General features: G+C 44.4%; 2 protein-coding genes, 1 long non-coding RNA gene, 1 other non-coding gene and 1 pseudogene across 5 annotated transcripts; 1 reads left to right on the top strand and 4 right to left on the bottom strand.

The window, feature by feature from the left end:
• Window positions 1-17,745: 17,745 nt before the first annotated feature.
• On the bottom strand, window positions 17,746-83,827 carry Dnai3 (dynein axonemal intermediate chain 3). Its single transcript, XM_048453663.3, has 23 exons — window positions 83,636-83,827; window positions 79,431-79,526; window positions 79,008-79,046; window positions 66,782-66,963; window positions 65,414-65,518; window positions 62,769-62,918; window positions 61,018-61,217; window positions 58,350-58,466; window positions 52,789-52,979; window positions 51,879-52,003; window positions 48,967-49,056; window positions 46,933-47,019; window positions 45,835-45,963; window positions 43,691-43,764; window positions 41,743-41,938; window positions 40,141-40,228; window positions 32,605-32,765; window positions 31,556-31,619; window positions 25,492-25,622; window positions 22,671-22,875; window positions 21,186-21,277; window positions 19,707-19,829; window positions 17,746-18,061 (listed from the first exon to the last, which is right to left on the bottom strand). Exons 2-23 carry the CDS (start codon window positions 79,510-79,512, stop codon window positions 17,918-17,920), a joined length of 2,775 nt encoding a protein of 924 aa, XP_048309620.2. The 5' UTR covers window positions 79,513-79,526; window positions 83,636-83,827; the 3' UTR covers window positions 17,746-17,917.
• On the bottom strand, window positions 33,261-34,766 carry LOC125412737 (nucleoplasmin-3 pseudogene; annotated as a pseudogene).
• Window positions 83,828-92,468: 8,641 nt separating the features above from the next.
• LOC125412879 (U1 spliceosomal RNA) lies at window positions 92,469-92,632 on the bottom strand. Its single transcript, XR_007235735.3, has one exon. It is a non-coding gene; the product is annotated as a U1 spliceosomal RNA (small nuclear RNA).
• A 1,349-nt stretch (window positions 92,633-93,981) lies between these two features.
• Mcoln3 (mucolipin TRP cation channel 3) lies at window positions 93,982-121,487 on the top strand. Of its 2 annotated transcripts, none has more exons than XM_085677597.2 (13): window positions 93,982-94,149; window positions 97,823-98,052; window positions 103,371-103,538; window positions 106,511-106,664; window positions 107,100-107,184; window positions 107,348-107,444; window positions 110,487-110,586; window positions 113,830-113,942; window positions 114,021-114,170; window positions 117,285-117,386; window positions 117,476-117,598; window positions 119,192-119,398; window positions 120,242-121,487. In XM_085677597.2, the coding sequence occupies exons 2-13, from the start codon at window positions 97,825-97,827 to the stop codon at window positions 120,374-120,376; spliced, it is 1,662 nt and encodes a 553-aa protein (XP_085533723.2). In that variant the 5' UTR covers window positions 93,982-94,149; window positions 97,823-97,824; the 3' UTR covers window positions 120,377-121,487. The 2 variants fall into 2 exon arrangements, with proteins under 2 accessions (XP_085533723.2, XP_048309616.3); XM_048453659.3 differs by lacking the exon at window positions 93,982-94,149 and adding an exon at window positions 94,212-94,363.
• On the bottom strand, window positions 103,642-109,113 carry LOC148119320 (uncharacterized). The gene is made up of 2 exons (XR_015735288.1): window positions 109,074-109,113; window positions 103,642-108,751 (listed from the first exon to the last, which is right to left on the bottom strand). It is a non-coding gene; the product is annotated as an uncharacterized LOC148119320 (long non-coding RNA).
• Window positions 121,488-122,370: the final 883 nt, after the last annotated feature.

The raw sequence follows: 122,370 nt of genomic DNA, 5'->3' as shown, positions 1-122,370 counted from the left end.
GAGGTCTCTTCACAACATTAGAACACTGACTATGGCAGCAGGTAAAGGTGCTTGGTTCCAAGCCAGGCAACTTTAGTTCGATCCCTGGGTCATACATGGTGGAAGGAGAGAACCGACTCCTCCAAGCTGTACCACACACATTGTGGTACACACTACATACATAGAAACATATCATTGAATTTTAAAATTAAAAAATATCTTTTAAAAGTAAAATTTGGGGTAAACCTTATCATTTCCTGAGTAGAAAACTCATATCCCTTGCCATCAACAAGCCTAACTTTTCCTATACTTAAATTCATAACTTGTTAAATGTATGGTGATGTATACCTTGAGCTGTACATACACAGAGTTGTAATGGTCTCAGTTCTGCCTCCTTTCTATCATAAATAGAGGGGCATAAAAGTCAGAGCTGCTCTAGAGTAGCTAATCATAGCAGACTATTCTCTGTTTAAGGGCTGAATGCGCCTTGTCCAGGTGAACATTTACCCAGTTCCACCTTGAGGTGGCAATGCAGGGTGAAGGTCTCCTAATGGGTCTGCCTGCAGCCTGTCCAGTGTGTCCCCAACATGGCTCATTCTTCATGACCTCTGTAGGTTGCTGGTACAGACATCTGAAGCCTGGTCCTTGCTGCCCGGATGTCTGCACAGGACTTCCTCAAGTGTTGCGGCCCGCACCACATTTTCCCCTTCAGTGTTCTGTAACCGTGTCTCAGACTGTCTTCCTCTGAGTTCCATCTGTTCAACAGAAGGTGGTAGGAGACTCATAACAAACCTGTTTCCCCTCCTAAGAGCTGACTAAGACCTAGGAGCCAGATATGCACAGATGGGAACATCACAGTTGCGGCTGATGGCGGTCAGCTGTAGAGCAGGTGGCAAATCCCTGCCCAGGTGAGCTTCGGCATACTTCTGTGGGTTGGTTGCTCTTGCCCGTTCATTGGCAGACTTAGTGCTAACACCTGTTGGCTCTATAAACAAGCAAACCCCTCTACGAGGGCTGGCAAGATGCCTCAGTAGTTGCTGCTCTTTCAGAGGACCAAGAAGTTTGGTTTTTAGCAGTCACATGGGGTGGCTCAGAATCTCCGATGAGTTCTAGAGGATCCAGCGATGATGACTTTATATATAAATCAAATCTTTAAAAAAAAATACACACACTGGGCCGTAGTGGTGCATGCTGATTTCTCTTTGGGCCACCAGCTCACAAATAATGACCCAGATATTTACTATTAATTATGAAAGTTTGACCTTAGCTTAGGTTTTTTTTTTCCAACTAGTTCTTACAACTTAATTAACTCATTTAAAAAAAATCTACCATGTGGCTCATCTACCATGTGGCTCAGTGACCTCCTCTTAGTGCATATCTGACTTGCTCCAAGTCTGCTGGCAAATCTGTTCCTTAGATTCCTCCCCCTCTTCCTCTCTCCCCCTGAAAAGCCCACCTACCCTCTACTGCCTAGCTATTGGCCATTTAGCTTTTTATTACACCAACCGCAGGAGCATGCCGTCACACAGTGTACAAGTATTCTGCAACAGCACACTGGTGTGGGAGGGCCTTCTATATAGGTGCTGCTTTATTGCTTAATGATTAAAGAAGTTGCTTTTGGCCAATGACTTAGCAAAATATAGCCAGGTTACAGGACATATATAGAGTAGGCAGAGTCAAGGAAAAGCCATGTAGCCCCACTAGAGAAAGATACTGGATGGAATTTTACCCAGTAAGCCACAGCCATGTGGTGCTACACAGATTAATAGAAATGGGTTAAATTAAGATGTGAGAGCTAGCCAATAAGAAGGTAGAGCTAATGGGCCAAGCAGTGATTTAAATGATATGGTTTCTGTGTGGTTATTTCAGGCCTGAGCAGCGGCCTCCCACAACAGCACACCTTTAATTCCAGTACTGGAGAGTCAGAGGCAGGTGGATGGCTGTGAATTCAAGGCCATCCTCCTGGGACACACAAAGAAATTCTGTCTGGGAAAAACCAACCCTGTCTAAACACACACACACACACACACACACACACACACACACACACGAGCGAACCAAAACAACAAGAACAACAACAACAAAACACACAGTATTTGCTGGCTGTGGGCAGTGCAGAGGACGCCTGCCTGAAACAGCTCCGTTCACTCAGGTGGAGTCAGACTTTGACTTTGGGGACCGGAAATGTGGAGCCAAAATGGTAGGTAATCCTTTCCTGCCCTGAGGTTTAGGATTTCCTCCCTTGTGAGGAAACGGGAAATGTGCAGGATGCGGCCTCCTCATAACCGCTCCTAATTGCTTCCTCCTAGACTGCCCAATGTGGGAACCCTCTACAAGCAGAGCAGGAACCAGAAACGACCGTGTGTTAACAGTCAGAAACAGCACAGGATTTCCTAACTGTTGCTGCCGTGTGGTACCCAGTTAACGTGCCAGCGTCAAGCAGTTAGGCATCTCCTCACCTCTCTTGACAGATATTACTTCTTGTGCTAAGAGATTTCACCTCCTCCTCCCCCTCCACCCCTCCTTCTCTTTCCACTGGTCTTCTGTTTGGTTTCTACCTAGAGGAACACAGCCTCTTTTCTGATAAAATCCTAGGGCTATTAATGGGGTGTGTGTGTGTGATATTTGTGTGTGTGTGCACATATGTGTGTGTATACCTTTTCTGATCTAAGAAATAGTACAAATGTCTTCAAGACAGAGTCTCATTGTGTAAACCAGAGTGAATTCAAACTTATGTCAGTTCTGTCTTTGCCTCCTGAGGGCTGGGATTGAAAAAAAAAAACCTACAATGTCCAGCTACACTTCATTTTTTATTTAAAAAAAAAACATACACACAAAATAAAACAAATCTTTTTCAAGACTGTTCCTAAGGCAGTTCCAGGAGATGCAGTTTTCCTTGACTCATTTAGCTCTGACAGCTCTTGGCTTCCGTGTTAGCTATCTCTACTGCCCATGCCAGTCGCCGAGTTACATATGGTTTTGACTTTCATAAAATCTATTTTAATATGTTAAATCTACACATGAATGCCCAAACTAACCAAAGCAACTGAAAGACAGCACAGATTGGAAGGCGAGCACTAGCTGACTTTAAGTTGACATATGACGTGGTGATAACCAAGGTAGGATTGTACCCACATCAACACCATAGGTTCGAGTGTAGACGGATGCGGACAGCCAAGGCCACCAGAGGGAGAGGATGACCTTCTCAACACACAGCATCGCAACAGCTGGGTGCCTATATACAAAGTAAGAAACTGAGAACTGCCCTTCCATGTGTAAAAGTTATCTTGGAAGGAGTCACAGATCCGAGTATAGTGCTGAAAAATCTCAAACTGCTAGAAGGAAACCTTGAAATCTGCAAAGATTTCTCAGGCCACCAAGGCATGATAAAAACATTCTAGTATCAAAAAATTATAATCCTTTTAGGGGGTGGCAGAATGGCTCCATGTCTAGGAGTGCCTCACTGCTCCTGCAGAGGGCTCGGGTTTGAGTCCTGGTACTCACGTGGCAGCTCACAGCCGTCCATAGCTCCTTTTCCTGGGCATTCAAGCCCCCTGTTGGCCTTCTCAGGCACCAGGCATACATATGACACACATGCTTGCATGCAGACAAAACACTCCTACATGTAAAGGACAATACTCTTCTATTAAATAAGTATTGCCTGGAAACAATCTGAGTGACGGGTATAGAGAGGATGTAGGTTCTGAGCTTTGTTAAAATTGGGCTTCAGATGGGTGATATGGCCCCATGCCTAACGGCACCTCCTATTAAAGTCTGATGGTGTGAGCTCCGCAGCCAGAACCCACACGGGCAGAGGGAAGAGGACATGTGCTCAACTATGTTCATAACAGTTTTGTTTGTCATAGCCAGAAACTGGAAACAACCTAAATGCCCCTCGACTGAAGAATGGATAAGGAAAATGTGGTACATTTACACAATGGAGTACTACACAGCAGAAAAAAATGACATCTTGAAATTTGCAGGCAAATGATTGGAGCTTGGAAACATCATATTGAGTGAGGTAACCCAGACCCAGAAAGTCAATTATCATATGTACTCACTCATAAGTGGTTTTTAAATATAAAGCCAAGAAAACCAGCCTACAAACCACAATCCCAGAGATCTTAGACAACAATGCAGACACTAAGAGAGACTTATATAGATGTAAATCTACATGGGAAGTAGAAAGTATAAAAAAACAAGATCTCCTGAGTAAATTGGGAGCATGGGGACCTTAGGAGAGGGTTGGAGAAGAGGGGAGAGGCAGGGAGGGGAGCAGAGAAAAATGTAGAGCTCAGTAAAACTCAATAAAAAGGGAAAAAAGAATATAAGAGAAGTGCACTCTGCTGGGGTAAAAATGGGTGTCCCGAACTGAGAACTTCCCTTTCAGTACGCCAGGGTGGCACATAGGCCTGGGAAGTACTAGCACTGTGCCTTGACGCAGCGAGAGCCCAGTGCCCATTGTGTCTAGAGACAGAACACTGGCAGATGGGGAGACTGGAACCAGCAGACAGCAACCGTCGAGACACAGGCTACCCACAAATCATCATTGTGCACTGCTTGATTCTACTTGCAGAACGAAGGCAACCAAAGAAAGGCAACCCTGGACTTTTCCTAGTCCGAACAGTATTAAAAATGTCAAGTATTCTGTAAGCTGTTAGGTGAGGTTTTGTTTGGTTTGGGTTTTCTAGTTTTTTTGGGGGGGGTATTTGTATGGAATATTTAAAACCTAAGACAGCTCTGATGTGTAATATGTTGGCTATACTAACATATTACATATATTAGTGCTGAAGGTACTGTATTTAACTAAGAAATGAAAAGAATATCACGTCAGGTGGGTTTTGCTGACTGAAAATATAAGCTTACTAAGTGCTACAGTATTTGACTAAATAAATAAAATAAAATAAAATGTGGGATCTGAAATGAGTTGAGCTCCCTGGTGTGACTTGGAGTTGGCTTAGATTGCTGTATACTCTTTCAACCTGTGGACACAAGCAACCGTCAGCTTAGAAAAGGTTTCCTTTTTTGACTTAAGGTTTCATAGATTTTTATTATTTTTGCTGTAAGTTTAAGTCAGATTTCTGATTTAGTTAGTGCTGCACGTGTTCTGACGACGAGGTGGTCAGTCTACCTGTGTTTATCAGCGTGGACTCTGCTCCAGTGTAACAAAGAAACCCAGAACTCTTGGCGGTTTAATATGATAAAAGAGAAATTCCCGGTTGTGAAAATCTGCTATGGTTGAGAAATGTTTCTCTGTTTATAAATGCTGGCATCTTGAACACACAAGTTGAAGTTGGGGGATTTCAGGGGGTCGGGTCAGACCTGGGGAGGGTTTATCTACCCACATGCTGTGGACTAGAATTCTGTCACATGGATACAGTGTACCCAGGGGCCAGCAAACATGGACACAGGAATGTGAACAAGAACAATTCGTTTCTGCCACCCCCTCCATGCCCAGAATGGACTGATGAACCTTTTGGTTCAGACTCTGTCTCCTTCCAGCATTTCTGAGCATATGACCATTCCCCTCAGGTTCCCTTTAGATATAAAGGTTCTCTCTGGGGTTTGCTTCTACCTGGTGCTGGACTTAGCTGGCCTGTTGGAGAAATGTCAACAAAGAGGAGTAAAATACAGTCAAGGGATGGTTACATGGTCTCTTGGTTGACTCAGAATTGAGGGGAATATACAAAAGGCCGCCCTACCTTTTAAATGGGAGGTTCTTCTTTTTACACTAAAAACCGTGATTTGTTCTTGTTTTCCTAGGTTTCAGACTTTTGTTATTCTAAGTTGAGACCAATATTAATTGTGGAGCCAAATTAATTGCCCACAAACACATGCTGCTTGCATATTTACATGGTGGGGTGTGTGAATGGAACATCTCAATGAGTGTTAAACACCAGCCATCAGGAGTCACACCACAGCAAAAACCACAGCATAGTAATTGTAGGGAAACCTTTTTTGTGGATTTAGCTCAGAATCCCAGAATCCAGAGAAGTTCAGTGTTGCTCACATCACCCTGGCTGCATTTTATACCTCACACATTAGTTTCTCAGATTTTATTTAATTTTCATAATTCCACGCAGTAGGACTTATTACCTGTAAGTGTTGAGTGATGAAAACAGTTATTCGGAGGCTGGGGTGGTCACTCTGTGGGGAAGAACAGATGATCTGTGGATACGAGGAATCTGGACGGGGTCCTCAGCATTAATGCGGACAGCGGAGCAGTGAGGGTCTGTGGCCCCAGCATTGTCCCGAGAGCAGGCCAGCCAGCCTGGGAGCGGCTCGCTCAGAAAGAGGTTCTCTCTCAAGGCATAAGGGGGGAGGTGATAGGAGTCTGCGGAAGTCTTAATCTCATCTCTGCATGTGTCAACATGGGCATATGCCTACTCCTGTGCACACACCGCAGACGCTCACACCACACACACGCGCGCACACACACACACGCATGAACACACACACTCACATAGTTTGCCTAACACTGAGTCTCAAGAGGGCTAGGCCTGCTAAGAGCCTCGACACTGAGAAAATGCCTGCCTAGTTGAGAAGAAAGGGTGGAACTTGGCATGTTATGCTTTTCTTCTTTTTCCTGAGAAGAAAAGAAACAAAATGTGGCAGACTTGCATGAACACTGATGGGCCGGGACTGAAAGGACGTTTTTGCCCTCTGTCCTCTCTGCTCCAGGGCACTGCCATGTTACAGGGAAGCACAACCAAGATTATTGATCAGCATTCAAGTCCTAGCTGTTAATGAGGTCACATTTGAGAGCAATTGCACTGGCCCCTTGCTGTCTTCCTCAGTGAACTTCCCAGGCTGATTTAGGGTGGGATTCTGCCCACTGTGATCCATCAAACAGCTCACGGGCCATGCAAGGAGCGAATTCCCCAGACAGGCTTTAATCTGCCCTTCACTGGGATTCGGTTTCCGGGAGAGGACCCAGCTCAGTTACCTAGTATCTGCCCTGGCACTGGCAGCCTGGCACCAAGGTAGAATGTTACCTACCACCGCCTGTGCTCAGGGGCAGAAGGGCACGGGGAGCTGTTAATTATTTACGATGGTGAGTTTGCAAACCTGCAGAGGACACGGCCACAGTCCTCTGGAGCTTGTTGCTTTTTCATCTAAAGTGCACGCAAGTGATGTGCTTATCTGTGGGCCTGAAAATATCCTGACTTAATTGCACATTTCTTGGTGAGCAGAAAGCATTGTAAAGCTGAATGATTATTACATTTAATCTAAATAATCAGATATTGGGTGACTAGCTATTGAGTAGTGTGTAATGTTCTGAAAAAAAAGAAAGCAAACTAAAAGGGTAAAGAGGAAGAAAAAAGCAAGTTAGGTAAGACAAAGAATGACAGAACAAATGGGCATGAAGGTGTGCACATGAAGGTGTGCACATGAAGGTGTGCACATGAAGGTATGCACATGAAGGTGTGCACATGAAGGTGTGTGCATGCACCCCCATACACATACACACAAGAGGGGACACATACACAGAGAGAAAGGGAGGGAGGGCGAAGTAGCTGAGAATTTCCCTCTAACTAAGATTAGGGGACAGTGCAGCTCATCCAAGGCGATGAAGCTGAGCTTTGGGTTCGGGTCTGCTAGGATCTAGGGTCCCCTCTCTTTTCACAACACTGTAAGGCAGACCAAAGGACTAGAGGACAGAAAAAGAAGCTGGAATTGATCCACAATACAGGTGGAGGGAGGGTGGGGAAGGAGTTAACAGCAGGGGACAAGGGCTGAACTGGGGGGACTCAAGGGGAGCTCCATCCCTTAGCTCTATTGCATACACATTAGCTGGCCCGTGTTGTCATTGTCTACTTCGAGCCTCAACTCAACTGAGTTCTTTGCTGGGGCTCAGCAGGTCTGTCACCTGCTAAATGAAGGCTCTGAGCCAGAGAAGTGGGTGTCAGCTGTTGGGATCCCAAAGTCTGAGACAGAACCCAGTACGATGCTGGGCTGTAACTGAGGTGCTGGGAGACTGAGGTGCAATCTGTCTGTCTTCCATCTTCTCTCTCCGCCCATGGGTACAGATCTGCCTCAGATCTATGTCACCTCCTGGTGAAATGCTTCAAGGTGAACTCACTGAGCAATTCAAGCCCCCTGGATGAAGTTCAAGGCAGAATGTTTGAGAGTTCGAGACCAGCCTAGGGATTTGCTGTTCTAAACAACAATAAACTCCAGCCCATGGATGCCGCCAAACATGTGGCTTCAACATGGTTGGCTGAGGCTCTCACAGAGCTCCATGATCTGTCCAACAGCACACAGACGGGAAAGTACCAGTCTCTGGCTGACTTGACGGTACCTTCCCCTCCATTAACCTGACCTATAAACCATGGCCCCTCTCTGTCTCCCTTTCCCATTCAGTGAAACTCTCAGTTCCATCCTCACGTGATGTTTTACCTCCAGGTCCTTCTTGTCTTTCACCCTGAACTGTTAAGCCCTCCTAAGAGGATTTCTGGCTAGGTGACTCTCCATCCTAATCCATTCCTTATCTTCCTACCAGGAAAGTGGATTGTGTCACCTTCCTGATTAGCCTGTTGTGGGAGTAACTTCCGCTGCCTCAACCAATAGTCGCTGAAATACGAGCCCACAGTGCAGCGGGGAGCGACTTCCGCTCCATCAGCCAATAGCTGCTGAAATACCAGCCCACTGGGGCGTGGTATATTTCTCTTTTAAAAAGAGAAGCATATCCGGAATAGGCCCTCTTGGTTCCGGCTCTTGGTTCCGGTGCTTGCTCCTGGCTCCTGCTCCCGGCTCCTGCTCCAGCGACTAGGCTCCCTTCCTGACGGTTTATGGTGTATGTAAGTTTTACCCCCCGCCAAATAAATAATCCCTTAAAACATAACTGGTGTGGGATTGATTCGTTAATAATTGGCGCCCAGCGTTTGGTTTAAGAACCGCCCCACCCCCCCACCCCCAGCTCGGCCTCCCAGGATACACAGGTCCGGACAGTCTCTGCCGGCTTACTTTGCCCTGTTCGGCACGGATTTTTAAATTTCTCCTTGCAACGTGAGTCAAAGAGCTCACAGCGCAAGCTCCCTTTGAAGTTCCAGCAAGCTGTTTGAAACCCATAACTGATTAGGAGTGCTGAAAGCAGCTTGACCCTTAATCACAGCACAGGGACACAGGGCCCAAAGCACTAGGCCTCTTTAGCAACAGCGCAGTGGCTGTGTCACGACCCTCTGCATCCGGTTGAACAGAGCAGCAGGGCCTTGTTTATTGCCTTGTTTATTAGCCACTAGAAGCTCTCTGACCTTTTGTGATCTGTGGATTTAACCTCTGGATTTGAGTGTATATATTCTAGAGTTTACTTCCTCAATCAACACCACTGCCACGTGGATTCAGGTGCGCCCCACCTCCTACTGGCAGGCAACGGTCATTACAGGTAAGATTTTTCTTTTCGGTTGAAAATAAATACATACATACATACATACAAGTACAATTTCCTTTGATTGAAAATGTCGGAAAATATTACTATCCAAAAGTTCAATGGTTTTTTCAGTTGCGCTATGGAGGATATTCTGAAGGATGTCTCAGATATTCCTCTTACTTTGTTATTCCTGGGATCTGTTGCTTTTCTGGTGTTTGGCTATTTTATAAGGAAGATACAGTCCTTACAGACTGAATCTACAATGCTGAGGGCAGAGATTAAAACCTTAAGAACAATTCAGACTGATACCAACCTCCTCAAAAAAGAGTTTGGAGATTTCAAGGAGGAAACTAAATCAGAGTTTGGAGTTTTCAAGCAGGAGACTAGATCAGAGTTTGGAGTTCTCAAGGAGGAGAATAGATCTTTGTTTGATATGACTCGGTCAACTGGCCAAAATATCAAGAAGGTACAGTCTGATATTGCTTCTTTAGAAGGGAGCGTCACTGCCCTGGAGGAGGGGACAACCAAAATGACGCATAACCTCCAGTCCATGACTGTAAGTGCTGAAACATTAGCTGAGAGGATTATAACCATTGAATGTGAAAATCGGACTTTATCAAAAGGGTATGATAGATTAATTGACAGGATTTCCATACAAGAAGGCACAGTACATGCCATGAGGATTATGTCCAAGGAGGATATCGTGTCTCTGACGGACAAGCTCCATGCCTTAGAATCGTTAATGAAGGCTTTGGAGCATAATACTGGACAGGAGATCCAGGACTTACAGAAGGCAATGGTGAGCAGATTTAATAAGATTGAGGAAATCATAGACTCTGATGAACAGGAGCAAAAGGTAGAAAGGCAACCTTCACCTCAAAAAACTCTCAGTCTACATAGAGTTATACCTGCCTTTCCAGTAATAACATCAGAAAAGATAACTGGCTCCAAAAACCCTAAGGTCGTTAAAGAACATACATGGGAGCCTATACGTATGAATGATCTGAAAGAATTTAAACAAGCAATTGTGAATTATGGACTACATTCATCCTTTGTTAGGGAGATGTTAAAATCCTGGGCTCTGAGCAACAGGGCCACCCCTAAAGATTGGAACCAGCTCACATCAGCTGTCCTTGAGAACGGACCTTTATGGCATTTCAAATGCCTATTCAAACAAGAGGCCAGACTTTTACAACAACAAGAATCAGCGAAAGGAATTGAGGTTTCTCTAGATCAAATTCTAGGGGAAGGACCTTACTCTGATCCTCAGGAACAAGCTCTTTATGATGAAAACATTTTATCCATATGTGCTACAGCAGCTCTAAGGGCCTGGGACAGGGTTCAAGACTCAGGTCAGAGAGTAGAATCATATGTCAGGGTCAAACAGGGTCAGAGAGAACCCTTTAGTGACTTTTTGCAACGACTAACTAAGGCTGTACAAATAGGGATACCTGATCCAGAAGCAAGAAATATAGTAATTGAGTCTTTGGCTTATGAGAATGCCAATGTAGAATGCAAAAGGATCCTGGGGCCTTTAAAGCTCAGATCAGCGCCTTTGGACGAATGGGTTTTACATACAATGAATGTTGATACATTTGATTATGGCAATGAAACATGGGTACAAGAAGCAATTTCCAAAGGTAAAAGGAGACATCAGATTACAAAATGCTTTCATTGTGGCAAAATGGGACACATGAAAAGGGACTGCAGACAATGGAAGTCCAGGAATAATGCCTCTTCTAGGAATAACAGGAATAGGAGGACTCAGCCTTCAAGTTTATGTAGGAGATGTGGAAAGGGCAGGCATTGGACGAATGAGTGTAGGTCAACAAGAGATAAACAGGGCAACCCGTTGCCATCGGGAAACTCAATAGGGGGCCTCTCGAAGGCCCCCATGGCAAATGTGGTCCAGTCATTTCCGATCACTGCAGAGAACATGCCTCTTCAGGGAAATTAGAATGCCCCATGCCTGCTGTTAAAAGCAATAACGGCCTGAAGGATGAGTTAAATGTGGTGAATGAATCAAGAAATCTAAGAGGACAAAGTAAACGAATATTCTGGCAGACTTCTATAAATGAACAAAGGCCACAGCTAAGAGTGTGTGTAAATGGCAAACTTATTACTGGCTTACTGGACACAGGTGCGGATGTAAGTATCATTACACCAGAGTCTTGGCATCCGCATTGGCCTCTTCAGGAGGTAGATATTCAGTTCTTAGGAATTGGAACCCTATCTCGAGTAAGACAAAGCACGAGATGGGTCAATTGTATAGGTCCAGATGGACAAATAGGAAAACTAAGGCCATATGTAGCAAATATTGCAGTGAATTTATGGGGCCGTGACCTATTGCAGCAATGGAATACCCAAATTAACATTCCTGCTGCTTCCAGAGCCCATATTTCTGAGGACAATATTACAAGATATTACAGATGGCGGAAACCAGCCATTAGAGCTATACAAGAACACAACACAATTGATGGCCCTTCAGAGGTACCAACAGCCATGCCTCTACAATGGTTGACTGAGAAACCAATATGGACTAAACAGTGGCCTTTAGTTGAGGAAAAGTTACAGGCTTTAGAACAGCTGGTACAAGAGCAATTAGATGCTGGACATATAGAAGAATCTACCAGCCCTTGGAACTCTCCTGTGTTTGTTGTTAAGAAAAAATCTGGTAAATGTAGAATGGTGACAGATCTTAGAGCTATCAACAAGGTTATTCAACCTATGGGCCCTCTGCAATCTGGAATTCCTCTGCCCTCCCTGTTACCAAAGGGATGGCCTCTTATAGTTATTGATCTGAAAGATTGTTTCTTCACTATACCATTACAAGAGAAAGATAGAGAAAAGTTTGCCTTCACAGTGCCTACCTATAATAACTCTCAGCCTGCAAGGAGGTACCAGTGGACCGTCCTCCCACAGGGAATGTTGAACTCTCCCACCCTGTGCCAATATTTTGTAAGCCAGCCATTGAAAATTATACACAAACAATTTCCTAAGTCCATAATATACCACTATATGGATGATATCCTGATATCTGATCAAAACAAAGATACCTTAGAAAGGCTGTTTGAAGAAGTAAAACTAGTATTACCTAAATGGGGATTGCAAATTGCTCCTGAAAAAATTCAGAGAGGAGATTCTGTTAATTATTTAGGTTATAAAATAGGCTTACAAAGAATTAAGACTCAAAAGGCACAAATCAGGAGAGACCGGTTACGAACGCTTAACGACTTTCAAAGATTATTAGGAGACATTTCCAGTCTACGACCAGCTGTTGGGATAACACCTGATCTAATAATTCATTTAAACAAAACCTTAGATGGTGACAAAGATTTGAATAGTCCCAGAGAGTTAACAGCTGAAGCAGAAAAGGAACTGATGATGGTTGAGGAAAAATTACAGGAGGCACATGTAGATAGGGTGGATCCAAATTTTAGTTGCGTTCTAGTTATATTGCCTTCCAGAATTTCTCCTACAGGAATTTTAATGCAGAGGGAAGATACTATTTTAGAATGGATTTTTTTACCACACAAACCAAGTAAAAAATTAAAAACTTATGTGGAAAAAGTCTCTGAATTGATTATAAAAGGAAAATTGAGACTTCGTCAATTAGCAGGTATAGACCCATCAGAAATTATAGTGCCTTTCACTGCTGATGAGATAAAAAAGTTGTGGGAAGACAATGAACCATGGCAAAGAGCTTGTGCTAATTTTTTGGGAGAAATCAATAACAATTACCCAAAAAGCAAGAGACTTAACTTTATAAAGAGAACTTCTTGGATCCTCCCTTGAATTGTCCGTGATGCTCCAATAACCGGAGCCCATACATTTTATACCGATGCTAATAAATCAGGGAAAGCAGGTTACAAATCAGAAGAGTTGAGTAAAGTGGAACAAAGTCCTTATGATTCTGTCCAGAAAGCAGAATTATATGCCATCCTTATGGTGCTTAGGGATTTTAAAGAACCTCTTAATATAATTACTGACTCACAATATGCAGAAAGAGTTATTTTGCATATTGAAACTGCTGAATTTATACCTGATGATACAGAACTGACCTCATTGTTTATCCAGGTACAAGACATGATCAGAAACAGGCTCTGCCCTATGTATATAACGCATATCCGATCCCATACAGGTCTGCCAGGTCCTCTAGCACAAGGTAATGCAGATATTGATCAATTATTGATTGGTAGTGTGCTGGAGGCATCTGAATTTCATAAAAAACATCATGTCAATAGCAAAGGCTTGAAAAAAGAGTTTTCTATTACATGGCAACAAGCTAAGGAGATTGTAAAGAAATGCCCTACTTGCTCTTTTTATAACCAAACACCATTGCCTGCAGGGACTAATCCAAAGGGTATTAAAAGGAATGAAATTTGGCAGATGGATGTGTTTCACTTTCCCGAATTTGGCAAGTTAAAATATGTACATCACACCATTGACACTTATTCAGGCTTTCAGTGGGCAACCGCTTTAAGCTCAGAAAAAGCTGACTCAGTAATCACACATTTATTAGAAGTTATGGCCATTATGGGTATACCTGCACAAATAAAAACAGATAATGGTCCAGCTTATGTATCTAGGAAAATGAAACGATTTTTTGCTTATTATAATATTAAGCATGTTACAGGTATACCATACAATCCTACAGGTCAAGCAGTTATAGAAAGATCAAATCGTACTATAAAGGATATGCTAAACAAACAGAAAGGGACGAAAGATACCCCCAGAAATAGATTGCATAATGCTTTATTAACCTTGAATTTTCTTAATGCTAATGAGAAAGGAACAACAGCAGCAGAGAGGCACTGGATAATGGAAAAAACTTCTGAACTAAACCAACCTGTTTATTTCAAAGACGTACTGACCTCTCAATGGAGGCCAGGAGATGTGCTACGTTGGGGAAGGGGTTTTGCTCTTGTTTCCACAGGAGAAGAAAAATTGTGGATACCATCAAAATTAATAAAGGTTCGATTTGAAGAGGAGAAACCTCTTGGAAAGGAGAAATGACAGCTCATCCACAATGATGATATTCATACAGTTGGTAAGAAAAACATATAGAATGGGGGCAGGGTTCTGTTCTTATCTCCACAGGAAAACACTGATTTTTGAAAAGTTCAAGGGACCCTGGATATCTGAATACTGACAGATGGAAAATAATGGCCCAATAAGGACTATCAAGAAAACTGAATAGGTTCTGTAAGTAAAATATACTAAATCATATTTCTAAATTTATAGAGCTGGTTTTAGAGTTGGACTCTGGCTCAGTCCCTCTCTAATTCCAAGCCTGTTGTTAAAAGAAAAACCCAGAGTTTCTGGAGTCTCTGTCTCATGTCAAGAGCCATGATATGGGACAGAAAGGAATATGAGTTTAGAAAACATCTTTACTTTTCTTCATATCTATCATACCTTTCATTAAATATATCTATCACGCCTTTCATTGAATATATGTATGTCTGTATATGTCTACATGATTAATGTTTAAGTTTTCCACAATGAACAATAAGTTTTTCCTGCAGTGACATTTGAAGTTTCCAGGAAGAAGATGGGGCCCCATAACAACAACTTCACCTGGTTGAGATGACATCATGATACTGATAGCGCTACTACAAGACCTGTTTTGAGTACCAGCTGCACAAGACGATTCCAACGTGGTTAGCTGAAATGATGCACATCTTGTACAACATTCTGGCCAGTCCTCCACAAAATACTCAGAGACTATTTGCAATTTTAAAAGACATTGATCTTGAAATTTAACCATCATTTTGCTTTCACAGGATCCCCCAGAAAGAACGTCGCCCCCATGACAGCTGGAAGTAATTCTAGAGAACGACGTCCCCTCTCCCAGTAAAGTTTGTCCTTGGGTTTAGGGACATCATTTAGGGGTTGGTTATAATTAGTATAGGGTTGAGGGTTGGGGGAGGAATTTTATAAGTGCAGGAATCCAAAAAAAAAAAAAAAAAAAAGAGGGATAATTGGATTATGGGATAATAGCTTTGTACTTGTGAGTTATTGTTTTTAGGCAAATATATTGGTATTGATTCTTATATATTGATACAAACTTAAATTATGTTGACTATTTTAGGCATGCATGCTTCTACCTCTGTTTAAAATATTTTTATGTATTGACATATATATATTGTATTGATATATGTATATTTTACCATACTGCATTGTACACTTCTACCTCTGATTAAGATACTTATATATTGTTTATGTATTGATATATATATTTACCATATTGCAATGTATACTTGCACATTGTTTATACTTGGAGGTCATATTGTCCCCATTTATTGCACAGTTGTTTACTATTTCAGTCTTTAAGTTAGAAAGATATTGAGAATAATATAGATCAATAGTCATCTAAGTTTGTCATTTATAATTAGACTAATCAGGTTCTTTAGATACATAGACATTATATTCAGTATAGATAGATAATCTTCAACCTCTTCAAAGAGCTATAGAAAATGGCCTTTAATCTAACTCAGAGTTCTGTGGTAGGGAGACACAATCGCTCCTGGCAACACTGATCTATTCCCGAGAGAATGTTGAGCACCAAAGACACTCCACCTGGAGCCTTTCTTCTTGGCAGAACTGGCCTTTGGGTAAAGAAATGCCCATACCTCAACTACTGACAGAGTTACAGAGTATCCGTAAATGGATAAAACAGGACTGTCATATCCTGCCAAGACAGGATAAGATAGTTTTGAAAAGTTCCTTGCCTTTGAAAATGGTATGTCAGTTACGTTAGGCCTTAGCCAAAGTTGGTTGCTTCAACGCTGCAAACGTGATTTTGGGTATTTGCCCAGGTAGCCAATTGTCTATGTGATTTGTTACATGTTCTGGAAGTTTGATTGCACTTCCTAATTACTCAGGTAACATTATTTCCCTTCTCAGATCTTTGATGGGATTGAAGATTATATAAACGTAGTTACTTTCTTTTCATGACGTGGCCAAGTTATTTCTTATACAAGACTTAAGCTAGTTAGAATAGGATATTTGTATTTATTGTATATAATTGTGTAGGTTTGTACTTGCTGTATATAATTTCGTAGTAGGCTTAGAACTCTCTTACTTAAACAAAAGGGGGAGGTGTTGTGGGAGTAACTTCCGCTGCCTCAACCAATAGTCGCTGAAATACGAGCCCACAGTGCAGCGGGGAGCGACTTCCGCTCCATCAGCCAATAGCTGCTGAAATACCAGCCCACTGGGGCGTGGTATATTTCTCTTTTAAAAAGAGAAGCATATCCGGAATAGGCCCTCTTGGTTCCGGCTCTTGGTTCCGGTGCTTGCTCCTGGCTCCTGCTCCCGGCTCCTGCTCCAGCGACTAGGCTCCCTTCCTGACGGTTTATGGTGTATGTAAGTTTTACCCCCCGCCAAATAAATAATCCCTTAAAACATAACTGGTGTGGGATTGATTCGTTAATATTAGCCCTTCTGTTAATCCCCCACAAACTAAAACCACTCTCCTTGGGCAGGGTGATGGGAGCGTCGTGGTAGGGTTCCGTGTTTTCCTACGGTGCGGTTTCCTGCGCTAGTTAAATGGGTACAATGCTGTTCTACGTCTTAGAGACATTCTTTTACATCTTTGCCATTGTAGAGGCTCTTAAGTTTGAGTAACTAGGTCCCTAGTTGGTGGAACTGTTTGTGAGGGATTAGGAGGTGTGGCTTCTTTGGCGGAAGCGTGCCACCTCATGGCTGTGTCTTAAGAGGTAAGTGTTCTCAGCTCCTGTTCCAGTGCCTGCTGCCATACTCCTGCCATGGTGGCCATGACCGCTAAACCTCTGAAACTGTGAGGCCCATCTTAAACGCGCTCTTTTAATAAGTTGCCTTGATAGTGATGTTTTATCACAGCCGTAGAAAAGTCAGTGCGACAGCCATGACAAGGGTGCATTTTTTGATTCCCTCCATCCGTTAAAGAGATCTTCTCCGTTGTTGCTAAGAATGTGTTGATGTCATGAATGCTGCATTTTAAACACATATTGTCTGTACCTATCAGCACTACAATTAATTTATCCACTTGGTCAATCTCTAGACTCATTTTTTTACTATTAAATCAATTTTGTTTTCCTGGGTAAATCCACTCAGGTCTTCATGTGTTATCCTTCAAAAATTACATCTCTGGGTTCAGTTGGCTAATACTGTATTGAGAACATGGCCCTGTGCACTGTGCACCAGCTTGGGGAAATCCTTCCTTATGGAGAGGTGACCACAAGTCATGTGATAGGGAGCAGCAAAGTCCTACTTCCATCAGGGATTAGAGCCTCTGCAAGACCAGGACTTCGGAGGAGGGGCTGTCTGAAGCTGTGCTATGCCACTGTAGGAAAATAAAGATGCTCTCATTCAAAAGCCCACATTCTGCACAGCTCAATAAACTCAGCATGAAATGGAAATAAATCTGATAGAATTTAATTGCTTTCATACCAGAGAGCTAAAGCCTCTATTTAAAAATACACCTATATATGATCAGTTCACTGTTTCACCTTGCAGACCGCAAATCAATAAAAAGAGAGGGGAGATCTGCAGAGTCAATCCAGGGACCGTCTTCGAGAACCTTCGCTAAATCATCTCCATGTATGAAACCTTCTCTGAGGCTTTGACTAGGCCGAGATTGAAGAGGACGGACTTCTCCAGCTCCACATAGCTGTCATACTCCAGCTTCAGTTCCGCCTCCATCTGCTCCTTCGTCTTGGTGTAGATTTTCTGGGTGGGAATAAGCGAGACAGCTCTGTCAGCCACTGGCAGCTTAAAAACCAAAGAGGAATGAAAAGGAGTCGGGTTTTGTTGAAGAGCCGGCATGGCTGCTCTCCGAAAGGGTTTATGGGAGGGTCGGAGGACAGGTGGACGGTGGGGGGGGGGCAGCCTGAGGGGCTGGAGAAGTGGGGAGTGGGCAGAGCCTGTCCTCGGTGGCGTCTTTATAGACCAGTGGTTCTCAACCTTCCTAATGCTGCGACCCTTTAATACAGTTCCTCATGTTGGTGAGCCTAACCATAAAATTATTTCTGCTGCCACTTCATAGCCGTAATTTTGCTACTGTTATGAATTGTAATGTAAACATCTGTGTTTTCTGATGGCCTTAGTTACCCCGCCGGGAAGGTCGGCTGTTTGTACTTGGAGTTGTGGCAGCTGTGGTAAGCTGTTGCGGGAGAGTGGGGCAGTGGTACTTAGACCAGAGCAAGCCACTGGTTGTAGTGGGACAGTTGATTCACTGGGATTGCTGTGTGCGCTGTCACCTCCAAGGGCAGCTTTTGGGATGAGTCTTCTGCCTTGACTGTGTGACCGTGAGTCTCTCCGTGGGTGATGTGTGCGGGACCTCACTGTAGTCACATCTGCTGCTTTGCTTAGAGACCTGGGCTTCTCACCCGGAAAGTTACCTCAAAGGCTACTGTGTGCTTGGCTGTGAAGAGGCCACGGGTGGGGCTCGTTAGGAAACCGTGCTGACAGAGTGGCAAGGGAGGAGGCAAACGGACAAGAGACGTGACTACAAACTCAGGTGACCCGAGTGGGAACACAAGAACCATTTATCGAACATTGAGAAGTTCCCAGTTCTAGCGGACGGCAGAAAGCCAGCTCCAGAGTTCCCATCCCCGAGAGAGGGACAGAGGAGAGCGGCCTGGAGAGTACTATGTTCCTCTGACGGCTGCGTGCAACATGGACATGCTCCCCACGTCTCTGTGTCAGGGTTCACAGCGCTGTCCGTCACAGCATGACAAAAGACACCCTGTCTGCCTCTCTGCTACCATCGTTAGCCTAACAACCATTTGATGCGGTGGTCACGTGATTTAGCCAAAAGCCTTCCAGCGAGCATCAGAGGTTGGTACCTCTCAGCTCATGGCTTGTTTCAATGCAACGCTCACAAGACATGGAAATTCCATGTAATGGAAACACTTTCCTGGGGATCTTTGTATGTACATGAAAGGACTTTAGGATTACAGTGAATTACAGAAGGATGGCTCGGACAGACTCTCTCTGTTATCAGGGCCGGTGAGCTGGCTTAGTGGGTAAGGTGCCTATCGCCCAGCCTGATGACCTGAGTTCTTACCGTGAGACTTACATGACAGAGCACTAACTATGTAAAGTGCCCTGAGCTCTGTATTTAAGTTGTCTGCAGCCTCACCTCCACATACAGAACACACCCACATGCAATAAACAGATAGAAATGGGAGAGGATCTCATGGTGTGCTCAACAGGTAGCTGTCACTCATGGAAACCAAAGAAATGTCCTCTTGGTTCTCATAAGGAAAAGCAGAAAGCTGTGGCGTGCACAGGACTCTGGCAGGATGAGCCCGGTCACACTTTCCCACGGGGAGGAGGAGAAGGCATCTCTCCTTTCTGACATCTCACTCACGGTTTTCTTCTTCACCAGTTCCAGGGCCATTTCTTTCTTTTCTTGATCACGGATCAACTTGCGCTGCTGGACGTATTCCAGGTGCTTGACCTCTCTGTCAAAGTAGTAGTTCACACTTGATACCTGCCAGAAGCAAAGGCCCGTGATGAGCTGGCCCCACAGGGACGCCTGTAGTCTCTCCAAGGCTCTGTCCGAATGCCTGCTGCTCCGTGGTTAGGATTTTCCTACCGCATTTCCCCACCCTACCTGACCAAAACTGTATATGACCAAACTGAACCATGAGCAGAAGAACCAACTAGAATGTTTCTTAGCCCTTAGTGGGATGTGAACTGGAGGTGTGCCTGCAGGTCAGGGAAGCTGGCTCTGTGTGCTTGCTTCTGTGCTTACATTTAGGCCCCTGTGGTTTTTGTTGTTATAGTTGGAAGGAGAGAGCTGCAAAAACCTTCAATTTTTATAGTAGATTTTGCTTTTACAGTAGAACTTGCTTTTCCCCCTCTTTTCTTCCTTCTTACTTTGGAGACTGAAGTTGCATGTCCTCATCTGAACTTGGTAAACTCAGATGAAGGTAGTTACAGAGACTTTATATTTCTGGTTGTGAGCCTCGCCTTTAATGGCGGAGCCATCTCTCCAGCCCTCTCTGGAGACTTTAAAGAGACTAGAAGCAGAGGCGAATTCCTGGTCCCTGAGCCGGCTTAGCATGCAGTCATGTGAACATCAGAAGGGAGTCAACAGAGGCCTCCCTTGGGGAAGGCAGTCAGGACAAGCTTGCTGCCTGTCGGGAACTAGCGTGATGCTGGGACATGCAATAGATCGCAATCTATACATTCAATATGAGTACATATGAGTATGGTTTTCATCCATCAACCCTTTTACACCCTCTTTCTTAGGACTGCTCGAAACACTTAGGTGGTGAGTACAAGGTTGAAGGGCAGAATAGTGCAGGTCAGATGCAGGGCCAGTGGTATGCAGTTGTTAGGGGGGGTGATAGAGAGATGTAGGATGTGTCAGCAGAGTCCTTGGGGAAGGGTGTCTCTGACGTGGCGGAGCTAAATCATAGTTACAGTTTGAAAAGAACAACTTTCCCATGTCATTCGTTTGACTTCAAATGTGTGATTATTTTCCTTAGCTTCAAACTATCTGATTCATATGATAAAATATTCTCTTATTATTTAAAATGCCCAGGTTTCTCATTCTCTTGTAAAGCAAAAATGCCACCATTTTAAACACACTTTTAAGGTATGCCCCCAAAGGTTGGCGAGATGGTTTGGCAGGTAAGGGTGATTGCTGCCAAGTTTGCTGCCCTGAGTTCAGTCCCTGGTACCCACATGGTAGAAGGAGAGAAGCAAGTCCTACAAGTTCTTCCCCAACATCCAGACTGTGTCCTGACACCCACCCACCCCAACGCAAATAAGTAAGTATAATTTTAGAAAAAGAAATGCATCGGCGACATTAAACTTGGGAAGCTTGGACTTTACTAACCTCGTTGAAGGAAGGGTGGCTCAGTGTCCACGGAATTTCTAAGATATGCAGCGTCCCATAATAATCGGCTATGGCTATGAACTGCTGCTTAGCTGGAGGGTTAAAAAAAATGGAGAAAGTCAACAAACAGAAAGTCCTCTGAAGAGGCCAAACACAAAAGCTGTTTTGTTTTGTGGCTTCCCGAAGGACCTGCTGCGGTGGCCGCGCTCTTGGCACTCCATCAGGTGCTCATGGCTGGACTATGTAAACACCGACAAGTCATTTTTTCCAGTTGCTGGGATGAAAGCTAAAACTCTGAGTCTTTGTCAGCGTCCCGCCACCTCATATCTGGCTTTCCTGGTGTCTATCTAAGGAGAGGAGCTGATAGCTCACTTTCTCCGCCGTCTGAGGAAAGCCCACTTCAGCCAACACGCCAAGAGCTGAAGGTTCGTGCTGTGTAGACATGTTTCTGAGACACAGCTTGAACCACGTTTTCCTATGACAAAACACTGAATAATAATAATAATAGTAATAATAATGAACGGAGTGTGTGAGAATGCTCGTTCTCCATGCTTCCTAGATGCTTCCCTCTTCTCGTTTTCAGGAAGTCTGGTTTAAATTCCTGAATCCTACACTCATAACCCTGCCAGTACAAAGCCAGTGTTTTGTACCAAGGGTAGGAAAACAAGCTTTGGTCGTGCCTCATGGCTAAGTGGGAAGCAGAGAGAAGTTCTAGAGATCCTGAAGCTTGAGTCTCTGGGTGAAGGTGTTTCTAGAAAAAAAAAAATCACCGAGAAAATCTTGTTCCTATAGACTTTTCAAAACAAAAGAGAAGTTCTTCCAGTAAAGACAGCATCCTGGAGATACACAGAAAATACTATTTGAGCCAAACAGACAAATTAGAAAAACAGGTAGAAAAAAAACCCAAGGAAATAAGTTACTTTTCTATAGCTATGCCCTTGGATTTCTGCTTGTTTGGCAGGTAGGATATTGCTGTTTACTCATTTCCAACCCAGACACTACGGCTTAGTAGAGCTATAACCCTAGAGAATTTTGTGATCCCATGAGGGGAGGTGCCTGACGTGGTCATTGGAAGCATCACTAAAGTGCATGATATTTAAAAAACTGACAAAGAAACACGACTCAGTATTCCTGGAAAGAAATAGTCAAAAAGCAGCAAAGCTTTAGGACCGCTCCCTCGTACTCTGCCAAGACCAGCGGATGCTTCCCATCTTTGGTTCAAAATTGGCCTCGGTCGGACCTGTGTCTGAGAAATCACGGCTGAGAAGTCCAAAATAGCAAGGGACACTTTGGGGCTCCCAGAGTCCAGGAGCAAAGATGGAGAGAAAGAGGGGAGTGTTGTTGGGGATACAAAGGGAAGCATGGGGATGAGAAAGCAGGGCCAGTTGGAGGAAACCCCAGGAGGGGGGAGGGCCTTTTCCGGTGAACACCCAAGCATTTCTAGCTTCTCCAAACACGTTGCTCGATGGATTAGAAAGAACATACTGGAAAAGGTCCAGGGTTTGATGTAGGTGATCATGGTGATGCAGATATTCTGGGACTGGGCCGGTTCGTGGGTTTTCTCCAGAAGGTCCCAGATATCAACGTATCCATCTTCTCGGCCGATGTAGAATACGCCAGGCCGTGTCAGGGACCAGTGCCCTGCCGTGTACCTTTTCGGTGCGCAGCATGTCTGAAGGAGCGGTCCTGTCTAAGCACAGTGTAAAGGATACATTGAAAACTTTTGCTCTGACCCAAGGAAAATTTACAGTGATTTTTTTTTTCTTAAAGTACAGCTCAGTTGGCCATGATTATTTAACCATAAGTTTATCCACTGGGAAGTCTTACTTTCTTTTGCTGTAGGGTTTTATTTTTTTAAGAGAGAGAGAGAGACAGACAGAGAGGCGCAGAGTCAGACTGGTGCATGCCACATTGCCCATGTGGAAGTCGAAGGGCATCCATGGAGCTGGTTCTCTCCTTCCACCCTTACCCACTGGGCCATCTGATCAGCAATGTTGTGGGCTTTTACATAGGACACGTTATTTTCTCTCTCATTTATTTTATAAGCAACCTTTTTCTTTCTTGTTCTAGTTGGTTTTTAGAAGAGATTGAACCTTCCAATTTAGTTTCTGGTCCTGATAACCCCACTGCCTCTGAATGGATGATTGTTTCTATAAGGATCTGTGAGCAGCAGATTTGAGGAGCGTGTGAGAACTAACTAATAAAGTTAGTTCTCCTCTAACTTTATCTTGATGACAGAGACCTGCTGCCCATGGAAACAGTCTGAGCATCCACAAAAAACAAACAAAAAGACGACTGTTATGGTTTGAATATGTGTCTCCCACAGACTCATGGGTCGAATACTTGGCTCCCTGCTGGGGATGCTGTTTGGGGGATGGTCTGGAAACACCAAGTGGTGGGACCTAGCTAGAGGAAGGGCTCACCTCTGAAGCCTACACCCGATCCTGGTCCTGTGCCTCTGCTTCTCGTCTATGGAGGGGTGAGCATCTTTGTCTGTACGCTGCTTCGGCGTGGGAGGGACCAGAACTAACTGAGCTACACAGCCACATACCAGTCAGGCAGGCGAAATCTCTGCTCCTTTAAGTTATTACTGAGGGGTTTTCATCACCACGGTCCAAAAGGAACTAACACAGCTGCCCACTCCAGCTGCAAACCAGCAGCAGCGCCCGCAGACTGCTCCTAAGCCGCTCTAGATGGCTGGAGCTATGTCTGGGAGAGACTCTCGGGCACCAAAGCATAACGGAATCATCATTTCCCCCCCCCCCCTCTCCACTATGAGATAATTTGCTAACTTGGGAAAGTTGTCTCAGAGGAAAGAGATTGAAATATGCTTTACCCTACTGGCATGGCCGCCTACTCATGAGGTATGTCCAAGCGTCCCTTATAGTTCGGTGACTAAAGCAAGGCATGGGATTGTCTCCCACAAGTCAACCCCATGCATAGGAAAGCCTGTCATGAGGGCGGAAGACTGCCCAGGCCTGGTCACCTCCAAGCCTTTCTGTCCCCATTCTCCCAATTCCTTTAGCCTCTGGGTGGGGGGAGGGGCGGTAATCTGGCTTTTTGGTTCCTGCCAGTCTTCTGAAAATCATACCAGAGTTTTTTCTTTCTTTCTTTCTTTCTTTCTTTCTTTCTTTCTTTCTTTCTTTCTTTCTTTCTCTCTTTCTTTCTTCCTTCCTTCCTTCCTTCCTTCCTTTCTGTCTTTTTTGGTTTTTGTTTTTGTTTTATTTATTTATTTTTCGAGACAGGGTTTCTCTGTATAGCTTTGGAGCCTGTCCTGGAACTCACTCTGTAGACCAGACTGGCCTCGAATTCACAGAGATCTGCCTGCCTCTGCCTCCCGAGTGCTGGGATTAAAAGTGTGTGCCACTGCCTCCTGGAAAGTTTTCCTCATTGTACAAACAAACAAACAACAATAATAAAACAAATAAAGCCCTCATTATTGACAGAAAGTTTGTGGATGGAGATTTAAGTTTTATTTTTATTTTAATTTTATTTTAGGCTTCAGTTTTATTCAGTGACGCTCTGTGTGCAAATGTTGACACACATTTCTTTTTAAAATTATTTATATGAATTAGATATCCAAAGGGGGCTACTTAGTGGGAGAGAATGTATGTTCCAGTTGTGACACACATACCTGCCTGTTGTCCCTGTTCCTCCAGGCTTTTCACAATCTCATATTTCTCTCAAAGGGGCATAGTAATCCAGATTTCCCATCAAAAAGAACTGGTTTGCCCTGCCCTGCTTCACTGGATCTAACTTTTTTTTTTTATTGTTTGTTTGTCTTGGCAGTCTTGCTCCTCTCTGGCAGGGCCCATCTTTTAATCATGACCAGATCTTACCAGTGCACACATGTGTCTGGACAAGCAATGCCCTGCTGTCCCTGGGCCCTCAGTCTGCAAATGCCAGCTTCCTGAGCCTGCCAACATGCTGCTGGAGCAGAAGAAAAGAGGCCGCCCAGCGATCCCCTGGGCCTCATCTAGTCATCAGGGTCCCATCTCCTGCTTTACGAGGAGGAAAACTCAAGTCCGAGGAGCTGCCCACGATAGATATTCTCGAGAACAAACACTATTAGGTTCCAGAGAACAAGGGCCTTGCTGTGCTGTTTACTTCCTCTCTGGAAAGAAAGCAACGTGGTGGTGTTTTCAAAGACTCCCAGCGGTTCTGCTGAGGAGCTAGAGCCAGGCCATCTGTTCTCATTTCTCTTTAAAGTGCCCCACGGGCATGGTACACTGGAACAGTCATTGCTCCTATTGTCTTTCTCAGTAACAAAGGCCCGCCCGCCCACTCCGTTCTGCAGGCAACTTACAATGACTTCTTCCTTCCAGATGGCCACGTTCCAGCCCCCAATAGTGAGGATGATGTCGTTGTAGAAAGGGGACCTCTGAACGGTGTGGACAGCCCCGTCATGGACAGTGTAGAGGTTTACAGGTTTCTTAGCTGTGGAAGTAGACAAGGCCAACTTTGGGTACACGGTCTGTCACAGAGACTTGCCTGCTGGGCCACTTCTCTGGCCCTCAGCAATGCTGCGTTCTCCTCCATCTACCTGTTTGTCAGTTCATTCAGGAGTTACTCTTTGTGGATTGCTTACATATACAAAGGCCTTCGTGTGGGTGGCTGGACATTGGCTAGCTAGTAACCCAATGTGGTCCTTCCCTCGTGTGGCTGGCAGTCTAGTGGGAAGACAAGATATCCAGTAAACAAATCCTCCAGCAAGTAATTGAAACCATCACTAGGAAGAATGACAAGGGACACTCCTAACTTAGACGGAATGATGGGGGAAGGAATCATTCAGGTCTTAGTGGAGTCGAGTGCTGGAAGTTTCTGGTGAGGGGGAGCAGTGCACACTGAAGGACAACACACACCAGAGTCCCGGAAGAGGAGCGGTAAGTGGAACCTGGAACCACAGGCATGAGGCATGAATGGACTGGGCCTAGAAGGATCAGACTGCCCTGCAGGGAAAAAGAGTTCAGATCGAGGCCAAAGTGCAGTGTCTTCGTATGAGTCCAGCTCAGACCCAAGGCTGGTTCCAAAGCTGCTACGGTGGGAATGGGTTAGAGACAGATGGAAGTCAGGCAGGGGCCCAGTGAGGATGTCTGTGGTAGTTTAGGTGTGTGTGTGTGTGTGTGTGTGTGTGTGTGAGAGAGAGAGAGAGAGAGAGAGAGAGAGAGAGAGAGAGAGAAAGAAAGAGAAAGAGAAGGGGAAGGGAGGGGGGAGGGAGGTGACCATAATTAATCCTTGACTATAATTAATCTGCAGTAAAGGAATGGATAATCAGGACATATTTGTGGATCAAGATATGGAGGCAGCTTGGCCAGGCAGGGAGCGAGGTGCAGTGCTAAGAACAGCCTGGTTTCTGACCAGAGCCACAGGCTTGAAGCAATTTCACTGATTGCAGCTAACAAAGGTAAAGTTCAGGTGCTGAGACCAGAGCTCAACAGAACCGCTGCCACAGGCCTCGGGGGCTTCCTGCCTCTCAGGTCCCTGCCCAGCGTGTATCAGGGTGGGGTTTGGCTTTCCCTTCCCTCTGCCAGGGTTGACTGTTGACCTCAATGCTCTTCATTCCTGGCTCCAGACTCCAGGGATGACCATAAAAGCAAAGGCCTACAGGGCCTAAGCTGCAATGACTATCTACACTAAAACTGCAAATTCTGTAGCTCATCATTTTAGTGCTATGTGAGGGCTGACTTTTCCCCCCATTCAAACACTGAAGGGATATTAAAGAGAAAGGGACCTCCTAAAAAAAAGCAGGGCTTTGGAAGGCTATTTGTCTGTCCACATTCACGGCACCACCATTTGCAATAGAAGAAAGGCGGGAATTAACTGTGTCCAAACACAATGTGGCCTAGATAGGTGTTGGGATATTATTCATCCTGGGCTGCAGAGGTGGCTCAGTGGTTAAGCACACTGGCTGCTCTTCCAGAGGTCCTGGGTTTGATTCCCAGCTTTGGAGTGGATCAGAACATCGGGTCTCTATTTAGGGGCAGAGATATTCTAGTAGGAAGGGGCCACTAGGGCCCTGTAATATTCTGCCCTCACGAGTAGAGACCCTAGGGCCATTTAGGAGATGAGTTGTCACTGGGGAACTGATATAACCCATTCCCACCAAGAAAACCCGGAAGGGTTCAGCTTCAGGACTGGAGTCGAGGTCACAGGCTCAGGTGTGGCTTCCAGGCAGAGGTGCTCATTCGGAAAGCGATAAGAAACCAGACCTCTCCACTGGACCTCAGGGGCTGGAAAATGTGGACATTTCCTGCTTCTGGCCAAGGACAAAAATGGAAGTGTTCGCTTCAAGGTCCTTGGCCCTAATGTGACTGCCTGGTTGCTACTTCCAGCCCTCCTGTTATCTTAGGAGATCCCAGGCTTTCCCTGACCCCACAGTGGTGTCCTCAGGCACCATCTGAGGCTGAGAGCAGAAGTCCCTGCCCTTTGGTGACACAGCTCTCTGGTGTGTCCAGCAATGGGTCTGAAAAGTGTTGGGATTTATGACTTTCTTTGCTTTGTTACAGCAAAAATTTCAAGAACTTAAAAAAAAAAAAACCGTATTTGAAAGGGAACTTTGGGTGGCTCAAGACTGTGTTTTCAGACCATAATCATTCTCATTGTCATTTGGCTCTAGAATAAATTTTCTTTTAGCCCCTTAGAGGTGAGAGCTGGTTTTACATTAACAGTGGGTTGCAGGATGACTACAAAGGGTTAAAAAGAGTGGGGTTCCTGAGGTCTCAAGGGTTCCGAGAAGCAGAGAGACTGAAGGAAATGTGACCTGTCGGGGTGAGCTGACTAACGAAGCTAGTCAGAAGTCAGGGAAGCTGCTGACTCGCTGATTGTGGATGCAGGCTTCAGGGTCAGAGTTGCGCTGTCCACTTCAGTCCAGTTGTAAAGGCAAAAGGGCAGGGCTGGGTCCAGCTCGAGGAAAGGGTAGAAGGTCCTGGTGGGTGGACAGGAAGGCAGGCAGCAGTTTTATCTAGGAGGCCATATCAGGAGAGAAAGAGCTAAGCTAGAGCCCCAGGGACAGTCTGGGAGCTTCCTGCATGGGGTCCTTGACAGGTCTGGAGGAGCCGTGGTCTCTGTAGGGCTAAGTACCTACATTTTGGGGCAGGGGGATGGCAGGTGAGGGAGTTACAGCCTTTCCTAAGTCCGGAATGTCTGATAAGTTATTGGGGCTAGTTTCCCTGATTTTTTAAATTTTGTCCTTGTTTCCTTACTGTCCCAAGTCACCCTGATACACTTATAGGGTGGCATTCTTTCTACTCTCGTTAGTAATAATTTATCAGTCTGTGCACTGTGTGTGGTACCAGACAGATGCCATCTGAATGCCTACCATGCCGCAAATGTCATCCTCCATCCTGAAAACGCACCCTAGGCTGAGTGTAGGAGGAGTCTCGTCGGTCAGGGCCTGGTCTGAAGACCCACTGCTTTATATAATAGAGAACAGACTGATCTCAACAACAATAATAAATAATAATAATAAACAAAATAATAAAAACGGTGGTCCTTCTGGGTAGGAAGCCAGAGATCCTCTTTCTGAGGCTTCATCTTGAAGAGATCACAGAACTCATATTTCCCAGGCTTCCTTGAGTGGTCTAGAAAATTCCTTGTAAGGCAGAGGACACCCCAGACAAGCAGTGGCTTTGTTTTTGTGGATGTTTTTGCTGGTCTCGGGGTTACTCTTGGGGCAGTTTCCCTCCACACTTTCTCTGAGTGAGCAGGGCTGTCCTGGGGCCTGGAACCCCTCAGAACTGTGTGATCAGCTATGACATTATCCACAATGGTAAGGTGTGTTCTTTTTAATAACATCCTATGCTAATCTTTTCTTTCTAGTGCCCTTTGGAAGACTAGCGTGACTTTCAACAATGAACGGAGCTGTCCCTAAGTCATTAAATGGAGTGCCCGAGCCCCCAGGCCAGGTTGGGTAAAGACAATTGTAACAAAATCAAAAGGCACAGACTGGCGGCAGACTGCCTGGGTTCAAAGACTGCCGTTGCCGCCCAAGGCAGTGCCCCACAGGGCTGCTGTAACAATGACAGGCGTTTAGCCGTGGACAGTGCTGGAAGGGTTTAAGTTAAGTTTAAGGGTCTACTACGTAAAATGGTTTACACCAACTGTCCTCATTCAGATCTGCATCTCTTGGCTCGGTCCTTGCATCATTTGGAAATACTTAACGTGACCCTCACCCCCATCTCATTTGGGGTAATCTGCCTTTTTTTCCCCTAAGAGGATGGAATTTTCTCTCCTGCTTGGTTGTGTAGAGCTAGGCAGGTGAGGAGGGACCAAGTTGTGGCAGCTCCCTCTGCCTTTGCCCAGGAGACATCTTGGTGTTTATGACAGAGGCAGGGTGGGAGCTCACAAGGAAAGCATCTGCAGCCCACAGACTGTGAACAGGGCACATGGATTACAATTGAGGGTAGCTGCGTACCAATCCTCCCACCCTGCAAGCATTATTCAATGGGAATAGCAGGCTGGCACAGCGTTGCCTGTCTCATGGCGCTGGGCTGATGGCTTCAGGGGCTCCCATGGCCCTGGGTTAGAGCTCCTCTCGTTTGCTGGGAATGGACTAAATGCCAATGAATGAAAAGCAGCTCCTTTCCATCCATTGGCCACGAAATCTTGGCATAGAGTCTCACATCTCCCACGATCTTTTTGTTCTATGACTGTGACCATGTCCGCCTGCTGGTCCACACTGCTCTTATTAGGCCGCTGTGACAGCTCATCCTGCTTCCGTTAGGACCTCCACAGGCAATAGCCAACTCCACTGACCCAGCCTCCACTCTCTCTCCAGGTGCTTTTACTGAATATGGTTGGCTCTAGAAATCTCATTAATACCGTCAGAGTTCTTTGACCCTGTCGGCTGTTGTTGACCTCTAGGTTGCTATGCCTTGGCCCCGAATTCTCCTGCTTCCCTTCTGTCCACTGCTCCTTTGGGTTCCCCTGCACTTCCCCTTGTTGCTCTGTTGACAAGGAGGGTCTTTCCCCGTTTAATCTGAGAAGTCTCCACCCTTCAGGACTGTGGTTTGAATGAGAGGACTGCCATCTGCTCATACGGAGGTAATTATATAAAGGATAGGACATGTGGCCTTGTTGGAGTAGGTGTGACCTTACAGGAGGAAGTATATCACGGGGACTAGGCTTTGAGTTTTCAAATGCTCAAGCCAGACCTAGTGTCTCTCTCTCTCTTCCTGCTGCCTGCCAAGCCAGATATTGAACCCTTGGCTCCTTCTCCAGCACCATGTCTGCCTGCACGCCACCATGCATCCTGCCTTGATGACAATGGACTAAACCTCTACACCTGTAAGCCAGCACCGACTAAATGTTTTCCTCTATAGGAGCTGCTGTGGTCCTGGTGTCTCTTCACAGCCATAGAACATTGACTAAGACAGGACTCCTCTGCTCAACTGTGGGTCCAAGTGGGACCATTTCTTAACAGCCCGAGAAAGACAGCTCTGCTCTGGGCTTCTCCGCCACTCTCTGTTTGCTGACAGCCATAACGCTATGGCTTTGTCAACAAGTGTCAACAAGACACTTCCTCCTCGTCTCCTATCACCATTGTCCGACCCACAGCATCAAACTGGAATAAAAGTCATTTAAAATAAATGACTTTTTTCCCACTGTTAAAATAGTTTTCAAAATCTGACTGTAAGAGGAGATGGGACCCCAGGAGCATGTATGAGACCAGGAGGAAGTCACATTTACCATGGTGTTGAGTCCTCTGCTGTGGGTCACAGGACTGAATAGTGTCTGCATGCAGCACACATGTCCACCATGGGCATCCCTGAATGAGCTCATAAGTATAGCAATACCCCCAAGACACAAAGCTTCACAGATGAAAGGAATACAGAGAGGCAGAAGGCAGTCTTCAGAACACACGCGGTGGCTACACTTTTGATCTCACGGCATTGGTGATTACTGGCATAACATCTGGGCAAGCAAGGGAGAGCTGAGCCACGAGGCCCCATTTCCCCTGAGGAACTATAGGCAGATGATGGCTTTTAGTCAGGCAGGGGCTCACCAAGCCCCGCCACTTCCTGAATATCTGAGGATAGTCACGGTGGCTGGAGGAGGTAGGACATCTCTTCAGTGATGTAGACACTGGCAAAGAAGCCCACACTCCTGTAAATAAGTCCGAAACAAGGACCAGTAAGCAAGCCCACTGAAACTCATTGGCTCATTAATAAAGTAATAAGGACCACGTAGGAGGATGAAGGGGACCAATGGGAGTCGGAAGCAGATAGGAGAAGGCGATGAGGAGTGATGATAAAAATGCATTTTACATGTGTGTTAAAATGCCACAAGGAATCCCATTATTACATATAATTAACATATGCCAATAGCAACAGAAAGATCTTATTCATAGCAGGCTAGCCCATAAAACTTACGCATAAACCGTCCAGTTTCAGAGTCTCTCTCCATTTTCCAGTCTGTGTATATCACTTCGCCTTCCTAGAAAGATAACAGGTTCTGGATAAATGTGGTAAGTTCAGAGGCAAGAGACCTTGTTTTCTGTGGCCCTGTGCTAAGACTGGGGGCACAAAGACAAATAAAAGCAACAGGTCACATGAGAATCCAGTATGCCAGGTGAAAAGAGAGGCTCAAAACTGTTACTGCATTTGATTCCAAGATGAAACAAACGAGTTTGCTTTATGTACACATAGGGATAGGAGTACCCTGGTTGGCTGTGGAGACTCGCTGTTTGCTGGCCTTCCTAACTTTCCCAGGGTGAGTGGCGGGGCGAGAACAAGTTTGGGTCATTCAGTGATTTGTTCTCAGTGTTTCAACCAAGTTAGGATATAATAAAGACTTGGAATAAGGTAGAGAGGAAAGATACATCACAGCGTTTACCTTTTAAAGCTGAGGGCAGGACGCACACGTCTCAGCTCGGATTTAAAGATTGTGCAGCTCGATGCTAACCTATGGCTGTTTTAAGGAGAGGGAAAGACAGAAGCATCCAATGTGGAGCAGCCGAGGAGACAGTCACACAAATGGGAAAGAGACAGAGGCGGTGAGCCACAGACAGTGGCGCGAGGCAGTGGTCCCACCGTGAACCGGCTCCAGGTCACTAGATCCGGGCCACCCTGAATGTGTGTTCCTCCGGCCTCCTGCTTCCACCTCCTGGGTGCTGGGATCACCCATGTGTGCTCCCAAGCCTGGTTTATGTGGTGCTGGAATGAAGCCCAGGGCCTCGTGCATGCTAGGCAGGCACTCAGCGAACTACGCCCCCCAGCCCATTAAGGAGCCCCCCAGCCCATTAAGGAGATTTCAGACCTGAGTCTACAAGGCATCTCGGTCAAAACTCTTAAATACAAATGAACATATTGAAACATGAAAACGCCTTCAGGCAGCAAACATGTAAACTAAAGGTTATAAAACTACAGCAGTGTGGGTGTGGGTGGAGATGTAGTTTAAAAACCAGACAATTCTAGCTTACCTCTGTCCCCACAAAGAACTTGGTGCAGAACTCATCTATGGGCTTGAGCATATTGGCTAACCCAGCTTCGAGATTGTGGTAGGGGTTTATTTCAGCTGCCTTTAGGGCTTTGATCTGGTTTAACATCTTGTCTTTCTGAAGAACATGCATAGAAGAAGTACCTGTTTAGGGAGAAAGATATATCATATTTTCTGTTGCTTGCCACATTCATCTATTACATTTGTCTCCTTCTCAATAAGGCATTGGTTAAGTCCAAGGCTCACCAGGCTTCAGTTTTGCTGTAACTCCCCACCTTTTCAGACTACCACCAACCGTGTCATAGTGTATATATAGAATATATTAATGCATATACTATGCATTAAAGCTAAGTGTGCAAACAGCATAAAGGACAGCTATTCTGAAGGCCAACATACCGGGATTTTTTTTCTCCTATTTGATATTATTTTACTTTTTTTTTTTTTGCAAAAATCCAAATGCCACTTTATTTAGATCTTTATCTAAAAATGTAAAAAGTGTTAAAAATGTTCTGAACCTTTTTTTTTTAAACAGTACTGGGAATTGAACCAGGGGGTTCACAAAACATTCAATCTGGGCAGGTGGAGGGGCGAGCAGGAGAGATGTTTAAAGGTATCCCACTCCAAGAGCAAAGAGAAGCTTCAGGCAACTTGTAGGAGCAAACACAGGGCCCTGTGGAGAATGCCCACTCTCTTAGCACCGGTCCAAGTCCCTCCCACCTGCCCCTTCCCAAACTCTTCCTCTTCAAGGAGAGAAAAACATTTACGATTCTTGAAATTTGTCCAGGAGTATACGGTGCATGACGCCTGCAACTCCCTAACCAAAGGGGGCTAGGACCTGCCCCGTGCTTTTTGGCAGGAAGGATGCCACACAGCTCAACTTCCTCCTGCTCACTGTCCTCGTCCTCACTCTCTTCTCCAGAAAGATCATTGTTCATACGCACAGCCCGATGCCGACCAGTGATGCGCATGGGCCCAGAACCCGAACCCCACTTCAGGCGAAAGGTTACAGGTGGCTGAAGCTGGAAATCATCCAAACTGAGCATGGGCCGGCAAGATAACCTGCGACTGGCCATAGGAACAGCAATCTCCTGGTTGTCGTGATCCCGGGCCACAACTTCCACCACATTACACTCGACCTTGGCTCCCTCGGTAAGGCACAGCCTGTTCAATGCCAGCATGTGTTCGATATCATCCTCTTCCTCAGCCTTGAAAGTGAAGGAGCGGGTGTGGCCGCAGAGCTCACAGCCGAAGAAGAAACTGTCCATCGTGACTGGAGCCGGGACTCTCCGGCCTCCCAAACCCCCAGCCTGGCTCGGCGCTCTGCTTGAAGAACACTAAAGCAGCTGCAGTGTCGGTGGCCACACTGAATCGGCCGTGAGAAGCTCCACTCCCGATGTTATTTTACTTTAGAGAAAGGTTTTTATGATGTAAAATTTATAGACATTGCTAAGCTTTGGAAAATAGAGAAAAGCACGCACCAAATAACAAAATCATACTTAATGTCACGTCTCTCAGAGATAACAACACTGAAGAGCTGCTATTTCTCTTCTGGTGGCATCTCTGTGGATACACGTAAAGCAGGTTTTGGAACGACGGGTTATATCTTGCCCTCGAGAGGTGGCTCTAGTAAGTGCTCTGGCTTCTCTTTCATAGGCCCTCGGCTCAGTTCCCAGCACCCCTGGCAGTTAACCACCACTTGAAACTCCAGTTCCAGAGGATCCAATGCTTCTTTCGGCATCTGTGAGCACCTGACGCACGTGGGGTGCACACATATACATGCAAGCAAAACACTCATACACATAACAATAAGTAAATATTTAAAAATGGAATCATACTCCGTTTTAACTTGAGGGAGTGCTCCTTTTTGTTCTCTTAAGGACAGGTGAGGAGAAATTGAAGAGGGGGAAAGACAGGGAACACAAAACACTACAAGGTGTAACATCAAGAAAATAATAGGGCCTTGGAAAATCCGAGTGGGTGTGCACACACGCGTGTGCAGAGCAAGTGTGAGAAACGTCAGAGAACAACGTTCTGTTCTCTCCTTCAACCACGCGAGTCCCAGGGATCAGATTCAGGCCTTCGGGCCTGGGCTACGAGAACCTTACCTGCTGAGCCATCTTGGTGGCGCAAAAAGACCAGTTTCATGCTGTGGAGTCAAAGAGGCCAGAGCAAAGTGGTTTCATCAGGAGCATTCATTCAGACTTGAGTGGGATAACCTTGGGTAGTTAGTGAATTCGAAGCTATTATCATGTGCCTCAGAGTTTCAGTCAATTCTTACACTGACTTTTACTGACAACTTGCTACGAGCCAGGCACTAAACTGTATACACGCCTATAAGGACCCACCTGCGCAATGCCCTATGAGGTAGCCACCTCTGTTACATATTCCTTTTATCATCTTACTTTCTCCCCCCCGAACAGGACAGAGAAAAGGCAAGGCACAGAGAGGCACGGTCATTTACTTGGTCATACAATAAACTGTGGCTTTGAGATATTAAACACAGACCGTCAGCGCCAGATCTTAACCACTATGCCGCTGCCGAAAAAGTATGTGGCAGGCTGTGAAGGCTATTCTAAATGAACTCAGTAGCCGTTAGAGTGAAGCCTTTCTCCTTGAAATATGTACAGAACTTCTCATGAAGAAGTGGACCTGGTGTCTACCTAGTGCTGAGAAAGGAATGAGACACAAGCCCCCACAATAACCCAGAAGTTATTTCTCATTAACAATTGCTTACAAAGGAAAAAAAAAACCAGTTTTCTCTAATGGAGTCTCACTGAGTATACAAACCACACTCAAGGGCAGGCCTGTTGCGAACTGTTGGGTTTCAGCTCAAGGTTCCTTTGTGAGTAATGTTATGAGGACTCAGTGTCATTCTCCCCAGAGAGCGATGAGTAACCAGACCAAGCAAGAGAATCTTTATAATGATTTTTTACTAGTAGCTTCTATATCCAATGCATTATGGGGTTCACACTCTTAGTATGCAGTGAGGACCGTGATAGGCAATACACAAACAATTCAATATCACAATTATTAATCCTACTAATCCTAATACATAAAACCAATTCCTAGCCTTCATTTGGCTTATCATTTATTCATAAAACACTTCTTAACCTTAATACAACTTGTCAATTAACATTTCCTAATCCTTACCAATTATCCATAAAATATCTCTTAACATTTCACACACTAAACACACGCATAACATTTCACACACCAAACATACATATTAATGCATCTAAGCCCCTCCAATCATCCCCAATGCATCAATCTCAAATTTAATTAATGCATTAATGATAATTAGTAGATCGCAGATGCATCAATCTTAAATTTACGGAGTCTCATACTTGAGTGTAAATAGCATCATACAACCTGATATCCTCTATAAGGGTTCTTCAGTCCTGAAGAGGACTGTTGGATTTCTTTAGCCCTAAAAAGGACTTTGGTGGGGGGGGGGGCGGGAGAGATGGCTCAGCGATTAAGAGCACTGACTGCTCTTCCAGAGGTCCTGAGTTCAATTCCCAACAACCACATGGTGGCTCATAAACATCCTTAATGATATCTGGTGCCCTCTTCTGCCCTGCAGGTATATATGCAGACAGAACACTGTACATAACAAATAAATAAATCTTTTTTTTTTTTAAAAAAAAAAACCTCAAAAGGACTTTTGGGTTTCTTTAGACTGGATGCCTGACCGAACCGGGTGCTTGACAGCGAAGCTCAACTCTTGACAGCATAGTCTGTGTGGTCTGGTGATGTTCTGCTCTCGGGAGGCAAGGCGTTCGGAGGATCTCACTATGAGGCTCAACAGCATGTTAGGGCCATTGTGATGGTGAGATGACTGCCTTGCTTCTTCTGCCTCTCTTTTTATACCCATTCGAACCCATCTCCTGTCCGATCCTTCTGATAGCCAGCTGTCCTAGGCTATCGGTATCGACTGGACACAGAAGGGTGGGGTCCTTCTTTTGTGGCAAGATTACTTTTGTTACCAAGGTTACTGGGTGTAACCTTCCCTTCTGGTAGGGCCAGATGGGTGTGGCAGCCTCCAAGTGGGCAAAATGTTCTCTTAATATTTCTCCTTAATAATTTTTTACTTCACACAGTTTTCTTACTTAATTTCCTATTTTCTGTATTATACCTATCCTTATACTATAGATTTCCTGCTCTACCTACACTACAGATTCCCCTTTTTTACTCACTCAGAAGGATTTGTTTCCGTGTTCATTACAAGGCCCTGTGCTCAGCAGAAGATGGCCAACACGAGAACAAGTTCGGTGGTGTTTTTGGAGGTTTGTCAATGCTCTGTTTAGGCTTTGCTCTTCCCTCCCTCCCTTTCTGCCTCCCTTCTTTCCCTCCCTCTCTCTCTCTCTCTCTCTCTCTCTCTCTCTCTCTCTCACACACACACACACACACACACACACGTGCGCACACACGCACGCACACATGCGCACACGCGTGCGTGCACACACACTGTGTGTGTCTGCATCTGTATGTGTTTCATGTACTTTTTTTGGCTCCTTTATTTCCTGTTTGTTTGTTTTTTCCTATTTTGATTTGTTTTTTTCTAGTTGCCTCTTTGGTTTTTAATGAGAGAGAAAGAAAGGCTATGGGTTTGGGTGGGGAGAGAGATGGGGGGGATCTGGGAGCAGTTGGGGCAAGGAAAATCATGATCGTATTATATGAAAAAATACATTTTCAAGTAAAAAGTAATACACACAGAATTTCTTAAAGTTTTTATTGAACTGTGTCTAGGGGCCACTAACTTCTGGGTTCTAAAATGGTGGGCAAAAGGCGAGAGGTCTTTGGTCACTAGAGGGCGACAGAATGCCAGAAAACGGAGCAGAATCAACAGGGGTGGGTGAGTCATGTCCACGCCAGGGCTGCATCAATAGGCAAAATGTCACAGGAAAGTCCTGTGTGCAATGTGCTGGACAGATCCAGGCTGGCCAGAATAGGTGCGTAGCTGGTAGTGGGCCAAAACCACAGGTGATAGCTAATAAAATTCTTAAAGCTGGCTATTCACCCAGTAGGCAAGAAATGGCCAACCTTTCTGAGACCCTGGGATTGCAGGCAACATGAACTTTTATATGACTCGTGTGTGTCTCTGCTGAGAACATGCCTTTTGCTTCTATGATGTGGTTTATCCCAAATGCTTTTCTTTAAGGATAACTTGTAACAACATCATGTTGTCCAGAAAGAAAATAGTCATTTGGTGACATGTCTTCCTGTTTGACAACTTAGGGGTGTGCTACAAGCTACTTATTTTAAACAGACTTTTCCTTAAGTGCCTGCAAATGTATTGTATATCTGTTCCACCAGAATATTAGCTTTGTGAAAGGAAATACTTATCTTTAAAAAGATTTATTATGCTAAATTGTGTGTGTGTGTGTGTGTGTGTGTGTGTGTGTGTGTGTGTGTGCACGTGTAAGTGTAGATGGCCACTCTGCAAAAGAGGGTGTCAGAGTCCCGGAGCTGGAGGTGGGCAGTTGGGAGTCATCTGCCATGGGTGCTATGAACTGCACTGGGGTCCTCCAGAGGAGGAAGGAAGGAAACATTAATTTTAGGATTTATGTTTCTAAAGACGAATCTTCAAAACCTGAAGCAGCAGCTGAAGGACAGTACAGGGACAGACGAGTGCACAGCAGCAGAAGACCACATCCGTGCCTCCCCCTCAGCAGTCACTAGGAAGGAGTCTCTCCATGCGCGGTGGCAGTTTCTGTAATTTCAGACTCAAGGTCTATGGATGTCAGGAAAGAGCAAATGGAAAACTCCAGAAATGAAGTACTTCATTTTAAGTTGCCTGGCAGTCTCCTCAGGGCAATGAGGCCTGGTGCCATCTGGTTCCACGCGGCTAAGGTGTGAGTTGCCCCTGGGCAGCACATCCGCACTGCACAGGGCACCTGCCCATCAGTCACTTAGCCATCCTGCTAATCAGATACACAGCGGTGGCACTGCCAAGCTTGGGCTCCAGTGACCCAGTCCCCTTTAACTTACTAACGGTGCCGAAGTGCAAATCAGTGAGCCTGGTGGTTTGGATGCGTACAAGAGAAGCTGCAAAAACACTTCAAGTAAAAAGCCGGAAGTGCAACCCAGTACTTTTAGGGACCGATTCATGGAAGCTTTATTCCAGGATACAGTCATAATGCTGTATTTTATGAGCAGTTCCATTGGTAGCATCTTAATTGTCTTGTTTATAGAGCAAACCAGTGTGTTTGTGTCTTGAAGCGGCTATTGAAGCTCTTGAAACTCATCCCTCACAGATGGTAGGACCACTGCTTGCTAGCTGACTGGGCTAACAAACCTTACGGAGCTTTTTGGAAGTCAGGACCATGACCCCATGTCATAACTGAGCCTGGGGTAGGTGTCAGTAAAAATCAGTAAAAGTCTTCTGACCCTGGGCAGGTGGCACACACCTTTAATTTAAAAATGAATTTTCCTCTTTCATTTGGTTTAATTTATCATGGTGCCGTGTAGCTGTTAGTTTAAAAATTATAATTCTAGAAATTGGTTTCTTTGTGTTTCATAATTGATTTGGCTATGCCTGAGATAAGTTTCGGTCTATAAAACTAGTCTTTGATGCTACAAATCGCGTAGGTGGGCTTCACTCAACATTACATTTGATTTCTATGTTCTTTGCGGCTTTCATACTTGTTTACAATGTATTTTGGTCATATCCACCCGTATTCGTGATGGCTCTGATTACTGTGATGAAACACCACGACCAAAAGGCAGGTGGGAAGGAAGGGAGGGTTTATGCCACTCACAGTTCCATAGGACAGCTCATCGTTTAAAGCGGTGAGGGCAGGGACTCAAGCAGGGCGGCAACCTGGAGGCAGGGGTGACATAGAGGCCATCTCAGGGGCTCCCCAAGTCCAGTGTTCAAGACCAGTATGGGCAATAAAATCAGGTAGAACAGACAGATAGAGACAAAAAGACAGACACACAAACACACGTATGTATGTGTGCGCACCCCCCCCACATACACACTCTCAGGGCTTACACACACACACACACACATACACACACACACATACACACACACACATACACACACACACATACACACACACACATACACACACACATACACACACACACATACACACTCTCAGGGCTTACACACACACATACACACTCTCAGGGCTTACACACACACACATACACACTCTCAGGGCTTACACACACACATACACACTCTCAGGGCTTACACACACACACATACACACTCTCAGGGCTTACACACACACACATACACACTCTCAGGGCTTACACACACACACATACACACTCTCAGGGCTTACACACACACACATACACACTCTCAGGGCTTACAAATCTGAACTGCAGAATTTGTTGCGTCCTCTGTGTCCTGATGACTTTAATACAGGCCACCTCTCTTCCAGCCATTTTAAACTTGAATCCTTACAAATCAGACTGTTCCAGCAGGTAACTCACCTTAGACATAGATGGATATGAACACCCCAAGATGCCCTTTGATGGACAAAGGTGGTTAGTTAGTTACCTTGAATTCTGCAAAGAAGAGGGTCTTCGCCCAGGCTCAGCTTGGTTGGACAGTGATCTAAGTTCGTTTCCCCTTTAGACAGCTTTATCTGTTGGAAGAACATAAAAGAAAGATACAATAGCAAACCCTTGTATTTTTTTCCTTTACCCCTCCCCTTTGCTCCTAGATGGTAACACACTTACCTTCTACTGCCCTGCCCCTCTTTTATCCCAGTTGCTTTTCTGCATGGAAAGCATCTAATTTGTATTTCTAAGACTATGCAACCAAGGGAAGCTTGCCTGGGCACAATTGCAAAATGTCTTCATTCTTTATATGTTTTATATTACACTCTCCAAACTCACCTTTGGGAGCTGTAGCTTAAAACAATGATTGGTTCCCTGATCCCTAAATCCTTCAGTAGAATGAAGCTTCAGAAAGGGGCCTGACTTCTACCCGGATGCCTGCTGGCCCGATCAAGGACACGCTTTACCCCAATTATGGATGTGGCTCTGTGCCTACATCATGCATGACAATCTTCCCCATTTTCTCCCTCTGGCTGTTTATCTCCTCGCTATGCAATTATTCTTGAGTACATTTGCATATTCAATTGTTTTACATATCAGTAAATCTTACCCAAGATAATTTCTTTCCTTTCTTAAATATTGCTTTAGATTTATTTCATCTTATGTGTATGGATGCTTGGTCTGTATGTATGTGTGTGCACCATGTGCATGCTTGGTGCTCACAGAAGCCAGAAGAGGGCATCCCATGCTCTGGAACTGGAGTCAGTGCTGGTTGGGAGCCACCACGTGGTTGCTGGAAAGGAGCCCATATCCTCTGCAAGAGCAGCAATGGCTCTTTTTATTTTTTTTTATTTTTTATTTTTTTTAAGCAATGGCTCTTAAAACGCTGACCTGGCTCTTCAGACCCCTCCACCAGACAATTAATAATATTCTCTTTGCTGTTCTTTCCCAGCCACATCAGAAATAGTCTCACCCCTCCAAACTCCTTGTCTGGGAGCAAACTCCCAGGAGTGTCGACATGATAGTCATAAATCAAAAGAAAATATAAATATCAAGTTTGAAATTAGAATCACACATCTAAAGAAAAGATCCCACATATACTCCACATGTTCCCATACACTGCTAGGCTATTTTCAAGGTGAATTGCTGACTCAAGTTAAATACAGATGACTTCTTATTCATTGACTTCTCAGCTCTGTTTGGTCAGCAGTATTAGCATATCATTTCTTACTACTGATGTTTAAAATGTGCAGATTTTTCCTATTGAAGTGGAGAAAATTAACTTTCCTGGGCCCACCTGAGTAGTAACCAATCTTTAAGGAACCAATATGCAGCTAAAGAATCATCACACAACTGTTTCTAAACGTAGCTTGCTTATACAGGAAATACCAGCCCCGAGTTCACTGCGATTTGAGTGTCTGTTTGGGTCTAGATCAGCATCAATCATCCTCAGTCAGGAGTTTATTGGCTGAATGAATGAATTAGTGAATACTGAGATCCTGTGTTCGTCTGAGCCATTCTTCATTTGGAGGGTGGGTGCATGGTGCCATCTAGGCAGAATGTGTGGGGTGTAGGATAGAACCACGCCCACGTTGCTTACTTTAGACAGGGGTTTCCAGGACAGATCCAGGTGCAAAAAAGTCGACGGCACATCAAAGGGAATTTCAATGGTTTCTTCTTTCTTTTTCTCTGTTACTGGTTGTTGGGAATTTGTGTTGTTGTCGGTTGTGGCTGCAGCGGTCTGTGCGGCTGTGCTTGTAGGCTTTAAGGGTCGAATATCCCAAAAACATATTGTGCTAAAAGAAAGCTTATGTGATTATTATTATTATTTAATTAAGAACAAGTAAGAAGCACAATGTCTAGACATCATGGATGGCTACATGTTAACATGGCAACTTCCTAGTGTTTCTGAAGCTAAGCTTTTATGAAATGAGGCCATTCTGTGTTTCATTTCTGAAAAGATTTGATTTTTAACTAATGCGTTTGTGTGTGGCTCCACATGACTTCGTGTGTGTGAATACGGTGTCCGTGGAGGTCAAACAGGAGTTCCAGGAGGTGCTGAGCTTTCTCACGTGGGTGCCAGGAACTGAGCCTGACCTCGGCAGGAGCAGTCAGTGCACCGGGTCTTCCCTCCAGCACCAGGCTCCATGATTTACAAACTCATACCGTGTGTATAGATGTTTGATTTTCTTTGTCTCGATGGTAATACAGCAGAATTCAATTTGGAAACTGATGACTTTGAAAAGGAATATAAGAGCTTTATTAAGATACAACTCATATATAATAAGCTCCTCTATCAAAAACACAATTTTAATGGTGGTTGTTAAAGTCTTCAGTGCCTTTGCTTAAACCCCACAGTTTAAGTTTGGTCCTGCCAGCTTCCCTATCATAAATACCATGCCATTATTTTTGTGCAGACCCAAGATTTTTGTTTTTGTTTTTTGGATTTTTGAGTCAGGGTCTCACTACATAATTCTGGCTGTCCTGGAACTCACTATACAGACCAGGCTGGCCTCAAACTCACAGAGATCTACTTACCTCTGCTTCCCAAGTGCTGAGATTAAAGGTGTGTGCCACCACACCGAGATTCAAAGATTTTTTAAAAATAGGACCTCACCATATTGCTTCGGCTGGACTTAATTCATAATTATCAGGCTCCAGTCTTTTGAGTGCTTTGATTATGAGCTACAAAGCTGTTTTTAATAGTAATTTCTCCTGGCATTTGGAGGCTAGATAAGCATTACTTATCTAGATAAGTATTAAACTTCCCATGTTGTTATGAATTCTTAATTCTATAAATGGGCCGATGCAATTTTATCTAAATGAATAGCCTCTGACATGTCTGTCAAATTATAACAACACTTTTCTACTGTTGAGAAGCCTTCCTGTCCCATGTGAGATGAACTGAATTTAACAGCATATACCACAGATTGTCAAATATGGTGTATGAAGAAGGAGATGATGCCACGCACTGATACCAATGAGAAAGTGCAGTTAGCTATGTTTTCTATTGCTGTTATTATTATTATTACCATTATTACTGCTGTTGTGCCCATGATGTGTCTGAGCACAGGCACTGGCATGCCATGGGCACGTGGCAGCCAGAGGAGAACGGCTGATCGTTGGCGCCCTCCTCCACCCTGGATCCCGGCTCTAACCCAGGTTGTTAAGTTTCTCTGCCAAGGGCTTTTACCAGCTGAGCCTTCTTGCTGGCTCCCGTTTTCTTATTGTTTTCAAGTTTATCCCCATAAAAAGCTCTTTTGTTCTCTTTTGGCTCGGAACTTGCTTTGTAGACGACTCGGCCTACTGGATCCTCCTGAGCGCTGAGACTACAGGTGTGCACCACATTGCCCCAGGTCAGCGTTCATCTGGTTTAAATGCCAGCAACACTTACCAGCAATAGTCTATACAATTCTCCTTCACTCATGTTAGGTTATTGCTGTAGTAATGATTATGGAATGAGTGAAGACAAAGATGGGTTTTAGGGACATCGAAGCCAAAGAGCCTGGCTTGCAAAGGGTTTGGGAAGTGTTTGAAATGAAACTTACCAATCCGCTGAGCACGTGACCAGCTGACAGTTTATCCCACTCCGATTTTCAAAGACAGAGCCCATTCTGTTAATCTATTTAAAACGTTAAAAGAACGTTTTAAAAGAAACGTTTCATTAAAAGAAAATTCGGTGAACTAACAAGTTCCCTCTAAGGCCGCCTCTGGTTTCCCTAGCCATCAGTATTTCACCAAGTTTACGTGTATGAAGTTCTGAAAGCATAACGACTATTATTAAAAAAGCAAATTCTGAGTAGCTAGAAATGATTTTTCTCATAGCTGTTTTCCTCTTTTAAAAAGTTTTTCTTCTTTTAAAAAATATCATTAACATTACCATAGACATTTGAAATCTGAGTTTTAAGATCAAATACAACTCTACTTTGATTCCTTATCCACTCCTTGTTCACAGAAATATTTCTGTGAACCGTTTTAATTAAGATGTATATAAATGTTGATTCTCAGATTCTCCGATCACAGTGTGAATTTTAACTGCTTATTCACACATTACCTTAAATGTTTTATAAAGTGTAGATGGTACACATCGTTTAATTATTCGTTAGTTTTAGAAATGCAGGTTCTTTCTGTTTTCCACTACCGACTGTTAATTAAGCCAAATAGTTTCAGGAGACTATTAAACAGGTAAGATATATAGAAAAGGGGATAAATCTCAAGTAGGGAACTGACGGCGACTGGTGACTTTAATTCCTCATCTACATAGAGAGTTCCAGAATAGCCAGGGTTACATAGAAAGACCCTGTCCCCCCTAACATAAAAGAAAGGAGTCTAGAAGATAAAAGGAAACGGATGACGTCTGCTGTCAAATTACTACACAGCCCCGCAAGCACACAGAGGATCTCCAGGATTCGCTCACACTCTTAGAAGGTCCAAAGTCTGCACTAACTACTTGTTGAGGAGGTTAACACATTCTGGAGTAACTTGTGAGGTTGGCCCTCTCAAATATATACGGAAACATGGCTGTCTTGATAGGGCTCATGAGTAAAATAGTAGACAGCAAAGGGACTTTAGCAGGACTGGATGAGAGGGAGATGCTGCGGCCAGGCCTGCAGGCATCCTGCCAGCCGGGCAACCGCAGACCAGGCTGACCCACCCTCAGCTCCCAACCCTTTCTGGTTGTGTGCGAAATGCCAACTTTCATTGGATCTCTACTGAAGCCACCCTGAGGGTCTCAGAGATTCACAACTGTAGGACCTTACATTTTAAAGATTTAGAACTCTGTCCTAATTATCTTTGCCAACTCAACACAGCCCAGAGTCAACTGAAAAGAAAGCCTTGGTTGAGGAGTTGCCTAGATCCAATTGACATCCCTATGGCGTGTCTGTGGAAATCATATTATTCCATGGTGCCTGAGAGTCCAAACCACTGTGGGCAGAACCATCCCTGAGCAGGTGATTCTGGGCTGTATAATTCCATGGTCATGAACGTCTTTAGTCTCAGCCCTTGGGAGATAGAGGCAGGCGGATCTCTGTGAGTTTGAGACCAGCCTGGTCTACAGAGCAAGTTCCAGGACAGCCAAGGCTACACACAGAAATACTGTCTGGGAAACAAACAAACAACAAACAAACAAACAAAAACCCCAAGAAAGATGGCTAAGCACGGTAGAGCTAGCAAGTGGAATTCCTTTAAGGTTTCTGCGTTAAGTTCCTGCCTCGTCTTCCATCGAGGAGCGACTTGGAAGTGTAAACCAAGTAAACCAAGTAAACCCTTCCCTCTCCTAAGGAGGTTTAGTAAAAGCATTGCATTGCAGTAACATATTGGAAGCTAGAACAAACCCCTGAAATTGTAATACTATTTCAGAAGCTTGGACAAACATATTTTATGAACTAAGCAGGGACTGTGCCTAGTTCAGTTGGTACAGTGCTTGCCCACAACCCTGGTTTGACCTCCAGCAGCACCACACACGCGGGCATGGTGTACACATCTGTAAGCCCAACACTTGGGAGGTGGAGACAGGAAAGACAGAAATTCAAGGCCGGTCTGGGATACATGAGACACTGTATCAAAACAACAACAACACAAATATAACAGAATTTGGGCTGGTGAGATGGCTTGGTGGTTAAGAGCACTGGCTGCTCTTCTACAGGATCAAGGTTTGATTCCCAGCACTCACACAGCCATCAACACTCACCTCAAATGAGTCTGGCAGCCAGTGTATATCTGTGATTACTTTCCTATGTCCGTTTTCTATTGAAGACACCGCACAGTGTCTGATGTACATCGCTTCTTTATTACTGTCTGGTTCCAGGAGAAACATAGGCTAGAGAAATGTTAAAAGAACGTTAGATTTCAGAGAGGAGATGGGCGAACTCCACTTCACCAGCTATTGCAATTAAAATGGAAAAAACCAGAGTTGTATCAGTTTAGGGAAAACCAAATTAGTGTTTCAGCAGACCACAAATTTAATAATAGACTTACCAACTTTCCCTTTCAATGGAGTCCAATCTCTAAACTTCACAAGGATTATGGACCCAATCTATTCTTGAACGAGTGTTTCCATGGGTACAGGGATGCATACATCTCACCATTCCTCAGGGAGAGCCTTATGGCCCCCAAGGATGGAGAACTGGGATTGGAGGGACGTGTTGTATGGAGGGTAAGTACTGACATGGAGGTTGATTGCTCTTCCCAGTACTCCTGATGGAGTCCACAGCCTTACGGGACCATAACATGTTTTTTAAATTTAAAATTGACATTAATATATTTCATACATGTGTACATGTATGTGGCTGTGTTTGACTGTGGAAGCCAGGTCTCTCCTTCTGCCATGTGAGTCTCAGGGATGGAACTCAGTTTACCAGGCTTGGGAACGGCACTTTTGCCCAATGTCACCCTTTCCTCTTACACATGTGACCTGGCCCTTGGAGAGGCGAGGCGGCACGTCCAAGCTCAGAGCCTGTGAGACAGCACCTGGGTACCCAGACTTTCTGTCCTTGCATCCTAGGCTCCTTCAGGAAAATCACTTTAGACAAATTATTGGCTTCCTTCATTTTCTTTAACAAAAATACAGCAGCAAAACCCCATAAAATCCTGCGCTGGTCAAAGAATCTTGTTTGATTGTGTTTTTAGTGAACACCTCCATAAAAAACGATTCAGAAAATGCCTACAGGCAGATGTGAAGAATGGTAAAATAAAAATATTGCCACGTGTCTCGTGCGGAGTATGTGTGTTTGCGGAACTCTGGAACGGTAGGAGCATTCCCGTGACCGGAGAGCTAGACACAGCCGACCTTGAGAGTGGTCCTTTTACTTCTGCTGCCGCCGGCCTTGATGTTTTCTATGCGGTCCGCATGTGACGTGATATCCCACAGGACGACCTAAAGCAGAAGGAAAGGAGGGCGCAGCACTTTCAGGACACAGAGAACTGGGTCCGAGAGACTGCTTTGTAGGAAGCGACTGGTATGGAGCCTGAGAAAAATCAATCACCTTAGGGCATAATCAGATCTAGCTTGTGGCCTACGTAACTCAAAACTTCTAGAGCAGATACTGAAGAGAGTGCTTTCATCTCTCCGTCAGTATCCGCCACTCCTTGTTCTATGCTCAAGGGTGCTGTTATTGAGCAAATTAATGCAAGACAAATAGCGGGCACTTCCCCATGCTTTGGTAAGATTTTGTCTCTTGTCCTGCTCTGAATATAGGTGTAGCTGCTTCAGACCTGGGGAAAAACAGAATTTACCCAGATTCTCAAGAATTAAGTACAAACTTCCGATCATGGGGGAGGAAAGGCAGACAAATTACCTTAATTGCCTCTAACTGCTACCTCAGAGTTTGTGTGTTACCTGGATGGTCATTCTTTTAAAAACAAGAATAAAGTAGAATATACAACACCAGACCAGGGCAGTTGTCAATGACTAACCAGCGTGTCAGTCCACAAGATGGTCACAGACTGTCAATGTTGGCGAACCAAGAGTGATTCTATTACATTGTGCCCCTTTCTACAATATTCTAAAACAAAATCATAGTATTTTTGTCACAGATCAAAGGCACTTCAGACTTTCTTGGTTTAGGAGATGGGTCATTACTACAATCTCAGCAGCTGCTAAAGGAAAATCAGGGAGGTGTTTGCTTTCTGATTTTCCTGCTGTTCTGGAGAAATGTACTGGAAGTTGCTGCTGTGTGAATCTAAACTAAGGAAGTTGTCTCAGCCACACACAGAAAGAACAGATGCCTCTATTTATTTTATCAATGGGCTCTGGTCTCATATAGCCTAGACTGACCTTGAACTATCTATGTAGACAAGGATGACCTTCAACTCTGGATCCTCCTGCCTCCACCTCCCAAGTGCTGAGAGTACAGGTGTGTGCCCCCATTCTCTGGGGGATCGAATTCAGGGCTTTGCATCCTCTGGGCAACCCTCTCCAGCTACATCCTGCGCACTAAGTGAAGTTTCTAATTGTCAGACTCACTGGATTGAAATAGCTTGAAGCTTAGACCATAGAAAGACTTTAAAGGTTTGTGTTTGGCTTCCCTAATACAACACTGGAGGGCATTCTCTCCATGTGGTATGAAGTAGATGTCTTAGAAGAAAAATGAAGGAAACGTAGTGCCAAGTGCATCCAAACTCAATGATGTCCATGTATTTCCCATTGAACTTCTGCTTGTGTTCTGCATTATTTAGTCACTCCTGCATAGCTGCAGGGAAATACAAGCAAGGGTCTCTTTCCTGAGAGGTAGCAATGCTTGTAGCTTGTTGCATTGGTTAGTTTTGGTTGAAACTAGAGCCACCTGGGAAGAGAGAAATTGCCTAGGTCAGTGAGACCTGCGGGCGCGTCTATGAGGCATTTTCGTGATTGCTAATTGATGTCAAAGGGCAATGCCTAGGCAAGTGGGTCTGGGCTGGATAAAAAAGGATAGATTTAACTGAGATTTGTTATCCTAACTGAATTATCCCACGTGTATCTTTTGTTTGTTTGCTTTTTCCTTTTGTTTGTTTTTGTTTTTCAAGACAAGGTTTCTCTGTGGCTTTGGAGCCTGTCCTGGAACTAGCTCTTGTAGACCAGGCAGGTCTCGAACTCACAGAGATCTGCCTGCCTCTGCCTCCTGAGTGCTGGAATTAAAGGTGTGTGCCACTACTGCCCAGCTCCCATGTGTATCTTAAGTGCCAATTCCATGACCGACTTATCTTTCTACTCAAGTCCTGGCACAGCAGTTGCTATATGGCCAACATGTCACCCTTGTGCCATACTGCACTCTTGAGTTCTAAAGTTACCCAAATCAAAACTTCTTACAGCATCAATAAACACCTGAAGACAATTCCTAACTACCTGTCCATTTATACAGCCTCCAGCGATGATGTTAGGGTCACTCGGACAGAACTCAAAGCAGAAGATGTCATCAGGGCTCTCCAGCATCAACTAAAGTCAATCCATGCATCAAAAAAGAACAAGAAAATCTATTACATAATATTGAGATGGGGATAAGTCTAATTTTGTAGCTGTCTGTAAATCATGCACATTTGAGTCAGTCCTCAGCGGCACTTTTGTGGAATATTATCATAGATGTTAGTCCCAACTATGAGACTGGTGGGTAAGCCCCCTCAGGGATCTAGTTCCCTCCATCACCCACCCAAGGGATATGTAATTACTGGGGGCAAGTTATCATATTTAAAACAAAAGATATGAAATTAGTGTTTTTGAATAGCAAAGATATAAACTCTGCGAGATAAGCAGTTTGTCTTTCTTCTCTATGGTATCTACCCCGGCACAGAGTGGACAGTCAAAAAGAAAACTTGCTGAGTTTACGACAATGTGAACTACAGAAGATGAGAACTAAGCATGAAAGGATCATTAAGTTAATATCACCAAGCAAATGCATGACCATTGTTTTCTACCCACAGTGCCAAAAGATAGGCCCCAGGTAAAGTTTTCCAACTGGATTTTCCTTTTCTTCTTTTTCTTTGAGAAGGCTCCCGCTTCGTAGTTTTGGCTACACAGGAACTCTCTGTGCAGACCAGGTTGGCCTCAAACGCACAGAGATCCACCTGCCTCTGCACCCTGAGCACTGGGATTAAAGGCTCACACTACCATGCCCGGCCCAACTGCATTTTTCCAACTGGACTTACGTGAATTTTAGTTTATAGCACTTCCTGGATTTTAGAGAGAGCTCTACTTTTGAAAGTAAAAATACTTGTACTATTAGTTTTGATTAGAAAATGTAAATCACTAGCATAAGCCCTTAAAAAGTACTTTTTGTGTGTGCATATGTGTGTGGCATGTGTATGTGTGTATGTGTGTTCATAAGTATGTGCACATGTGTGTATAGGTCAGAGGTTGATGTCAAGTGTCTTCTTCTCTGACTTATCTATCGAGACAGGTCATCTTAGCTAATTCATCTGTCTTTAGTTATCCCACTGTCCCAAGGCCCCTTACCTCAGCCTCTAGATCACTGGGGTTTCAGGAAGGCCACCATAGTCACCCAATAATTACGTGGGTGTTAGGGCTGTAGACTCGGCTCCTCACTCTAACACGCCTGCTTCACCCACATGGCCATCTCCACAGCCCATGCTAGCCTTTTTCAAACTAGTCTTTAAGATAGAAGTAAGGAAACTCATTTAACATCCTAACAAACTAGACATTTAGTCACACTTCCATGCAGGGTGGAGAGTAGCCCTCCAGCGTAGGAGCACCAGGATATTGTCCTCTCAGGAGGGAGGCCTGCACTAGTGAGGGGTAAAGTAAGGGAGGACTAGAGATCTAGCATTCTGATCTCTGCTTCTGTAACAGAGCATGTGCAGTCCACTAGAACATCTGCATCTGTAACAGAGCATGTACACTCCACTAGAACATCTGCATCTGTAACAGAGCATGTGCCGTCTACTAGAACATCTGCATCTGTAACAGAGCATGTACACACCACTAGAACATCTGCATCTGTAACAGAGCATGTGCAGTCCACTAGAACATCTGCATCTGTAACAGAGCATGTACACTCCACTAGAACATCTGCATCTGTAACAGAGCATGTGCCGTCTACTAGAACATCTGCATCTGTAACAGAGCATGTGCCGTCTACTAGAACATCTGCATCTGTAACAGAGCATGTGCCGTCTACTAGAACATCTGCATCTGTAACAGAGCATGTGCAGTTCACTAGAACAGAACTGTCCTAATCTAGATGTGATGAAGAAGAGAAACTAGAACTCATTAGGGGAAGCCTTTATTCTGCAATAGTTAACCACCAGAGGAATGGAATATTCTTACACTTAAGAGCAGTGAAATAATACACTGCTAACAGCACCCCATAGTAAGAACTCTTACTGAGAAGAAAATGGAAACAGGAAATAAATCCAGCCGTCAGTCTCATTTTATGTGGTTGGATAAGGGTTTTGGTTTGAATGTGTGTGAGTGTGTATGTGCTCATGCGAGTGTATTTTAGTAAAACTAAAGTTTGGAGAGTTGAATAAACAGTTGCAAGTTTTGGACCCCCTTAATGACTGTCTGCCACTAAATGGGAGTTGAAGAAAGGATCCTGCACCTCATTCTGGGATCATGGTTGGCATTACTCTCCTACACAGTTATTCTTGCTCACTGTCATCCCCTACTGGTGATCCTCATAATTGAGGAAATCTTAGGAAACTCAAAATCTATCTGCATTTAAATACCTCAATATTTAAATAAAACCCGTTAAAGAGTTATGTGTGTGTATGCCTGCATGTGCATGCTTGTGTGCGTGCAAATATGTATAGTTGCATGTGTATATGTGTGTAGGGTAGAGATCGGGTGTCCTCAATTTCTTCTCTACCTCATGTTTTCTGCACCTGAAGGTCACTGATTGGCCAGTGAGCCCTGGAGCTCCTCCTATGTCCTATCCCAAGCACTGTGGTTACAGATGTGACGATCAGTGTGGCTTCTTACGTGGCTTATGAGGATGTGAACGCAGTCTTCTGCTTTCATGCAGACACTTTACAGACTGAGCCACCTCCCCAGCTCCAGCAGCTTTATTTCCTAAAACTGACTTGCACAATATACTTTCAACAAAGTAACTGTAAAGTTTAGCTCTGCTCCTCTTAAATGATGGCGAGCCGTGAAGAAAGAAACCTATTTCCTGTGGTTTTACAGCATTGGGAGATCATGAAATAATTTGCAGTTCAAATTTTTCTAAAGACTTGAGAACGTGAAGAAACATTCTCAAGAACATTTGAGAAAGTTAAGCTTTTGGTGTAATATCCATCCATTACCTGAGGGTGTATGGGATCAGAGAAACTCCAGAAAAGAATTAGGGATGGCTGTAGCAGTAATTTACCCGAAAAGTGGACTCTCTCTTCAAAGGAGAGGCGCACAGCCACCGACACGACTATGAGCCCTGTTGAACCAAACACAAGTACCAAGCAGTCAGCAGTCACCGTGCACAGAAAGACCCCCACTCTGTGCCTGTCGTGGTGGTAGATTTGATGTTGTGGGCGTGAGCTGCATGTCCCTTAGCACTGAAAACGTAGCTGGTGCAAACTGAGATGTGCAGTCAGCAGAGACAGCTTATTTGGAAGGCTTGGTAATAAAAATATGATTTTGTCTTTACTTGTGTGACTATGTGTCTGTCTCTGTGTGGTATGCACATTTGAGTGCAGGTGTCCTGGGACCAGTAGGAGGCATCAGATCCCCCAGAGCTGGAGTTACAGGTGGCAGTGAGCCACCTGGTGTGGGTGCTGGGAATGAACTCTGGTCTCCTACAAGAGCAGCTTGTGTTCTTGACCACGGAGCCATCTCTCCAGCCTTCAAGAAACATTTTTAATCAGAAAAATGTCAGTGAGGAGGGCGGGAAGGGAGAAAGTGAGCAGAGACTTAATTTTTTCCCATGGCTACACCTGAACACATCAATTGCTTTCCTTTAGCTGTTGAGTTCTTTAAAGATGTCTGCCCAGAGGGTTAGGGACAGCACATTCAGCACGGGGGGTCTGGCAGGCCCCAGGCAGAGGCAGACTCTTCGTTCACTGCCCCTGCAGCTGTGTGACCTGAACAAGTCTTTCCACCAAGTGTGTGCGTGTGGAAAATGCTTGCTTGACAGGGGCCTGGCACTCAGTAAGCCTTATATGTTTAGCCGAAGTCAATCTCATCTTCAGTCTTAGATATTCAAATAAGACTTTTCCTTACCGTAGATGGTCGGGTGCCATGAGACACAGGTAATCATTTTCTCCATGGTGCTGTGAAGGTCTGTAAAGGACTGGTACTCTTTAAGGTGGGTGTCGCTCTTGTCCCCAAAGGTGCTTTCTTCCTCTGCAAGGTTCTTCCAGTCATTGATGAATGTGTTCATGATTTCGTTTTGCTGAAGGGCTATTTCAACACTGTCGTATTTAGAAAAGAAGCAGCCGACATGCTGGGGTTTAGTGTCAGTGACATTGGAACTGTCATCACAGGGATGAGGATGGTCGAGGAGGCTTGTGTGCCCGTGAGGACTATTCTTGCTCATAACCCAAAGCTGCACAGCATGAATCCCTTAGAAGATTCTCTCACCATTTTCTTCTTTGCAAAATGCTCTACAGTTAGGTTTATTTTAGATAAAATTCAAAGAGAAAAAAAACCCTCATTTTTAAAAACTGCTTACTGTTGTGGGGTGTTTTGGTCACACTCTGACACTCTTGAGACAGGCACGAATGTTTACTTTGAATCAGAGGGCAGAGCTAGCTACTAACTAACTAAAATTAGCCACAGAGATTTTGGAGGACCGAAGGTATATAGAGAGACACAGAAGGTAGTAGGGGATTTAGAAGGATGCTTGGGCCCTTTTGAATTAAGGAAAGAAAGAGAGAGGAGGTCACTGGTCACTTTTCTGCCACTTTTCTGATCAATCTTTTGACACATATATCTAATGATTCTTTTATCAATAAAACATTGGGAGTCAGCTATCGGGGTAAAAACCTAATTGATCAGAGAAACAGTGGAGAAGAGACTAGCAACCACCTCTCAGTCTCCTTCCTCTAACCAAAAGGCCAAGCCTCTCTCTAAGCCCCTCCCTACAATTTCCTGTCTCTCTCTCTATGTCCTCTGTCCTTTAAAACCTCTATGGCTAATTTTGGTCAGTTAGTTGCTAGCTCTGCCCTCTGATTCAAGGAAACACTATTGACAGTCTCAGGAGTGTCAGAGTGTAATCAGAATATACCACGTCTCCCCCCTTTTTGTCTAAATAAAAAGGGAAGGTTTTAATTCTAACACAGTAAAACTAAATACAATAAGAACAATTATCAGATAGGAATTACACTCACAATGTCTAGTCCATTTGCATTTGGCAAATTCAGAGAAAGTGCTCTATTATTTATGCTGTCTTAGTGAGTCCAAAGTTTTATACCTCATTCCCTTTCTATCCTAACTTGTATGGCCAACCCTAAATTATCTTTTAGATACCAAAACATTTTCTTAGATAAACAATTGAAGCTCTTATGTCTCTCAACCTTATATACCTTTCACATCCTTTGTGAGTTTTTTTTGAATTTGGTAACAAGGAAAACTATAACTATCTAGTCTCCAATCCCCTAAATTATGATAAACATTCATTATCCACGGAATGACTAAAACCCACCCCCTCACCTCTTGGGAATGTGGATATCAGGTTCTCAAAATTTCTTCCTGTTGTCTGGGGGTGATGGCATCTTTAGGGAACCCTGAGAAAATTGATAACAGCCAAGACCTGGGAGAGCTAGCTATTGTCCAGTCTCAGCATGATGGGAAAGTGCAGGCCCTTTCTCAAGTCCTGGCTAGAGTAGTCTGTGGGACTGGACCATCTTATCTAGCCACTTTGAAATTGTCATGAGCAGTTTGTAGTTCAAAGCTGATCTTTGGGTGGTGTTTGTCAGCTTTGTGGCATTATCACATTCCAAGTAGAACCCTTGTTGTGGGGCCTCATCCTCCCTTTGGAGACTTCAAAAGTCCCTGTTAGGAATGGTTATGATTCACCACAGAAAACTTAAAACATTTTAAATGTCGTATGCAGAAGATCTCAGAGAGGTAAAGGACCACATTTTGTTAAGTACATCTGAGGTGCACAAACTTAACTTCTAGTTACCTGTTCAGTCTCAAACCTGATATCTTGTATAGGAAGCTAGATGAGGCCTATTTCTAGAATTATTTAGTGCTATATAGGACCATTAATATCACAACAGAAAGTTTAAATATATCTATATATATTTTATAAATTTTGAGATACTATTTATACTATATGAAAAGTTTTAAAGAGTCAAAATAAAACCAAAGGATTATGAGATTAGTGGCATTAGAATAGCCCCTTGATTTTGGTTTTACTTCTGTCCCATACCAAACGACTCTTCTGACATGAGACAGAGATTTTTTTTTTAATTTTCTTTTACCAAGTATGCTTGGATTTAGAGAAGGAGAGAGCCATGCTGCAACTCCAAAGCTAGCTTTAATTTTTAGTTGAATTGGGACTACAAAAAGACCATTTGCCTTATATGTCTGTAGAGAACAGAAGGAACAAACATTTGAGAAGATTTATAAATTTTATCCTGTTGGGAATGTGTTATTCTGTTAGGCCAGTTTACTTTTTTTTCTTGGGATATTTTCTCTGGATAATTTATCATTTTTCTTCAGATATCTCATTTGTCCAGTGGTCTTCAGATTCTCTAGTTGGGTGCTTTAATTCTCCTTGAAAGTCAGAAACAAAATCCTTTCCCAATCCTAACTTTGTGGAGTTTCACTTTTTGGCAGGTTATATCTAATCAAATGAACTTAGTCTTATAAGTTAGTTTTGATTGGCATTTGGTGAGTTACACCCTCTCCTAAACAAGAGGTCTTCCTGTTCAAACACAATCTTTATCAGTTTTGATGCCATCCATCACTTTTCTTCTCTTGTGGAAACAAAAGCAAAACCTCTTCCCCAATGCTGGTTTCCACTCCGAAGACAACACATTTATAAAGTATGCAGCGTGATTTAATTCAGCAGTTCTCCCTAGTATTTAATGCCTCTCTGCAGCTGTGGTTACTTTCTCATTATTAGTAAAAAGGGTCTCACAGAAGGATTTCACCTGGAATGTGGTAATGCCACTAAGCTGACAAACATCACCCAGAGATCAGCTTTGGACTACGAACTGGCCATGACAATTTCCAGGTTAGATAAGATGGTCCAGTCTCACAGACTACTCTAGCCAGGACTTCAGAAAGGCCCTGCACTTTCCCATCACATCAAGACAGACAACAGCTAGCTCTCTCAGGAATTCACCATTATCTCAGTTTTCTTAGGGTCCCCTCAAGATGCCATCATACCCACACAATAGGAAGCAACTTTAAGAATCTGATACACACATTCCCAAGAGGTGGGGGTAGGTGGTTTTTGGTCATTCAGTGAATTATGGATATTTATCATCATTTCTGAGGGGTTGGTTACAAGTTGTTGTTGATCATGATCAGGGAGGGAGCAAACTAAGCAAAGGAGGTTAGATTCAGGGATCTTGTTCTGAAAAGAAAAAGGAAGTATATAGGAATAATAGGGTAAAAGGGTAGGTTATTGAATCTACTTTAAAACTATTAGTCTTAAACATTTTACACTGGTATGGATTTTTGCATATTAATACAATTTTTTTGTTTGTTTTTTGAGACAGGGTTTCTTTGTATAGCTTTGGTGTCTGCCCTGGAACTAGCTCTTGTAGACGAGGCTGGCCTTGAACTCACAGAGATCCACTTGCCTCTGCCTCCTGAGTGCTGGAATTAAAGTCATGTGTCACCACTGCCTGGCTAAGTTTTTTTATACTGTACATATGTTTCTACTTTTGTTTAAGGTACTGTTCCTATGCAGTTCATTTGAAAATGTAATGTAAATTTCGAGTCCTTGAAAATTATTATTACAAACTGTCTAGGATACTTAAGAAATACAGGTTGATAGTCATCTATAACAATCAAACTTGTAGTCATGCTAGATATGTCTTCAAGATCAAACAGAGGTATATTTTAGATATACAGGTGGTCTTCAAATACTTCCAAGACCTACAGAATATGGCCTTTAAGATGCAGAACTTTTCCAAGACAAGGTAGGTGAATTAATTAGATATAGGCCTATAGACTGAAGATGGATGCCCCAACATTACAGAGAAACCTTGGGTGAATGTCCAGGCACCCAAATGTCTCTGTTGTTTCTATAGTTTTAGAAGTTGTTTAATCTGCACTTCCTATTTACTTAAATAATATTTTATCCTTCCTGGGTCTCTCATGGGAATTGGAGACTAGATAATTATACCGTTTTCCTTGTTACCAAGTTCAGGAAAATAAAAAAACTTACATAAAATCATAAGGTTTATAAGGCTGAAAAACATAAAAGCTTAAGTTGTTTAAGAAGATGTTTTAAGGTCTAATAAGATATTTTTAGGATGGTAATACAAGTTATGATAGAAAATGGTTAAGTATAAAGCTTTAAATTAATCAGGATAAGATAGATAATTTCTCCAAATTTGCCAAATACAAACGAACTGGACATTGTAACTGTAATTCTCACCTGATAATTGTTCTTATTGCATATTGTTTTATTGTGTTAGAATTAAAGCCTTCCATTTTTATTTATACTAAAAGGAGGAGGAAATATTGTGGGATACATAATCACACTCTGGTACTCCCAATACCACCAATAAAGTTTACTTTGGATTAGAGGGCAGAGTCAGCTACTAGCTGACCAAAATTAGCCATAGAGGTTATGAAGGACCGAGGACACAGAGAGAGACACAGGAAGCAGTAGGGAGGGACTTAGGAAGATGCTTAGGTCTCTGGATCAAGGAAAGCGAGATAGAGGATGCCACTGGTCGCTTCTCTGCTGCTTCTCTGATCACTCAGGTGTTCACCCCTTATCTGACTCCTGAGATTTTACTGATAAAAGAATAACTAGGTAAGTGTTTCAACGTACTGACAGACTGGAATCTCACTTCCACAAACCTAGAAATATCTAACAATGGCAAGCAGTTTTGAAGCAGGAAGAGAAACAGTAATACTAGTATAGGTTTCTTATTTACTACGACCAGGACTGTAACAGTTCTTGTACACATTTTGTTCTTTCTTTGGGTCTGGCTTCTCTTTCCTTTGCAACAGGGAAGGAATTCCAAAAGTCCCTTCTTGTTAGAACACGGGCCTACACCTGCTGATCTCACAGTCTTGTGCCCCCCTGCATGTCTCTCTGGAACAGAGTCAAGACGCTGTCTGTGCTGTGATCGGGCAGCCCTTAAGGTCTGGCGTCCAGCTGCTCTGTGCTCTTTGCTGTGCATTGAAGGCTGAACTAAACCATGTGACGAGAGCTTCATTCTACCCGTGAAAGGTTACAAAAAGTCAGGTCCTCCTTTGGATAAAGTTACCTTCAGCTGACGTGTAGAAGATGTGGGTGAAGCATGAACTAATTTTGTGCCTAGACTTTTATTCCACCTTCAGTCTGTCAAGTTCTGGCCTCACACATTCAGATAAGCAGTGTTCAACTTAATTGACAGTTTGGGGCTAGGAAATCATCTTGGTACACTGGCTTGTTCTCACTGTGTCTGGTATAGTCCTAGAACGAGAGGCCCATGATGACTTTGCAATGGAGGGCAGGAATCACTGAGACTTGTTCACGCATGTCCCACTAGCAACTGTCCCCATATTCCTTCGTGTCACACAGGAAGCTGCTCTGGAGACACCACTATTAAAAATACCTGGGTGCATATTATGTTTAACGTTTTTAATAGATACTTTCTTACCTTGTGGACACGTTGTTGAGAAAATCGACCAAAGACTTGGATTGTTCCAGGGTTTCTTTTTCCTCTTTTGAAAATTCCCTTGCATAATACTGTGTAGTCGCATTTTTAGGAAATGTCCTAATATTTTAAAAAAAAGATGAATACCAAAACTTGGATCAGAGAGAAGCAAATATAGGTAATGTCAAGTTAAAAGTTTGTTTCTATGGCAATGGAGTCAGAATATTCATATCAAAGTATTTTACCGTGGTATTTTTTCTTTATCATAAAATTGATATTGATGACCACAATCTATATGTACAGTTCTGCAGCTTAATAAAAAAGCCTTGGGTGCTAACAGGAAGTGGAGGAAAGGTCACAAGGGGGGGGGCTAAGAAGAGAATATGGTCAAAGTACATTGTATCCTTCTGAAACTCAGTACTGTGTACAGTGCACATACATTAAAATAGCTTTAAAGGGTCTTACATTGTAAACTTTTATTTAGACATCTTTAAAAATGCAGAAAAGTAGCAAGAAGGACATAACTATAAAGATATTCCTATACATCCCTTACTTACCCAGGCCCCCTAACTGACATTTGTCATTTACTTAACAGTTTTTCTCTTGAAGTCGATATTTGTAGTATTTATTCTCCCTCTTTTCTCTCTTTCTCATTCTGGTCTATGTGGGTGGTATAAGTACGCGATTCAGGCACATGCTTGTCTGTGTAGGTGCCCGAGAGTGCTGAGGCTAGAGAGGGTGTTGAGCATCTTGTTCTACCCTCGTGTGCCTTCTTTTCCTCTGATCTGGAGCTCATTGGCCAGCAAACCTCACTCAGCAGCACCTCTGTCACGGCCTCCAGAGTGTTAGGGTTACAGGTGTGAGTGCCATCTCGCGTGACTTTTTAAATGGGTGTTGGAGTTTGGAACTGCAGGAGGGCCAGGGAATGCCTAATCTTCTGGGAGAAGGAGCATTCTGAAGTATCAATATTCCAGCCATAAACATGTTTGTAAGTTTCAAGAACAAGCAGCTAATGTGGGGGGCAGGAATGAGCTAGGGGAACTGGGAGAGGTAAGGACAAGAGGTTATGAAGGGGATCCTGGCCATGTGAAGCTTTGAAGGTATGAGAAAGCTTCAGTCAGGTCCATGATCTGAGGTCCACTTTAACGGGGTTCCTGTGTCTCTATAGAAACCAGAGGGCAAGGATGGACAGCTGTAACCCCAGTAGAAGAATTTACCACCCTCCAATCAAGAGATAGACATGATGCGGTCCAGGGAGGAAGTGGATACATTTTAGTCTGAGTAATTCAGAGAATATTATTATATCCTCTGTGAGGTGAGGGAGATACAGGAGGCTCCCAGATTTGGGGTAGAAAACCAAGTTTACTTCGGCATTTAAATTTGAGAGACCTATTAGATAGTCAAAGAAACAGTTGGATAAATGTGTGTGGAGTTCAGGGGAGACTGAGGCTGAGAGTGTGGATTTGGGAGTCCTTATGAGACAGATGGCAGGGGATGCTACAGGACTGGATAAGTCACCCGGGATAAGTTCAGAGCCACGGGGTCCTTAAATGGTTATATAAGGGAAAGAGGAAGAGCCAGTGAGAGAGGCCTAGAAGGAGCTGCTAGCGAGCGAGGAGGGGATCAGTTCACTGTGCCCACCCATCATAATGGAAAAGTAATTATAGAGAGATAAGCAGTCAGCGTTCTTAAATATTCCTGAGAAGTAGAGGAAGAGACGATCTGGAAATGGTCAATGGAATGAGCAGATCAGGGCCTTGGAAAGACAGCTCAGAGCGGGCTTGGGGCGCAGGGTAGATGAGAAATGGAAGAGGATGTGGGGTGCAGTGCTGGCTATGTCCAGGGGAGCTCGGAGCACTGCCGTGGAAGTGGCGTCGGCAATAGCGGGAGCAGATGTGTTACTGTTTGGTTTCGAGGATGGTGTTTTAAATGTACACCTCTCCTCTCTATCCTGTCATCTCTGTATCTTGCCACTGCTTAACTTAACAGTGGCCACATCTTGCCTGGTTTAATTATAGCCACTTCCTACCTGGCCAGCCTGTTCCATTTACAGCTTCCTCTACCCCGCCCTGCAGCACACACCACCAGGGATCATTTCTACACTGTATATCAAGTCTCCTTTGTATGAGAGCTCGCCAGCATTTCCCACTGGTCTACCGCTTTTCTGTGTGCCACACTGTGAAGGAAATGAGACTTTAGATGCCATTCGAAGCGTTCTGGATAGAAGTGTCTTGTTTTTTTCATAAGCGATAGCGGCCCAAATAAGAAATCCAGCCCATGAAGCCAGACAGTCTGACACGGGGTGCAAAAACGGTCACTTAGAGCTGGTGTGATGGAACATGCTTGTAATCCCAGCATCTGGGAAGTTGAGGCAGGAGGATTGCTGAAAATGGAAGATTAGCCCAAAATACATAGCAAGTTCCAGGCCAGCCCAGGCTAAATAGTGAGACCCTATCATAAACAAAGTCTCTCAGCAGGAAGACAGTAGCACAATTCCAGGTGACAACCAGCAAGCACTGTGATTATTAACACCCTTTCCCATTGTCCTGCTTCATATTTTTAGCATATATTTATGTCTTGTTTCCTAAGAGCTTAAAAAGAGAGTTATTGGGCACAATTCAGTCTTCCTGATGAACACACTTTTGTGACGGCTCTACCATGTCATACCTACCATTTTGTCTGAGTACTTGTGCCCTTGACTTCAGGAATGACTTGCAAGCCGATGTCTTTCTCAACTTGTGTGAGTGTGTAATTTTTATCAAGGTAGGAAGCACACTCAATGTAGGCATCTTTGACGCTAGAAGCATTCTGGTCTCTGAAAGCCACGGGGGCCCCGAATTGACTTCTTTTCCTAGAAATCATGTATGTCACCTGGAACACACACAGGCAGCAAAGAAAACCCAGTGACATCTCTGGAGAGAAACGGGTGCGAGTGTTGGTTTACCCAGACACTCTCAGACTCTTGTGGATTCTTGCTGTCCCTCTCGACCTTTGGTTCCCACAGCCTGCAGCCACTATTCCTCAATGAAGCCATGTTCACCATGACTGAGGCCCCCTTGCCTGTAGACAAAAAGGACAAGCAGTGACTGGGAATTTACATCTTGACCAGTAGTGGACTGGTGGGAGGCATTGGAAGTTCATCTCCATGGCTTCTCTTTGGGATAACCCTGAGTGTAATTTGTACCCCCGAGTTCCTCTATGGACTCAGGGCAAAGCCTTCCTTCTAGAGACATGGCAAGCTTGCTCCCTCGGAGGGCTTCCTTCCTGTCCAGCACCCCGCTAAGCCAATTGCACCCAAGCCTCTGGGAGGGAACACTACTGTATTCTTTTTCTACTGCTGCAGTAATCAATGACCACAACTGGGGTGGCTTAAAACATAGCAATTTATTCCTACAGCCGTAGAGGCTAGACTGCTGAAGTTGTCTAGTTGAGAGGCAAGGGAGGACTTGACGTGCTTCCTTCCCAGCCCCTGGTACCAGCCAGCAGTCTTCGTCATTCCTTCATCATAGATACATTCTCCACAGTCTCTGAGCAAGCACGTGTGCTGGGGATTGAGCCGAGGGCTTGGAGGGCCTGAGGGACAATTCTCTGTCTCTTCCATGTGGCATCCCTGCCTTCATCTACACTTGATCAACTTCTTATAAGAACACAGTCAATGGACGGGGATGGGGTAGGGGGAGCACGAGGAGGGGAGGGAGGGGAACGTGGTTGGTATGAAAAATGAAAAGAAACTTTCAAATAAAAAAATTAAAAAAGAACACCAGTCAAATCAGATTAGGAACCTATTCTATGTGTGACCTCATTATAGCTTATATGTAATTTATTATATATTAGCAAAGACCCCTCCCCATTTTACCAGTAATGTTACACTCTGGGGCACTAGAGGCCAAGAGACTTTTTAAAGATATCCTTTTGGGGGGGGCAGATTTAATTCCTGACACCCACCAAAGAAAAAGACCATTCTTTGTTGGGAGCTGTAAATCCCTGGCCCCCTGACTTCCTTTGCCTGCTGGAGTGAACCTGTGCCTGCAGCTGCTCTGAGCAGGAGACCTTGATGGCAGGGGAGTGGATTCTGATGAGGCTGGCAGCTGAGAGATCCCGAGAGCTGGGTGTGGCTAAGGATCCCTACATAAGCTTTCTCTGAGCACAATAAACTTGGAATTGGCATTCTTGTATGAAGGACCACCCATGTCCGTGTCTCTCTCTGTCTGTCTCTGTCTTTGTGTTTTTAAGTCTCTCAGCCCCATTCCAGCTTGCGTACATCTTGGCCCGGGTGCTACAGGACCATTTGGCTTTTTACAGTTCTTCTATTAGAAAAAGAAGAAACCCCACAGTTTCCAATATAGCAAAGTTCAGGCTATCCCAGGAAAGAACACTTTTAGTTACAGGGGGTAAAGACTGGACAGCATCAAAGACTCTGACCCGCCTTTTTGATTCCTTGACGGATTCTTCCTCAATTTCTTTCTCACTGCCCAGAGACACCCACGGCTTGGAGACAGGCGGTTTGTAGACGAACATATCTTCTGGAGCAAGCTCCTTGGGTTCTTCTTGTTCCTCTGGCACTTCTGGGGTCTAGGGCATAACAGAAACATTCTAGAACATCTGGCCATTCATATAGTTCATGTGTCTCACACAATTAACTTGACTTTTCTAGGAGTGCATGGAGCACTTCCTGTATCCTTGTCAACTTACGTTTACATAAGTCCAGTAAGCAAAAGGGTGGTGGTGGTGGGAGAAGAATTAAAAAGACAAGAGGATAGAAAGAAAACAAGGAGAGACAGAGCTGTCGTCACCCTTTCCATGGCTTGCCCCATGCATAGGGTCGATGAGGACAATGTAGTTTGTCTCCTAGCAACCTGTCTTCTCAGCTTTCTCAAGGAACTGATGCCTGAGGTCTCCAGGATGGCAGCTAACCGATGCCTCTCTACCCACACCTCGGCATGGGTCCATCGACTCCTAACTCTCCCTCTCTCCACAACATCCCCAGCCAGCAGGAAGTAGCCAGACTTGAACCAGCACCCCATACCCAAAGAGTCTGGGATGTTCAAGAGGAAGCTTCACCCCAAGCTCCCTATCCCATCTCTCTCCAAACCCTGCTGCATCTCAGAAAGCCTGCCAAACGATGACACACACAAATCCAGGCATAAACAAGCATACTGTGGCCGCATTATTTACACGTATATTTTTACAAACAAACGAACAAAACTTTTCCCAGGAAACTGTCAGATGACCAACTTAAAAATCCTGGCGTAGGCTGCAGGAGCCAGGTGAGCACACAGATGTCCCACCGAGGGCCAGGCCAGCAGATGCCCATAAGGGAGAACAGAAACACAAGGAAGGACGGAACACCTGTGCAGCTCAGAGAGCGAGGGCAGGGGGAACCGATCCAGATCCAGTGTAGGGAGACTCCCAGAGTGACCAGATCACCTGCCAGGAATAAGAGGGAGCCGGGAGTGTAGAGCTGCAGACAGACAGCAAACAGGAAGGAAGTGTGTGGGGGGGGAGCAAAGTGTAGAGGATGACCAGGAGGTGGGCTGTGGTGGCATGGAAGGGCAGGGAGGGGTGGTAGGGAGGGGAGAAGAGGAAGGTGGGTGAGGAGGAGGAAGTTGGCCCTTGACCTTTGTCCCAAAGGGCGGGGAGGATGGAGGCGAGAGGAATAAGAGGGCTGTTGGCCACTGTATGGGACATGTGACCCAGTAGGAGGGAGTTGGGTAGGCAGGGTTAGGGGTGTGGGGGAGGGGCCAGTATTTCTGGCCGCATGGAGGGCAGCATTTTTAGGGTCTCAATTCCCAGATAGGCGGGAATCTGGAGGTGTCCTGGTCCTAGCCAACAGGACAGGTGCTGTGGGACACTGGCTACTGAGGGAAGGGTGGGAACGCAGCACCCAGAAACTGGGCATACGGGAGTTTTTGGCCTCTTGTCCCACGGCAGCAAAAGTTTTTAGGCATTTAGGACATATGGTATCAGCCCCAATTTTGTTAAAGACTGCCCAGGACGTTTGTGGATCTGGCTTCGAATTGCAGGTGACCATTTTGCAAGTCTTTGCCGGGACCTGGAGCCTAGTGCAATGTATCCATTTTGGAAGGCTTTGGGTCAAAAAACGGGGTGTGGGATATTCCTTTGAACGGACCGCCTTCTGAGAAAGGGGATAAGGCAGGCCCTTGTCCCGGTAACAGATTGAGGGCCTGGTACGGCTGCGCCTTTGGCGGGACACCCTGAAAATCGCAGCAGGTCCTGGAAAGGAAAACTTACCCAGTTGAAAGCCAATCTTAGCCTGCCAGAGAGCAGGTGTTGGGGAGAAGGGTGTTTTACCACCATTTGGCCCTGGGCCGGTGGGGGAAAAACAACCCCTCAGTGGAAGGAACCTCCAGGTTAAAAATTTTTGCACCCCATAATCCAGATCAGACCAAATCAAACTGAATTAGAAAAAGCCCAGGTTTAATGGATAAAAACGCTCCCGGATGATTTTCCAGCCTCCCCTCCCTACTACTTCCGAGGAGATGGAACAGGAAGATTAGAAAACCATGCATGTTTTCTGGGGGGCAGTTTAAATACCCCGTGGGAGTGGTCTTGAGCATCTCTGGGGGAGGGGTCATCATTTGGCAGGCTTTCTGAGATGCACCAGGGTTTGGAGAGAAATGGGGAAGGGGACTTGGGGTGGAGCTTCCATCCAAGCTGGGAGGATGAATAGAATATTCCATAAGCTAAGAAAGCATAATTTATTGCATGTCTTTACAAATAATACAGATTGCTTAGCTTGATGGCTGAAATATAAAACTCAGTTTCCCTGGATTTGTGAAGGGTTATTTGATAAGAGGAAAGAGAGGAAGTAATGTGTGTGTGTGTGTGTGTGTGTGTGTGTGTGTGTGTGTGTGTGAGTGTATTCTATTTGGGATAGCTCCACCCTGAGGTATAATTTCTTTTCCTAAGTTCCTCTACAGAGTCAGGTCAAAGCTCACCATTCTGAAGCTGAGCTGAGCTCAGGGAACAGAGCTAGGGACCTAGGGATGCCCCAGAAGCATCGCTCCCTCCAGCAGTCAACCTGCAAAGGCTTAGGATTTTCTTACCTTTAAAAAGTTTTCCTTGCCCTCCTCAGTCCCAATGAGGTAAAAGTTGAGTCCATATTTGAAGTCTTTGTCGTAAACGAGCAGCAACTCATCCCCAGGATATTCCTGTGGGGATATCAACCGAGGGCGAGGGTCAGAGCTCACTCACTTTGTGCTGTGCCAACATCAAATCGACATAGTCTGCAATGTAATCACGGCGATGAACTGCCTGTTAAACCAAATCCTCAAATTATTTAATTAAAACGTTTCCCAAAATAAAATGGATTTATGTAATCTTTACCATGCAATTAAAAAAGATTCATTTTTATTTTATAATTGTTTTTTTTCGAACATATGTATGAGCACTATGTGCGTGCCTGGTTTCATGGAGGTCAGAAGAGAAAGTTGAGTTCCCTGGAAATGGGGTTAGCTGGTTGTGGGTCACCATGAGGATGCAGGAACCAAATCTCCTTTGGAAGAAGGTACTGCACTCTGAAGAGCCCAGTCCCATCTCAGCCCCATTTCCATGCCATTCCATTTCTAACGGAAAGAGAAAAACATCGGGGCTGGGGAAATGACCCAGCTGGTAAATGTCTTGTGTGCAAGCATGAGGACCTGAGTTCACACTCCTAGCACCCATGTAAAGAGTGGGACACAGTGGTGTTCTCTCTGACAATGTTGGGGTCAGGGGAGATAGGAGGAGTCTGGAAACTCACTGGCTGGCCATCCCAGCCTAACTGACAGATTCCAGGTCCAGTGAGCGGCCTCATCTAGACAAATAAACTGGAGTGCTGTTGAAGAAGACACAGGAAGTTGATTGCCCATCTCCTTCACACATGCTCACACATGCACCTTCACTCACAGGGTACACTCACCCAGCCCAACACACATGTGCATACACACATGCACTCACACACACGCACACACATACGTGCACACACATGCATGCACATGCACCTGCACTCACAGGGTACAGTCACCCAGCCCAACACACACACATGCACACACACATGCACACTCATGTGTGCACACACACACGCACGTACACACACAATGCACACAATGCACATACGCAAGCCTTAGAAAAAAGAGCAAGCTATGTGCACTGCTTGGTGGTGTGGTCTCCATGCTTAGAGGCAAAGCAAGACCAAAACTATAAATTTAACAATTTAAAACAACAGCTTCCTGCCTCAGCTTCCCAAGTGCCACCATGCCCAGCTAGATTTTAAGCTTTGGGGTAAGAATGAACCTTTCACTTAGCATTCTCACATAGGATTTCTGGGGGGCTGAACGTAAAGGGAATGCCAGAATTGAATGCAAAATCATCTCTAACTTGTCCTGGGATGTTCCTGAGGTAGGACTGAGAGCAAAGAACAAGCCTGTATTTACCCGGACAATTTTTTTGACCGGGTGGAAGTCAGATACTGCAGCTCGGTTCAGCAAGTCTGCCAAGATATCTTCTTTTTTGATGAGCTTATACGTTTGCTCATCTGTGAAATCTTCATCTGCTCGACAGTTGAATATCTCCTGGGTCTTGGTAGTTAACACTAATGGATAAATCTCTGGATGGCCTGGGAGGACAAAGTGCAATTTGGACGTTAAGTCAACTTAAAATGCTAGCATCGAGGAATGTGCAATTGTATTGACTTTTAATAATGTTCTTCGTTACAGATTGGAGACTCTAAATTTCTCGGTCTTACGTCTGAAGTAACTACATTCACAGTAAACATTTTGAACCATAGACTTTAAAGGTGACTGAGTCACTAATCCTTGCTTTACAAACCTGAGGACCTGAGTTCCATCGGCAGCACCCACGCAGAAGGTGAGCAGTGGTGGAAACAGAGACTGCTCTTCCATTTCCTGGCTGCCCAGACCCAAATAATCACACAGAAACTATATTAATTGCAACACCGCTTGGCCTATTAGCTCAGACTTCTTATTAACTAACTCTTACATCTTAAATTAACCCATTTCTATTAATCTATGTTCAGCCACATGGCTGTGGTGTTACTTCATTTTCTATATGTCTGTTTCCTTAAAGGCTGGCTTGAATCTCTCTCCTTCAGCAGCTACATGGCATCTGCCTGACTCTGCTTTCTTTCTCCTTGCATTCAGTTTAGTTTTCTTGCCTACCTCCATTCTTCCATGTCACAGACCAAAGCAGCTTCTTTATTAACCAATGGCAATAAAACATATTCATAGCACACAAAGGGAATCCCAGATCATGGTGGGATACCCTCCTATTGCGAGCAACAGCAAGCCAGGGATAGAGACAGGCAGATCTCTGGAGCTCCTGGCTAGGCAGCCTTGCCTACTTGAAGAGGTTCCAGGCCTATGAGAGACCCTATCTCAAACAAGAATATAGCAGGTGACTAAGAAACAAATGACATCCAAAGGCGTCCTCTGTCCTCTACATGCATGTACACATGTGTGCACTCACGCAAACACAGACATACACTCTGTTCGTGGTGCCTGTCGCCTTAGGCTAAAGTTTACCGATAAGCCTGCCGAGTGTGCTTCTGCTAGCTCTCTCTTGCTTGGCTCCTGCGTTCGGACGGATAGTTTGGATTCTGGTGTAAGCTGGTGGAGTCTTACTTCTGTTTATTAAAGCTGTATATTTTGTATTAAGATAGTCTGGGGACTTTTCATTACCGATCGCCCTGCAGCGTCATCTGGTGCCCAATATGGGGGCCTTTTCCCCCCTCGTGGTGAGGGCCTAGCAGCCTGAGCGCATACTTGGGGTCTCTCTGCAGCCCCACGGCTTTTACCCTGACTAGCCAGCTCATAGCTTAAGTGCGAACTACATTCGCAGGGCCGCTGCCAAACAGCGGGTAGCTAATTTCCTTGCTTACACCTTAAAACCTGCGAGCTAGATCCCAGAGCCGCATACCGCTACTGGCTCCCCACTGGCCCCGACCTTGGGCAGACCAGGGAGGGGACTTCTTGGCTTCTGCTACCCACCTCGGGCAGTGACTTCCCTGCCACCCGGCTGAGCAGGTGCATACGATCTCTGAATTTAACCTCTGGATTTGAGTGTATATATTTTAGAGTTTGCTTACTGCTTTGACTCCATCGCCACGTGGATTCAGGTGCACCCCCGCCACCTACTGGCAGGCAACGGTCATTACAGGTAAGATTTTTCTTTTTGGTTGAAAATAAATACATACATACATACATACAAGTACGATTTCTTTTGATTGAAAATGTCTGAAAATATTCCTATCCAAAAGTTCAATGGCTTTTTTAATTGCGCTATGGAGGATATTCTGAAGGATGACTCTGATATTCCTCTTACTTGGTTATTTCTGGGGCTTGTCGTTTTTCTGGTGTTTGGATATTTTATAAGGATGATGCAGTCCTTACAGGTTGAATCCACAATGCTGAGGGCAGAGATTAAAACCTTAAGGACGATTCAGACTGACACCAACCTCCTCAAAAAAGAGTTTGGAGTTTTCAAGGAGGGGACTAGATCAGAGTTTGGAGTTCTCAAGGAGGAGACTAGATTTTTGTCTGATATGACTCGGTCGACTGACCAAAATATCAAGAAGGTACAGTCTTTAGAAGGGAGTTTCACTGCTCTGGAGGAGGGAACAACAAAAATGACTCATAGCCTCCAGTCCATGACATAAGTGTTGAAACATTAGCTGAGAGGATTAAAACCATTGAATGTAAAAATTGGACTTTATCAAAAGTGTATGATAGATTAATTGACAGGATTTCCATACAAGAAGGCACAGTACATGCCATGAGGATTATGTCCAAGGAGGATATGGTATCTCTAACAGACAAGCTCCACGCCTTAGAATTATCAATGAAGGCGATAGTGTCCAGGGAGGAAATGGTGTCTCTGACGGACAAGCTCCATGCCTTAGAATTGTTAACGAAGGCTTTGGAACATAATACTGGACAGGAGATTCAGGACAGAAGGCAATGGTGAGCAGATTTAATAAGACTGAGGAAGTCATAGACTCTGATGAACAGGAGCAAAAGGTAGAAAGGCAACATTTACCTCCGAAAACTCTGAGTCTACACAGAGTTATACCTGCCTTTCCAGTAATAACATCAGAAAAGATAACCGGCTCCAAAAACCCTAAGGTCATTAAAGAACATACATGGGAGCCTATACGTATGAGTGATCTGAAAGAATTTAAACAAGCAATTGTGAATTATGGACTACATTCATCCTTTGTTAGAGAGATGTTAAAATCCTGGGCTCTCAGCAGCAGGGCAACCCTTCAAGATTGGAATCAATTAACGTCAGCAGTCTTGGAGAACGGACCTTTATGGCATTTCAAATGCCTATTCAAGCAAGAGGCCAGACTTTTACAACAACAAGAATCAGCAAAAGGAATCGAGGTTTCTCTAGATCAAATTCTAGGTGAAAGACTTTACTCTGATCCTCAGGAACAAGCTCTTTATGATGAAAACATTTTATCCATATGTGCCACAGCAGCTCTAAGGGCCTGGGACAGGGTTCAAGACTCAGGTCAGAGAGTAGAATCATATATCAGGGTAAAACAGGGTCAGAGAGAACCCTTTAGTGACTTCTTACAAAGACTAACTAAGGCTGTACAAATGGGGATACCTGATCCAGAAGCAAGAAATATAGTAATTGAGTCTTTGGCTTATAAGAATGCCAACGTAGAATGCAAAAGGATCCTGGGGCCTTTAAAGATCAGATCAGCACCTTTGGATGAATGGGTATTACATACAATGAATGTTGTTACATTTGATTATGGCAGTGAAACATGGGTACAAGAAGCAATTTCCAAAGGTAAAAGGAGACATCAGATTACAAAATGCTTTCATTGTGGCAAAATGGGACACATGAAAAGGGACTGCAGACAATGGAATTCCAGGAATAATGCCTCTTCTAGGAATAACAAGAATAGGAGGACTCAGCCTTCAGGTTTATGTAGGAGATGTGGAAAGGGCAGGCATTGGACGAATGAGTGTAGGTCGACAAGAGATAAACAGGGCAACCCGTTGCCATAGGGAAACGCAATGGGGGGGTCTCGTGCAGGCCCCCATAGCAAATGTGGTCCAGTCATTTCCGATCACTGCAGAGAACATGCCTCTTCAGGGAAATTAGAATGCCCCATGCCTGCTGTTAGAAGCAATAACGGCCTGAAGGATGAGTTAAATGTGGTGAATGAATCAAGAAATCTAAGAGGACAAAGTAAACAAATATTCTGGCAGACTTCTATAAATGAACAAAGACCAAAGCTAAGAGTGTGTGTAAATGGCAAATTTATTACTGGCTTACTGGACACAGGTGCGGATGTAAGTATCATTACTCCAGAATCTTGGCATCCGCATTGGCCTCTTCAGGAGGTAGATATTCAGTTCCTAGGAATTGGAACCCTATCTCGAGTAAGACAAAGCACAAGATGGGTCAATTGTATAGGTCCGGACAAATAGGAAAACTAAGGCCATATGTAGCCAATATTGCAGTGAATTTATGGGGCCATGACCTATTGCAGCAATGGAATAACCAAATTAACATTCCTGCTGCTTCCAGAGCCTATATTTCTGAGGAAAATATTACAAGATATTACAGATGGCAGAAACCGGCCATTAGAGCTATACAAGAACACAACACAATTGATGGCCCTTGAGAGGTACCAACAGCCATGCCTCTACAATGGCTGACTGAGAAACCAATATGGACTAAACAGTGGCCTTTAGCTGAGGAAAAGTTACAGACTTTAGAACAGCTGGTACAAGAGCAATTAGATGCTCGACATATAGAAGAATCTACCAGCCCTTGGAATTCTCCTGTATTTGTTGTTAAGAAAAAATCTGGTAAATGGAGAATGGTGACAGATCTTAGAGCTATCAACAAGGTTATTCAACCTATGGGCCCTCTGCAATCTGGAATTCCTCTGCCCTCCCTGTTACCAAAGGGATGGCCTCTTATAGTTATTGATCTGAAAGATTGTTTCTTCACTATACCACTACAAGAAAAAGATAGAGAAAAGTTTGCCTTCACAGTGCCTACGTATAATAACTCTCAGCCTCTCCTCAGTGGTAGGAGGTACCAGTGGACCGTCCTCCCACAGGGAATGTTAAACTCTCCCACCCTGTGCCAATATTTTGTAAGCCAACCATTGAAAATTATACGCAAACAATTTCCTAAGTCCATAATATACCACTATATGGATGACATCTTAATATCTGATCAAAACAAAGATACCTTAGAAAGGCTGTTTGAAGAAGTACAGATAGTATTACCTAAATGGGGATTGCAAATTGCTCCTGAAAAAATTCAGAGAGGAAATTCTGTTAATTATTTAGGTTATAAAATAGGTTTACAAAGAATTAAGACACAAAAGGCACAAATCAGGAGAGACCGTTTACTAACTCTTAATGACTTTCAAAGATTATTAGGAGACATCTCCAGCCTACGACCGGCTGTTGGGATAACACCTGATCTAATAATTCATTTAAACAAGACCTTGGATGGTGATAAAGACTTAAACAGTCCCAGAGAATTAACAGCTGAAGCAGAAAAAGAACTGACAATGGTTGAAGAAAAATTACAGGAAGCTCATGTGGACAGGGTAAATCCAAAGCTTAGTTGTATTCTCGTCATATTGCCTTCCAGAATTTCTCCTACAGGAATCTAGATTCAAAGAGGTGATATTATCTTGGAATGGATCTTTTTGCCACACAAACCAAGTAAAAAATTAAAAACTTATGTGGAAAAAGTCTCTGAATTGATTATAAAAGGAAAATTGAGACTTTGTCAATTAGCAGGTATAGACCCAACAGAAATTATAGTGCCTTTCACTGCTGATGAGATAAAAAAGTTGTGGGAAGACAATGAACCATGGCAAAGAGCTTGTGATAATTTTTTGGGAGAAATTAATAACAATTACCCCAAAAGCAAGAGACTTAACTTTATAAAGAGAACTTCTTGGATCCTTCCTCGAATCGTCCGTGATGCTCCAATAACCGGAGCCCATACATTTTATACTGATGCTAATAAATCAGGGAAAGCAGATTACAAATCAGAAGAATTGAGTAAAGTGGAACAAAGTCCTTATGATTCTGTCCAGAAGGCAGAATTATATGCCATCCTTATGGTGCTTAGGGATTTTAAAGAACCTCTTAATATAATTACTGACTCACAATATGCAGAAAGAGTTATCTTGCATATTGAAACTGCTGAATTTATATCTGATGATACAGAACTGACCTCATTGTTTATCCAGGTACAAGACATGATCAGGAACAGGCTGTGCCCTATGTATATAACACACATCCAATCCCATACGGGTCTGCCAGGTCTTCTAGCACAAGGTAATGCAGATATTGATCAATTATTGATTGGTAGTGTGCTGCAGGCATCTGAATGTCATAAAAAGCATCATGTCAATAGCAAAGGCTTGAAAAAAGAGTTTTCTATTACATGGCAACAAGCTAAGGAGATTGTAAAGAAATGCCCTACTTGCTCTTTTTATAACCAAACACCATTGCCTGCAGGGACTAATCCAAAGGGTATTAAAAGGAATGAAATTTGGCAGATGGATGTGTTCCACTTTCCAGAATTTGGCAAATTAAAATATGTACATCACACCATTGACACGTACTCAGGTTTCCAATGGGCAACTGTTTTAAGCTCAGAAAAAGCTGATTCAGTAATCACTCATTTATTAGAAGTTATGGCCATTATGGGTATACCTGCACAAATAAAGACAGATAATGGTCCAGCTTATGTTTCTAGGAAAATGAAACGATTTTTTGCTTTTTATAATATTAAGCATGTTACAGGTATACCATACAATCCTACAGGTCAAGCAGTTATAGAAAGATCAAATCGAACTATAAAAGATATGTTGAACAAACAGAAAGGGGTGGAAAATACCCCCAGGAATAGGTTACATAATGATTTATTAACCTTGAATTTTCTCAACGCTAATGAGAAGGGGACAATGGCTGCTGAAAGACATTGGATATTGGAAAAGTCTGCTGAATTAAATCAACCAATTTATTTCAAGGATGTGCTGACCTCACAGTGGAAGCCAGGAGATGTGCTGCGTTGGGGAAGGGGTTTTGCTCTTGTTTCCACAGGAGAGGAAAAATATTGGCTACCATCAAAATTAATTAAGGTTCGGTTTGAAGAGGAGAAGCCTCTTGGAAGAGATAAATGATAAGTCATTACAAGGATAATAATCACACCAAAGGTAAGAGAAATATATAGGTTGGGGGCAGGGTTTTCTTCTTATCTCCACAGGAGAACGCTCATTTTCAAAGGATCCAAGGGACCCTGGATAATTGAATATAGAAACCGCCTACGACCCAAAGAGGATCAACAATGAATCCAAATAGTTTAGGTAAGTATTAGTATTTTTTTTAATATGTACTAATGTGCATTTATTTATAAATATGTAGTGCTGGTTTTGGAGTTGGACTATGGCTTAATCCCTCTTCATTTCCAGGCCTGTTGAAAAGAGATATCCCAGAGTTTCTCTCTCATGTCAAGAGCCAAGATACGGGACAGAATAACTATAATTGATAAATTTTCTTTGCCTTTCCCCACATCTGTTTCTGTCTTATATAATATATATATATATATATATATATATATATATATATATATGTCTGTATATGTCTTCGTAGATAATGTTTAACTTTCCCATAACAAACAATAAATTTTCCTGCAGTAATCTTTAAAGCTTCTAGGATGAAGATGGGTCCCCACAACACCAACTCCACCTGGCTACTATGACGTCATAATGTTGATAGTGCTATTTTTTAGACCTGTTTTTTGGTACCAGTATACAAAACAGTTCCGGATGATGCACAATATTTGACAACACTCTGGCCATACCTCCTTAAACTACTCAGAGACTATTTACAACTTTCTCACACCAAATGTTTATATGGGGATTTTACCATCAATTATTTTCACAGGACCCCCTAAGAGAAACGTCGCCCCCATGACAGCTGGAAGCAATTTTAGAGGACAACGTCCCCTCTCCCAGTAGAATTTGCCCTCAGGTTTAGGGACATCATTTGGGGGTTGGTTATAATTGATATAGGGATGAGGGAATGGGGGAGGTATTTTATAAGCTCAGGGGTGTTTATCAAAAAAAAGGGGGATTGATTGGTGATGGGATTATAATATATTGGTATTTGTGTGTTATTGTTTTTAGAAAATTGTATTGGTGTTGATTTTTGTACATTGATATATTGAAAATGTATGTGAGTATGCTTCTACCTCTATTTGTATTGATATATATACATATATTTACATTCTTACCTCTGATTAAGATATTTATGTAATGATATACATTGTTTACATTTGGAGGTCATTGTCCTCACTCATTGCACAGTTGTTCATTCTCTTAGTCTTCAAGTTAGATAGATAGAAATTAATAGTCATATATGTTTATTATTTATATTTAGGCTAATCAGGTTATTTAGGTGCATACTTAGTATAGATAGTATAATCTTCAACCTCTTCGAAGAGCTGTGGAAAATGGCCTTTAATCTAACTCATAATTCTATAGTTGCGAGACACAATCACTCCTGGCATCACCGCTCTACTCCCGAGAGAATGTTGAGCACCAAAGACACTCCACCTGGAGCTCGTCTTCTTCCTGGCAGAACTGGCCTTTGGGCAAAGAAAAAGCCTATACCTCGACCACTGACAGAATTACAGAATATCCATAAATGGATAAAAGCAGGATTGTCTTATCTTGCCAAGACAGGGTGAGAGAGTCCTAAAAGGTTTCTTGCCTTTGAAAAATGGCATGTCAGTTACATCAGGCCTTAGCCAAAGTTGGTTGACTCAACATTGCATACGAGACTTTGGGTGATTGCCCAGGTATTCAGTTGTCTCTTCCATTTGTTGCACATTTCAGAAGTTTCCCACTTGTACTTTCGGGGTGCTTGAGTAAAATTATTTCCCTTCTCAGATCTTTGATGGAGTTGAAGATTAGATAGTTGTAGTTACCATCTACATTATTTAGACTCCCTGAAATAGAATGTTTAGTAAAACTTTTGTTATATGTTTCTTGTTTAATATTGTTTATTGTTTGTAACTTTATATTTATTATTTGTTTCTATTGTATATAGTTGTATTTGGTTTGGTTCTGTCTTATTTTAGAAAAAAGGGGGAGATGATAGGGGAATTCAACCAATCACACTCTGTTCGTGGGGCGTGTTGCCCTTAGGCTAAAGTTTACCGATAAACCTGGCGAGTGCTTCTGCTAGCTCTCTCTTGCTTGGCTCCTGCGTCCAGATGGATAGTTTGGATTCTGGTGTAAGCTGGTGGAAGTCTTACTTCTGTTTATTAAAGCTGTATATTTTGTATTAAGATAGTCTGGGGACTTTTCATTACCGATCGCCCTGCAGCGTCAACTGGCAAACCAAATCCAAGAACACATCAAAAAGATTATCCACTGTGATCAAGTGGGCTTTATTCCAGAGATGCAGGGATAGTAAAACATATGAAAATCTGTTGGAAAAAAGAAAGCATATTTAACAAATGGTGCTGGCGTAACTGGGTATCAACATGTAGAAGAATGAAAGTAGATCCATATCTATTGCCATGCACAAAACTCAAGTCCAAATGGAGCAAAGACCTCAACGTAAATCCAACCACACTGAACTTCATAGAAGAGAAAGTGGGAAGTACACTTGAATACATTGGCACAGGAAACTGCTTCATAAATATAAACCCCAGTAGCACAGACACTGAGAGAAACAATAAATGGGACCTCCTGAAACTGAAAATCTTCTGTAAAGCAAAGGGCATGGTCAACAAGACCAGATGGCAGCCTACAGAATGAGAAATGATCTTCACCAACCCCACATCAAACAGAGGGCTGATCTTCAAAGTATACAAAGAACTCAAGAAATTGGTCATCAAAAAAACAAATAATCCAATAAAAAATGGGGTACAGTCCTAATCAGAGAACTCTCAATAGATGAATCTAAAATGGCTGAAAGACACTTAAGAAAATTCTCAACATCCTTAGCCATCAGAGAAATGCAAATCAAAACAACTCAGAGATTCCATCTTATACCTATAAGAATGGACAAGATCAAAAACACTGATATCAACTTATGCTGGAGATGATGTGGGGTAAAGGGAACACTTCTGCATTGCTGGTGGGAGTCTGAATTGGTACAGCCGCTTTGGAAATCAGTATGATAATTTCTCAGAAAATTAGAAAATAACCTTCCTCAAGACCTAGCAATACCACTTTTGGGTATATACCCAAAGGATGCTCAATAATACCGCAAGAATATGTGCTCAATTATTTTCATAGCAGCATTGTTTGTCATAGCCGGAACCTAGAAACAACCTAAATGCCCTTTGAATAGATAAGCAGAGAGTGGACAACCTTGTCTTATTCCTTATTTCAGTGGGATCGCTGCGAGTTTCTCTCCATTTAGTCTGATGTTGGCTGATGGCTTGCTGTATATTGCCTTTATTATGTTTAGGTATGTTTCTTGTATCCCTGCTCTCTCCAAGACCTTTATCATGAAGGGATGTTGTATTTTGTCAAAAGCTTTTTGGCATCTAATGAGATGATCATGCGGTTTTTATTCTTCAGTTTGTTCATATGGTGAATTATGTTGACAGATTTTCGTATGTTGGGCCATCCCTGCATCTCTGGGATGAAGCTGACTTGATCATGGTGGATGATGGTTTTGATGTGTTCTTGGATTCGATTTGCCAGTATTTTATTTAGTATTTTTGCATCAATGTTCATGAGTGAGATTGGTCTGTAATTCTCTTTCTTAGTGATGTCTTTCTGTGGTTTGGGTATCAGGGTAATTGTAGCCTCATAAAAAGAGTTTGGCAATGTTCCTTCTGTTTCTATTGTGTGGAACAATTTGAGAAGTATTGGCATTAGTTCTTCTTTCAAAATCTTGTAGAATTCTGAGCTGAAACCATCTGGTCCTGGACTTTTTTTGGTTGGGAGACTTTTGATGACTGCTCAGCTATGTTTATATCAGCTTTATTTGTAATAACCAGAACCTGGAAACAGCCTAGATGCTTCTCAACCAAAGAATGGTTAAGCAAAATGTGGTACTTTTGCACAACGGAGTATTACTCGACTATTAAAAACAATAATGTCAGGAAACTTGAAGGCAAATAGATGTAACTAGAAAAAAATCATCCCAAGTGAGGTAACCCAGACTGAGAAAGACAAACATCATATGTGCTCACTTATAAATAGATATTAGCTGCAAAGTAATGGGTAACCATGCTACAGAGCCAGAAAGGTTAGGTAACAAGGAAGGCTCAAGTGGGGATGCATGGATCTTCTTGAGAAGGGCAACTGGGTTTGGTGGGGATGGGAACATGAGGAATCAGGCTGTGGGGTGAGTGGAGGGGGAGAAGACTGAAAGGGATGACTAGAGAGGGGGGCATTTTGGGGCCAGGTAGATACCTGATGCAAGGGAAACCTCCAAGAATTTACAAGGATGACCCTAGCTAAGATTTTTATCAATAGATGGCCTGAACTGGCCATCTCCTGTGATCAGATTGGTAACTACCCCAATTATCATCAGAGAGACTTCATCCAGTAGCTGATGGAAACAGATGCAGAGACGCACAGCCAAACATTAGACTGAGCTCAGGGAATCCTGCTGAAAAGTGGGAGGAAGGATTGTAGGAGCCAGAGGGGTTAAGGACACCACAAGAAAACCCACAGAAACAACTAACCCCGGGCTCATTGGAACTCACAGAGTCTGAACCAATGACCAAGGAGCCTGCATAGGACCAACCCAGGCCCTCTACATCTGTGATACCTGTGTATCTTTTTGTGTAGCTTATTCTGCTTGTGGGACTCCTAACGATGGGAACAGGGGCTGTCCATAATGCTTTAATTGGCTCTTGGGACCCTATTCCTCATACTGGATTGCCTTGCTTAGTTTAATACAAGGGGCGTCGCTTCTTCTTACGGCAACTTGATATGCTATGCTATGTTGATACCCATGGGAGGCCTGTTCCTTTCTGAACAGAAGCAGGAGGAGGGGACTGGGGATGGGAATAGGAGGAGAGGAGGGAGGGGAAACTGTGGTATGGATATAAAATAAATAAGGTAAACAAATAAAAAGGAAACAAAAGACTATTTATTCTTATTTTATATGAATAGGTGTTTTGCCTGCGTATACATCATGCTATGCACCATGTGCATGCAGTACCCTTGGAGGCCAAAAGAGGGCACTAGGTACTCTGAAACTGGATTTATAGTTGCTTGTGAGCCACCATGTAGGTGTTGGGAATCAAATCCAGGTCTCTGGAAGAGCAGACAGTGCTCGTAAACACTGAGCCATCTCTCCAGCCTCTCCTTTCACTTTTACTGGGTTTCTGGGATCAATTGAGGTTGTCAGGTTCGCCTGGAGTGTGTGTTACCCACAGCCACCTGACTACCCCTTAGCAGCTTCAAACATTTCTTTTTTTAAACGACTGTTTTAACCAAATCTATTTCTCCATTCAATCTCTGCTTTCTATTTTCATGTAATTCTTTATTTTAAAAATTCCAGGGTGTGGGGATGCAACCCGAGCAGACCCCAAGTTTGGGGCCCATCGGGAGCTACATCATGAGCCTCTAAATAGCAAATCCCAAGTGCTGCTTCCGCTTACCCATGCTCTCCATGTTCACTGGCTCCTCTTCTTCAGCAACTGAAAGGCAATGGGATATCAAGTTTACAGTTTGAATCAAGTGATCTCCCCTTGCTATGTTATTGTAAACCATCAAACACAAACGATAAATAAAAATATATACTGAAGAATTCAACTACCACTCGACTGGTTACAGAAGCAGGAAACTGTCTTCTCTTTAGTAATGCATGTGTGGTCAGTCGTATTTCATTAATATGTGGGGGAAAGGCTAAGCTCCATTCAATGTCTGTCTGACTTTACACGAGCAAAAGTATTTTATTTTACTTGATAGATAAATCAGGACTATATACTCCATAGTACACAACAACATGCAATAATACAAAATAACACACAAAGCAAGAAATAACCCAGTAAAAAATCCCATAAACAAAAAGACAATCCTACCTAGTAACGGTTGTTTGGCCTTCTTTTTGACATGCTGACCCTTTTTCTGGCCCTTGGGGCTCTTCTGTGCTTTCGGTGCCATGGCTCTGATGTAGGCTACAATGAGAGATAGCATTATTAAGTACTGGTTTATACTTTCAGGTATGAAACACTCTTATTTAGTGAACATAATATTTTCTAAGCTTGGGCCTGGACTAAATCATCTATGAATTTTCAGTAGGAACTCAGGGTTAGCTGTGTACTGTGTCTAAAGGTTTTAGTGCAACAGCAATGAGATTAATAAGACCCCGTTCCTATGGAGCCGTTGGCTGAGGTGCCCCTAGGCTGTCCCTGATGCACTGGATCTTATTCTCTGTGGTTGCTCGATGCTGTTTTGTTCTTTGTCTCCTCGCAGGAAGACACTCACAGGTGTCTCGGTTTACACAGATGAGCTTTGAACCATGGGGTGAGTCAGATCCGCAGCACACACATCTGTGTATAGTTTGTAAATGAATATAACTTAAGTCATACTCCTGTCTTACATGTAACCGTTAAAGTCTCATTTGTGGTGCCTCAGGGTGCTTTGACAGGATGTGGCACTGGGCAAGGTCATCCCTTGGCATTAAATCCCTGTCGAGATGCCCACCATAGACTCATTGTATTAAATGGTAAAGAGTGTGATTTCAGAGTCAGGTACAGTGGCCATCCCTATGATTGGAGCTCTTGGGAGTGGAAGCAGGGGGATTGCCTTGCACTGCAGCCAGCCTGGGCTACAGAATAAGATATTTCAGGAGTCTGTGCACCGGGATTTACAAGCGGTCTTACTTTTTAGCTGAATGGTCCTGGTAAGCTGCGGACCTTCTTAGTCTCTATGTATTTCTTTGTTTCCTGGGGAAAATGGAATCCACCTCAGAAGGCGGCTTTGAGGGCTCAATAAAAGTAAAAAAAAATCAAATCATTATTCAGCTTGTCACCTTGTTAGTCTTATTTTATGAAAGCAACATCAACACAGACTGAGCGTTGTCTTGTAGTTGACGTCTAAGACATCATCAGCTTCTGTTGTTCTTTACCTAGTCCCGTCATTGCAGAACCGTGACCAAAGTGTGGGTGCCCGTGTGTTTGCATGCACTGAAAACATTATCATTATTGTGTATGCGTATATATGCATGCAGAGGAGGAAGGAGGGTGGCATATGTACCACTGTGCTTGTGTGACAGTCAGAGGACAACTCTGTGCAGTCACCTGTACGTGGGTTCTGGGTTCTGGGATTGAATTTAGGCCATCAGATTTGCATAGAAAGCACTTTTTATGTTGAGCTTTGAAATCCAATGCGTGTATTATTATTATTATTTCTTCTTCTTCTTCTTCTTCTTCTTCTTCTTCTTCTTCTTCTTCTTCTTCTTCTTCTTCTTCTTCTTCTTCTTCTTGGTTTTTCAAGACAGGGTTTCTCTGTAGCGTTGGAACCTGTCCTGGAACTAGCTCTTGTAGACCATGCTGGCCTCAAACTCACAGAGATCCACCTGCCTCTGCCTCCTGAGTGCTGGGATTAAAGGCAAGCGCCACCACCGCCCAGCCAGTTTGAAGCATTTCATGTGCATTTTAAATTAAATGAATTTTTTTTTGAGACAGGATTTCCCTATTTGCCTACTCACACTGGCTTTGAGTTTAAGATACTTCTACCTCAGTTTTTCTGTGACCTTAATCTTAGTTACGTGTTATTATTACCGTCATTTTTCGTCCTTATTTTATGAAGGGTGAAGGGGTCAGAACACTGATGAGGGGACCTGGAGAGGGTGAGCATCTCAGCCTCCACACTACACTGTCCCTCAGATTTTTGTGTTTCGTTACAAATATATCTTAATTAGGGTTTCTATGCTGTGATGAAACACCACAATCAAAAGCAAGTTGTGGGAGGGGAGAGTTTATTTGGCATACACAGCCATGTTGTAGTCCATTGCTGAAGGAACTCAGGGTAGGAATTCAAACAGGGCAGGGATTTGGAGCTGATGCAGAGGCTCAGAGGGGTGTAGCTTACTGACTTGCTCTCCATGGCTTAATCAGCAGTTTTCTTACAGAGCCCAGGACAACCAGCCCAGGGATGGCACCTCCCACAATGGGCTGGGCTCTCCCACGCAGATCACTAAATAAGGAAATGCCCTACAGCCAGAACTGATTGAGGAATTTTCTCAATTTTGGTTCCCTCCTTTCAGATGACGCTAGCTTGTGTCAAGTTGACATAAAACTAGCCAGCACACAAACAGAGCTATTAAAAGCCATGGTCTTCATTGATAAAGGCACAATTTATGCTTTGATCAGTATTTTATGATTCTGAATTTTAAAGAAATGTCTATTCCTTTCCCTCCCTCCCTTCCTCCTCCTGAACGCCCCACCCGTGTTTGTGAAGGGGCATGTTTGTGTGGCACAGGGCAACTTAGAATGCCGTGCCTTAGGCACTATCTACCTATCATCACCGTTTCTTGAGACAGCATCTTACACTGGCCTGGAGGCTACCCAGCAGGCTAAACAGGTTGACCACCAACCTTGAGGAATCTTCCCGTCTCTGCTTCAGAAGTGCTGAGATTACAAGTTTGTGTTATCACAGCTCGATGAAAAAGTTTTAGATTTACTATTAGAACTACCATTTATTTTATTGTGTGTGTGTTGTACTTGCATGTCTGGCTTGGTGGAGTTCAGAAGAAGGAATCAGATCCCTTGGCACAGGAGTTGTGGATGACTGTGAGCTACCATGTGGTTCTGGATCCTCAACAAGAGGATCAAGTGATCTTAACCACTTAGCCATCTCTCCAACCCTTTCACCTTGGTATTTGTTTTTAACCTAGTTTTTAGTGATCAAATTCAGGTGCTCACAGTTTAACCAGCAAAGTTATCTCCTCAGTCCTGAACTTTATACTTAAACAAATTTAAATTACGTGTGTGTGTGTGTGTGTGTGTGTGTGTGTGTGTATGTCTGTGGAGGGCAGAGGACAACTTGTTGGAGCTAGTTCTCCCCTTGCAGCATGTGGGGCCTTGGTAGCAAACTCAGGTCACCGGGCTTGGTGGCAGGCACCTTTACCTACTGAGCCATCATACTGGCCCAAAGCTCTACTTTTTAGATATTCTGCAATAAAAGGCTCTCTCAGTTTTTCAGATGAGGTGTTATCCACACCATTCTCCAGAATCATAAATTCGAAACGTAGACGTCATTCTATTTTGGAAGATTTCTCATCAGTATATTCTCCACTTTCTATTCCAGTTCCATTTGGGTTAAAATACTCAACAACATTGTAAACACCACCCAACTTCATACAGCTATAGTGTGGGCAATTGCACAGGTGTGTCGTCGCATGTACACACACACATTAATACTGCTAATACTACCACCATGACTGTTCATTGCATATCCTATGCAGTGAATATGTTCTTTACATATAAATAAAATGGTCAAGTTACTTCCCTATATAAAGAGTTTATTCTCTTTCAGTATAAGACTGATGTCACTTGAAATGCAAATTTCCCAAGCCCCTTCTACTTCCAAAGAGTGGATTTTGTATTTTAGAAGAATTTTTCCAACTTTCGAAGCTTGTATCTGAAGATTATCCTGCACTGGTGGTCTGCTTTCTTCCTGAGCCTGCGTCAGTCTTGATCTGACATATTCTAGCGAATCTGGGAGGAGCTGACACAGGTTCCAAAAACACCGCCTGAGGGGTGGCTGTGGATTCACTCAGCGTTCAGCATACAGGACTACAAGGGCGAGAGGCCGCACTAAGCATCAGTTAGGTCCTAGATACAGTGATCCCTAGGGAAATGAAACAAAACCTCCTCCAAAGAACTCATCATCTCTCTTCGTCTTTATGGTTAGTCCTCTTCCACCCCCTAGTGATCCACTTCAGCCCACGTTAATCTTCTACGGTGTAGATGAGCAACCAGGATCACGCCATTCTCATATTCATTTATGAATAATTTATTGAGCTCCTACTGCGTGCCAGGCAATGTAAGGGGAGGATTAAGACAGTATTTTCTCTCTGTTTCCAGCATTCTTAAATCGCTGTTCTCTCGTAGCTGTTTTGTCTCTGGATTGGGCTGGAAGTCCTTTGAAAGTAGTGAAAAAAAGTCTATGCTTATTTCGTAGACTTCGCGGCGCCTAGCACATTGAGGGAGGTTTCCTAACGCCCTTGAAATGGTAACGAGATATTTGGTTTACCCTTGCCCATTTTGAACCGCATTACCTGGATCACTAAAGGCAGAAGGAGATAGCCTCTTGGTAGTCAGTACCCGGGAGAAAAGCTCCTCTAAGGGTTGGGGACGGGGGCTTGACTCTTCTCGCTCCGGAAAAATAAACCTCAAATCTCCAGCAACAGCAGCTGGCGGGTGTTGCTAGGACGCGTCCGTTGCTAAGATGGAGATTGACAAAAACCCCAGACACCAATACGGCTTCGGCCCCCAACCGTTTTTGTCAAAGCAGACTTGTAATTGGTTGTCATGTTGTGATGTCACCTAACGTAACCCCAGAAAAGCCGACAGTTTTCCGCCAGCCAGGAAAGCGCTAGCGATTTCGGTCTTTTCGTGGCAGTGCTTCCGATTGACCCCGCGTCCGTGCCTTGCCTTGCACCCACTGTAGCGTGACTCAAAGGAGCGTCCTCTGGGCTGCGGGTGGGCAGCCCCTAGGCCAGCCACTTGACTCCACTGCAGGGAGCAGGATGCATCTAGAACCTGGGTAAAATTGTGGAGTGGAGCCGAAGTTGCATTCGGGTTGTCCTGGACGTCCCCGAAGTAATTTTGTATAGAGTTTGACTGAAGCCGGAAGTACAAGCCTCAAAGGGAAAGCTTGATTCTCTGTTGATTGTAAGGGCAATTTTATCTGACTACGGACCCTCTGGGATTGTTAGAGCAAAGCCCATCTCTCCAGGAGTTCCTTCTTTAAAAATACAGATTAGAACTGCTAATTTGTAACCTGGGGAAAGTCAGTAAAGCAATGCAGTTGATCACCACGATTGGCCTAAAGAGTTTTCTTTATGACAGGATCTCGCTGCCCTAGGACTCCCTCTGTAGGATGAATAGATGGATGGATGGATGAACGGACAGAACGACCATAGATGCCACAACTTAGCAGAGCCAAGATTAACTTTCAAACTTTAGACATCTTTTCAAGTCTCTCTGTCTCTGTCTCTGTCTCTCTCTCTCTCTCTCTCTCGTGTGTGTGTGTGTGTGTGTGTGTGTGTGTGTGTGTGCACATGGTGTGTGTCACCATGCATGTATGGAGGTCAGAAGACAACTTCAGGTATTGGCCCTCACCTTCCACGTTTTGTTGTTTTTAAGTGTAGGAATACTGGGATTACAGATGCACTACACACGCAGCTCTATGTGGGTCCTGGGATTGCAGATGTGTACTACACACACAGCTCTACGTGGGTCCTGGGATTACAGATGTGCATTACACACCCAGTTCTTCGTGGGTCCTGGGATTACAGATGTGCATTACACACCTAGTTCTTCATGGGTCCTGGGATTACAGATGTGCATTACACACCCAGTTCTTCGTGGGTCCTGGGATTACAGATGTGCATTACACACCTAGTTCTTCATGGGTCCTGGGATTACAGAAGTGCACTACACACCCAGTTCTTCATGGGTCCTGGGATTACAGATGTGCATTACACACCCAGTTCTTCATGGGTCCTGGGATTACAGATGTGCATTACACACCCAGTTCTTCATGGGTCCTGGGATTACAGATGTGCATTATACCCCTAGTTCTTCATGGGTCCTGGGATTACAGATGTGCATTACACCCCCAGTTCTTCATGGGTCCTGGGATTACAGAAGTGCACTACACACCCAGCTCTACGTGGGCCCTAACACTTGCAAGGCACAGATAGACCTCTGAGCCTCTCTTCAGCCCCATCATTCAGACATCTTTCAAGTTCCTCCCCCATGTAGTAGCATCCCTGACCATCAGTTGGCAAAACTAGAATCCAAGAGTCATCCCTGATTCCTGTTCTATTGCCCACAGCCAACCTGTTCCTAAGTCTTACCGTTTCTCCTCCCTGAAAGTCTTTCTGAAGATACATCCCCTCTAAGCTGCCTTCTGCCTTTTCCTTATTTCAGATGGCCTCATCTGTCACCTCACTGGTACCAGCAGTGCTGGACATGACTCATCTTCCCTCTAGTTTATTTTCTAAGCTGCCATGTAGTGTTCTGTTTGGAATCAGGGACCCAAGGCTGGCAGCACTTTTCGCACAGCCCCGTGTGGTGTACAAAAAGTTGTACACAACTCTGAACGTGACTTGAAAGATGGCTGGCAGGTGCCAGATACGTTCTTACCTTATTTCCTGCATCTCACAGTGCAACCCTGCACTTTTGATCCACCTCTAGGAACCCAGGGGGATGAAGACTAGGGGGAAAAGGTTGACCATGGACTGAAGGAAGGCACACTCGCCGTGTAAGTGTGAGGACCCAAGTTCAGGTCCAGGACCCCAGCAGGTGCATCCCACTGCTGGTACAGGGAGATGAGACCTGACAACGGGCGACTCAAAGCTATCCAGTCTTCAAGTGGGCACTGGGCATATGACCCATTCATATACAAAGATTAACTTTTTTTTTGAGAATTTGACATTCTTTTCCACAATGTATTCATATTTGTGCCAATTTAAAAATGTGTAAAGTCACCATCAACTAAAATAGACACAAAATTGATTGAAAAAGGAAAAAAACCACACCAGGCAGCTATGACATGCTCATCCCTTGGTGCTAAGCAGCTCTGCCATCCTGCCTCAGGCGATAGCGTGTCCCAGCGGCTTCCCCTGTGGAAGCCTTTTCCTCAGGACATGGTGGTTCTATTCCTGTCTCAGCCTGTTCCCTTTCTCCACCTTCACTGCTTTGTTTGCCCCTTCATCTTTCAGGTTCAGCTCAGGTGCCATCTCCTCTGCAAAGCCGCAGAGCACAGCGGAGAATCAGTCACTCTTTCCTGCTCTTCCGTTTGAGCCTCACAAAGTGCAGCTATGGCCACTTTACATGGCACCTCCCTTGTTGATGTTAAGGCTGGGGTAGTATCTCTTTCTTTTAAGTGGATGTATCATCTAGCACAGCTTTGGATGCACTCATATATGACATTGTGTACACATTCGTATCGTATATGCAAATATAAGATTGCTTATTCTAGAAAATAAATGCAAGAGATATTAGCAAAGGCTTTTTAAAAAAATTTCTTAAAATGATATATTTTCCTTTAAAAAATTTCCCCACAATCCAATAACTGGATTTAAAAAGGATTGTAACCTTGTGATTTGATTGAGATGTGGGTCCTGCTGTCATCTTTCCTTAGACACACCCCAGTGAATGAGTCAAGAGTCACAATAGCAAGAAAGTAAAAGAGAAAAGGGAAGTGAGTAGTGATTTCTTCACACTGCAAATTCACGATTGACATAATCCATTCTTCAGTGGGAGCGGCCAGAAGTGAGCACCTGTGTACTCTCAGGGGACGTGGATTAAACTTGCCACAGACTCGAAGATGTTCAAAATTTGTTTTAGTTTTGTCAGTTAAGTGAAGATGTAGTGAGTCAAGAAGTTACCTCGAAAAATAAGGATGCTTAGAGAAATTTCAAATTGAGTTTGTCGTAGGAAATCTGACACGTTAGAGCTGAGATTCATTTTTTTTTAATTTTGTTTTTTAAGAGCTCAGAATGGAGGCTGTGAATAGCGTCCTTGTTTGGACACTTGCTTCCGTGTCCTTGGGAGAGAGGACAGGTGAGAAGGCAAGGGGTCTCCACGTTTGAACTCTGACCTTGTGGGATCACTTCTAGGTTCTTGGGGGGCTGTCTTACTTAGTCTATGGCAGAGGGAACAGGAGAACATCCTTAATGAACTCTCGACTTCAGAAATGAGAAAATCAGATGCAGACACCTGCCCTGGGGGCAAGGTTTGAAAATCAACCTTATCTCTAACTTGTCAGATTTTGTACAGCAAACTTAATATCTATTGATGGAAAGTACCAATTCTAATGTGGTGTGTGTCTATGTAAACACCCATGTGTACAATTTCCTGTGTGTGCAGGTGTGTGTGTGTGTATGTGTGGTGTATGAGTGTGTGAGTGTGTGGTGTATGTGTGTGTGGTGTGTGTGTGGTGTATGTGTATGTGTGTGCATGTGTCTGTGTGTATGTGTGTGTATGTGTCTGTGTATGCTGTATGTGTGTATGTGTCTGCGTGTTTGTGTGTGTATGTGTCTGTGTGTCTGTGTGTGTATGTGTCTGTGTATAGTGTATGTGTGTGCACGTGTCTGTGTATGGGATATGTGTGTGGTGTATGTGTGTGTATGTGTCTGTGTATGGGGTATGTGTGTGTGTGTGTGTGTGTGTGTGTGTGTGAGTGTGTGCACGTGTAGAGGCAGAGGACAACCTTGTATCTTGCTCCTCACTAGCCATCCATCTAGTTGTTTAGACAGGCTCTCATACTGGCCCAAAGATCATCACGTAGGCTAGACTAGCTGGCCATAAAGTCCTACGACTCCATCCTTCTTTGCCTCCCCAGCACCAGGATGACATGCACACAGCACATGCCTGGCCTTTTTAGGTGGGTCCTGGGAGTCAACCTCAGGCCCTCATGTTTGTACAGTCAGCACTTTATTGACAGAGCTATCTCCTCATCCCTATTGTGGCAATTACAAAAAAAGCAAGTCTAAGAAGACTTGGGTAGGAAATATACTAAAGCAAATAAAGGAAGGGGGTAATTCCCGTTGTTACTTCTGCAGGGGAGTTGAGTTCAGATGGGACTGGAATGACTCAGGCCCCATCTGTCCCCGCACATGATCTGTGCTGTAATAGAACACGTGTCTCCAGAGAGGCGGGGGCAGCAGCTCGGGAGGTGCAACAAGGTGTACAAAAGCCTCGTACAGAAGTGGAGCGCACCTTTGCTGGAAGAGTCTTCACACTCTCTACTCAGAAGTAGCTGTGGGGGGAGAGCCATGGCGTGCTCCGCTGGTGGTGGACCTTTGGTGTGAGCAGGCGTTGAGCTTTGGTGAACAAACACCAGATATGTTTTTTTTTTAAACCCTTAGGGCACTTTGAATGTTTTTAAAGTGATAATACTGCATTTAAAGCAATAAAATTGTATTTAAGCATAAATTTGTTTTCGTCTAGACAAATGCCATTTACAAACTAAACTTCCCAAATGTCAGTGTGTGTGTGTGGAGGGGGGGGAGACAGTGCTTCCCTCAGGGCAAGGCAGAAGAGGCCAGGAAGGCTCCTCCACCAGTCCCGGTTCCCACAAAGAACTTTCTATTAGAGCGAGAAAGGGGAGAAGAAGGAGAGAGAGTCAGAGAAGAGAATAAATGAATTGTTATCTCAGCCAAGTAGACAGCTTCGGATTTAAATAAGATCTGTGTTCAATACTGTTGTCATGTGGGGGGCACAAGTCATGCGATTCAATCAAATGACAATTCTCCCATCCCCCAGGCTAGCCAATCAAATGATAATTCTCCCCTCCCTCAGGCTAGCCAATCAAATGATCATTCTCCCCTCCCTCAGGCTAGCCAATGTTCCCCTCTCACTTTTGAACAGTTTGGTGTGCTGTCCCCAGAGCTGTCTCATTTGGAAAATTTTATTTTTAAATTATTTGAAATGTAACCGTGATCATGGACCTCTGTAATGGGAACCACCTCCCTCCGAATTAGTTAATTCCCCTTTCTCTGTGATGAAAACACTCTCACAAAGCAGCTGGAGAGGGAAGGGTTTAATCCGGGTCACAGTTGGAGTGTAGAGGGGCAGAGGCAGCTGACCTGCTGCTCCTCAGTCAGGAAGGAAGCAGAGAGTTGAATCCTGGTTCCTCAGTTCCCGTTCTCCATTTTATTCATTTTAGGACCCAGGTCCATGAATGATGCTGCCTACAATTAGGGTGTGTCTTCCCATCTCACTTATCCTAATCCAGTTAACCTCTCTCAGGCATGTCCAGAGGCCCATCTTCTAGGCTGATCTAGATCCCGGACACCCACTGGCTGTGGAGGGAGGGTACGTGTCTTTGTGTCTACGCCCACTGGTTGATTGTGTATACACCAGTGCATGGTCCCATGTCCATGCATGTTATAGTCATCACTAATTAGACTCAGTGAATTATAGAGATGGCAAAGAAGAGAACGTGAAGTTGCAGGGAGGGAAACAGAGGGATGGATATGATCTAAATGTATGGTACCAATATATGATATTTTCAGAAAATGAAATAAAAATTATACAAAAGACCATATTTTAATCACACGTAATACCACTGTTTTGAGCCATTTATAATAAAATAATTAGAAGAAGGAAACAACGCTAAATCTCAGTAGTAGTAAAATAGCGACAAACTTCTGCGTAAAAACATTTCCCCTGCACCCTTACATGATATTTCATATTTGTTGTTGTTGTTTACGTTCTGTTAAGAAGGAAGACAAAAACACACTCGGACCCAGGATTACACAAGGCCAAGATCATCATTTTCTCCTTCACTTGCAAACCTCTCCCTACTAGAATCCTGCTAGATGGTTTTCAGGGGCGATAACATGCAGGGGGCTGCATCTCCTCTTATGTTGATGCCCTCTTTGAAAATCCCACCAAAAGGAGTCCGCCTGAGTCTGTGTTACAGTTAACTTTTCTTTGTAAATATAATACACTCCAAAACACAATAGAAATACAGTAAATGATAGCAACTTAGTCATTTATCACTCTTGGATGTTATATTAGTTGCTTTTCTATTGTTGTGATAAAACACCATGACCAAGGCAACTTATAGGATAATTTATTTTGAAGCCGGGTGGTGGTGGCGCATGCCTGCAATACCAGCACTCAGGAGGCAGAGACGGGTGGATCTCTGTGAGTTCGAGGCCAGCGTGGTCTACAAGAGCTAAAGAGTAATTTATTTTGACTCTCAGCTCCAGAAGATTGGAGTCCACAACAGCGAGGCGGAGGCAGCAGGTAGGCATGGTGACTGGGAAGGCAGCTGAGAGCTTACTTATGAATTGTAAGCGGGAAACAGAAGGAGCGAACTGGAAATGGCTCAAGGCTTTAACTCCTAGAACCTCCCCTCAGTGGCATATTTCCTCCAGCAAGACCATAACTCTTCAGTCTCAAAACAATGACACCAAATGGGGACCAAGTATTCAAATATACGAGCCTCTGGAGGACATTCTCATCCAAGCCACCACAGGCATTATGTACAATACACATCAGTAGGATGATGTTTTGTATGACTGGTAGCAGAGCCAACTTGTTTATTCCCACACTATCCCACGAGATGCATCATGCTGAAATGCGATGATGGCTGTATCTCTAGGTTATGGGGATGCTCCAGTTTTCTTTCCATCTCATGGGACCACTGTGTATGTCATGTGATGCTCACCAAATTATTCTTATGGAACATGTGCCTGGAAAATGCAGTGGAGTTGATTGGGTACTAGTCAAACAATATGCTTGCCTTCCTAACAACACCAACTAACACAAAATCTTAAGTGAGGATGGCAGTTTAGAGATTCATATTACTTCCAAAGCTTACTTTTTGGAATGAAGACTGAATTAATATATGCTCTGAGTTTATGAATGTAATCATGCTTACTTTATTTAGAATGATGCACCAATGGGTTCAGGAACATAGGAACACATGCAACATGATAAAGCTTAAAGGAACACTGACTGACTGAATCTTAACAGCTTCTCTTTCCTACTTCTGCCCTATTTGATTCTGGTGTCAAAACTTTCTTTTGGCTTCATGCCAGCGTATCCTGACTAATTTTAAAGATTTGTGTTTATTTGTGTTTGTGTGTGGGGGGGATATGTGTACCACATGTGTGCAAGCACCTGTAGGGTCAGTTAAGGGTGTTAGTTCGTCTGATTTTGGAGTTAGAGATGGTTTGGGGCTGAGAACTGAACCCAAGCCATCTGTAAGATCAAGGGGCTCTCTTAACCCATAGGCATCTCTCCAGCCCCATAAGTGGGTTCCATTGAGCCAATGACATCACTATGCTGATTATTGAGCTCAGTTTCTCCCTTTGTGTTATCTTGAAGGTTTGATTAAAAATCAACAGATCAGATGAATGCATAAGAATCTACTTCTACAGCCTGTTCAAGGGTTTAGATAAATTCTTTTTGTATATTATGTAACTGCTTCACTCAGACAGCTTTAGGAGTCCTGGTACTGGGTTTGATAAATACCCTAGTTTTGTTCTTATAAAAATTGTTCTGTTACTCTAAGTTCTTTGCCTTGCCATATGAGTTTGGGAATCAGTTTGTCAAGTTCTAAAAGGACTGGATCCAAACTATAAATGAACTGAGCAAAAACTACCATCTTGAACAATATTGAGTCTTTCATAATTCGCGGACACAGTTGATTTTCCCATTAACGTTGATTGTCCCAAGGACAGGAATGGACACCTGTAAGCACATGAAATATAAGTGCTTTCCATGTGCCATATTAACAAATACTACTTTCACTGGAGAGATTAGAGAGTGAGTAAAGGATTTCTTATACGTAAGTTGGGAAGAGACACAGAAGGGAATTTGGGCCCTACTGAACTGACCCCAAAGACAAACATTTTTCATTTGCTACTAGACTGTGCTCAGCTGCAGTAGGGCTGAGGGAGGGTCATCTCTTATTTCTGCGAACCCATCCAAAATTCAGATCGTGTTTGAACAAATTCTTCCTACAATGATAACTTCAGCTACAGCAAGGAGGAAGACAGTGTTAAACCGCGCAGGGACAAATGGGCACTAGAGATTAAATTATACTTCCAAATTGCACTTGAGAATAGAGTGTGCCAATTATATCCTCTCAGCATCTAGCTCGTCTGTCCCACTTGGGATTCGGGTTAATGAACAGCATAAACTTTTATACTCCATTGCAAAACAAAACTAAAAACACTCCACCACTCAAAAAGACACAAGAAAGGATAGTTTCATTTATAAATTATCTGTGCAAACTGACCTAGCATTTGAAAAAAAGTTTCCAAAATGATCTGTGTGTTCTGGATATAGTTTGTGGGATACCCTGTTAGGACAATCTACTTATTTTACAACTTCTAAAAACATTTATTATTTCTTTTCCAAGGGAGAGCATGCACACAGTCCCCAGCTACTGCAAATTATGCAGTTAGTTTCTCGCATCTGGGGAGATTGCAAGGCTCAGCGCATCCAGAGTGCAACGGAGAAGCCTTGGCCCTGGGAAAACCACCTTTGTGATCATGGTATCTCCTCTGCCAGGTAGGTAGGTATTCATGCCCCAAGATAATAAAAATAAAACAATAAATTAATATGAATCTCAAGCGAATGTAATTAAAGTTAGCCAAAAAGTTCCTACTAGTCTTGATAAGTGGTAGAAGCAATGTTAAATGTTTCAAAGGAATTGGTGAAGAAAAGGTTAAAGTTTAAAGGCTGCTCCCAAGCATTTGCTTTAAGGATTTATTTTTATTTTACGTGGATAAGTGTTTTGACTGCGTGCACGCGTGTGCAACCCAAGTGTCTACCTGATGTCTTCAGAGGCCAGAAGAAGGCACCTGGTATCCTGGAACTGGAATTACAAACGGTTGGGAGCCGCATTGCCGGGAACCAGACTTGGGGCATCTACTAGAGCAGCAAGGGCTCCTAATGACGGAGTCATTCCCCCAGTCTGGCACTTCTAAAAAATTCTTGTGTGGTGGCTGGAGAGCTGGTTCAGCAGTTGAGAGCACTGACTGCTCCTCCAGAGGACCAGCACCCACCTGGCAGCTCACGACACGCATGCGGGCAAATCACCAACGTCCATAAAAATGAGTGTGTGCCAGTTTGTGTAAAGATGCACCTATGTGTTGCCATACTGGTGCATGCGCACGCCACGCCTCTGGGAACCAGAGGACTATCATGGTGTGGCACATTCAAGAATCCGGTGAGATAAGATCTCCCATTGGCCCAGAGCTCACCAATTAGACTAGACAGGCTGGCCAATGAACTCAGGGATCCTTCTGCTTCTGACCTCCCCCAGGACTGAGATTGTGGGTGCCATACGGATTTGGGGGGATAGATTCAGTTTCTTAAGAGTGCAAGTCAGATGGTTTTTCCTAACTAAACCACACTCCAGCCTTGTAATGGTGCCTGATATATTTGTATTCACGTTGCACTCCAGGGCTCCCCAGGGCTCTTTCTGCACCTGCACTCTAGTTTGGGGAGCGTCCCTTCATTTCCCATCTTTTGACTGATGATCCAAGGCTCCGGATGGATGCCTTACATTTTCTGAGTTCACATTGTCTGCAAAGGTGAACATAGGAGGCCCGGGAGCCAGGTGAATGTCACTGCAGTTGAGCCTCAGTGTGTATCCCCATACCACCTTGACAGTTCCATGCCCAACCTGTTGGAACGGTCCCCTAGTTGGAATGGTCCCCCAGTGATACACCTCACCAGTCACTTTCCAACTTACAGGGAAAGGGAATGGTGGGAGCGCAGGGAATAAGCCTCTGGAGGTGTGCGAGAGAGGAAAGGATCACAACCACAATCCTTCAGACGGCCTCCCCTCCCCACCAGTCTCAGAGAAAGGCCGCCCCACAAAGGGCGTGGCAGGGAACCCGAGCCTTGGGGAGGAGGGTCACAAGGCTGGGGCCCCGAGGAGGGAGGATGGCTGCAGTCGCTCGGGCTCCGAGCTGAGGGCGACTCTGCGCTGATCCGTCAGGTATTTCGGAGGCTACCAGGACCTGACTCCTCCCCTCGAGTCCGCTCTGTCCCCGCCGGTGCCCCCTCGGCGCGCCTTGGGCCGCAGGTGAGCCTAGCCCAGCGCCGCCCCAGGGCATCAGGTGTCCTAAGAACCTCGCCTGTGGCGCTGGGGAGAGAGCTCGATGTCTCCAGTCGGAGGTGACACAAAGCGGGAGGGTAGGGGCCCAGGACACCTGCGTCGGCCATGGAGGGCACAAAGAGGGGATCCGAGTGCGAGATGCACCAGTTTGGCACAAACGGGGCTCCGCCACGCACCACAGGTCAGTGGGGCTCATGGCTGGGGTGGGAACACCCACCCTCTCTGTGTCACCTCGGCGAGGTTTGGAGGTGACAGCAGAGTCCTGCCTGTCGATACCAGTTGTGTTTCCCAGGAAGCAAGCGGCGAGAATCCAGTGCAGGATGCCACCTTAGCCCGGAGTATTCCTGCTCTCTGGGAGGCCGGTGTCCCCTGGAGGTCAAGTGGACTCCCGCCAGAATCTCAGGGACCACTCCTGGACTGGCTTCGTGTCTGCTCTTAACTTGGGCCCTTCCTTTCTAAAGGCTGTGTGGTCAGAGGTAGAAATGGGGTCAACAGCAGGGGTTCTGAGCTCGTCTGGACTCCAGCAGGTTGCAGAGATCCGAATATCTCAGGGTGTGGTGTCAGGATGGCAGCAGGCCAGACTTTGCTTTCTCGTTAGGAACCGGTACCACAGAGGTAGTCCCATGGCATGGAAGAAGAAAGAGGAAGGAGGGATGAAAGAATAGAACTGTTCTTGTTTTGCAGGAGCAAATACCAAGGCTCCATGTGGACCCAGTGAGTGACCTGAAGTCATAGACTTGTACTGTAGAACCAGAGAGGGAGGGAGGAGAGAAAGGAGGGGTCTGTTGAGAGGCAGCAATGCTGAAGAAGCAGGCGGTGGCAGCTGGTGGTGCTTTCTCCAATTACACCTTCCCTCTGTATAGCTACATTTATGCCGCTCAACCCAATTCGGCTTCTGGCTGCTGTGACTAGGAAGTCTGTGAGTCAGGCTAGGGCCAGCACCCCCTGAGGTGGATGTCTGCTCCCCCCGCCCCCCCCCAAGCAGGTCTTGACACCAGAAAAAGAGTGGCTGTCAATACCTGGTCAGCCAGTGTGGTTCCTCATGGTTTGTAAGTTTAGCCGTCAGCGGGAATGAAAGCTGGTCTCCTGGAAGAACTTGAGCAGCGGTCTGAATAAATTAATGGTGGTTGGCTGTTTTCTCGTTGTTCCTGTAGGTTACTGTTACGTGGCGCACGGCTGGTGTGTTTAAAGTTTCATTTTCTCTGTATCACAGTGGAAAAGGGTTTGGTGAGACGTCACAAAACATTTACTAGCCACAAACTCATCACTGTAGCTATTCATGTGTGCTAATGAACAAATATGGTTTACGTCTCTCTTAGCTAGGGTTTCTATTGCTGTGATAACCACCATGGCCACAGTAACTCAGGGAGGAAAGTGTTCAGTTCAGCAGGGGCACGGGACCTGTCAGGGCCGGAACTGAAGCAGCAGCTGTGGAGAAACGCTGCTTGTGATTGTCCCTGAGGGTCAAAGCTCAGGGAAGAGGAGCATCTCTCCAGCTCTTCTGACCCCAGGCCCAGCTCTCCCCCGCTCATGCCGTTGCATGACAGTTGAGTGATGGGGACTTCAGCTTGCTGTCTTATGCCCAGCACAATCTACCCAGGGATGGCTACCCCTTCCCAAGTGCGCTGAGCTGCCCACCTTATTAATCAAGAAAAGGCCCCAAGGATGTGCCCACAGGCCAATCTTGTAGAGGCGTTTTTCCCATCAAAATTCCTTTGTTCAAGGGATATCTGGATTGTGTCAAGTTGCCAAAACCCAACCAGTTCAAAGTCCCACAGACATAATGGAGAGAAAAAAAAAATAACCCATCAGTTCTTAGGATTTTCACTCAGGAATATCTTGCCTCCTTCTTCAAAAGAGTAGACTCTGGAGGACTGGGTATATGACTGAGAAATGAGAGAGCTTGCCTCACATGATCAACATGTGGGCTCTCTCCCCAGAAGGCAAAAACAAGCAAATGCTGTCTAAATCAGGCCACTGTTTTTAAAATTTGTTTCACCACGCTTTTTTTCCCCTCTCTTTTATGTCTTTACCCAAGCATTATTATGTACACTTATGCTTTGAGATGTCTTGTGACACTGGAGCACACCATACTTCCGGCGAGCCACTATGGCTTTCTTTGGGAGGGACAGACTGCGCTTGTTACATAGGAATATGTTTTATGCATTATTTTCTTCACCCGGCAGTGGCCTTGTTACTTTTCGTTAATCAGGAGTTTAAGATGCTCCTCATGACTGGTTTTTATAGCCCAGATCTACATTTCAGGAATCTTGAGTTTGCTGAGAATGTTGTAATCTACATGCAGCGTGTGATTCTAGACTTGGAAAGCTGTGGGTCTAACTTATCGGATCTATAAATGTAGGCAAAAGCCTTCCCCTTCGTTGTGGAGTGCAAGTTGTTAGGAAAACGTTAAACTCAGACGGGCTTTCTGTTTCGTGTGGAAGGACTCTGCTTTCTTGGTGAGGGGTGGGTATTCTATTCAAATGGGTTTTCATAGTATTATTACTAGTCTGTGGGGAAATCCCAGGTAACTCCCATGCTCTGGAGAGACGCCTTCCTCAGTCCTAAAAAGATTCTTTACCCTTTTCAAAGAGGCCAAAGAAATAGCATGTACACATGCATCAAAGGGAGAAATGCGCTGGGTAAGCAAGGTCAGTATTCGCCATTCGGGAGTTGGGTTGCAGTGGAGGGCTGCCTTCCCTTGTGTAGCCGAGCTCCGTTCTGGGGGCTCACACAGTCAGTCCCTAGAAATCTCACGGTGTTAGGGATCCTCCCCGATGAACGGGACAGAGAGCAAATAAGGCTGCCTGCTCAGACTGTGTGTTAAAGCCTTATCTGCACTTCATTTAATGTTTGGTACAATGTTCCAATGATAGAGATTATCATTTTGTAGGACTGAGGCTCAATGTGGGCTGAGTGAGTTGACGCAAATCATAGAAATATCAAGGTCTAACCTGGTTCTTGGTTCTTACAAAACCTATTTATTGATTAATCATTGTATGGACGTTTTTGTTTCTCCCCAGAGAGGAAAATGAATGACTATATCCACATGAAAATATGCATATCATTTCAGGGTCCATTTACTCTCTGAAGTTCTTATTCAGCCTCTTAGGCCCCCATCTTTGCAATGGCTGTATCTGGTACCCAATGGTCCAGAAAGCACACACATACCATATTCAACCATACATGTAAACATCTAATCTTTTACATTACATTAAACATGTAATCTCCTACAATCTAGTAGGAGCAGCCTTTAAATTTGCTAACTTTCAGCTAGGTGAGAATTTGCTTAAGTATTCAAAACTTGAATGGAATTATAATCTAATAAAGTAAAGCAAGAGCCACTGGGGCTGTGCAAGGGGTTATTATGATACGTCCCTGTTAAGGGGGTTTCCTAGTGGGAGTTCGAGAAAACTGCAGGTTTAGAGTTGGGAAGGGAGGGAGGCCTTAAGCAAATGTTAATTGTGCCAAAACATTTGATTCTCAGCTCACCAGAGGTGTGAACCAGGCTCTAAGCACAGCGCCCCCATTCCTTTCTCGTGTCCCCCACTTTCCCGGCTTTCTGTTCTGCCTCACTGAGGGTGACCCTTGAACACTGTGTCTTTCCCCACTGAGTGGGTTTGTTTGGTTCTCTCCCTAGCGATGGCAAGCCCTGAGGTGGCTGGAAGTGGCTGCAGCTCTCACCAGGATGACAGTCCCTGCACCATTCACCAGAGCTCATCCCCCAGCGAGCTGCTTCTCTTAGAAGACCAGATGAGGCGCAAACTCAAATTCTTCTTTATGAATCCCTGTGAGAAGTTCTGGGCTCGGGGCAGGAAGCCTTGGAAACTTGCCATACAAATCCTGAAAATTGCAATGGTGACTGTCCAGGTAAGCGACTCCCAAGACAAGTGTGGTGCAGGGCTCTCTGCGTGGCAGAGAAGGAGGGCCTGACTGATGCGATAACTTTTAACTGCATGCACAAGGGACGTGAGAAAATAAGAAAAGATACACCTGTATTAGCAAGGGGTTCTGCCGCCGTAGAGAGACACCATGACAATAGCAACTCGTTTTTTTATTTTTTATTTTTGGTTTTTCAAGTCAGGGTCTCTCTGTAGCTTTGGAGCCTGTCCTGGAACTAGCTCTTGTAGACCAGGATGACCTCAAACTCACAGAATCCACTTGCCTCTGCCTCCCGAGTGTTGGGATTAAAGGCACGCACCACCACTGCCCGGCTGACAACAGCAATTCTTATAAAGGAAAACATTTAATTGGTGCTGATTTACAGTTTCCGAGGTTTAGTCAGAGAAACATGGTGACACGCAGACAGACACGCAGGAGAAAGAACTGAGAGTCCTACATCTTGATCCACAGGAAGCAGAAGGAGACTGTGTGCCACACTGGGCTTAGCTTGAGCATGTAAGACCTCAAAGCCCGCCTCCACAGTGACGCTCTTCTTCCAACACAGCCATACCTACCCCAACAGAGCCACACCTCCCAATAGAGCCACTCCTTATGGGCCAAGTATTCCAACACATGAGTTTGTGGGGGCCATACCTATCCAAACCACCACAACAGCTGTGAACTGTTTTCTCTTTAACATTTGTGAAAGACTTTGGCTTTTTGTTTCTTTCTCTGCTAAGTTTCTTTAAAAAAAAAAATTAAGACAGGCTCTCACTTTATAATTTAGCTCTTATTAGCCTGTGACTCCCTGTGTAGACCAGACTGACCTTGAACTCGTAGACATCCACACGCCTCTGCCTCCCCAGTGCTGATATTGAAGGTGTTCACCGAGACATCCAGCTCATTCTTATTTTTCAGTATTATAATTTTACCACCTTCGCAGTTTTCAGGAATAAACAATTTTAACACCTGGATCCTAATGAAGACATTTCGTGAGAGGTACCTAAATCTTCCACAGATTCTAGCTGACTCCCAATGTGAGATTTTTCTTTTATTCCTAATATTCTGGACATTTCTTTCTCCAGAAACCGCATGGATTTTTGCTGTAGTCATTTTCTTGGATTCCTACAGGCCTGGATAACAAGAACTGCGTAGTGGAAGAGCATGGGGCAGGCAGAAGGGATCCTGCAGGGGGCTATAAAACACATGCTTCCGTTTTTGTGAGAAGGGAAAAAATTCAATCTTTCTTCCATAACTTCTTTAAAAATTTATTGAGGAATCAAGTTTTGTGATAGTTGCATGTACTGTTGTGGTTTATTATAAAAATGGATTTTGGGTGCTGGCAAGATGGCTCCACTGGTCAAGGGGCTTACCACCCAGTCTGACAACCTGAATCTGATTGCTTCCTAGAACCCACATGGCAGATGAGAACTGGCTCCTGTCATTGTCCTCTGACCTCTGTGCACGTGTGCACACAAAACCAAAATAAATAAATGTCAGAAAGTGGGATTTCCTGCCGGTGAGGGGAAGTATCTCTTGTTAAAAGCAGTAGGACTAAAATGAAGGCTAAATTTAGGTTAGCATTTTTATGTTCTATTCCTGGTGAACACCTGTTATTGAAGGATTTTTTTAAAAATTTTGAGATGGCTAATCTTAATTGCCTATTGAAAACAGGTACTTGTGAATAGTAAACCATTTTCTAGAACCATTTGAAGTTGGTGGAATTCTTATCTAGATTTCTAACCCTGGACTTGGGTGATCACTCTGTCTGAGCGCATCATTTCATGTTGTTCCAACCACCCTCCTCTTGGGCAGATCCCATCCTCTCTCACCTCACAGAGACGTACTGATGCTTACAGTGTTTGGAAAAATAGCTCATGAGTGGCTGCATGGAGACTCCGGAGGCAGGGGTACCGTCTCCTCAATATATCGCCGTGAAAACACGCTCACTTCTCGGTATAATACTTGGCAACGTACACCTGAAATTTTATTTCCAGGTGATAAAGCAACATGTCACAACACTGAGAGCTTATCCGTGTCATCTCTGTGGGGAGTCCGTACCAGTTGATAGGAATGCTACTTACTTAGGGCGATAATGGGTACATTTGGGTGACTGCTGCATGCCAAGCTCAGTGTTTTATATACATACTCCTGCTCAAGCCTAAGATGCGAGCAGTGCATCCCTGTCTCTCACACAGTGACGAGGCTTAGTGCAGGTGTGTTCCCGTGTAACACAGGACACTATAGCAGAGGACAGCGATGCACGGGCTTAGGTTCGCACACTCACAGGCTTACACTCGTAAATACTCCCTCATCGATTTAGAGAATCCCCAGTAGTTTACTAGAGAGGTCAAGGGATGTTAGCCAGTGGTTTAAGCCTTTTGGTAAGAAGCACACAAAGGTGTTTAGGTGTTGAGATGGAGTTTCAATCTAATGCCCAGGCCAGTTTCAAACTCACTATGGAGGCTAGATTGGCCTCAACGTCAGTGAAATCCTGTTACCTTATTTTCCCCGAGTGCTAGGATTACAGGCAGGAACCTCCATACCTAGTGTTTATGCTTTCTCTCTTCCCTCTCCCTCCCTCCCCTCACCCTCAGAGTCTTTTAAAGAAAAACTATATTAAAATTTTATTTATCTATTTGTGTATGTGTGTGTGTGTGTTTACTATATATGTGACAGTGCCCCCAGGAGCCAGAATAGGGCGCCAGCTCTCCTGGAGCTAGCATTATAGGGCATTGTGAGCAGACTAGAATGCTGGTCCTTTGCAAGAGCAGCAAACGCTTAATCATTGAGCCATCTCTCCAACCCTCATATCTGACTCTCTCTCTCTCTCTCAATCTTTCTCTCTCAATCTCTCTCTCTCTCTCTCTCTCTCTCTCTCTCTCTCTCTCTCTCTCTCTCCCTCTCTCTCTCTCTCTCTCTCCCTCTCTCTTTCAGTTTTTCTCTGTGTAGCCCTGGCTGTCCTGGAACTTGCTTTGCAGAACAGACTGGCCTTGAATTCATGGAGATCCACCTGCCTCTGCCTCTCAAGTGCTGGGATAAAAGGAGTGTGTCCCCATGGCCAGCGATCCATATCTGACTCAGATGTAATCTCTCCTTAGTCTGGACCTGATCACTCAAACATGTCACACACAGGCGACTTTGTAGTTGGGAAAATGCAGGTGACTTTTGTGATGGATGATCTATTTCTAGGGAAAGGAGTCTCTCTGACTGGGAGGTTTTGCTTTTCAGCAGCGGAAGGAAGACGGCTGTAGCTCTAAGTGCCCTCCCATCTGTCAGCCACTGTAGCCTCTGTCTGTCACCATGTGACCAGAACCCAGTGCTTGGCAGTTTACAGAATATTGGGGGAGGAAATGGGTTGTTTATAGTTTTGACTAGAACTGGTAATGAAGGAGGGAATGGGAGAAAGGGAGGGAGGGAGAAAGAGAGACAGAGTAACAGAGAGAGACAGGATAGAGACAGACGGACAGATCTCACCTTTACCTGGCTTCTAACAGTGTTAGAGATTATAAAGAAAATGCTAACATGAGTCGCACAGTCTGTGGATTCTGTTGTGAGATAAATTGTCAGAGTGTGGGCTGCTAAGACAATTTTGAGGTGACAGCTCCTCCTTCACAGAATCCTTCCCTGGCGTAGAAGTTCCAGCCTCAGCCTCGGACTCCTAGAGAAGTTTTAGTTCTTAGGTTCTCTTGAGGGCCAGGCCACGTTGTTTCCTTGTTATCCAGTACCTGGTTCAGTGTTGAATTCTAGGAGGCATTTGGATGTTTGACTGTATATATGTATATATATATGATTATCTTTGGGAACCCTTGGGAGATCCTTGGACCAGTTTTGATAGATTTCAGGTCCCTAGAACACCAAGCTGTCATAGCTAGCTTAAAGCAACTCTTCAGAAATGAACGTTTGTGAGGTAGAAAACGATGGTGTATGGATTCAGGTCACATGTCAAAGAGGGAGAGACAAGTGCGTTCTTTCTCACCAGATCCTAGGAACACAATGATGGTTTAAATGAAGCTTGTATGTAATCGTTCAGACAAGAATTACAATCTTGACTATGCACTAGTCACGTGACTGCAATTATTTAATTCCTCTGAACTTTTACAAACTCATCTGCAGATCTGTTGGGGACTGTGCTGAGGGGCTGGTAACTGTGTGTGGGGGGGAGTTCCTGCAATGGCGCCCACACATAGATGCTCAGAGTTATTCCTACATATACCTTGCCTCGTCCTTGGGTCTGAACCAGAGTATTCAATGGAGGGGGCGGAGAGAGGGGAACAGGATGGACAAGAGAGAGGAGAGAGACACTGAAAAAGAGAGAGAGAGAGAGAGAGAGAGAGAGAGAGAGAGAGAGAGAAGAGACAGAGTGCATAAGGGAGGAAAGGAAGGAGTAAGGGTGGGAGGAGACCCTGAAGTGGCTTGGGAGGGGGAAAAGACTAGAAACTTGGAGTGAGGCAAGTTGATTGATGGCTGACAGTGAAACAGCTCTTTTCAAGTCTTCACCAATGAGTTTCATGGAAAATTCTGCCTGAATATTAATGAGACATTATTTTAGTATACTCTAAATTAGAGAATATAGTTTTTATTTTGGGTCTTATTGAAACAATTTGGGTAACGAGTTCTAGGATTTTAGTTTGTTCATAGGACTTAGACTTTCTTAGTCTGTTATCCAGGAAGTGGAAGCATTTCCTCTCTCTCTGTCTTCCCCTCTCCCTTCTGTCTTTCTGTTTGTCTCTGTTTGTTGTCTGTTCTGTCTCTGTATGCATGGTGTATGTGTGTGCACATTAGGGCATGGGAATGTGATCCTTCTCTCCCTCTCCCCATCCGTCTGTCTCTCTGTCTGTCTGTCTGCTGTCTCTCTGTATGTGTGGTATATGTGTGTGCACATCTGGACGTGGGAATGCGAGTGCATACTCGCCATGACATGCCTGTGAAGACCAGAGGACAAAGTTGAGTGTCAGTTCTCACCTTCCAACTGGGTCTGTTGTTTTCCACTGTGTACACTGCACATGAGTATACCTGGCCCATGAGCTTTTGGATACTATTCCGTCTCCCCCTCCATGTCCCTATAGGAGTGCTGGCACACATGTGACTTTTCTTTGGATCTGAGGATTTAACTCAGGTCCTAATACTTGTAAGGAAAGCACTTTCATTCACTAAGCCATCTCCCAGCCCCCAAGCCGTGCCTTCTGGACATCCTGCCAAATCCCTTGCACATTCTTACCAGCCAAGACCCAGAACCACATGCCTCCATTTCTTTCCTGCTCAGATATTTCACCCTCCTGCTGTTTCATTTTTTCTTTTTTAAGCTGGTACTGTTTGGACTAAGCAACCAGATGGTAGTAGCATTCAAGGAAGAGAACACTATAGCCTTCAAACACCTCTTCCTGAAAGGATACATGGATCGAATGGAAGACACATACGCCGTGTACACTCAAAGTGACGTGTATGACCAGGTCATCTTCGCAGTGAACCAGGTAAATGGATGGTGTACATTTGCTGTTGGTTTTATTTGTTTTAGGTGTTGGACACAGGGCCCCGCATAAGCTAGGCAAGCAGTCTAACAACAAGACACCCAGACAGTGTGTGCACTCTTTATTTGGGAGAAAGAACAGACTGGAAAAATGCTAGCAACAGATTTTATAGAAACTCACACCCAAGTGCTGAACAGTTCTGCTTAGAGATGATTTATGAACAAGTAATTGAAATATAACTTAAGGGTTGGAGAGATGGCTCAGCGGTTATGAGCACTTGTTGCTCTTCCAGTGGACACGAATTTGCTTCCCAGCGCCCACACTAGGCAGCTCACAACTGCCTGTAACTCTAGATTTAGGGAATTCATTGTCTTTCTTGTCTCTGTAGATACCACCTACTCCCACATAGAGTATGTGCGCGCGCGTGCACACACACACACACACACACACACACATTTAAATGCATATTTAAAAATTGATCAAAAATATTGCTGACAAACAATTATACAAGTAACTATTGATAAAAGCTTTCATTTCCAGCCAGCAGAAAGGTTGCATTTCAGCGACTTAATAAAAAGAATCAGGACTACAACTGAACTCGGGAGCTTTAATATTTGACATTACTAACACAACCCTGGCTATAAGTAACCATTAAGTCTTCAAAGCTTATACTTTTAGAGGCCTAGACCAGATAATGAGGATTTTAATTTTGAAGTTCACGTAACAACCGAGGCCTTCAAGCTTGTGTAAAGTCAGACTGTTGTGTCACGCCTGGTGCTGACCCCATGATGCTGGCTATCTGCCCGACAAGAAGGAAACTTGTTTCTCATACTCCAGGGTCAAGTTTTCATTCTGGGCTGTTCTTGCTATAATTAGTACCTTCTCAAAGTTCAGAATCACTTCTTGTGAAGGGAAAATTAAAAATGCTTTTGAGACCAGTATATTTTTTGTTTGTTTGTTTTTTTGAGACAGGGTTTCTTTGTACAGCAGCCCTAGCTGTCCTGGAACTTGCTTTGTAGACCTGGCCGGCCTTGAGATCTGCCTGCCTGCTGGGATGAAAGACACACGCCACCACAGTATTTTTAACCTAAGGTCACATTTCAAAATCATTAAATCCCTTCTTCAAACATTGTTTCTGAGCAATCGTGACTCTTCATTTCTGGAGGCAGCCTGTCCAAACAGTGGTCATGAGCTGCTGGGATGAAAAACGTCTTTCTGGAGCCCGGGCTCTTAGTGAGCAGGGGGAACAGGAAACTTAGGGACAAAGGCTGCATAAAGTTGTTAAAGAGAATCATGGCCTACAATTTTTAGAAGGAAAATAGCAAATAACTTAGTGATGAAGGTAAGTTTAGAGAATCAAAATAAAGTGTGTGTGTGTGTGCACACACACGCGCACATGGTATTTGCATGAAGGTCAGAGGACAGCCTTGGTTGTCAGTCCTCAGCTCCTACTTTGTTTGAAATTAGAGTCCTCTGTTCATCACTGCACATACTAAACTAGCTGCTTGCAAGCTTCTTGGGGAATTTTCTTGTCTCTGTCTCTCACCTCACTGTAGGAAAATTGGGATCACAGATGCAAGCTACTGGACCTAGTGTCCCCTGGGTTTTGGGGATTTGAACTCAGGTCCTCGTGATTTGGTGGTAAGTGCTTTACATGCTGAGCCATCTCTCAACACTGGATTTAACGTTTAAATGTATTAAGTATCTGTAAGCACTGTATCAAGTTTCTATGTTTCTTCGGTGTTATATAGAGATAAGAAGTCAACAGTCCATTGCATTTTGTTGTTTTGAGGCAGGGCCTTATGCAACCCAAGGTGACTTTAAACTCCTTGTAGCAGAGTCTGGCATTGATCTCTTGATCCTCCTGCCTCCACCTCTGAAAAGCAGTCTCTATGCCTGACTAAAGGCCAGGTAAATTCTTTATAAACCATCTTTACCTTCATCACTAGGACTAAGTTAGGTCTCCATGTTCTTTTCACGAAGAGCCTTTATCTTCACTGCCACATTCTTTCTGCTGCTGGAGGAAACCATCTGTCAGGATAGTGAGCGACAGCCGTTTCCCTCTCACCATTTTGGAGGCGTGGAAGGTCAATATCAAGAAGTCTACACACTCAGCTCTTTCTGGAAGGGAGAGAGGGGGCCAAACGGCCCACATAGTCCCACTGGCCCTGTTATGTTGGAACTGTTTGATCTAACAGCCCAAATACACCACGTTAAGTCCTGCTTCGGGCTGCTTTTTCTTATTCCCCACTCAGTGGTCCCAGCACCTCTGCATTACTTTCTAAAGAATCCACAGAAACCACTGCCCTTGCTGTATAGACCTGCTCCTGCAGCAGAGAGACACATGTTCTGTTTATTTCCATATGTAGCAAAACCACCATCAGTGCTCAACAGCATAGCACTTGATGAACTTACTCCATAAAGACAGAAGTACCAGAGAGACACAAAAATGTTGGTTGATAGGTTCAAAATTTTTTTTTTCGTACGTGTTCCAGAGACAGGGAAGGCCTACAAATGAGCAATGAACAATGGCTTTGCTTCTGATATGCAGTGCTTGGCGAAGAATCTTTAACTTCATTTTTACTTTCCCAGTCAAAGAATGACCTGGGATGCTGCATCTCAGTGAGAAAGAAGATTCTGGGATGGGAATGTAGGGAGAGCCTGTGGTCAGAAGGCAATGTTGACCTGGAGAGTTCCTGAGTAGATGAAACAAAGCACTTGAGTGTTCAAGGCCTCCGACGGGCTTTCCGTGGACGTGGCTGTCCCTTCAGGTCTTCACTGCTACTCCTTAGAGCCACTCACTCAGATACAGCATCCCAGTGTGTGTTTCCTGAATGTCTGTACCCTGAAGGGAGATGGGCACCTACCCTCCCAAGACATGGCCAGGAGGGGTTATAGTGGCTCTCCTTTTCCCTGACTGGTGCCCCTTTTGTCCTGGGTGTTGTTCCATTCCCATCTCTCTCTTTTGGATGAAGTACTTGCAGCTTCGCAACATCTCTGTTGGCAACCATGCTTACGAGAACAAGGGGACAAAGCAGTCGGCTATGGCAATCTGTCAGCACTTCTACAAGCGAGGGACCATCTGCCCCGGGAATGATACCTTTGACATTGACCCAGAAATTGAAACAGGTGATGATCTCCTATAACCTTGAACTATGTTTTTAACTCCCTGATTTACACCTAAGCCCCGTGATGACTACATCTCTGAACACAATGACAGTCGGTGCTCTTATTTATGGCTTAGGAAGAACTGTACAACTCTTATGTGCCAGCGTCTGTTGTGAACATTTGTTATATAACTGATGAATTCTAAAGAAAAACAAACAGATAAGGCATAGAGGAAATAGAGACAGGGAGAATGATGACATTCTGAGGCAGAGTTTGCGTCTGTCTAAATCTTCGATCGCTCCAGAAATGTCTTAAAAACAGGAATGTCCGGACAAGCGGCATTGATACCAAGCTCCCACAGGGTTGATCTACACAGCAATAGCATGAATAGCTGATCTTAGCCATCTTCCTTTGAAAATGCAGTTTTGTTTATGGTTTTGTTCCTTTCTGTGGCAGAATGCTTCCTGATAGAGCCAGATGAACCCCTTGACATCGGAACACCTGGAGAAAATAGACTCAATCTGACCCTGGACTTCCACAGGTGAGGAGAGCCAAAGGGCGCATAGCTCAGCCTGTGTTCTCGACTGTCCGCTGGAGGAGCACTCGGATGGGCCTGTGTGTGTCCCCTCATCTCATGCCTTCTGGAAGGGCACACAGCTCGGCCGTGTCTGTCCCCCTCATGTTAGGTATCCTCTACTTTCCAGACTCCTGACGGTGGAGCTTCAGTTCAAGTTGAAAGCCATTAATCTGCAAACGGTTCGTCATCAGGAGCTTCCTGACTGCTATGACTTTACTCTGACTGTAAGTGTGGGCTGTGTTGAACACGGCTCCCGTCTAGAGAAGATCCATTTTATCTAGGTGTATGGTTCATGTTCATATATATAGGTATATGGTTCATGTTCATATATATTCATAGATATAGGATGCTCTCCCTGAACATCCTGGGGCATCGCTCCAGCTGGCTCTAGTCTGCATATTGCTAACTTGCTGTTTGTCTTCTGCACTTCAATGTGTGTTCTGTAAGACAGGGATTTACCTTGTCTCCTACTGTCTCCACTGTGGGGCCTGATATCGATGCTTAAGATTCATTGAAATCATATTTAACCTTTGCCTGCATGTGCTAAGTTGGATTTACAACAGAAAAAAAATGGTTCATCTGCATTCAGAAGTCTCACATGATGTTTTCTGAGGTTCTTTATTAGGCGTATGAACCTCTGAAGTCCTTGTTGGGTGTGTTTGTGTGTGTGGTGTGTATATGTGTTCACATGTGTGTGGCCCATGATGTATGTGTGTGTATGTTTGTAGCGTATGGGCACCTGTATATGTGTGTTCACACACGTGTGTGGGCACATGCATATGTGGGTGGATATGTGTGTGTGTGTGTGTGTGTGTGTGTGTGTGTACATGTGTGTAAATGCCCACAGTTAGCATTAAGAGCCTACCTTGATTGCTGACCCCTTTATTGATTGAGGCAGGTCAATAGGTTTCCTCACTAAATCCAGAATTCACCAGTTCTGGCTAGTCTGGCTAACCCACTTGTCTAGGAGATCCCTTGTCTTAGTTTCTCAAGTGTCAGAGGCAGCTGCCTTGTCAGTTTCGCTTTCGTATAAGTTCTGGGGCTCTGAATACTTGAGTAGCATGCTTGAGTAGCCAGCACTTCCATCTTCAAATGCTACAACCTTTGCTTCTGCCATACTCTTTAAATCCTAATCAGCATCCTGTCTCCTTGGTGACACTCAGCATCTGCTGAGACTTTACTGAGACATCTCCTGAGTCCCCAGTAGTCCTTGAGGCTCCTTGTGTGGAGAACAAATACTTTCTCATTGGCAAGGACTTTCGACCCCATCAATGACACTGACATCTCCTTGTGTGAGCTGTAGGCTGTGTTCTTCAGTCACTGTGGGGAACACAGCCAATGGCAGTGGCGTCAGTTGGTAGGGGAAGAAGCTGACTCACCATCTTGCGGGAGCATGGTGACTTAAAAAATCTCATATGAAGTTGCTTAAAATCTCATATCTTAGCCATGTATGTTCTGGTTCTGCTGCGAGCAACTTCAGAGATGTTTGAGCAATTCTCTCCAAACTGTTGTAACCAGGACTTAGTTTTTGCTGCAGTAGAAATAGAAGGGTTTGCAAATAAGTCATTGTGCAATGTTTGGTCACTTGGGCTATGTCTGCCTTCCCTATGTGGAGAAGCTTCAAAACATTTAATTTAAATGGCAGATGTAGTGAGGAGCAGCGGGCAGGCCTGCATTTCGTCCTGCCTGGCTCCCGCACGGCTAGCTTAGCCCCAGAAATAACAACACACAAATTGTATTCATTTAAGCACTGCCTGGCCCATTATCTCTAGAGAGTTAGTTACTGGCTAACTCTCACATCTTGATTAACCCATTTCTAATAATCTGTATAGCACCACGAGATGGTGGCTTACCGGTAAGGATTCAGCATGTCTGACCTGGTGGCTGGCTCCATGGTGTCTGCCTCATTTCCCTTCTTCCCAGCATTCTGTTCTGTTTACTCCGCCTACCTAATTTTCTGTCCTATCAGAGGGCCAGGGAAGTCTCTTTATTAACCAATGAAAATAACACATAAACAGAAGGCCCATCTACATCAGGCAGACCTTTCTGAGAATTTTCAAGGTTTTTTTGAGAATTTCACAGGCGAATACAATGTATTTCTTTCTTGTTCACCAGCACCGTCCCCTTCTTCCAGACCCTGCTCTACCCTCATCCTTAGTCCAGGTAGTGCCGCCTGGGTATGAACGGATGTGAGGCCATTCCCCAGGGCACAGACGACTTACCAGGAGCTACCCACCCAAGCAGAAATGAGTCTTCCTCTTCCAGTAGCCGCCAGCTGCCAAGCGCTCCTCAGCTGGGGGTGGAGTCTCGGGCGTCCTTCCTCCGTCTCTGCTGTAAAGTTTAGCGTCTTGGTCTTGTGTAACCACAGCTGCTGTGTGCTCACGAGTGCAATGGCCTCATAGGTCCAGAAGACAGTTTCACAGCAGTACCCCCATCTTCTAACTCTTAGTCTTTCCATCCCCTCCTCTGTGTTGCTCCCCAAGCATGGGGGTGGAGTGAGGTGAGAAAGATGCTCATTTAAGGCCGAGCAATAAATGAAGGACTTTTGACTACACTTTCCCCCTCCTTTGTGGGAAAGGGAAGAAGATGTAGGTGGATTTTCCCGCTTTCCTTCCTTTTCTCGGCTTGGAGGAAGCAAGGGCATGAGAAGGAGACACCGGAGGAAGACAGAAGGCATTGCACTGTAGCTTTGTGCTGTCTGTATCCAGCGTTTTCACCTGATTGTCTCAGAAGCAAGGCAGGCTAGCAACTCTGTCACTGAGCCCTTGATAATACATGTGATACCATGGTGATGGAGAAATCTAGACCCAGAATGAAAACTAAAAACTCTCTATCTTGGGTGTCTAAAGACAGAAATGACAGACATGATTTCCCCAAACACCAAAAAGCCATCCATTGCTAAAATTCTGCCAGAAGGCGGGGCAGAACTAACCTGTATGAACTCCTGCCAACCCAAGTTTCTAGAACAGGAAGGAGGGGAAGGCACTCTTGTTTGCTAAGGTATCCAGGGATGGAATGCATCCTAAAAAAATGGGGCGTTAGACACTAAAATCTCTCTGTAGCAGATCTAATTTGATATTACCAACTCACAGAGACATAAAGGAGTACTCTTCAGGAATTAACAGTTACCATCTGGTCAGAGATGCGGATCAGCATTTCCCGTATCCTTCAATGAACTGCTTCGTTGAATTCTGAATGAATTCAGAGAGTCATCTTGATTCCAAAACTTAGTTATGCATGCTGGACCTTTTTTCTTTTCTTTACAGATAACATTTGACAACAAGGCTCACAGTGGAAGAATCAAAATAAGTCTAGATAATGACATTTCCATCAGAGAATGCAAAGACTGGCATGTATCCGGATCAAGTAAGTAATGAGCTCTGCTCATTTCCAGGATGGCAGTTAAATAATTAAGTATTAAATTATTGTCTGCAGGACATAAGGACCACTAAGTAAAAGACTGAGCTAGTCCCAAGTCTCGATAGTCTGTAAGCAGATGGGTTTGCTGTAGATGTCTGGTGTTTCAGACAGTACACAGCATTGAACGGCTCTTTACCTTCCACAAGTCCTCGCCTGCCTGCTCCTTATATAGCTACACGCTCAGTTCTGCACTAACAGCCACATATGCCTGTGTCCTCACGCTAATATTTTTAAATAGCTCAATGAGCAGCAGAATCCTTACGATCACAGATGAAGAAACCCAGGCTCAGCAGCAATGTGTAGTGACCCATGGTCTTACAGTGGAGGAGAGGTCAGGTGGGATTTGGCCTTGAAGATATGACACACTGTAGCTGTCTTCCATCTGGCGTAAATAGTGAAGCAATGTGGAAAAAGTCTGTTCTAGAAACGTGAACAAAAATTCAGGTCAGAATGAGTCTTGTCAGGAGCTGGAAAATTCTGCCAGGAAAGGATCTCAGAGTCATTTTCTAGGTCCCCTCACGCAGCGCAGATGGGAGGCCACACGACACTGACAGATCACATGAGAGTCTTCAGGGGTCTACCGAGAAGAGGAAGTATCTTGGCCACCTGCTAAGACACATGTTCCTCTGCTCTACACAAGGCAGCCGGTAGACCTGAGCTGGGTCTACAATGTGTAAGGATTGTTTGTCAGCCCAGTAAGAAGGTACTCCCTACTGTGGGGTCTGTGTCTGATGGGTTCGTCAAGTCCCAGGTGACCGTGGTGAGTGTGGGGGATGTAGCAGTCCTGAGACAGCTTCCCGTGCACGAGACTGTCAGTTAACAAGCTTCATTGTGACCACAGACTTGTCTACGTGACCAGGCCATGAGGGCAAGCCTGGGTTACCATCTGTGAGCCACATTCCACACAGAAAAAATGGGGGCATACAAAGTCCGCGGCACAGAGCTTGTCTCTCAAATGTTTGTTTCTCGGTTTTAGGGTCTTTCTAAGGCAGAGTTAGACATTTGGGCAGTCATTAGAGGCCGTGTGGCAAACATCAGTAGTTAGCTTTATTCCAGCACTTTCTGAAAGGACCTCACCGTCGTGTTAGCTCCCACCAGCCTGACTGGTGGAGATAAACTCGGTGAGCCCAGCAACTGCTGCCTCTACCCTCCTTTCAACGGCACCGTCATGTGGGCCATGGCTTTGGACTTTTGATTCTCCAGGATTTTAATATGATGGAACAAGCTTATCCTCCCTCTTTCCTCCTTCCTCTCCTCTTCCTTCCTCCCCTCCAATTTTCTTTCTTCTTCCCTTTCTTTCATCTTTCTTTTCTTCTTCTTCCTCTTTTACCCCCTCATCCTCTTCCATTGTTTAAACAGGGTCTCTCTACCTAGCCCAGGCTGCCCTCAGACTCACAATCTTTCTTCCTTGGTCTCTATGTTCTGGGACTTTAGGCTAGCACCACCAAGCCTGGCAAAGCTGGTCATTTCTAGTTACCCAAGGCCCAGTTAAAGCCTTGATGTGACCTCTTTCCTGGCTGCCTTCTCCAGCATGGAGGGATGGTTCTGAAACATTAGCCTTTTCTAGAAGGCTTAGTGACCCAGCACTTCCGGAACAGTATTTTATTATTATTATTATTAAAGAAAACAGACTATCTCTTTTTTGTCATATATACCCAAGCCAAGTTCCCACTCCTTCCCCTCTTCCCATTTTCTCCAATACTCCCCCTATCCCACCCCCATCCACTCCTCAGAGAGGGTAAGGCACATTGCTTTGGGGAAGGTCGAAGGCCCTCGCTACTATATCTAGGCTGAGCAAGGTAGCCATCCAAAGAGAATAGGTTTCCTAAAAGTCAGTACATGTAGTAGGGAAAAATCCTGGTGCCACTGCCAGTGGCTCCGCAGTCTACCCCAGCCGTGCAACTGTCAACCACATTCAGCGGGATTAGTTTCGTCTTATGCTTGTTCCTTCCCAGTCCAGGTGGTGCTGGTGAGCTTCCATTAGCTCAGGTAAACTGTTTCAGTGGGTGTCCCCATCATGGTCTTGACCTGTTTACTCATATTCTCACTCCTCTCACTCTTTAACTGAAGTTTGGGAGCTCAGTACAGTGTTCTGATGAGGGTCTCTGCCTCTGCTTCCATGAGGTGCTGAATGAAGGTTCTGTGGGGATATTTAAGATATTCATCAGTCTGACTACAGGGTAAGGCCAGTTCAGGCCCCATCTCCTCTACTGCATAGGGTCTTAGCTGGGGTCATCCTTGTGGATTCCTGGGAATTTCTCTAGAGCCAGGGTCAGTAGTTTTATGGCAAGAGCCGAGGACGTCCCCTAGTGATCCTAAAACAAGACAGAAGGACCCTGCTGCAGAGTGGGAGGTGCTGGAAGCAGGCGGCGAAGGACTGAGTGCCAACTGGGCCACTTCCTGTGTCACCTAGGCAAATTATGCGACCCCTTTGTGTTTTGGCTTCTCACTGCAATGTGGGGGAAGTCCCGACAGCCTCACTGGGCCTGTTGTGAGGATCTGTGCGCACAAAGCACTCAGAACCGAGTCAGGAGGTAGTGGCTGGGCGGAATCTGTAGTTGTGACTTAACTTCTCTGGTCTCACTCCATCTGCATGTTTGCCCACGCACCTGATTGTTCCTGTGTTTGTCTTGCCATCGTAGATGTGATAGGTCAGGGGCCTCGTCTGTCTTGTTCACCACTGACTTCTAGTACCTAGAAAAGTTCTAGGTACATAGGGGTGCTTGATGAATATTTTATACCCGGGTAAGTATGTTAGCAAGCAATGTAGAAAGGCTTATTGATTGATTGATTTTCTTTGAAAGGATTTCACTATATGTAGCCCAGGTTGACCTCAAATTTAGTATATAATCCAAGGTAGCCTAGACCTTCTGGTTATGGTTCTGCTTCTTACTCCCAAGTGCTGGGATTAGAGACATCACCACCACACCCAACCAGGTGCACTAATTCAGTATAAGGACCACAAACTGATAATTAAAGACCTTTGATTGGGAGTGTTTCTTTCTTTTTTTTTTTTTTTTAAGGAAGGACCCTCAGCTTTTTAAAAACACTAATGGGAAGATTATTCACAAGTTCTTTTTTTTTGGTTGTCATTCTGAAATGCTTGAATTATCTAAATCATTGTAAAAAGAAGCCAACAGCATCATATTAATGCCTCATCCCTGCACCCCCACGACCTCTGTCTTCCAGTTCAGAAGAACACCCACTATATGATGATCTTTGATGCCTTTGTCATTCTGACCTGCTTGTCCTCGCTGGTCCTCTGCGCAAGGTCTGTGATTAGGGGTCTTCAGCTTCAGCAGGTAGGGTGCTGCTCCCTGAGACGCTGCCGACACGCTGGGCCACAGGGACGCTCACACTCTTTCTCATCTTCCCTAAAGGAATTTGTCAGTTTCTTTCTTCTCCACTATAAGAAGGAAGTTTCTGCCTCTGATCAAATGGAGTTCATCAACGGTTGGTACATTATGATTATTATTAGTGATATACTGACCATCGTTGGATCCATTCTGAAAATGGAAATCCAAGCCAAGGTAAAAACTGTTCTTCCCAATTGTGCTGCCGCAATGGTAAAATGTACTTTTCCAAGCTATGAAGAGACTCAAAGCCAATGCTTTCTTCGGAGATTCATATTCAGTTAAATCAAAACTGACAATAGCAGTTTTCTAAACATTATTTAAAATTATATTTTTATTTTATGGGCATTGGTGTTTTACCTGCATGTCTGTCTGAGGGTGTCAGACCCCCTGGAACAGGAGGTACAGATATTTTTGAGTTGTCTTGGTGGTACTGGGATTTGAACCTGGGTCCTCTGGAAGAACTGCCATGGCTCTTAACCACCGAGTCATCTCTCTAACCCCATCTCTAGACGTCTCCTAATGAGAGTTTTAAAAAGCATAATACATAAACCAAGAGGTCAGAATCACGAGTGGCCAAAAAAATGCTCTGTGCTAGACCAAGAGAGTTCAAACCCTCTGGGCCACAAACACCAAACGCCATGTCTACACTGAAGACATTATGCTAAGAGTTAAAAGGAAATGTTGAAGCCAGGTGTGGGGCCTGGGGCAAGTGAGGTCAACACATGACCTCGTGTGTTTTTACATGATTTCCTCTCACAAAGATGCTTGTGTTCTTACTTTTTCCATTGTTATTATTCTCTTGAAATAAGGTTAATCTGGTCTAAGATTAATCTTTCTCCCCAAACAACAGCAACAACAAAACTTAAAAACGTTCAAATGAATCTCACTCAACTCTATACTTTCTTAGACTTGCTGTAACTAACCGCACAACACCTAGGCAGCTGGTTGTAAACCTAGGTAGAGACTCAACACACAGGCTGGATCAAAGGGCAGTTTGCTCTCTTTTCCGAAAGGGTCAGGGTGGGGCTCTATCGTGGTCAATCCCTCGGTTCCGTGCAGTCATTCAGGGACCTGAACTCTCCTCGTTAGTTCCTCCGCAGAAGGTAAGAGCTCATCCTGACTTCATGACTGACACAGGGTTGCCCCATGAACGGCTACAGTCTGCGGGAAGTGAAAACAGCAGCTGGTGGCCACTCTCCGGTGTCACATGTCATGTGGCCTAAGCGCAGGAGTAGCAGATTTCGCTCCTGTTCACATCCACTAGAGTAGACAAACCCACCTGCAAAGGGAGCTCGGGAATAAGTAGACCTAAGTTCGAGAATGACGCTGCTCACCATAGGCCAACTGTGGCCATATAAGGCTGTCGTTTGAGTAGTTTAACTTTAGGGAACAACGACAACGAAAAGATGGTGGATTTGTAGTCATTATTTATTTACTTACTTACTTTTGAGATAGGATCTCACGCAGCTCAGGTTATCTTCAAACTCATTGCGTAGCTGAGACTGGGCTTGAACTCTGATCTCCATGCCTCCACCTCTCAAATTCTGGGATTTACAGGCACATACCATACAAGGCACAATTCTTTATTTTTACCAACCTCAACTATCATTTCCTTCAGTGAGCTAATAGTGTCCAACATTTTCTTCATTTTCTGGACTATCTTCTTCTATTCTGAAACTTCTAGCACATCCTCCCGGCACCGGCACTTCCTGTTTCATGACAGAAAGAGACACCCCTTCCACAGCCCCCCTCTCTGTCTCCAGTGTCTGTATATTCTCATGCTGTGAGTGATTCAGGCTGCTGTCCAAGGCTAGCCCCCTTACTTGCCTCTCAGGGCCTAGCCCCAGGTTCTTAGTGGAGGACATAACTTCAGCTCCGTGTTCTCCTCTCCAGCAATTCTTTCTCTCCTGGAACTTTCCCATACTGTTCTTGCTTCTTGTGTAAATTAAAATCTCAGTTTCTCTACCTACCTATTTCCCCATATCTCTGCTCCACTTTATAGAATGAAAGATCTCAAAAATGGTGATTTACCCTCATGATGGTTCTGATTCCCCCAGCCTCTGTTCTTCTACAGTGTTTCCCTACCCAGCTGCCTCACTTCCCGTGGGAATTCCTTTCTGCAGATGTCCCGTGGTTCCCCTCAGTAGCTTCTCACTGCTGACCTGGTTTGTGTTGATGTGCCTTTTAGCTGAACTGACACTTACCCAGGCTTCCTCCAGATCCCTGGCTGACTTTCAGAGCTTCCCTGGGTGGTTCCCTCTCACTCGCCAATATGAAAATGTTTTGAGACATCCTGCTTGGAGAGCTTCTTTTCTGCCACTGCCTTGGTGTTATCGCCCTGACCCAGAGAGATATTTTTCTATTTATTTGCCAGTGTTTGTTAAATCTGCATCTCCTCCTTGGTTGTCTCTGTGTTGCCCAAGTGTTAACCACATATCTTCTGACTATCCACATATCTTCTCAGGTTTAACAGACCCACCTCAGAATGCTCTCAGTCTTCCTCAGTTCAAATCCATTTCTCCCATTGACTTTCCAGTGACTGTTAATGGCAACTCTGAGTTCACACCCCAAACAGTACATTTCCTCTCTTTTATGAATCTCCTCTCTCCTGTACCGTATCCCACAGAGATCCTATGTGCTCTACCTTTGAAAATGACCCTGTTACCTTTACATTTCCACCCTGGACCAAGAGTACATCGGCTCTCATTCACTGGCTCTTTGTCCCAGAATCCTCTCATCCCTCCAGCCGTCTGCTGTCTGTCACAGCCAGCACATGGTCATGTCGCTCCTGTGCACGGCTCTCAAATCTCCCTGACCTTTTCTGACAAAACCCATGAGGCCTTATACTACCCGCGCCTTACCTCCATCTGTTGCTCACTTCTTGCTGGGTCCCTTGTATTTGCTGCTCTGTGTGCCAAAGGCTCTTCTAGTTTTCTGCTTGATTTTCTTCCTCGTTTCTTTCAGAACTTCGCTTCCACATCACTTATTCACTGAGATCTGTCCTGCTCATCCTATTTCAAATCACCAACTCATCCGCATTCCTCTTCTCCCTCTCTGGCTGGCCTTCTTCCTCAGCAATTACTGTTAGTGAGTTTACCGAAGGCTGTATTCACCTGTCGCTGGTTTATGCTCCACATGTTGCACTAGAGTATAAACTTCATGAGGGTAAAAAACTATTTGTCAATTGCTTTATCTTTCATACCTAGAGCAGCTCCTGTTGCATGGCTACTTGATATGTCTGACCCAACTGTCACGTTGCTATCTAACCAATCTTGTCCATCTATCTAGAGTCTCACAAGCTATGATGTCTGTAGCATCTTTCTTGGGACTTCGACCATGCTCGTGTGGCTTGGTGTCATCCGATACCTGGGTTTCTTTGCAAAGTACAATGTAAGCAGTCCTTCAGAACCCACCAGAATTATTCTATTGCCCTGACTAAAGAGCAGAGAGATTCTAATGCCCCCCACTTACTTCCACAGCTCCTCATCCTGACCCTGCAGGCAGCCCTGCCCAACGTCATCAGGTTCTGTTGCTGTGCTGCTATGATCTACCTAGGCTATTGCTTTTGTGGATGGATTGTGCTGGGCCCTTACCATGACAAGGTACTGATAGACAACTTCGTCCTGACAGTATTAAGTGTCCCCAATGGCTCTTATTTTTATGATTACTACTTTTTACTCATTTGTATTTTTGTTTGTGTTCAAGTTGGCCTTGAACTCACATATGTAGCCAAGATGACCTTGACCTCTTGGTCCTTCTGCCTCTATCTCCCAAGTGCTGGCATGACAGGTTTGTGTCAACACACATAATTTGCTGTTTTCTCTTTTTGAAAAATATTAATACTTTTATTTATTCTTTGAGAATTTCACACATATACATAGCATATTTTGATCATTTTAATACCATATGCCTCCCAATTTTTTCCAGATTCTAAGTTAATATCTTTTTTATTTGTTTGTTTTTTAAGACAGGGCTTCTCTGTAGCTTTGGAGCCTGTCCTGCCTTTGCCTCCTGAGTGCTGGCTGGGATCAAAGGTGTGAGCCACCACTGCCTTTAATCCCAGCACTGCTAATGTCCTCTTTTTAAAATAACCCAATGGGTCCAATTAGTGCAACCTACAAGCACATGGGTATGCGGCCATCCATGCTAATGTGGTCCGTCTACCAAGGACCCCACACTGACTTCCCCCAACTGACAGCCATCAACTGCCAATGGTGTTATCCTTCTCAAATTTGATTATGTAAATCAAAAATCAAAAGGACCCCTTTGGTTATGTAATTCAGCTTTAAACTATGGAAAGTCATATATCTACATCTACATATTAGATCCAAGAGTGAGAGCATCATAGTTATAAACCAGTCAAATGTGAGCACCTTGAGAGTGTCATTGATCTGCTCCGTTGCCTGAAATCCCATTTGGGATACATTAGATAATTATACCAGTGACGTTGGTTAGTCCATTTGAGCTCACCAATCAATACACATCTGTGCCACTATAGGGAAAAACCACTGTAGGAATATTTGAAAATTTTGCTGTGAGAACTGTTGTCTTGCACGCTAGACATTATCTTGAGTTTGGATTAGCTTCCAAATGAGACAAAGGATCATGGGAGTCTGGGACCTGGATGTCTCTGCAGAAGCGTTCGAAGCATTTTAAGGGTTTCTTTCTGTGAAAGGGAAAGGGTGCGCGAAGGGAGGGGAAGGGAAGGGAAGGGAGGGAGGAGAAGGGAAAGGGAGGGAAGGAAGGGAGGGGAAGTGAAGGAGAAAGGAAAGGGAGAGGAAGGGGAAGAGAGGGAAGGGAGGGGAAGGGAAGGAAAGGGAAGGCAGGAGAAGGGGAAGGGAGGGAAGGAAGGGGAAGAGAAGAAAAGGGAAGGAGAAGGTTAGGGAGAGGGAAGGGAGAGGAAGGGAAGGGAAAGTCTGACTTTGACGGCACGGGGAGAGCAGAGCTGTCCTTCCTGCTGTCTGTCAGGCTGCTGCAGCTCAGAGGAACGTCAGTCCAAAAAGCCGCGATAAAACAGCAGGCTCGGACATGTCATGTGCAGCAAAGCAAATGCTTGTGGCTACCTCGGGGTGGTTGTTGGGAAAGTGCCACCTGGGATACCAGGTCTGACCATTTTCGGGATGGTGCTATGAACAGAAACCTCCCACATGAGGGAACATGGGAGACACTAAACTTCTCTTGCCCCCTTTCCCCAGTTCCGTTCTCTGAACAGGGTCTCCGAGTGCCTTTTCTCTCTGATAAATGGAGACGATATGTTTTCCACATTTGCAAAAATGCAGCAGAAAAGCTACCTGGTTTGGCTGTTCAGCCGAATCTACCTCTACTCCTTCATCAGCCTCTTCATATACATGATTCTGAGCCTCTTCATTGCGCTCATCACAGACACGTATGAAACGATTAAGGTGGGTTCGTCAAGAGCCAGGGCGTGCTGTTCTAGAACATGTGTAGCCGTGATACACAGCTTAGGGCTAAGAGGAAGGAGGACTGTGCAGAGAGACGCAGCTCAATTTTAGCAATTGTGGAATGGGAAAAAGGCAAAGGAAAATGGAATTTCTCAAATGCTGAATGTCTTGTTTCTCAGTCTTTATGTTAAAAAAAAATAAGTTATTTTCTTTTTTAAAGATTCATTGTTAGCTGTACTAAGGATCAAACCCAGGGTCTGGCATATGTCAGGCAAACCCTGTGCCATTGAACTGTATGTTCCAAAGCCTAAAGTATGTTTTAGACTCTTTTGTTAGACTAATAATGGTGAGTAGGTATTGGGTATACAAAATACACATATGAGAAGGGCAACATTTTGTGAGGTCACCTGTGGAAGAGGAGAGACACTCACCGCTCAGCTCCCAGCCAGGCTCCGTTCATCTAGATGGACTGGTATTCTGCGGCCTGAAGCCAGTTCCACCCAAGGAGCTTCCTTCACACTGGGAACCATGGGGCTGCCGGGCAGACTGGTGGCGGACACTGTAGCACTTAGGACAAAGCTGGCTGAGTATTTCCCAGGAGAGGGTATGGACAAGATTCCCAAGCCTCTCCAGGTACAAGTAGACGGGAAGAGGCAGGCACAGACGGTCTGACGCTGATTCCCGAGCGGCTGGCTCCGGAGGGGATAGCTCCTAGACATGCCTGGGAGTGACGAAATAGTCCCGAGAAAGACCCCTTCCGTTGCCAAATGCTCCATCGTGAGTTTGGAATACAGCTGTGGGAGAGGGCCTTGTTAACGAGGACGTTTCCCTTCTCCCATGCAGCACTACCAGCAAAATGGCTTCCCAGAGACAGAGCTTCGCAAGTTCATAGCGGACTGCAAAGACCTCCCCAGTTCTGGAAAATACAGATTAGAAGGCGACCCTCCAGCGTCGTTGTTCTGCTGCTGCCATAAGTAACCGTTGGTTTTCTCTGGGCTTGCAGAGGAAAATGTGGTATGTGGTTGAGCCAGAGACAGTATGGATAATTTGCGATAACGCAAGAGTATGTCCAGATACTAGGATTCTGAGCTCACTCCCGACTGTGACATAGCGAGACCTGTTTCCATTTTTAAAAATATTTTAGGTCTTTTCTACTTATATTAGAATTAAAAAAAATAGCTAATTTGGCAGGCTGTGGTGGCGCATAGCTTTAATCCCAGCAATTGGGAAGCAGAGGCAGGCAGATCTCTGTGAGTTCGCGGCCAGCCTGGTCTACATAGTTAGTCAGGACAGCCAGGGCTGTTACACAGGAAAACCCTGACTCAAAACAAAACAAAATAAACAAAACAAAAAACTGATTTGGTGAGGGAAGCTACTGGAGCATTGCTTGTCTTAGTTGCTGTAGCTCTTGCGTGTGTTCCCTGGGCCCCTTTGCTTTACTCTGTGGCTTTTGTATGCACTGGGAAATGAGCTCTGTCTCTCAGGGCGTTTGGATGACCTAGTGTCCCTCTCTGAGAGTTGGGATAATTATAATTATTACACATCTGACACCACAGCATCTTAGAGCTTCCCCTTAAAAGAAGACAGAGCAAGAAAGAGGCCTCCAGTATAGCTGGTGGTGCAATGCTTGGCTCCTAGAGACAGCTGTTTTATAATACTGCCTTTCAGTATTAAGGCTCAAAGTTGAAGAAAGTCTAAACATGAATGAAAGCTAAAGTGAGTACCAAGGGGTATTTGATCAAGCAGTGATGGTTTTCTTAGCAACCAAGCAATGTGGGGGAAACTAATGATATACCATGCCTTCCATAGGTTCAGTAAGTCTCCGCAAGCTATGAACAGTCAGGATCTGTGGCGCTATGACTGCAGTTCTAGAACCCATGCTCAAAAATTTTAAAATGAATATATGTATTTGAAGAGACACTAAATTAGGCTCTATACTTTGTAGTTCGCTGATGGGCAAATATGGGGATTTTTTATGGTATAATACTCATTTTGTGTACTGTTTATCCATGAAGACACTAATTCAATTGTGTATAACAATGACTTTATAAAATAACCTTTAAAAACAATAAAAATTTTAACATTTTAATATTTCACTGGAGACATTATAATAATAGCCCAAGATACTAAAATCTTTTTTTTCCTTTGAGACAGGGTTTTTCTGTGTACCCCTGGCTGTCCTGGAGCTCACTAAGTGGACCAGGCTAAGCTTGAACTCACAGAGGTTCACCTGTCTCTGCCTCCCAAGTGCTGGGATTAAAGGTGTGCGCCACCACCGCCTGGCAACACTGACATGTTGAGATCTAATCATAAGCATGACTCCAGATGTTACAATGTGAGGCTTTACAGTGGTATAAGTCACTTTTGAGGTATCCGTGGCTTAAAATTGTGACCCCCCCCCCGAAGCTTTTAGATGAGTGTGTTAGGGCTTAGCTCTAACACTGGTGTCTTCGTTAGGGTTTCTGTTGCTGTGAAGAGACACCATGATCATGGCAGCTCTTATAAAGTTAACATTTAATTGAGGTTGCCCCTTTACAGTTTCAGAGGTTCAATCCATTATCATCATGACAGGGAGCATGGCGGTGTGCAGGCAGATATGGCGGTGGTGAACTAGTTGTGAGCCCTACATCTTACAAGCAACAGGAAATAGACTGAGACACTGGGTGGTATCCTGAGCATAGGAAACCCCAAAGCCCGCCCTCACAGTGACACATTACCTCCAACAAGGCCACACCTGCTAACAGTGCCACTCCCTATGAGAATACACTCAAACCACCACAACTGCAGCCAATTTATTAAGGTGCAACATGAATTTTAAAACTGTGTTTATTATCTGAGAAGTCCTTATTATTTACTCTTTTTGCAATGTCTTTGGACTAACAATATTTTATTGGAAGTACAAAGCTCCTGAACCAGGTTTGCACACAGAGCAAGCTGGCTATGGACTTGGAGTGTTGGAGAGCGCTGGGTTT

Source organism: Myodes glareolus, chromosome 17 (assembly GCF_982192425.1).
Source record: "Myodes glareolus chromosome 17, mMyoGla1.1, whole genome shotgun sequence".
NCBI classification, from domain to species: Eukaryota; Metazoa; Chordata; class Mammalia; order Rodentia; family Cricetidae; genus Myodes; species Myodes glareolus.
The sequence above is the reverse complement of the archived record's forward strand: the minus strand, read 5'-3'. Positions and strand labels throughout refer to the sequence as shown.

What these genes read in the sequence shown, in the direction of transcription:
- Mcoln3 (XM_048453659.3), top strand. Translation starts at nt 94,288, where the DNA reads ATGGAGGGCACAAAGAGGGGATCCGAGTGCGAGATGCACCAGTTTGGC. An exon ending in TGACCCAGAAATTGAAACAG is followed by an intron (nt 106,665 to 107,099) that starts GTGATGATCTCC and finishes TTTCTGTGGCAG; the next exon opens with AATGCTTCCTGATAGAGCCA. An exon ending in GCTATGACTTTACTCTGACT is followed by an intron (nt 107,445 to 110,486) that starts GTAAGTGTGGGC and finishes TTTTCTTTACAG; the next exon opens with ATAACATTTGACAACAAGGC.
- Dnai3 (XM_048453663.3), bottom strand. Translation starts at nt 79,512, where the DNA reads ATGGCACCGAAAGCACAGAAGAGCCCCAAGGGCCAGAAAAAGGGTCAG. An exon ending in GGCCAAACAACCGTTACTAG is followed by an intron (nt 79,047 to 79,430) that starts GTAGGATTGTCT and finishes ATTGCCTTTCAG; the next exon opens with TTGCTGAAGAAGAGGAGCCA. An exon ending in ACAAGTACTCAGACAAAATG is followed by an intron (nt 58,467 to 61,017) that starts GTAGGTATGACA and finishes TTAAAATATTAG; the next exon opens with GACATTTCCTAAAAATGCGA.